General features: G+C 39.7%; 2 protein-coding genes and 1 long non-coding RNA gene across 6 annotated transcripts in view; 1 reads left to right on the plus strand and 2 right to left on the minus strand.

The window, feature by feature from the left end:
- Positions 1-13,937: 13,937 nt before the first annotated feature.
- On the minus strand, positions 13,938-69,701 carry CHD1 (chromodomain helicase DNA binding protein 1). Its single transcript, XM_054002698.1, has 37 exons — positions 69,619-69,701; positions 67,599-67,808; positions 50,038-50,242; positions 48,951-49,052; positions 47,592-47,659; positions 46,242-46,391; positions 45,655-45,929; positions 43,003-43,228; positions 42,057-42,157; positions 41,492-41,670; positions 40,341-40,468; positions 39,548-39,764; positions 38,772-38,861; positions 37,754-37,944; positions 36,456-36,644; positions 35,980-36,142; positions 35,413-35,565; positions 34,860-34,931; positions 33,006-33,155; positions 32,268-32,416; positions 31,933-32,029; positions 31,743-31,838; positions 30,623-30,799; positions 30,283-30,443; positions 28,855-28,896; positions 28,003-28,133; positions 27,479-27,617; positions 26,615-26,765; positions 25,482-25,604; positions 24,963-25,100; positions 22,470-22,718; positions 21,918-22,058; positions 18,980-19,158; positions 17,292-17,388; positions 17,017-17,074; positions 15,887-16,097; positions 13,938-15,688 (listed from the first exon to the last, which is right to left on the minus strand). Exons 2-37 carry the CDS (start codon positions 67,649-67,651, stop codon positions 15,325-15,327), a joined length of 5,415 nt encoding a protein of 1,804 aa, XP_053858673.1. The 5' UTR covers positions 67,652-67,808; positions 69,619-69,701; the 3' UTR covers positions 13,938-15,324.
- A 66,432-nt stretch (positions 69,702-136,133) lies between these two features.
- On the minus strand, positions 136,134-137,522 carry LOC128821968 (uncharacterized). The gene is made up of 3 exons (XR_008441294.1): positions 137,219-137,522; positions 136,398-136,811; positions 136,134-136,196 (listed from the first exon to the last, which is right to left on the minus strand). It is a non-coding gene; the product is annotated as an uncharacterized LOC128821968 (long non-coding RNA).
- Positions 137,523-142,872: 5,350 nt separating this feature from the next.
- Positions 142,873-144,179, plus strand: part of LOC128822472 (centrosome-associated protein CEP250-like) — a 19,338-nt gene continuing 18,031 nt past the window's right edge. For all 4 annotated transcript variants that reach the window (XM_054004195.1, XM_054004196.1, XM_054004197.1 and 1 more), the window contains exon 1: positions 142,873-143,470. In XM_054004195.1, coding sequence (XP_053860170.1) covers positions 143,456-143,470 — 15 coding nt within the window. In that variant the 5' untranslated portion in view covers positions 142,873-143,455. The remainder of the gene's footprint in view (positions 143,471-144,179) is intronic.

Here is a 144,179-nt window from a genome sequence, read left to right on the forward strand (position 1 = left end):
GTTGGTCCGTACCTGCACAAACAATTCAGCCTTGACAGTCACTTACTCAACCAGCTCGCTCCTTAGCTTGTTGAAGTACACAAATCCCCAAGTGTGAAAGTGATTGGCTGAATTCAAGCTCAAACAAGGGGACCCCAGCCAATTTCTTTGAGCCAGGGATGCACCCACATCATTGGCTAGTAAGCTGGTCAGAGCTGAAACCTTTGTCCAATCAACTCTGTATGTTTGAAGCCCCTATAAAAGAGGCTGCCCTTCAATAAACACTGGCTGTCGCTGCATGGAGTGTGATGTTGGTTGTCTGTCTCCGAAACTGTGACAAGCATTGATTTAATATTTTCTTCCTGTGTCTTCTTTGGTTTTGCAATTATTCATGGTGACATCATTTTCTGTCCTTTACCCATTTCTGGATCAGTAGGCATGGCTACTACCTGCATCCCCTTGATTACATGCTGAATGAGCTGCACTACGCAGGGTATCATGCAGGGTAAAAAAAAGATTAGAGCTGCTATAGCACATAAAAGGAAAAACAGCATTTGTTTAACCTATAGCCCACCAGGTAACCATGAAAACTTGTCCCATTACCATCCTTTCCATATTTGGGCTGGTACGTGAGTTAATTGTCATATTTCTTTTGCTATCTGTTTTACCACTTTTTTGTTGTCATCCAGTTGAAAACAGTAGTGAGAGGAATGGCAGATTTGTCTTTACAAACCAGCTGTGAGTCTGCTGGTAGATAAAACTGTTATAAATTAATCAGTCCATTTGATAATTAAAGGAATTTATTAAAACAAATCAAAGTAAAATTGGAAAAACCACAAGCAAATCAGCATTGAGCCAGGCAATCGGTGCTGGGTGAAACTATGGACTATGCAACTCCGTACCCCTTGCAATTCACCAGTACTGATTTCACAGGGTCTTTTTTATACTGTTTCCAGACTTGGTGGGATTCTTGGGGGGGGGGGGGGGTGTCCTCCTGTTTCCTTTTGTCCTTTTTCACATATCAATGCATGTTCTTTTCTTGTGGTGCTTCTAAGCAGAGGTTTTCCCGGAAAACTTATCTCTAAGTTTTAATAAATACCTCATCTCCTGCTTATAATTTATGTATTGCAAACCCTAAAGGGGTGCTTTGCATTATTAATATTTTCTTTCTTAACTCTTGTAGATTCTTGTTAATCGTTACTAAATATGGCTGAATTTGGCCATCACTGAGCTTTGGATGTCCCACTGGCATCCCATGTTTGTATGGCATCCCATAAAGCATTTCAAAGGGTGACAGCCCATTTTCAGAGTGTGGCATAGTCCTTATGTTTAGCAGGACTAGAGGCAGGCACTTAACCCATGACATTTTAGTTGCTAACATTAGTTTTGATAACTGGGCTTTTAACGTCTGATTCATCCTCTCTACTCATCTTGAACTCTGAGGATGCTAAGGGGTGTGGTATTCCCAGCAGATGCCTAAAGCATTGGCCAATTGCTTAGTGATTTTTGAAGTAAAATAATCTGTTCTAACAGGTTTGGTTGTTTTTTTTTTTTTTTTTTTGTTTTTTTTTTTTTTTTTTTTTTGTTTTTTTTTTTGACATTGTCTGGGCTGTAGCCCTAGTACTGGGAAAGGTTTCTACCTAATGTGCTAATTGATCTACCATTACTAATAAGTATTTATACTTTCCCACTTTAGGTAGTTCAGTGGAATCTATCTGAATATTTTTAAACGGTCAATATCCTAAAGGACAGCCTCCTAATGGAGTTTGCTGTGCTTTGGCCCAGTTTATCTTCTGGCATGTCATATGCTCTTTTACCTTGTTCCTGTTTAGCTAACTCATAAATTCCCTTACATCTAAAAAATTTCAAAAACTGTTCAGCAAGTGCCTGTGCTCTCCAATGGGTCTGTTGATGAAGCCTATTTAAAACCTTCTTTGTATAATCTTTAGATAATAATTCTTTTCTATCAGGCAGCTTCCATTTACCTTCTTTCCACTCACCTCCTAATGGTTTATATCTTTCAATCTCCTTTTCCCTTCTATGACTCTTGAGGACCTATCCACAAACCATTTTTCCTCATCCTCCAATTCCTCTACTTCAAGGTCTGGCCTTATCTTCGTTTGCAATTCTACCACCTCTGCACAATTATGATTACATCCTTCCAGTGCCTTTCTTTCAACTTCCTAAATCCTTCTGGTTTTTTACATCTCTTCTCATATAAACTTTTTGTGCTTCTCTCAATAATTCCTGTAATCCATTCTCTTGCCCATTTTCTAATTTCTTAAGTTTTTTCCGTATATCTCCCCAAGATTTCGCTACAAATTTTGTTTTTAATAATACTTCCCCTACTGGTGAATTTGGATCAACCCCTGAGTACATTTGCAAACCCTTTCTTAATCTTTCTATTCACTCTGTAGGAGATTTGTCTTTCCCCTAGCATTCTCTAAATACTTTGCTAATGTTTTGCCCTTGGGGCACTGCTTCTCAAATTCCTTGTATTATAATGTTCCTTAAATCAACTACATTTCACTGACCCTCTTCTGTTTGAGCATTCCACCCGGGTCTTTGGTTTGGCTACTTCTGATCTCCGGGTAGATCTTGTGGATTTCGGTGTTCCCATTCCTGTATGCCAGCTTGCTTTATCATCTCTCTTTCCTCAATAGTAAACGAAGTTCTCAATCTGGCTTGCACTTCATCCCATGTATAAACACTGGTTCCCAGAAACTGGTCTAACCGGTCTGCCACGCCGAGGGGTTCATCTATTAAGCTATCCATCTCCTTGCTGAAGGCTCTGACGTTCCTCCCCCCTCCCTCCCCCCGGTTATAGTGGCACATTTACATATCCAATAACTCCCGATGCATGCAGTTGGTATTTCTCTCAATGGGAGAAGACTTCAACCCTTTTTCCCTCTTCCTCACCCCCACCACTTTTGCTATCAATTCCCTCTTCCTCACCACCACTGCTTTTGCTATCAACTCCCTCTTCCTCAAATGTCTCGAATACAGGCCAAATTAAATGACTCTGAAGTGATACGCAGAATAAATAAATAGACTCCACAACCTGGGGTAGTTATGAAGTGGGTATGTATGTCAGCGCCCGACACAAGTGAGATATCTCTCCAAAACTTGTGCCCCGAGCCTCAGTCTGACCCATACCTTTATTCCCAAAGATGTTCCATATGCAATACATTGCACAACTTTTTTATGCATATTCAACTCCTAGCCCCACCTGCCCTCACCTCTCCTGCTAAATAGGTCCACGCCCTTCTGGGCACGCGTGATTTACTGTGGTGGTCGTACGGGGGTCTCTCGGTGGTCTTGAGGCTGAAGATTGTGGTCTTCCTCATGACTGAACTTTTGAACTTTTCCTCTCTGCGCGTGGGCTTTCGGTCCTTTGGTGCTTATCTGAGTAAGTCTGTCAGTCTTGATAGGCTTGGAGACAGAGGAGCTTCTTTATCTGGGTTCTTTGCCTCTTCTGGTATTGTTCTTTATGCAAGAAGCTTCAGAAATTTGCATTTTGCTATGCCCTTTGTACCAGGCAGAGGCTTCTTAAGTAAAAGGTTAAAATTCAATACATAACTCTACAAGCTAAAATATAAATGCTTAATTCATTTTGTTAACTCCAAAAATCTCTGTTTCAACTCCTACTATCTTCCTCCCCCCCCGCCCCCCATCTATACAAAAGTGAATCATTTTTTCCTTTGATTTTCCTTTTCTCGAGGGACATTCTTCCCAGTTTTCCAGCAAAAAACCTAGTGGGCTTTCTGCTGGAATTTCTGGTATGTCAGTCTGTTTTTCCCCCAAGGGGTTTTCCTGGGTGCTTCCCTGGTTTTTACTCTTCCTTTGTCCCATTTCCCAAGTGTTCTTATTCTGACTCCTAATCACTTTTCTCCTCACAACTCAGTTTCACACTTACACACTTGTTTTTAATTTTAGCTGGCATGTATTGTGCTTAACTAATTTTTATCACCACTCTACTAACCAATGGGGGACTGTCCCACGGCATTTGATTTGGTAATATGCTCCCTTTTTTTATTTCTTCCTGCTTTCTCTCTCCCGGACCCTGGTCCTAGACTAGAAAGGGCTTACCCTTCTCCCCGATTCTCTGAGCGCGTACCTTTCCCTTTTTAGCCTTATTGTGGATAATGTCCGAATCAGAGTTTTTGGATTTTTCGTAAGTGATGAGTCCCCCCTTTTAGATTCGCTTCCCCCCTTTGCCAACCGGTCTCCTTGCGGGGAATGCGGGAACTGCGGTATATCGGGGGTTCGCGCTCACGTTGTGATACTTACGACGTCTCACACATACGCTCAGCCACACTTTACTCAACCCATGGTACTTACAGTCTCTTTCTTTTCCCTCATGGATCTTCGTGCACGTAGAATTATGAGTATTTAAATACCACGGTTCAGAGGATCCCCCTGTAAATGTCTGGAGCTCTGAGCTCATTTCTCTCCCTTTGCTTGGGGTTTCCACTTCAACTTGTTCGAAATCCAACAGGTTCTGCTGGCCTTCCCCACACTGCCGGGCTGCTTAATAGCGGGGCACCTTCCAATCAGAGGGGAGGACTGCAGATCCGAAATTGGATCATGTCGGGGTCACCAAATTGTTATAAAGGAATCAATGAGTCAATTTAATAATTAAAGGAATTTATTAAAACAAATCAAAGTAAAATTGGAAAAGCTACAAGCAAATCAGCATTGAGCCAGGCAATCGGTGCTGGGTGAAACTATGGACTATGCAGCTCCGTACCCCTTGCAGTTCACCAGTACTGATTTCACAGGGTCTTTTTTATACTGTTTCCAGACGTGGTGGGATTCTTGGTGGGGGGTTCCTCCTGTTTCCTTTTGTCCTTTTTCACATATTAATGCATATTCTTTTCTTGTGGTGCTTTTAAGCAGAGGTCTTCCCAGAATACTCTGATTGCTGAAATCCTGTTAGACAGTAATCCCCTCGAATATCTTGTTCTGGCGACGAATATTCATCTTATCGTTCAATGCATATCTTCTAGACAGAATAATCCTTCAGAGTAACCATCTTTTGAGACAGGAATTCATCCTGTGTATATTGCTTTTTCCTGTCACTTGGTTCCATTTAAAAGGATACTGTATTTTTTAGTCCTGAGCATGAATTTATTCTAAATCATATATTACAAAACTAGCATTGAGAGATAAAAGAAACAATGGGAAGGATTCCACTGGTTGATGGATGGAAAAGGATATTTGCTATTACAGATAAACTCTAGGGTTGCTGATAAATTAAATTGGACATTGAAAGATGAAAGAAACAATGGGGAAAACCCCTAAATTCCATAAGAATTAAAAATTAAAAGGGAGACTTATACATTAGAGGGAAATCTCTGGTATCAGGCATATCGGGAAGTCTGTACCTCTCAAGTACCTCAGCCAATGGGGAAGGAGAGAAGTGAAATTTGGCCAGAAAATTAGGATAAAAAGGAGGCTGCGTCCTCCAAAAAATTGAGAGACACCAGGGGAATGCCCCATGGCCTCTCCCTTTATTTGAATAAAGTAAAAGGACTCCTCTGTCTCCTTTTTGAACATAAACCTCTGATGTTTGTGGATTGATTTTACTGACAGTAGTTTGAGTCATTTATCTTTCCACGAACTCCTTCTTTTTCTGCTAATAGATAATCTAACACCATCCCATGTTTAAATATTGTGTTCCTCATCTGAGTGGATTGATCAGCAAGATCAAGAGCTGTACCTGTCTGGTTGGTTATTATTTAAAAGACACCTTGTAACTTAATTATCTAATTCCAGTTATAAATGGGTTCTCTGGTACTTGATATTAACTTGTTAGGATTCCAGGTGGCTGGTCTGCAGTGCTGTATAATCTGTTCTGGTGGCCATTCATCTTTTCCCTGCTTTGGGGGACTCCCTCCAGCCAGTGTCAACTGACTGCTTTTCTCTAGTTAAATCATCATATGCTTTGATTCCTGATTTCCCTGAACTTGTGGTAGCAAGAATACTCTAGCAGTCCAATATAGGATACATAACATATCCCTGACAAGTTTGGAAGCAACTTGAGATAATCATGTTCGCCACAAATCCAGTAATATCCTTCAAGTTCCACATTCTGTTGGCAAAGGGGCCTTCCCACTTTTTGTCAACAATTGTTGGGTCAAAATACAGCTTGTTTCCTGGGCCTAGTGGTATTCCAACAACAGTTGCCCCATCATAAGAGCCACAATGTTTGCATTTCCAAGCTCCTAAATAGAATTTCCATTTACAGTTGCATCCCAAGCTCTTTGGTTGGATTTGGACCAGAACTCACTAAAAAGGGTTCAAGTTCTGTTCTGATGTTGCCACTTCCACTGATTATCATGGACAACATGTGTTTTACTTATAAAATAGGTGGTCAGAAAACCTGTCCCTCCCTAGTGCTTTACAACCTTCAAAATCCTTGTGATAAGTGTGATAGGATCATTTTATTGAGGTACCATTAGTGAGCTTAATATGCATTTGATTCCATCTGCCTCAGTATTTATAACAATCATAAGGAAGGCAATTAGGGGTCCAACTGTCATCCCAGGGATAAAGTCCATTCATCTTACAATGTATTCATTTAATTAAAACAAAATGAGGAAGGCTGCGCTGTCAAAGGTAACACATCAGATGGAAGCTGTATTTTAAAAACTTGTCCACAACATGCTGGTATATGATCTGTTATGGTAGCTCACCTGTCTTCAGTCATTAGAAGAGGCATTTGAAAAAAAGAATAGTTTTAAAACACCAAACTAGAGAGTGTTGTGCTTCATGTGCTTTTTCTTTTTCATTAAAGCTCATGGTGTATCCCTCCTGTGCATGTTTCCCTCCAGCATTACGGTTAATAAATAAGTGCAACCTAACTCTTCAGATGTGTTTATTTGGAATTTGACATGACATATTGAACACTTAGAATCTTGGAAAGTAGTTCTCCAGCCCTGTTTTCTAACATGACAAGAAAAAAGAAAAAAGAGTTAGATTTTGCTCTTCCAGATTTTATAGCTTTGATAGTGTTATGTGTATTTTGGATAATTCGTGCTTATGAGAAATAGATCTATGAAATGTGTTATGTTGGTAAGAGATATTTTTATAAGGTTTCTTAAGCACACAAGCTGGAGTCCGGGAGATTGCTTCATGGTATTTCGAAACCACAGCTGGCAGCAGAGAGAAGGACCTCATTTGCAAGCGAATGAATGTGGCTCCCTAGGAGAGGGTCCTTCTCCAAGGTGATCTGAGGAACGCAGGTGATGAATACTCAACAAATATCTCAGATTGAGATAGCCAGAGCCATCAGGAAGATACATCTCAATGCCAAGTTCCAGTAACTCGATGATTGGCATACATCGCTTCCCAGATGTGTTTTGTTCAGCTCAATGCAGAGAAAAGAAGCTACATGAATATGTGAACTGTTGAAAAGAAGAAAAGAAACCCTGCCTCAGGCAGAATAGACGGTATAAGAACTGCTCAGACAGAACAGTCGGTGTGAACATAGGAGACCCTGTGCTGTAGTGGTCAGACCTGTGTCTCACCCAGCGCCAATCCCCGGGCTTGGCACTGTCCTTTTGATTGTGGCTATCTTGGACCAAATCTTGGTTGCTAAATAAAAATCTATTTTACTAATTATTAATTTGGCTTGATCATTTTTACCTATAACAATAGAGTTCTGTGAGGCAGAATTACAATTTTGTATTCGAGATATTTTGAAACTGACATCCTGCTTATTGTATTCTGGATAGATTCACCTGCGGCGTCGCATTGTTTTTCCCCCGGTCCCGGGTGGCTCCGGAGCCCAGCAAGGGCGCTGCTTCTCTCTGGGACCAGCGGCTGCCGCTTGCTCCGGTCGGGGCTTGCCAGGTTCTGTCGCCCACGCGAGGGTATGAGGCGAAGAGGGAAGGGATTGTCCACTCCGTCCGCGTGGTTGGCTGGAAAGCTTTTATTTGCTGCGGGGAGCCGCAATGGAGAAGCTGCGACTCGCTCCCCTGCGCCCATGTGGATGAAAATGGCCATGAACAAAGGAACACATGGGGTCTTATAGGGGGCAGGCCGAGGGAGGCGGAAGCCCCCCTCGCCCAATGGGGGCAGGCTATGGGGGAGTGACATGGATCGGGGTAACCAACGGGGACACAACAGGGGCGGACCAGACTCCAGGGCAAATGGGGTTGCGGAAACAGGGAAACAGACACAGAACTCTCCGGAGTGGAGGAGGGGTTGGTTACAGGACTGGCAGGGTGAGCTCCAATGGTAAGAGACTTGGAGCGGACCACCGCGAGTGGGGGGGAACGCGGAGGGTGCATGGGGGTACACAGAACCGGATAACACATAACAGAACCCCTAATCTGAACCCAAACCCTGGATGCAACCTTCACCTGCAGATTTCATTACAGGAGAAATAGCATCAACCCTCCTCTGAGAAATGACTGCTCACTTTTAAAAAATTTTATTAAACTTTAAGGCAATTTACAACAAAAAGGACTAAAGGAAAAATTACAGCGCTGGGAGCCCCCCCCTGTGACTACAAACCACATGCTCCTCTTTAAAATGGATGCTCCCCCTTTTATATCTCTAGTGCCTCCTAGAGTCTTGTCAGACAACTCCTTCCTTGCCATCCAGTGGTGGTGATCACTTTCATACATCTTGATTGGAGGTCAGGTGTTACTATAGTAACAAGCCAACCCTCCCCAAGTGCCCCGACTACCAAGGCGATCCCGTGATAACAATGCCAGGGGGAGAGGACATATTGCAGTAACATAACTATAGATCTACAAAACTTCTCTTAACATACATATAATATTCACCCCTTAATTGAGAGAGCCAACCATCTCATTACTCATCTATCTATAACACTCCCAAGTGAAATTTAGTTAAAATTTAAATTAGAAAGCTGTCACTCATATTAACAGCTTCTTTGCAAGCAGTACAAAAAAGAGATGGAACAGTAAGTTCCAGAAAAAAAGACTAGAGGACATTTAAGGCTGTGGACCTGTAACAGCTTTATTATGGATACTTAGTGCCATGGTAGTTTTATGTTTTTGGGGGTTGGGTTTCTTTTTTCTTTTACTTACAGAATTTTTTCCAATAAGTTGCTAGGAAACTAATTACTGGATACTTATTGAAATGAACAGGGCTAATACCTTTATTAATGTTCAGCTCTTTATTAAAAAGATCAGCTGGCCAGGGGGCTCGACGCAGAGCTCACCCCCGTGGTCGTAGCTTTCCCAGGCAGCCAGAAGGAAGGAGGTGTGCAGAGTCTGTCACTGGAGTCCAGAGCAGCAGCCATCCTTTCTCCTTTCCTTGTGGCACACCACTGGGCCGAGGATGAGGAGGCGTGGCGTGCAGAGTCTGTTGCTGAAGTCCAGAACAACAGCTGTCCCCGCTCCTTCCGTGGTGGCAGCACCAGGGCTGTCTTCCTGCTTCTCAGAGCCTGACGCAGTCTGTTCTTTCTTAGGTGATGGCGACAGTTAAAAATCAATCAGGGGATGTGTTTCCCTCTTCCTCAGCTAGGGCATTTGTCTAGACTCCTCTACTGTGTTCAGTTTTTGATTTATATTCCTTTTTATCTCCTAAAAATACTCCCATGATCCTAAGGGGTTTTTATTTGCATGTTAGTCCCAGAATGGCAGCGTGGAGGGGTGGGAGGCCAGTTATCTCCAGGTAGTTTAGAGAAAACAAACAGAGCAATTAGCTAATTAGCATTTCAATATCGGTACTTAGCTAGAGTTAGTAGTTTCTTTTAGTGTTGCCATGGGAACTAGAAAAGCCCTGTCCACGTCTCTGGGGTACACCTGGAAACTGTTCATTACACTTATGGGTACTTAAGAAAGACAAAAGAAGTAGCTGAAGTCAGGAGGAGAGTGTGGCATCTAGCTACACTGTTTTCTCGGGGAGTTTCTCTTGGAGACGGAGACACCTTGAGAATAGAAGCAAGTAAAAGATGGTGGCTGGGCTCCCTCTCGTTCTTTGGCATCAGAGGAGGACGGTCAGAGGACTGCCACTTACTGCGGAGAGAATTCACTGGCACTGCTAGAGTTCAGCCCTGAGGGGCCCATCACCATCTGCCTGTGTGTCCCGGGAATCCTGAACTTCGCCTCTCCCTGCCCTGTTCAGAGCCAACCTTCTGCTCTGTCAGTCCCTACTGCTTCTTCTGTACTGCTCTGGGTTTCCCCTCACTGTAACCTGCACCCTTCTGCCCTGCCAGGATGTTCTGCAGTTCCGGCTACTGCCACGGACCTTCTGATACATCCCATCCACCACCCCAGGGTTTTTTTTTTTTTGCTTATTCCTGCTGTTTTCTAGCTTGGTGCTCCTCAGAGTCCTGCAGGGGCACCGAGAATTGACTGTCCTGGGTTTAGTGAAGCAAAGCTGCTCCTCCATCCCTTCCCGTCTTGTCACAGGGTTCCAGATCTGTTTGTTGTTTATTTGCCTTGTTACACATACTAGGAAAGAACTGTTATCTATCCTCACGTATTTGCTCAAGAGCCCCTTAATTTCAAAATTATAATAATTTGGAGGGAGGGGGTTTACATTCTCCATTTCAAGGCTCCTGCCTTCCCTAGCAGACACCTGTCTTTCAAACTAAGACATATGTGTTGCTCAGTCATTGACTACATTTCACAGTTCCAAGATTGGAAAAGAATGATGATCTAGTATGCTTACACAAGTCATAGCTTTGAAGTTTGCTGTGCTCCTTAGTGACTAAAAAGAATGTCAAAGTGTCTTTTGGTCTACACATTACAGGGAGCAATTTATCAATGCTAGAATTAGGGAAACCCAAATCCAGTAGCTAATTTTAAGTGGCGAGTGAGATTACTTTCCAAATGCTTCAATTACTGCAGCAAATACTAGCTCTGTTGCAAATAAAACACAGTGGAGGTCTAAGAGTACTGCAGTAATAAAAGCTCTCTGATTATTTTCTCTCATGTGATCAGTGTCACATGATTTTCTGCCATGATTTGTGTGTTTGTATTCAAAGACAGACTTGCCTGATGAAAAACCTGTGTCAAATAAATAATATGTAATGTTCAAGTGTGTTACTCAGGCTTCAGCCTTAGTGCTTGAACTCAACATAGATCTAAATTTTATATGTCAAAACATCTCAGAGGTCTTGTAGCAGTGATTTCCAAAGTCTTTAAGAAACACTGAGGGTGAAGTTGTGTCGTGGGAATTTGGGGTATAAAAATAGGTGCACTCAGTACCAGGCTGGGTTTTGACACTTCAGGTTTGCATAGCAGGCATCAGAGGGACTTGCAGCACCGTGGAGCACCATTTCCTTCACAGTCACCTCTCTGGCATACAACATGCACTCACCTCTCCCCCTCAAGCATCCTACACACAGCTGAGACTGTCAGCCTTCCAACAAAGCCCTTATTTTTGTTAGCGCAAACATAGGATCAACTGTGGTAATGCCTCAATCTTAAGAGTAGTTTTTGAATGGGTTTATGAAGATGCTAAAAATAATTTAAAAGTCAGAATTATTTTGTCATGCAAGGTTCAGAAATAGTTATTTTAATCGGGACAACAGCAATTTTTACATCTTTATGCAAATTAACAATCACTACATTCCATCTTTTATGCCAAATTTTTCACTTGTTAAAAACTTTAAAAATACAAAAAATAAAATAATTACCAATAAATTGGTAGGGCTATGGGCCTGGAAAATACATGCTATAAAGACTGGTTTTGTGTTGGCCATATCCAAATACGCCATGGGAGTTTAAGGATAGGTGGACCAGAAGGTACTTACCATTACTCAGGTGTTCTCCACTTGTATCTTTAAGATAAGTAAATGGAATAGAGAGGAAAAAAGTTTAAGAAACAAACAACTAATTCCATGAACTTTCTCTTCATTCTGCTCGTATCAGCACCTCACACAACTGCATTCCTTAGCTACTGCTTTTACAAGTAAAAGATTCAGCATAAAATTTTAAGAACAAAACTTCTGAACATTTCAGGTGCAGCCACACTAGTTTGTTGGAAGAATGAAGACATAAAGTGCCAGCACACACCTGTCCCAACAGAGTTCAGTAAAACAAACCTTGTTTGATACAAATGGATAACTCATACCAGGTATTACTATTTTAACATTATTTACTACTCTTTTACAGAAACAAGAAATTGTCTACAATGATTTCTGTGTAATTCCTAAGTAATGGTGAGGTAATTTCCTACCAAAAAGAGCTATTGTACTGAACACACTAGGCGTAACACTGGAGATAGAAACAGTTCCTTAAAACTGCTTGGCTACCAGAGTACTTCCCTGGGATTTCATATGGTAAGTGGAGCTCTGCAGCTACACAATTAGGGTTGTAAAACTGACAAGGTATGTCTGTGTATGACAAACTATCACAGAGGGACAAAACAAGCCAATCAAGCTTCAAAAGGGCATCAAAGATACTTATCTGAGGGAGTCAGTGTCTCAAAGGGAGGTCAGGGCACACTCCTTTCATAGGAGTGTCATGTTAACACCACAGGAACTGCCAATCTTTCAGTGAGTGCTGCCTAAGCCTAAGTCCTTTGCAAGTCCTTTTGATTGTGATGAAAAACTCTCAGAAACTAGCAACTGTCTGAATGCTGCTCAGACACTATGTCACATGCATGGAGGATCTAAATGGGTGAAAACATCGATGGGGGGAAAACAGGGGAAAACAACTGTGATCAGGTCAATGATGATCACATCATCACCCTTGACAACTAACAGCAACCAGAATATGCATTTCTCTGTCCCTAAAACTTTAAGAGCGGTAGTACAATTTTTAATCTGCTTTTTCATACGTAACAGTCTACTCTTTTTGGGTAGTACTGGGAATGGTAGACTAGAAATACGTAACAGGATTAGGATGGAAGTCTTAGACTTCCATGCATGGTAGACGAAACGCCTAAGCCTTTATCAATAGCCAAATGAGGACTTCTCTTGCAGTCCTCAGAATTATTACTTCCCAAAATCTTTGACAGATAGGCAACGTTAGTATCTGATGGATGCTTCAGAACTGGACACAATCCTTGAAGAACTTTTCATTAAAAATGAGCAAAAGGAGGATCAAACCTACATTTAGACTGAATGATAAATGGATCATTTGCAGATAATATGGGATTGAAAAGTAAGATACAGCATAACAGGCATCACCAGCAATGAAGATAATTTCCATCATCGAACTTCAAATACTTACAACATAATGGAAACCAGAGAGAAAAAATTAAACTATTCCAAATGTGATCTGTGTATTTGTAAATATGACTGAGTAAAAGTTAAAGTTACAAAGCATAAGGAGACTAATTCCCAAAGATAGACATCATCAAAGCCATCAAGTATTTCAGAGACCTGAGGTACCTTTGGTGAAAATATATCATAGCCACACTGATGGAGAACCAGGCTCCATGGGGATGTCCTGTCTATGCTCTAGAATGCAACTGTGTGCTTCCCAACCAGGAAGAATTGTGTCCGTGGCTGGAGATGCTCCAACTTCTAGGTTTCCACCCTTGGAAGTGGAATGTGCATGGTACACATGAACAACCTTATCCGACTCTGCTGCCTAAACACTATTCAACAATCAAGCTTGAAAGCAGAACCACTCAAACCCCTCAGCTCCTGTCAAGATGAGAAGTTAAGAAATGAAGCAGCATTAATTAACCAAGTCCCAGCCTATACTAAATGAGCAACAACTACTTAATGTGCAGCAACTGTGCCTATAGTAAGACCCTTAGACATACTCTGTGGACAAATTGTGGTTCTATGGAAATGCTTCCACATAAACCTGCTTAACTGGAAAAAATACTCCATACTGCAGGAGCAGAGAAAAACTGCAGCAGCAGATGCAGCTCCTGCCACCTGATGTCAGGCTAGGTACCTTCTCTATTTATCACCAGGATTAAAATTCAGTACTTTAAATGTTTTTAAGGTAAACCTGTGGAAAAGTAATACAGTATAGAAAAACACAGCAGAAAACTACAAGACCCACATGTCCTTTTAGTTTAAATTTAATTTGTCAGATAGAAGTTATCTATGTACAATCAGTGTGCATTGTAACAATTCTGTCAATAAAGTAATAATTCAAATCTTCTAAAATATTAACTACCTGCATAGCACATTTGACATTATTGCCCATGTCGAAGAGGGAATATATGAATTTACAATTAATTTTGATTGATTTGGATACTGAACTGTTCAGGTATTTGACAAACCTCCTTTAAAACCAATGCACCTGAAAAGCTTTCCAGAGCACAGTTTAGCTAGATATTTCTTACCGTTTCATTACAAACAATCACAACACTGACAGCTTAATACAGAAAAAAGACCCCCCCCACAAAAAAAAAAACCAAAAAACCCCAAAGAAAACCCCACCAAAAAAACCCCAAAAACAAAAACAAAAAACCAAACCCCACCAGCCAACAACAAAAAACCAAAACCAACAAAAACAAACAAAAAAACCCCCAAAAAACCCCCAAAATCACAAACCAAAACATGTATCTAAAGTATCAAAAAAGGGAGCACTAAATGCAATCAAGTTCCCTTTCCCCATTTTTACATTCTGAACAGTGACTCCATCAAAATCTTTTATTGAAACATGTACATACACTGAGTTTCATAACTGTGACAAGAAGTCCTGAGTTGGTGGGGAAAGGAACAGTCAAAAAAAGCCTGAAGGGGGAAAAAGCTCATTTAATAAATTTACAACAATTTACAGCCATCTCTTTGTGGTTTTTTGTTTTTTTTTTTTTTTTTTTTTTTTTTTTTTTTTTTTTTTGTGGTGTAGTTTTGTTTTGTTTTGTAAGAAGGCATTGTAACTGATCACAAACAGGAGAAATCCTGGCTATTTTACAGTTATACGTACAGAATTTAAATATTCAAGCTTGTGATGAAAAGCGGCAAAGTGGTCGCAGTGTACAATGTAAACAAGTAGCTTTGGAAAGTGAACAAAGTCCTTGAGAGTTCTTTACTAAGAAAAAAAAATATTCTCCCCATTCCCTCCTGAAATATGAGCACAGGTCAGTGTTTAAAAGTTCATTTACAAACATAACTTAAAACATTATCAGCCTCAAACCACTTTGACATGAAGAGTGTTATACTAAGATCCAGTCTGAAATGGGCAGTGTTGAGGTCCCTGTAAAAGTAAACATCTTCCATTTCTTAAAAAAAAGTGCCACAGCATTTGCAGCACAGTGCAGCATAAACTTTAAATACAAAAATATTTTTCTTCTGTTGGGATAGTAGACCTTGCATCCTGGAAAGACGTAACAATACTGCTACTGATAGAATATCCCTTCTGTATCTTTCAAGTCATGTAAGGCAATTACTGTGTTAATTTACTGTATATGGCTAAAAGAAGGTCCAGAAAATATCAGTCTTTGTTATGTTTTCCGGCTACTCCATGTATGTTCAGGTGTACTTTTGTGATCTGATGAATGTTCAAATGGAGATCTGTGACCTAGGGGAGATCTTGAGCCATAAGGAGACCTCTGATCCAGTGGTGACCTTGGGCCACTACCTGAAGCTCTGTGGTCCATTTGCCAGTCTGAGTGGTACCTATAATCTCTGGGAGATTTATGATGGCTGTACTCGGAAGAGGAACGGTGATCTGAATGTATCCTGTGGTCTGAATGGGAACGGTGATCCAAATGAACCCGGCTGTCTTTTAGACTCCCTTCCAGGCCTGACCTGTGGTCTCTGCTCCTGTAGTCATCTAACTTCCTATGTTTACTATCACTGTAGTATCTAAAAAGTAAGAACTTATTTGTATTAGTTACTGGTGACACATCAAGAGCTACAATTATGTAAAATTGACAGGACAGCATGAGAAAGATCATTGTTGCAATTTTGCGTTACTCAGATTGTTTGGTGCTTCCTACAAGCATAACTACGAAAACACAAAGAGAATTCTGACCAGATTTAAAAATTGCTCAAGAAACTCACCTGCTGTCTTGTTTGTAGTGATCCCAGTCTCTGTGTTCTTTTCCATTGCTGAAGGCTGAATAGGGCCTTTTCCTGGAGTCGTTTTTCTTGTAAGCATCTCCCTGATGTCTGTCCTTATGATGATCATGGTATTGTGACACATGTCTATCAGAGGAATAGCTGTCCCTGCTACTATCATCATGGTTTGTATTCTCCTTCAGTCTTTCCACATCTGTTTAATAAAGCAGAGGTTAAAAGGAAATACCATAACATTTTTGCTTCACCTAATTTAAACAGAACTTCTACCTGTCAGCTGTAAACCAGTATGAAATGGGTATCATTTTAAAGAAACAAGATCTAAATAGCTGGAAACCAAATGCAGTAATGCCAGTGAACAAAAGAAAATCTCAGATTTAAGTGGAAAGCAAGCTAGAATGTAGATGCATAGGACTTGGAAAGTGAACTTCTCAACCTCTCCATTCAGTCTATGAAGCTGAGTGTCCAAATGGGCAGTGAGTAGAGAGTACCTTCAGTAGAGCAATTTTAGATAGAATGCCAGCAACTTCCTTTCTAAGAAAAGACAGACTTAGTATGAGTAACAGTTTTAAAGAAATACCTTGCTAGCAGAAGAATTTCAGTGGTATTCCTAAAATTCATGATTGTTGATTTTAAGTCCATGACAATGTAATTGGAAGTTTAGTAACACAAGATTAAATAAAGCACTACATACATAAAAGCAGGTATGAGAACTTGTGGGGAAATAAAATCAGTGTTATTCACAAAGATAAAAGACAGCCTCTGTAACTAACGATTGTGACTGACTAATAAACTGCTTTCTTTCATCATAGTGACACTGCAACAGCTACAAACAGTCTCAGAATTTCCAAGAAGTTTACAGGTTTTAAGTAGACCTCTTACCCTCTCCAAAATTTAACACAAAAATTATTTTTTTTAAATGACGCTCAAATAACCTGGTAAGTACCAACTTCACTCTGCACTCTGCTGGATTTCACCAGCAAATTAGTGAAGCTTTTTGAATTAGTCTATCATTGTAGTATATAACCGTGTGGAAAACAGACCCAGAAGACATGTGAAATGAAATAAACATGAATACTTAAGGTATTTAACACAATATATTAAAAGTTTCTTACCTGGATTTCTAATTACATGTGTATTCACATGACTGCTAATATTCTGATCGTTGTGTTGCTAAAAAAGACAAGTACATTGGTATATGTTATTGGTAAAACCCAAAGTTCATTTGAATACATTAGAAAAATATTCTATCAAAAGAGACTACTATACTGCAAGCACAAATACTAACTTGAAGTGAATTTCCATGTTCTTTATAATCCTCTATAGCTAACAAAAGTTATAATAATTAAAATATATATTTGTGTATTTTGAAAGGATGTGAAAATATTACCTGAGACTCTTGACGTTTTTTGATTGCATGTTTATACAGTTTGTGCAGCTTTCTGGCATCAAATTCTGTAAACTTAGAGACAAAAATCCACAAATTTCTGAGGAAGAAGAAAAGAGAAGCTGTAATTCTTCTTTAAGTTTCTTTTCCCTATATTATGTAGCAGACCATGGATTTGACTTGAAATTATTTGAACGCCACTTCAGTAAACCTGAAATGCTATATAATCTACACAGTGCTGCCAAATTGCACAAGAAATGTTATGCAGTTATAAATGAAATATTTGAAAGATTGATTCCTTTAACAATTTTTTACTTTTTAACATTTATTGTAAGTACTTCAGAGTGTGAAATGCATGGACAGCAGTACTAATTAGAATTGTTAAATTTTAGTGAAATGATTATTAAAAACATAGCTATCAGTTTATATATATCTCTTCTAAGTATTTGTTTGAATTCTGAATATTTACCAGTCTGTAAATAAAAAAAATTAAGTACCTAGCTTTTTCTTCCATGATCACAGGTAAAGTTTTTTTAACAGATATTGATTTTTTATTGAAATTTGCAAGTGGAATGTTTAGAAAAGTCTACAGAATAACAGTGTTCAAAAATATTTGAAGTGTGGAGGGTTCACAAAGCAACAGTATGCTCCTTCCCTGTGATTATTTAAACATGATAATTTCTGTCCAGAAGCTTGCTTAAGTAGGCAACCAGTCAATGCGTGTCTAATGAGACCATTCTAACTTAATATAAACTACACTACTTCTTACCAAATATAGCTGAAACAAGTATTTTATTTATCTACACATAGTATCATGGCATTATTATGAATACAGCTCTATTACAAGTTTCCACTTAAAATAATAAACAATTTACCAAAACCTAAGACATGGATCTTCTTTCGGAATCTCAGATCACCTTACTATTTTCAAGTAAAGGAAGTAAAATCAGCAGAAGCATATTACACTAACAGAATTCTTCAAGAAAATGCAACATTTAAGAATTTGATATATATATATATAATCACAGGATGTATTTTCAAGCATAAAGACATTAACTGAACATTCTGAACAAAAGTAAGTCAAATTGCATTAAGAACTTATCAATTAAATACAAGACCAATATTTTTTTCTTTGTTCTTTTTATACTGCCACCTGATATAGATGCAAACTCTTCCCTCACTTCTGAAGTGTATCTGAGTACATTATGATAAATACTTGTTATCAAGTAATAGTTAATACATAATAAGTAATTTCATTTTAGAGTACATTAAAAAGAAAGAAAGAATTCTACAACTTGGAATCATACTTTCAACACAATTTTAGAACTGCGTATTTTCAACACCAATTATTAAAAAACCACAATGACCTGAAGTTGAAAAAACAGATCTTTAAACTTAAGAATGGTTTTGACTAAACACAGTGACAAGTCCCCAGCATTTGCTGTCAGTGTTAAGCAGAGAGATGTCTCCACCCTCTGGACAAAATAAAGGGCTCTGCATCAATGCTTAAAATCAATCCATTACAGGTCAGAACAATGTAAAATCACCTTTTAATAGACTCCTATTTAAAACAGCAGAAAGATGTAAGAAAGGGGGAAAAATAAACAGGAGAAATAACTAAAACCTACTCTTCTCAATGTAACCAAGTGTAGATTTCCCTTTTTCAAGTAAAACCCAAGAAAAAAACTTACTTTCTCCACTGTTTAATTTGTTCAGGATTCGTGTACTCCTTTAGACATTCAGTAATATGATCCCCAATTTTGATAAGACACTGTCTAGTATGTTCCAGCTGTTCTCTTTCAGAAAGACCCTTCTCTGGTCGATCGAGCTGTTTCAATGCTGCCTTGACAGGTCTCATTCTTTCTTTACACTGTAAAATGGAAAAAAGGAAAGTATCAAAAAAAGGAATGTATTCAAAAGAAAAAAATTTCTTCTAAAGCATGACCCACCTTTTACTATGATATATAACCACAGGTGAAGACAGTATTGTTAGAAGTCAAATGAAACACAAGACTTCCCCAGAGGTCGTAAAAACGTTTTACAAGTTCCCTTTGGAAAAATTTCAATCCAACTGGAAATTCACTTCTCGATGAAAGCATCAGATTGTATAAAATATATCAAGCTGTAGAAGGGGCTAATGTGTATATCTCAAACACCAGCAGCCGGACAGCTGTGAGGCCACTTTTTTTCTGTTCAAAACCCACTGCTGTGGGCTTATATGGTAGGTCAAGGACTAATATACTGATTTTCATTCCAAGTGTGTAATTTACTAATAAAACCTTCTAAGCTCTTGCAGACCTGCTCACTTTTGAAGTTCCTTTCCCTTGCAAGCTTCCACGAATCTAGGGTGATGCTTTTCCCTTAAGAGTAGGACACCACTAAGATTTGAGAAAGCACTAATTTAATATATAGGATTTCTGAGGAAAAGGACATACTGTGTTTTGCAATTACAACTCTGAGCATAATCATGTAAGGTAAGACTTACCCTTCTTAACACCTACAAAGCTACACAAACTCAATGTCAAAACTAAATATGAGAGTGTTCAGTACATTTCAAACAAATACTTTCTGCAACCATTACACTTGGCCTTCAACAAAGGATCAGAACTGCTTCTCTGATTATTTTTTAAACCTCAGTCCTTTGCAGATATTAGCAGAAGTTATGCTACCTAGAAGAAAGCTAGTTTGGATAGTTCCATGAAGGTTGGAAACAACCTCCAAGATCATTAAACCTAACCTCTGACTGAACATCACCATCCCAACTGAACTATATCAAGCCCCACATCCAGTTGTTCTTTTGAACACTCTGGGCATAGTGACTATATCTCCTCCCTGAGCAGGCTGTTCACTGCTTAACCACTCTTTCACTGAAGAAATCTTTCCTTACATCCAACATAAACCTTCCCTGAAACAACTTGGGGCCATTTCTCCTTGTCCTGTCACTGCTTCCCCGGGAAAAGATCTGATCCTTACCTGGCTACAACCTGCTATCAGGCAGCTGTAGGGTGTGGTAAAGTCTCCCCCAATCTTCCTTTGGGCTCAAAAACACCAGCTCCCTCAGCCACTCCTCATGAGACTTGTGCTCTAGACCCTTCCCCAGCTCCATCTCCTTCTCTGGACTTGCTTCAGCACCAAAATGTCCTTTTTGAACTGAGGGGCCCAGAACTGAACACTTGAGATATGGCCACAGGGATTGCCTAGACTAGCCACAGATAAAGGTTGTTCATTCTTCAATTTTCATATTTTGAATCCAATGTTTTAATAGTAAATCCAGATAAATCCAGTTGGCAGTTGGCATGGTTTAAATTGCAGACACTTGCTTAATCATACATCAAACTCCAATAGCATGGTACCCATGACCAGAATATCCTCATCATCAAGGTCACTGTCAGTTAAGCCTGAACAACATTTCCATTTGAAAGTGCAGTTAAGTATGTTTAATTAGACTGCTCCTGACCATGGCATAATGATAAACACCAATCACCTCCTTCCTCCCTTCATGCTACCAAACCTAGAAAAACCAAACAAATACCAGGAATGGAATGAAATGGCGTATCACCATTACCAGGCAGGCATCAAGGGACAACTCAAAAAAACTGGGGAAGCTGTTCCATTGCCATCTCACGCCACTAAGTAATTAAACCTCTGGTTTACATATTAAACTCACTACAGATTAAAGTAGCTTTTAAAAAGACAGCTTATAGAGTGCAATTCTTAAATAGAGAAGTGATCAGAAACATAACTGCACATGGAAATCAAATTATTTTCTGTCATTAGCCACACAGACATATCCACTTGAATCACTCAAGGCCCATGCTGAAAATCACAGGTGAGTTACTTGGATTGTTTAGACTAGACTCATGGACAGGAACTGCCATACTCATAATAATCCTACAGCATTCTCACAGCCAGCACACACAATACACCCAACAGACCTGGCTGGCAAAAACAAAGCTGTTGAAATCTCAATGACAAAACAACCACAGCTGTTCAAAGTAACACTGATACTTTTCCATGGGCCTCAGCCAACCTATAAAACTTCATCTAAATTGTGCACATACATTTTTCTCAAATGTTAATTCTATTCTTTTAAGCAGCTGTGATTAAACAGAATTCTTTTGGTGTCGGAGACATTGCCTCAGCAAGATATTTCTAAGTGCTTTAGCATTGTTTCTTCCTGTGTTTACTAACTAAAGTTTGCAATACTTCAGAATAGAAGTGCTGAATCCTAGTTTTTCTTGCTATCTTATAAAGAAGAAAGGCATATATTATATGGTGAAGCCAAAAACTCCATCAATTCCCATTACATTCATTCACATCTGCTCTTAAGAAGCAGGATATACAAGTGATTCTTGAGGATAAATCTTTAGAGTTTATATTCTCAACCTATGAATCCTACAAACTATTGGATAAGTTTTTTTATTATCTTGCATATATGCAGCAAAAAGCCAAAATAAAACTCCTAGAACAGAGTAAATTACTTTAGTATACTGTCAGTAACATTAATTGATCCAAGACTTAGCAAGAGATCACCTGTGTTACTGTGCCAAGTAACAGTATCAAGAATATCAGTATTGTCCTCATTTAGACTAGTAAGTATACACACTAATTTATTAAAAGGTGACTTACCACACTAAAAGTTTTCTGATCTAGCTCTTCAGATTCTTCTGATATAGGAACTGGTTCACTAGATGCAGTAATATGAACTGGAGTATCCAGCAATGGAATTTTTTTAGTTTTTTCCTTATTTTCGGATTTGATTTCATTCACCTAAGAACAAGAAAAAAAAATATTTAAGTACATTTTATTTTGGTTCTGCAATTGTAACATCTGACAAGCCCCATAACTACTGCATTTTCTTCAATATATAAGAATAAAATCTATGCTGACATTCAATGACAGTACATTTTACTTTCTCTGTGAAATGGAAAAGGAAAATGGAAAAAATGAATTTTTTGCACACATTCAGTCCAATTAAGAGCTATATCATTGAAGATGTACTTCCCCATTTCAAATGCCTGTCCTAGTGGTTTCAGGTAGTAAAAATAAAGCTTCAAATGACATAAAATATTTTAATGAAATGACAACTGATCAGATCCACAACATTTTTTCATCTCAAAATAATTCACATAAACCTGGTGGCCTTCTCTAGCACTATATAAGATAAGTAAACCTAGTTACCTTCTCTTCCTTTACTTCTTTTTCTTTCTGTGTGGATTCTTTTACTTTGTTTTCTCTCTTTTCTTTTAATTCTTTCTTATCCTCTTTTTCTTTTTTCTCTCTTTTCAAATCCCTCTTATTTTCCTTTTCTTTTGTCTCTCTTTTTTCGTCAGCTTCCTTCTTCATACCGGTATCTGGCTCAGGCTTTTCTTCATTTTCTTTTTCTGGTTTAAATTTTTTATGCAGATGTTTCACTGAAACAATCTCATCCTGCAATATGCAAGCATGTATGTCACATCAAACTGGGTTCCTATCTATATAAGTTTCGCAACTATCAGATTAAAACACTTTTTATCTGTGAATTTTTTATTCCTGGATGTCTATTATCAAATCACCTCTCAAACAGAACTGAATGCAGTTGGTAAAGAAATATGAGAGCTATGCACTCACTTCCTTGCTGTGACAAAGCAAGTACTGATTTGGTAGAGGCAGTGGGCATGAGAAATTGCGTCCAGTTAACCTGGAATGAAATTTGAATCTGGTCCCTTTAAGGGCTGTTAGACTGAAGAACTGAAATCTAAAAGGAGGTATGGTCTTGCAAAACTGACCTGATCAGTAAAGACAGTCAAGTGATGAGAGATGTTAGAAGACCTCTGATCTAATTAGCTTTGTCCCAATCCCATATTAAACACTCACAGGAGAAGGTAACAGAATCCCAATTTTCTCTTTTCCAGAACTCTTCATTTTACTAGGCTTTAAAAAAATTTTTAATTACAGATTTGCTGTTATGTGCCCATTTAACGGTTTGGAGGTGAACAAAGTATTACTCGCTGCTCTGTATAATATTCACTGAGAAAGTCTGAGATCGAAATGATTATCCTTTCAGACACAGAAAAATACTATAAAGTATTATTATAATACAGATGGAAGAATCATTATCATGTTTGAATTTATTTGAACATTCCAGAAAGGCACACACAAAAACTGCTTATCTGTTGCATAAAAACCAGATGAAAGACTGCTTATTACTCAAACAAGTTACTTATAAGAGGTATGAAGTTATGAGCTCAGCCAGGACTAGGTTTCATGTCTAGGTATCATGGAAACTTTCTAGCAAAAAATCCAATTATTTAAAAACTTTTCTTCTAGCAGTAAAATAGGTAAGTTTTAAAAATTGCACACAGTATGGAATCTAAGTAGCTAAAGCCCATAGTTTAGGAAGGTTGTAGTATACAGTTCAGTTTTCAGCAAGGCAATTGTTATTCAGCGTCCAAAAATTGAAGTGATGAGTACCTGCTGTTAACAGAGAGGACAGCATTCGAGGCAGTTTCCCAAAATATAGTCAAGTCCATCAACTGATGGCAGTGCCTTCTCTTTTGAGTGGAGATGAAGACAAACACTCATTTTTAAAGTAGTCTGAACAAATAATTTGCTTAGTTTTAGGGTTCAGTTGTCCCCATTAATGTACTGGGAACTGTGGCAACATTTACAGGTCTTAGTCTTACATTTCAGGCAGATTATTGTAGCTATAAACACAAGGCAGTCTACATTGAATTTTTTTTTTTTTATTGCTGGCTTCACATTTTATTCTTTATAGTACAATTTAAATACATACACTGAAAGAGTGATTAAAATTTACTATTATTTCATAGATTTATCATGGCTTTTCTAATGCTAATTTTAACTATGTATTTCCGTAAGTATTTTTTCTTTTAGAACAAGTTGACAATTACAATGGCTTGTAACTGTTTGCTTTAAACCAAGTAGAGAGTATTTAATTGATTATAGAATTGCAGTGACTTATTTCAAGTGCTTTCAAATTAGCTGTGACATGACCCTAAATTTTTATGTGTAGTGATTTTGCTATGTGATAAACAACAAAAATAAGAAGACACTACAAAAGCATAATACCAAAATTAATAATCAGAAGTAAAAAAAGCAACAAGGTTAAATAGTCTTTCTGAAAAATGAGAGCCATGATGTATATCCGAGCTTTCATATGCAAGTCTTGAAATACAATTTTTTATGCTGTTCATTCTAATTGAGCTTGTTAATATTTTTCTCAGCCTCAATAAAAAAGCCTTTACCTTAAAAATCATTACCAGTAGTAGTAACACATGAGCAAAATCCAGCAGTTTTACAACTGTGATTTGCAATTCTAGCAAATACAGGGTTAATGCTTTAAAAAAAAATGTTGAAACTGAGCAATGTCACTAGTAATTAGTCTATAATATTTTAGTAACTATTTGTAAAACTCAGAATTCCTTATTAAATATTATTAATTATTAATATTATTAATATTTATCAAACTGAAAGAGATACAGTCTTCCATTTGCTTGTACTGATGCAACATCAGTTGTAGTGGCCAAAGGTAAGTGGGAAGTTGTAGTGGGAAAAGGATGACATTCAGGTGTTTTCATTTTATTAACCTGAGCAGAAGATTAAATACAAATTGATACTAACAGGAAGAACTGAATGTATGGTGAGTATCTTTACTGTGTGAAAAATGCTCACCTTGTTATTCTCATCATCATCTTCATCAGATTTTTCTGAGGGCTGTGGTGAAGAATCACTTTTTATTTCTTCTTTTAATTTTGCAGCCTTTAGCACCTTATTCTTCTTAGTTCTTGTTTTCCTCCTCTTTGAATTGCCCTGAATGCAAATTGATCTCTTTAATCATGTCAACTGACAAGCATCCTTGCACTATATTTGCAAAATAAGATTTGATTTTACATCAAAGAGAGGGTTCCTTTTATTTTATTTCTTGGCACTAATGACCACCACTTTACTCTGGAGACAGAACTGAACTGGAGACAGAACTTAGTGCAACAGTAGAGAATACACACAAATAATACAAGAATAATACAATATGAAACTTGCAATTAATATCCTGAGTTCGTCTTATGTCCTACAATTAGCAATAGAGTAATACTACACAAATTAAAAGTGCAGAACTAAAAAATGAAAAGGATTGGGTGACATGCCAGTAAGCATATTGTTTTACCTTATTAATGAATGCCACATTTTACTTACTGCTCCAGCAAGCCTTTGTGCTTCCTTCCTCGCAAGGTCTTTATTCAGTAATTTAATGAGGTAGTCTGCACGGGTCTGTAACTGCTTTGCCTGGGGTTTCTTATCTGGATCATCAGGCAAAATCTGAGGAGAAAATGGTAGCATCACAGCTGTGAGTACAGATGATCAATTTCAGATGTTAGCCTGGAGCACACAGAACAGAAAAAGCTGTGCAAAAGGACATGGCAAACAATCCACTCCAACTATACCTTGTAAATACATCAGAACGTTTAAAGCAAAGTAGAATTTCATAAAGTTTTTATTTCTCTCCAATTAAACCAATGCAACCAACCAATGCAGAGTCTTGGAAATTGCCTCAGAGTTTAAAACCAACTCAAGAAACAAGCCTCAGATTTCTGTCTCCACTCTGATATTTCATCTAAGAAATTATGGGCACCTATACCAGTCAGTCACAGAACTCCTGGCTCTGACTCATTCATCTTCTAAATGCAGCTGCCAACAATAGAAATACATGGTTTCAAAAGCCAGACGAATGAAAGGCAGGAGTAGGAATTATTACTAACCAAATTTGGACACAAATCTGGCTTCTCAAATCCCAAAGCTATAGGTTGTTGGCACTGTCACAAAGTTTACTTCACCCCAGGCTTTTTCTCAGTATCTGCTGCTCACTGCTGCTAAGAAGTTATTGCACTAATTCCAGTACAGCTACTCTCTATGTGGGAGTGGAAGACAGCTTCAACTAAGAACCTGGGGATTAAGCGGGGATGAAGAAACTAAATTAGATCTCTAGAAAAACCTCCCTTCTCCAAAGATTGAGAACACAAAATTAACAAAATCAGAACATCTGAAGTAAAGAAGGAAAAGACTGAAGAAAAACATCAAATGACATAGGGCCAACCACGTAAGAATATGAAAACACAACTGACTGCAAGAATGCATGCTTCAAAAGAAATACTCAAGACCCCAAAATCTAGTAATATACCACGAGGAGGATATGAATTATGTATAAAGTACAACTGACATATAATGTTTCTGCAATTTCATTTATCATAAAATAAGCTCTTTCGGTAACACTACTTAGCAGCATCAATACCTAAGCAAATAGTCTTTGATAAACTATTGTAATGACATACCTTCTGTGTCAAACTGAGATCAGGATCCATTTTTATCATTTCCCAGCTGCCATAACCATATTCATAGATGCCTATCAACAAATTGGAATCATCTTCCTTACCCCAATCTATATCAAAATGAGCTGCCTTAGTGTGGCATGGGATGACGTATCTAGAAGAAATATATTAGAAAGAAAAATACATGATTTTTACATCTGAAATTTAGCGAGGGAGAAGAGATCATACTAAAGGTAATGTAACTAGATTTATTTTCTCTGCCGAGATGCTGGTAAATTTAAGAAATTAATCCAAATATTTATAATAATATTTTCTTAGTATTTCTATAAAACAGTTATTGAAATCAGCACTGGAATGTGTTTTAAAGCTGATGAAGACTAAAATATGAAGAACAGACATCTGTCTGTAGCCATGAGCTGTGTGACAGAATTTGCTAGCCATGAATAAAAGCAAAAATCATCATCCAAATGTTCTAACTAAGTGGATAGTTTAGGAACTGCAATACACTACGTGGCAAGTTTAGAGGGTAGGAACAACTACTGCCGCACTTTGATACTCCTCTCAAGCAGAGATGACACATTTAGCTTGTCAGCAAGACTGAATTCTAGTCCTAATTATTATTAGCAATTGAACACAGTTCACAGTGAATACAATTGACAAGTTAAAGCTGTTACTGGCTTCTGTGGCAAAGGAAAAAAAAACTAAGTACAGCTGTGGAGCAGGTTACTGCTGCCACTTCTTAAAAGGAATAGTGGGACAATGCTTTTAATAGAGTGTTCGAGTCCAAATTGCAAAAAAAAAAAAGCTAATAAGACTTGAGAAGTTTTCTGCATTACTATTCCCTTAAAAATATGCAAAAATCAGTACCTTTTTCTTTCTTCTGGATCTGAAGGAATGGATTTGTGCAATGGTGCCAACTCTTCTTCATGAGAGATTACTAACTTTGCATTTACTTGCACTCCTGAGATTCGGAATGTTGGGCCTTTAACCTTCCCAAGTCTACCTCCTTAAAATAAATGACAACACTATTAAAATATTTACCTTTACAAATAACATCAGAAAAATGTAAAGAAACAATTATATCACATCACCTTTTCTTGACCAAATGGTTGAATTAAATGCTTCAGAATTGGAAAGTCCCTACATAACAGGACATTTAAATTTCACTGCAAATCAAAAATCTATTTCATTTTTCAGTGTTAAGTCACACAAGGAAAGGGAAAAAAGTTACCTTACTATAACCCTGGGTTTTTTTAAATTATCCAGAATGCTTCCTAACATTTTTGTTCATGTTTCCCAACAAAATTGTTTTCTGTTATAATCAGAATGCAAGAGTAACTCATTCTTCTTGTCATTTTTCACTGTCCTCTCAAGCCCCCTGAATACTGTACCTGCTCTTTCTTGTCCAGATGAATTGTCCTTTAAGGCTTTAATGCATCCATTATGTACAAGCTCTCCCAAACGTCTGAGATCTGTCTCTGATTTATCAACTAGCTCAGCATCTCTAGCTACAGCATCTAACCTGTAATAAAAAAAAAAAATAATTTTTGCAACTCTGAAAATTTGGCACTTGTGAATGATTCCTTCAGACTTCAAAACAAAATAAATTATCATGTAAGTTAGCAGTCAGCTGCGGTTTCTATTTGGTGTATAATTTTGATCCAAGAAAAAAGACCCTAAATTATTTACGTATGAGGACAATAAAACAAGAACTGTAAAGAACCCCCTAACCCTAGTGCTAAATTATTGCACATTTCTTTAGAAAAGAAAATGAATCATTAAATCATACGTACATATATGTATCATATGATCATATGCACTTTAAATATTTCTAAGGATTAATATTCTTAAGGATGGGAACTTTTTCTTAAAATAGGAATAATGAAAGAAGCTTAAAAATGACAACTGACAATATGTAAAATGCAAAACTAACTTTTAACAGAGTGAATAAACTGATAGGCTTTCAATAGGCTTATCAAACATGACAAGTGAATGATTATCACCAATGAAGAGCAAACAAGTCAGCAGATAAATATAAAGGATGTGTTCCTCCAAATGGCAAAGTCTGTTGTGTGGCTGTCTGCACAAATACCATACATGAAGAAATTGAAGATACTACACTAAAGTCACACTATATTCAAGATGATATATTTCCCTACTGCCTAAAGTTTCATGGTACATTCTAACTTATATAAAAAAAGAGATTCCAAGTTGCAACACAAATAATAATCAAACAACTTTACCTCTCGAGAGGGCCACCAAATTTCTTGTAACTCTTGATAAACCTAGTAACAGAAAATAATTTTACCACTCAAGTATATGCTTAACAAATAACATCTGCTTTAAAGTTGCATTGATACAATTGTTAATCTTAGTATAATGCTATGTGGACAATGTGGGAAAAAAGGACAGAGAGAGTAAAGCAGCTTCATATATTCAGATAACTCAAAAAATCAATTTTATGGGTTTAATAACTGATATAAATAAAACAATAGAAGATATAGTTTATTTCAGAAATCACTTTATTAATTTCACAAGACTGAGGATTCCACAGCTGTATATATCTAAAAATGAAAAATGAATGTGGACTTACAGTAAATGAAGATTTCAGAGATCATGTTATGTATAGTTATACTGTTATTAAAAAGAGCAATCTCCAACAGGTAATTGGAAGATTTAGGAAAATAACATGAAAGATATTTTCTGTTCAAATATCTAGGCAATGGAAAGAAACTAGAGATACTTGGAGGAGAAAGGAAATGAAATAGAAATAATAATTTTAAAAGACTTTAAAAAATAAAATTTAAAAAAAAGAGAAGAAGAAAGTAAACTTCCTCAACAACGAAATTGCTTGTTCAAGCAGAAGAATAGGCTTGAAAAAAGTACCAATTTGCCTCGCTGTTAGATGAGATAGCAAGCCAAAAAGGATCTTTGAAGTTATTCCTCTAAAAAAATACTCTGAAGACTTTACAGCAATTTGGGAAAACACGCACACTTCAATTTCAGAAGCAAAGTAGTATATCACAAACCCAAAAAAGCTAATCAAAAGAATTCATCCTCCTGCCAAAACAATACTTCAGCAAATATTTAGCATATACATAAGGGACCAATGATAATACAAGTTTCAAATAGGATTTTATATTTTCTTAGTTTTAAAAAAGCAGGATTTAACAATTCCATTTTAATGCCAAGAAGTTTAAAAAGAAAACAAAATCCTATCAGATTATTTCACTTGTCACCAAATAGATGTAACAGTCTTTGAGCCCAGCAGGTTTTAGAGAAATTGGTGGAAACCAGATTATTTTGCTTATTTCTTTTTAAAGGAAAGTTCACCCCTTGTAAAAATAATTACTGTCAGTAATTATTCAGTGAAATTACTGTCTTCATAGGCTGCAGGAACTAAAAAATTTAAACCAATCATGCATATTTTTCAAACCTAATTTGTAGATTTTTATTTGAACCCGTTAAAATGGGTTCAAAATTCTTGCTATAATTGTTCACTATGTCAGCACCACAAGGTAAAAGCATTAAATGTCTAGAATAAAAAGATTTCAAACAACTTCATGAAAAACAGATTACCAGCTGTAGTTTCCAGACTAATAATAATATTTTTAATAAAAATAATCGTAATTTCTTGTTCCTTTAAATATGCATGTCCTCCTATATCTTACCGCCTTATCTCTGCATCACTAAATCCTTTAATGTTTTCTCGAGGAATCGTTCGTGGTCTTCCACGTTTTTTTGGCCTTTTTCTTTCTGAGGTGGAGTCACTATCAGATCCAGAGTATCTTCTACTCCTACTGCGTCTCCCTTCACAGCCATTGAAGCTAATCTGGAATTCCAGAGCAAGCAAGCTATGTAAGTAACAAATATAAGCAAGTTTTACCTGCTCTGTCAAAAAAAGGTGTGCATAAAAGGGAAAAGAAAAAACCCACCAAACCCAAACTCCAAAAGCAGCAAACCACACCAAAAGAAACACAGAACTACAATTCAGTCAAAATCAAGAGACACCTGTTTTGCACAGTTCCTCATTCTTGGAAGCATGTATATTTCTTCAAGTTCTTTTTGTCTTTCCTCCTCTTCTATTCTTCGCCTCTGGACCTCTGGAATGATTTCTTCCCAATTTCTTGAATTTCTTTCTGGTTCCAGTTCAATATCATCTTCATCCATATTGGAGAAGTTGGCCACCTTGTACATCAAAATGTACATTTTCATCAAGTCAATACATGACACAAAAAAATAAACAAAAATGAGTCAACTAGTATTTAAGGAAAACAAGGTTACAGATCCCATATTTTATGCATTTATACATATAATATTTACATGTTTTATCTATTTATATATATGCTATTGTTTTATAAGATATATATTAAATTTATAAAATCAAAATGTTTCATGAAACAGTCTCTAATGAGACTGTTATTCATTTAGGAAAGACAGACTCCTTTCAGCATGGGCTAAGAAGAGATACAAGGAGAATCACACCCCACACACCTCTATGATTGTGGTTTAACTTCCTTCCAAATAGGGCTAACAACATTTAAATGCCTGATTTAATGTGAAACTATAATAATATAAAATTAACCAAACATTAATACAATGCAGATATCAAAATATGTTATGAATAAGTGATTAGCAGAAGAGCTATTTAATAATCTTCTGAACTAAACAAATATATCACACTCTACTTTTTTCCCTTTTTTTTTTTTTTAACACATAGTATGTTTAACTGGTAACACAAAAATACCTGGCATTCCAAGTTTACTTTGGGGCTAAAAGCAACTTGGAGAAATGATCAGCTAAGAAAACACAAAGAACACATGACATTTATTGATACTATAGCTGCTTAATAACAAAGGCAGTAAATAAAACACAAAATTAAAACTCTAATCATTAACACATTCATAAATACATTTAATTTTATTATCAAAACATATAATATATTTTTAATTGTTTATACTGATGGTAAGGTATCATGCATAGGCAAAACATTTTACTAGAAAGTGATACGGAGTTGACTTACTGAGGCATCTATTTCTGAAGAATTAAAAGATAGATACATATAAGTGAAATAGTACTGTTTAAAAAGGGAAGTATAATTATGGCAAGGAAGGAGGGAACAGAGTCATACCTTGAACTGCGAAAGCAACTCATCTCCTACAGTTAATGGACCTGGCTCATTTTCCCGAGTTTCAGCTCTCTTCAATATTTCATCTATATCCATTTCCTGAGGATAAAAAAAAGGAAGTTTCTCTTTACAATTAAATAATTCATACATATTTTCATATGTTTTATCTACCTAGTCCAGAAGTGGTACTTACTTGAGGCTCCTGTTCTTCCCCTTCAGGTTCTTTAAAAAGTTCCTCAGCACCAAACTTCAAAATTGCCGACAACTCCTCCTTATTAAAAGGCGTTGAGCTGAAATAAATGATGTTTCAGGAAAAACATTTCAACTTCTAACTTGGAAAAGTTTTCTATAATCATTAGTCAATTAAGCTTTCTTCTTACTGTTAAATATAAACTCTTCATATATTTGAGATGTGTATTTATTATGCAAATAAAAATCTACAAAGACTTTGCATCTTCTGTTTTGCCTTTCATTTACAATTGAAATATTCTTACGGGTATGTTGGGATAGAAACAAACACAAAGGTACCTTGAAGGAGTAGAGCCTGTATGTAACACAGTTTTCCCTGTAGTGTCCATTCTCTGAATTACTAAATGATCTAACACCATCTTTTTCTTGGCTCGTTCAAGAATATCTTCTTCTACCGATCCTTTTGTGACTAGTCGATAAATATTAACCTGTGTGTATTTAAAAAATAAAAAATTTTAAAAGCAGAAATCTCAGTCTTCATTACGTAACTTCTGCATTTTTTCATGGGTTTCAAGTATAAAATACTAATTTAATCACATTACCACAGTCTTTACAAAAATGTTTCGAAAAGCTCTAATAAATCGTCTTAGACCTTTCTTTATAAACTTCAGTGACTTGGCAGAAGCATTGACAGAGGCAATAATGTCATATTTCTAATTATTACTGTATGTCTTCTGTAAGAAGGAAAGAATCCTCTTGAGAACTAGAATATTTATACATTGGAGATGTGCCTGATGTAGCAGTTACTTTGTATAATGACATCATACCAATGAATGTAAGACAGACAAGTTGACAACTCTTCTCCCTCCCCCACCCAAATACCACAGCTGCCATATTATTTCTTCCTCTATGGAGACTTAGGAAAAAAGAAATTAGCATTACTAACACTTCTGGAGATATGAAGAAAGTATTAGTTATACTCAAAAATACAAGAGGACTGAATGGTGCAGACAGAGAGTAGATAGCTGATGTACAGAACTGTCTTTCAGGTCTGGAGCTTAAACTGAGTGTGTTTACCTGTTTCTTCTGTCCAATTCTATGTGCTCTAGCCTGTGCTTGCAGATCATTCTGTGGATTCCAGTCAGAATCAAATATAACCACCGTATCAGCAGATGCCAAGTTGATACCTAATCCTCCAGCTCTGGTAGACAGTAAAAAGCAGAAGTCCTGAAATCATAAAGTAGGAAATAGTTTTATATACAATACTTGTACTATTCCTAAGGGAACCAACATACTTTACAATTTACTTTATGCAGTATGTGGTGCTACCAAATCTGTAATTGCTCTATGCTTAAAGCTTCTTTAAATATAAAGCAAACGCTGATTACCAATTTCTTTCATAAAGTTACTGACTTCTCAAGTAAGTTTAAAGGAAGCAATGTTCTAGATGATGACCACTGAGCAAGACATCCCAACAAAACCAGACTGGCCAAAAAAATACCAAATCTTACTGTCAAAGCCTTTAATGTTACAAAAACCCTCTCCCACCCTCCCTGCCCCAAGCCCTGGAAGGCTAAACAGTCATGTCAGAGCAGATAAAGCACTTGAGCCTACACATAACCGATTAAGAGACAGAAGCAAAAGTCTTCTCCCAAGTTCAATGCTGCTCAGCATATTCATGTACAATATGAAAACAGGTAAGCAGCAAGGAGAAAAAACCCCATAGGCAATATAAATTTACTGAATCAGTCTTTCGTAACTATGAAATACTGTAGAAGGGTATTGAGACATGCAAAAAACAACATATGAAATCCAAGCTAAAGTAAAGCAGGTTAAAAATCCCCAATGAAACCAATTTTCAGTAGTTACAGGAAACAGTAACCAGTACAATAAGGAAAGAGTCCTGAGAATTGTGTTAAAGATTTCCAGGTAGCCTGTAGCTCAGTTATACAAAAACTCTACAAAACCCACCCCAAAATATTATGAAATTTTAGAAAATAAAAAATAAAACTGAGAGCATTCTTCTTCATGCCGCACAAATGCAGAGTTAGCCTCAATTATAGAAATGCATAAATTCTTCTTAATCTCAAAAAATGTACAGTCTAACTGCTAAGATTTCAGAAAACGTCAACAATGTCTATGAAAGAAATTTGAAAGAGAGTTAATTTTTGTATTTAACATGGAGTTTGGTCCTTCTCTCTCCACAAAGCAGAAACAAGCTCAGCAGCAACTAGCAAATGCTATCTTCAAATACCAATTAAACTGAACCAAAATCAATGACCAACCAACCTCCTCTCCCTCAAATCTGAGAGTAGGACAAAAGATTTAAACTGATCCAATTGTATGGAATGACGTGCCTAATAGGAGTGCTAAATAAGGTACAAATATTCCAGTTCAGAATCTAAAGAATTGTAACAGATGCCTACCTACTCACAGGTTGCTCACAATTCTTTGTGAGCAACCTGTAGCAATTCTTTGCTACAAATCAGTATTTTACTATTTGTTCCACAGCAATGTAACAGGTGTCAACAAATGAAGATAACAGGAATTGTATTTGAAACAAGTAAAATATGATTGATTGTGCAAAGACATATGAAGTTAGTTCTGCCCATTGCCAAAGGATTTTTGGATACTAACTGCTTAAGTTCAGCACTTTTGTAAATATTACTAAATTCTACAGAGGAACAAAGCTGGGGTTAAAATTCTGCACCATTTATGGAGCAATCAGCTACTACTTCTCTAATTTATGCATATTCTACTTAACATCTTCTTAAAAAAAAAATTATATAAACCTTATACTCTAGGCAGTAGCAATGAATTTCCAACCTTATTGATATATTCCTCACTTTTTTCAGCTCTCTGTTTTTGTGCAATGTCTTTTGGTACTTGGGAAAAAATAAAACAGATTCCCCAGGAAAAAAAATACTGTACCTCTGATCCTTCTGCATTAAAATGATCCAGTGCTTGTTTCCTCAATTCCCCTTTTATTGATCCATCAAGTCTCTAGAGAGATTGAGAACTACAGTTAAAAAGTAATTTTATACTGTATTCAGTATCAGAACAACTTCAATTGCCAGTTGCCAAACTATTATGTGATGGGAAAAAAGTAAATAAACAGCTAACATAATTTTTAATTTATCTGTTTCACTTCAAAATAACATTTATCATAGAGCCAGTCCCCTTCTAGAAAAAGAAGACATTTTCATCCACGTTTTTTAAAATAAAGGGGTAAAGGTCACATAATCACAAACAAAGCTGAAAGGGACTGCTGAAGGTCATCTTGTCTAAATCCCCTACTCAGGCACGGACCTGCTTGAGCATGCTGCTCAAGGTCATGTCCAAGTATTTTTTTTACCTCAACAAGAAATTTCACAACCTGTGGAAAACCTGTTCGAGTGCACTGACACCCTCACAAGTAAAGAAAAAAAAAATTTAATATTCAAGATCAAAGCTTCTTAGCTGCTATTACCAGCAAGTTTCTTACCTGAAATGGAAACTGACGGTATTTCAGATATTCTGCCAGGATGTCCAGCATCCTTACCATCTGTGAGAAAATCAGGACTCTGTTGCCACGTTCTCGCAGACGAATCAGTAACTTGTCAAGAAGGATTAGTTTCCCGCTGCTACGTATTAAATGCTACAAAAACCAAGAAACACACATTGCAAAATAAATTAATCTCAACACTAATACACACTGGGGGTATGCTGGACATCCACCTGAGGTTTGCTTTTCTTTCTGTTACTGTGGGCAGAAAAATAAAAAGCAAATTCTGACATTCCTGAAGAATTTTACAACATTTAAAACATCCATACAATAATATGTAATTAGAACTGGGCATATTAATTTACTCAATTCTATGTCAATTATTCAGTTCCAATTAAGATTAAAAAAATACTTCACTGTAAAAACCCAAGATGCACATTTTGTGGAAAACCTGTTTTTCCTTAATATACTTCAGTAAGAACTAATGAACTGCTAAAGAACTATAAAATTCTGTGAAAACTACAGATGTAAAACCTCTCATTTTTTTTCATTAAAAAGTGACACTACCTGTAAGGCCTCCTGTTTATTATAGAATTCATTATCATCTGGTGGTTTAATGAGGTAGCAATGGTTGCAACACTTCTTGAGTTCCATCATGATGTTCAAAAAGCCTGAGGTACTGCCTTTTGAACCTTTGCTAAGGGCTTTATAATTCCTGGTTAAAATCCACCTATGAAATAAGATGCACAATATTAGTAACTTCTAACCATATGTGGAAGTAAGATAGATGCAGCTGTCAAAATATGAACAAGCTAAAGAAAAAAACATCTCCCAAAAGAGTCTATCAATATGCCAAAAGAAAAAGAAACTACATAAATAGACATTAGACCAATGCAATTCCTGAGCCCTTGCTTCACAGAATTTTATTGCTGTGAAACCCTATTGAAGCCTCAACTTCCATACAGTATACAAACCACTCTAATTCAGTAAATTGTACATAAACATATCACGGAAACAGCAGAATATACAGAGTTGGTACACACTTGTAGTACTGCTTCTGCAATGCACTCATTTCCATCCTCAAAATTTGCTCAACTTTAGCAGGTAAAGACTTTTCTACATCTTTTTTAACTCTTCTCAGCAGAAATGGTTCAAGTTCTTTGTGGAGACTTGCATAACCATACTCTCTCCCTTTGCCATGCTCCTCTTCAAAATCTTCCCATGAAGAAAACCTTCAACATAAAAAAGTAAGCGCAAAACAATGACGTACTATGAACACCCTGATGAAGCAAAATTCAGGAAGAAACGTAACACAGACACAGAACATATATATACATATACCAAAAAACCACATATACATTCAGATTTCTTCCCCACTCCCTTCTGTTTCATCCCATTTCTGAATGTTCATCTCCCAAGAAATCCCAGATACTGTGTCTGTAAATAGAAGAATGGAATTTTCCAAAAATGTCCACAGAATGAAACCTTCTGATTCCACAATGGAAATGTAATGTTTTTCTTTTTCTGCAAGGACACCTGTCCAGATGGCTGCAGAAAAGTCCATTATTATATTTTATCAAGACAGCATAAAAAGCTAGCTCCATGTCCAGAGGGTATGCAAGAGAACAAGAATATACTTAAAATGTGTCTTGCAGCTTGTACAGTCTAGCTAATGTGTAGCTATTGTCTGTACTAACAGACTTGGAGAATGGCATTTATAATCAAGCAAATGAATAATGGCTACCCAACCTCAGTGGCTTTGCTTGTAATGTTGCTTGTAATGTTCTGTATAAGCCACAGCTCAAACTAAACAGAGCTATGGTGCTTGGGATTTACTGTCAGACTTGGGATGTCTGACAGTAACATGTGCCTTCACACATGACCTCCAGTTTACCTTAGGCTTAAACAAGTCAGTACAAAATCAGGCCAATGCAATAAGCTTACTATATGCAAAACACACAGGAAAACCAGGTATTTGATTGAATTACAGGATATTTGGCATCTTGACACAAATTTGTTTTCATCAATACTACTAAACATATGAAAAATTTAATTCTTCTTCCCCCAAAGCAAATCTATATGGTTTTTCTCTTAGGCTAAGACGAAGCCTTTTTCCCAGGTTCTGACCCATACATCAATCCATCTCTTTTGCGCACTGCTAAAATGGGAAAAGGTGACATCGGCTACCAGCATTACTTACTTAAAGCAGCATCAAAAGATATATGCATTTACTTTATGTAGGATATTTCAGCTATCTTTCAGTACAATTCTCTACTTCTACTGATTCTCACATCACTACACTACTTTGCCATAAAAAACTTAACAAAAAATTCTTTCTTACTTTTCTGGCATGATGAAGTGGAGTAGAGACCAAAGCTCTTTGAGAGAGTTTTGCAGAGGGGTTCCAGTAATAAGAAGACGATGGTTAGACTTGAAGTCTATTAAGGTTTTGTACAGAAGAGAGTCGTCATTTTTTAAACGATGAGCTTCATCAACTCCTATGAATGCCCAATTCAGACCACCAAGGAATGACTTGAAAAGGAAATGGAGAACGGGGGAAATATTATTCAAATCAACATATTACATGATTTGCCACATAATATAAACAAGCTATAAACCCGATCACTTCTTGGTTTATTTAAAAAAAATAATAGCTGTATGTTTTTAGTACTAATTAGGGCTTTTACATTTGCCAGGTTCAATGCAAAGTGGTGTAGTCACCCTAAGAAAACATAAATTCAATTTATTATTTTAAAAAATGCCCATAAGTCTGACCCACATTTTTTTAACATAGCAGGAAAAAAAAAATCATGATTGACTTCTTCCCATACAAACAAATGAAATAAACAAAGTCAAGTGCTTCTTGAATATCTGTATCAATTTCCACATACTGTAAGAAGTATTAACAATAACTGTGTGTGCTATCACTTCTGTATGCAGAATATCACCAAAAAACTATATGGGATTTCCTAGTTTTGCATCATATTTGGGATTAAGGTTCTGTTTCAGTTTCTTGATGATGGTCTGCAAAGAAGTAGAGCATGAAGCTGAGAGTAGATCATTACAGCAATGACACTTCTCAAGGAAACTGAAGAAAATTAAGTGTTACCCACCTCACAAAATGGGAAAGGCTGAAAGTGTCACCACATGTATGTAAAATCCAGAAGTGCTTAAAATAAGAAAAAGCCCCCTCAAGCAACAAAAACCAAAACCCCAAACTACACACCATCATACTTTCAAAAGCAAAAACAATCACTCTCCATAAATTCAATGGGCCATAAATCAAATATATGCAGATCTAAAGAGAATTATTCTACACTGGGGAAATTATTTTTGTTTCCCCACAGAAGGGCAATTACCTTATCCTTTAGCAAAATTTCATATGTTGTTAAGAGTATGTTAAATTTCAATCGTTTAGTCTGTGGATGCATCCATTCATGAGTTCTTATCTACAAAAAGAAACAAGTAAACTGTAAGCTGCAGAAAAAAGGTCTTGCTGACTGGAATCTAATACTGCAACAATGTAGATATTTACTCACATAAAACAATATTACAACAGAACAGATGGACAACACACACATATATAACATTTATATATATACAATATATAAATATATAAACATATATACATTTTTATACATAAATATGTACACATGCACATGCATGCTATATATAGACACATACACATTTATAACACACAAGAACTTTTTACTTTAATAGGTAGGATTAATAACATTAACAAACCAACAACCATTCAGGAAATAAAGTAAGATCTTTCTTATATACTTATATACTTCTTATATACTTAGGCTTATATACTTAGGCTTATATACTTAGGCTTTCTTACATACTTATTTTCACTGTATCCACCTAAATAATTACATGGGAGAAGATAGCTGGTTTTCAAATGCAAGACAAAATTTTTAATTCTGTCCACTATTAAGCAGAAAGGAAATCTCTCACACACAGTTACATGAGATCAAAATCCAAGCTTTCAATTCACATTTAAAAACATCGGGCTTCAGCAAATATTTGCTCAGTCCCAACCAAAATATTTGAGATATGCAGATGATAAAAATAAGAAGTATGTTTTGTTTATGTACAAGACTTCCCAATGACAAGAAGAAATACTCACCATATTTCTACTAGTTATGTCTCCTAAGTAAACTACAGCATTCATCTGAGGAGCCCAGGTTTGAATCTCTCTTTGCCAAGATGTCAAGGTAGAAAGTGGCACAACCAACAAAAAAGGCCCATACAACTGATGCTCGTGAAACAGGTAGTTCAGAAAAGAAATTGTTTGTATTGTTTTACCCAGACCCATTTCATCTGCGAGAATACAGCTATTCCCTCTAAAAAAAAAAGAAAAAAAAAAAAGGAAAAAAGCTATTTAGAAGACATGCGGAGATGGAAAAGGTTTGGATAAAAAGAAATCATCATCTTTTGAGCATAAAACCCAATCATAACAGTTTTCTACTACACGTTTTGAAGACATTTATTTACATTGTTTTTCCATAAAAATATTTCCAATCCCTCCTACCCCCCTGAATTAACAAAAAGGTTGCAAGTAGTCCTCCTGAGTCAAATTTTAAAATTTTAACACTAATGTTGAAATCCCATAAATATTTGTTTGGCTTTTCTCATTTTACTGTTTTAGGTCTGTTGGTTGTTTTAAAAATATTTCTTATTCCATTGAAACTAAAACCAAAGTAATGACACATCTTAGCTGTTTTTTATTGAGAATGACCATGAAATTATAATTTTGGTATTACTTAGAGCAAAACCAGTCCCTTCAGACCTCTACTTTTAGCTTACAGTATGAAAGTTTCCAACTAAAAAAAAAACAAAAAACAAACCACTCAACAGAAAAAAACATTTCAATACTTTACAAATGCTTGCAATTTACAAACAAAATTGAGACTCCTTACTTGCACCATGAGTGAGCAAGCCAATTCAACCCATTTAATTGATAATCTCTTAACTCTAAACTTTCGTGTCCTCCAATGTAAGATGGTTGTTTTTTTAGTGCAACAAACCGTGGCCTTTGTTTTAGAACCTGTGAAAAGCAAATTGATCATCAATGATTGAACTGTAACTGAAATTACGAAAAGATCTTCCTAAAGAAAAAGTAACAGGAGGTATTTACTAGCTCATCAACTCTAGTTTTTATCTATCAATGTAAGCCAGGCCATATAAAAACACCAAGTAATTAGCAAGTTGAAACTAGTTTGATTACCAATCTAAATGTCACAGCATGAGTGACATTAACTCACTCAGTTTTCTTTTAAAATAAACTACAGTACTAAACAAATCCATTTCTGAATGCTAGTAAAAATGCAGGGGACTGGCATCTACAACAGCTCCTCTCAATAGTGGTATTGTCCATACATCCTACTATACATTATTATTGGTATTCTGAAAAAAACTTTCAAAAAAATTATAATATGTATTTGATAATTGGATTAAAAAAAAAAAAATCACATTTTTACTATTGCAACTGATGTGGCAGCTTGAACTTGGCCAGGAGCCAAGCTGCTACCCAATTACTTACTCACTTCCCACCCTAGAGGGACAAGAGAGAGAAATGAAAAGGTAAAAGTCAGAAAAAAATTGTGGGTCAAAATAAGGAGTCTACTGGGTGAAAGAAAAACACCCACCCAATCTAAACAAAAAAACTCGTTGGAAGAAAATCCCACATGTGACAGAATGTTGAGTGACACATCAATTCACCAGCAGACTGATGACCAACAAATCTCCAGGCAACAGGCAGCCCCTGCTCAGCCCACTCAATTTATTATTGAGTAAGACATTAAACAGCACCAAGCACCTCTTTGGTCAGCTGGGGTTCAGCTCTTACTGGTGTGTTCCCTCCCAGCCTACTCATGGTGGGGATGACACAACAGGACACAGAGAAGGCACTGTGCAAGTACTGTTCAGTAACAGCCAATATGTGTTACCAAAACCATTTAGGTCACAAGTATGAACCACAGACTGTAGAGGCTGCTATGAAAAAAATTAACGCTATCCTAGTCAGACCCAGTATAACTGATTATAAATCCACTGCAAATTACCTACTCACCTTGCAATCTTTAAAGGGAGTGGTCTTGGATTGATTTCTGCTGAAGTATTCATCAATGCGTGCCTGAAACTTTTTGGCAATGAGAGCTCCATCTTCCCAACTACATTCAGAATAAGGCAGACCTTGCCATTTACAATAGTAGTCTGGATAACCAGCAGCTGATTTCTGATTTGAATGAGCTGCAAAAATGCACCAGAGTTCTGATCAGCATTTTACTTCTGTATGTAGGAAAACATTTGTTTTAGGTAATAATACAACAGAAGCCAGACCCATACAAATAGCCTGACAGCTCTTCTCTTTACCTGAACTTTTGCTTTGGATTAAAATTTTGTGATATGAATAGTTTACATTTCTTAACTACAAATACAAGAGCATTGAGAATATATTATATAAATATATTATATAAATATATAAATTATTAATATATAAAATCATTATATATAATATATAATATAAATTATATAAATATAAATATATTATAAAATAAATAATATAAATTATATAAATAAATAATATATTATATAAATCCCTGACATTCATTTCTGTCCACAAGTTTGTAACATACCAATTATTCTTTCCACTATCTGGTATTGTTTATGTAGATCATCTGTAAGCTCCTGCTGGCAGTTGTAATATTCCACATCTTCTGGAGAAGCATTTTTCAGCCTGGAGCAGGAATTAATTCACAACACTTATTACACCATATACTTCTATAACAAAAAAAATTCACCAACTCTATAGCTCTGAATGTAACCATTTCATGAATCTTGCCTGGAAAGTTTTTTTTGAAGGAACAACTTAAAATCCCTACTACAAAATGGCTGCATCTGGCCTAAGTGCTTCACCATTAATGACTGAAAATACTTATCACTGAAAATCAGCATTCTCCGTTAGCTGCTTGACTAGTACAACTGGTAGCTGTAGTAGCTATGTCTCCATATAAGCAGTACAGTTTACAGATTATTTTCATGGGATAGTAGTCAGGGTGGCTCACTCTGTAAGAATCCATCTAATGATTAGTTGCTAAAAATCCCACCAGCATTCATTGATTATATTAAACATACTAATAAAACTGGACAGCAAAGAGGTGACTTTAAAATGAATGTATTTCTTCAAGGTTTTTATTCTCAAGCTTCAACCTCAGGTTTCAGCAAAGAAAACTGAATTCTTCAAAGTAACCTGAAATGGCTAATGCACCAAGAAAACACTAATCCTTGAAGCAATTCTTGAAGAACTCAAATCAAAGTATAACGGAAAAACTACCAAAAGCTACAATTTATTGTTCATTTTTAAACAGTACCCATCTTGTTAAAATTCCATTGATACCATACAGACACATACACACACCCACACCAGATTCAGAGAATTATGTTACTGGAACATGTTAAAGGGGCTTTGACTTTCAAAGTTTTTGTCTTCCCATTGCACAGACACTCAAAGTTATGTCCTCAAAACACAACAGAATACCCATAGTGTTTCAAAGTAAGTATCATAAAAAAAAGAAGATTCACCATCGTTTTGTTTCCTGATCCTTTTTCTTGTAATTGTCCAGTTTCTTCATTCCTTTAACATTTTGTTGCTTCAGTGTTTCCTCAGTTTCCCACGTGTTATGAATGTGTGACCAACCTTTCCATTTAATAAGATACTGTACTTCTGCTGGCTCCTTTGATTTTTCAAATCCAGCATTTGGGTCACCATCTGCCTCAACTGCATATATTGTGGTTGCAGCACCTGTGGCTGAGAAAGAAACCACATCATATGCCTTGAGTAAATGTGCATTGTCATAAGTTAACCAGTTAGAAATGTAGTAAAGTAACTGGAGGTAGTTTTAGATGAGCATACACTTGACTAATGTTTACTGCACTCATGTCATTACTATTATTTGAAAGATTACGATGGAGACATATTAAGACATCCACAAGTAGTCAAGAGAATAAAAGAGCAACCAAAATTTCTACACTAGACCTGCAATATCTTATCTTTCCTCATGATAAATTTATTTGTATTCCTGGTTTTTAAAGCAGTCACTAGGGAATACTCCACACTAACTCTGCCTGTCATCTTCTATTACACTATTCTTATCCCTGAGCATAAAAAAGACATCTGATGTTATGTCTGATCAGCCTCAAGACATGAAAAACCTACCAACAGGGACGCAATAAATCTCCTTCTTCCTAAACAAGTTTGTTGCTTGTCCTGCTTCTGTTATCTTACGAGGTAAAAATTATAAAGTACAGATTAAGTACAGACTGTATTGTAGCTGCAGCACACTAGCAGCAGGAAGCAGGCTCATTTTGTTGAGGACAGATTACAGAATTACAGAATATTCTGAGCTGGGAGGGACCCACAAGGATCATGAAGTCCAACTCTTAAGCCTGTATAGGGATCAAACCCATAACCCTGGCATTACCACCATCCAACTCTAAACCAAGTGAGCTGATCTCAGTGGTGTTCATAAGGAAATGACACCAACAAGCTGCTGGGGCAGATAAAGTCTGACAGAGAGGCAATGCCAAAAAAGCAGCAACATTATCTGTACAGGAAGAGTGAAAGAAGCTTAGTTCCTTTCTATTCCTAGGGCTTTGACCACAGCAGTAACACCATACACTGGAGCAGGATATGGGATAGCATGGGAGAGGGAATTTGAAAGAAAGAGGAGTACAGTTCTGAGAAGGGTCAATAACTTAAGACACCAGGTATAACTAATAGAGAAGGGTAGCCCTGAAGTGCAAGGGGCTCAGCATTTGGGTGGGGTCTTTCATGTGTTTGTTTAGATAATTAAGAGTAGTATGGGAGAACTGGTTTCTTGGGACAAGGAGCAGGCTGAGGTACTCAACAACTGCTTTGCCTCAGTCTTCACTAGCAAGTGACTCAGCCACACCAGAGGAAGCAAAGGCAGGGAGAGAATGGGAGAAGGAAGAATCACCCACACCAGGAAAAGATCAGGTTTGAGACCAGTTAAGGAAATTGAAAGTGCACAAGTCCATGGGACCAGATAAGATACATCTACAGGTCCCGAGGGAACTAGTGGACGAAACAGCTAAGCCACTACCATAATCTTTGAGGTCATGGTGATCCAGGGAAGTTCACACTAACTGGAAAAGGAAAAATATAAACCTCATTTTTGAAAAAGAGAAAAAAGGAAGATCCAAGGCTCTGGGGTCCCCACTGTAAGAAGGATGTGGGCTTGCTGAAGTACATCCAGAGGAGGTCACCAATATAGTAAAGAGGGCTGGAACACCTATGGTATGAAAGTTGGGGCTGTTATGCCAGGAGAAGAGAAGGCTCTAGAGAGACCTTGCAGTACCTTCTAGTACCTAAAGGAGGCTATAAGAAGGCTGGAGAGGGACTTTAGAAAGGGGCACATAGTAGTAGGACAAGAGGTAATGTCTTTAAACTGAAAGAGATTAGGTATTAGGAAGAATTCTTTGCTATGAGGGAGGTGAGGCACCATAACTGGTTGCCTAGCTACACCCAGAGAAACTGTTGATTCACCATGCCTGGAAGTAAGTGTTCAAGGCCAGATTGGATGGGTCTTGGACCAAACAGGGGTAATAGAATGTATACCTGCCAATGGCAGAGGAGCTGGAATTAGCTGATCTTTAAGGTCTCTTCCAACCAAAACCATTCTATGAGTCTATGATTTTAACTTGCAGACTCAAATACAAAGCAGAATTCTAGATACCACTGCAATTTTAGATGCATTTTTTGTAGCCATTCCACACATTGTTCTGTGTTTGTACTGCAGTAACTGAAATCTTTATTTCAGTGGTTCAGCCTTGCCAACACTGTCTTTCAATGTTGAGACTACTAGTCAGCTCTCCCATGTAGTCTACTTAAGTCTACTTTCTCCACTGCATTGTATAGGATTTGTACTGATCGAGTACCATTGAACTGTACAAACAGTGTCATAACAATATGGTGTGCATTCATGCAATACAGAGCTATCTTCCACTTGATTTTTATCTTCTACTTAGGTATGCAATTTTTCTGTATTCTGCAATACTTAGATTGGAATAGGAGCATTCTTATGAATATAAAAGGTGAGACAGTATGACTCCTTTGTAACTTTAAAACTATTGCTTTTGAACCTATAGATGAGAATATGTGTTGAAGTTGCACCATGATCTTAACAAGGATTTTAAAACCATTAAAAAAAATACCTCCTTTACGGCCAACTCGACTATCCATAAATTTCTCTATAGTTTCAAATTCATCTTCTTCAGGTTGTGGAACATCTTCTCCACAAACTTCTAGCAAATCATCAGAATCCGTCTTGGTTTCTTCAGCTTCTTTGTAACTAATGTTGACTGTCGCCTGGCGACGAGATCCCCTCTTATCATAATCATCATCATCCTCCTCATCATCATCATCCTCTGAAGAATCAAGCTGCCTCTTTTTTGGTCCTGCACTCTTTTTCCCACTTTTTGGCTTAATTCTTCAAGACAATAATGTATGACACAACAATCATGTTTCAACAGGGGCAACAATAAATTTTCTGCATTGTTTTCTGAATACATTTATTTCATGAATGTTCAATTACTCTGCTTTCATTTAAAGGAAAGCAAGAAAAGGTATTCAGTAGAAAGCATTAATATATTATCATATTATGTATATTAAAAAAAACCAACTTTTTTTTTCTCAGTAAGTACTACAAGTACTACCATTTTCAGTTGCATGCATAGTGGTAGTAAATACTCAATTGCTTTTCATAGTTTAGAGTAGAGCATTCAAATGCCCAGCTTCTTACCTGATTGGAGGTTTCCGGCTTTTGACCTTGTTTTTTGGCTCATAGTCAGATTCACTCTCCTCACAGCTGCTTTTCTCCCTGTCTTCTGCTGATTCAGAATCTGAACCTGTTCCTGACATTGACCCTGATCCTGACATTTGCCAGTCTTCACTATACATGATGAAAGACAAAACAGTAATTTAATTCTATTGCATTTTTTATAACAGTTATTCATCCATGAGGGATCTGCTGTAATTTCAAGATTGTTCACAGAAATAAAAATCTTGTAACAGTTATTTCAAAATTTGTTCTCAGTGAATACTAGGTAAGTTAAAAAATGTCCAATGGCATCAAAGGGATTTGGACTAAGAGGTAGATTTAAAATCTAAAACAACAAAAATCTGGATTTCTATATAAATTTCAGCATGAAGAAATTGAGTTAATGTGACATTAAGAAAACAAAGCACTTAACAAGACTACCTGATAAGATACATATTAATCAGAAGTTAGACATGTTCAAATCATAAAGTCCTATCACACTGTATTCTGGAGAGTATCATGTTGTCTAATGCCTATGGTCTCTGTGACCCATGTGAAGAATCAGCAACTTTGGCATAAGAATTCAAAATTTACAGAGGCAGATTTGAGAAACGCAGAAAAACCTGAACTGCAGCAACTAGTGAGTGGCACTGGCTCACAAAAGCTTCTACTAAACTCTCACATCAGTGCTTCACAGCCAGGCAAGGTAGTATGAGTAAGACACTTGTGACTGAGTAGCAGGATTCCCTGGTTTCTGCTTAACTGAGATTTTTTACTTCATGACAGGAAAGATGATGTACAGTATCTTGATTCAAACTCTGACTTTATACAGGAAAATCCATCTTAATAGCTTAAATGACAATTTAATAGTTATTTAATATCAAAACAATATTAACTTTTAAGCATGTCCAAGGAAACGAAAAAAGGAAACAAAAGCAACCCCACAAAAATCCAAAAGATAAGCCATCTGGCATTAACTGAGGGATTCTAACTTCAATTTGCTTTGTGATAATCTATTTAAGTAGTTTCCTACCTCTACAAGAATTTTAATGTAGGGCCTCCAACTCAAAAGCAAACTGCAATGAAGTACTTTAGAAATAAAAGCACTGATGAATGTTTTCAAACAATACTGCAGACTCTTTTTCTGAGAAATTAGTGTGATAGAGATGTTCATTTGACAGTTTATTTTAAAATTACAAAATTGGAAATGAAAGATCAAGACAAATTAAAAAGAGAACTTAAGCATTTCACAAGTAAGGAAATCAAACAAAAGTTACAAGCATCTGTTTATGTGATAAAAAATGTGTGTTATTACTTAGGAAAATATCTTACTCTTTATGTGTTTTCTTCTTGGTTTCACTGGATGAGTCATCTGCTGAATCTTCACTACTTGAGGAGTCCTGCAGGGGAAGGAAATAAACCAAAGCAAATTCATCTTTACAAAAAGAATTATGTAAAAGAATCTTCTAACAAATAGATTTTGAAAAGACACAATAGTTTCCACTTTCAAATTTGAGGCATATTATTCATATTTTACCCCCTTCATGCCTTCCAATTTAGCTGTTAGAATACTGCTACTATTTTTGTATTTATCCATCTATGAATACACTGTGCCAATACCACTCTGGAGAACACCAAATAAAACCCCCATCTTAAAAAATCAACATTGACACAAAAAGTGTCATGGTGTAAGCTGCTCCACATTACTCAAGATGATATCTCTGTAAAAATGCTAATGAAATCTCCTACCCTCAAGAGCTTTTTCAACTTTTGTGAAAAAGGTATTTGTTCACATTGAAACACCAGTTTAAGAAAATTTTGAGAATAGCATATCCCTTCTTTCTTTACAATAGAAGAAAAAACAAGAACCCTCTTAAACCTAGGTTTTCTTAAGGCTAGTCTCATTGTCTTAAACTTAGTTTAGAATAACTTTTATCCTGAAAAGTATCCTTCTGGAAGAGAGTGCTTAACAGGTGTAAATTAACATTTTAATGATACATGATTAAGTTTTCTGTTTAAAAGATGAGCTGCTAAATCAGACAAAAACAGAAATTCAACAAAATTAGTTGAATTACAAAGTCTTTGTAATACAGGACAAAAAGACTGCTTTACAAATAAATTTCATGTTATAGTTCCAATTAATGTTCTTAAAAGATATTCCTACTGCAAAAAGTCAACATTTCTTTAGTCTATGATTTAGTTTTGAAATACCTGGAATACAGGTCTCATTCTTAAAATACAAGAATTCTTTTGCAGTAACTATTACAAGACTTGTAAAAATTAGTTTTCTACTTCATATCAAATTTCTGAAAACTACAGCAGACAGCTTTTCCAAAAACACATTGAAAAAATAAGTTAGCATTTTTATTTGTGTTTACAATAAACTCAAGAAGACGGAAATACAATGTAAGTGTGGCTTGAAAATTTTGTCTAGACAACACAGAATAGCTACCTAAAAAAAGCACAGAATCAAGACTGCTATAATTTTGGGACAACTCACTTGCAAACAAGTAACCAAAGGTATTTTTACTTTTCTGCCTAAAAATGTCAGTTATTTGAATGTTCATTTTAGAGACTAACCCCAGGCTTCTATGCATACTCAGAGAATATGAATTTGCTCTGTGTAATTTCATTTCAATGTGTAAGACAATGAGACAGGAATGTGTACGTTTTAAAAATTACATTAATCACCTCTTCTGAAACACTGTCTGATGAGGCTGCCTTTTGTTGTTGCTGCTTCTTGAGCGCTGCTGATCTTTGCACAGCAAGTATACTTGGACTAGACTTCCAAAACTAAAGAGGAATAGAGATGCAAGAGTCAGTTAAACATACTGAAAATCTCCAGTTTACCACATATTTACTTTTCCTAAGTAGCATCTTAATTTTATCAATTAAAAAATTTCACTACAGAAAATTTCACTACAAAACACTAACATTAACTAACAATATCAGACAGCTTTTTAAAGTCATAAGATTTCTACAAAACAGAATATTATATGCTAATCACCAGGATATTTACTGAAATATGTTTAACTATAGTTGTGTAGGTAATTGTTAAAGAAAAACTTTATAAAGTACATTTTAAAATTCACACAGATAAACTCTTTCAGACTGCTCAAGTGCTATGATTTTCTTTCATACAGTAATTCTTAAAACACATGGGAAAAAATTTAGCAGAGAATCCTTAACAGTCTTCAGTTCATGGTGTGACTCATCTGTAACTACCTTCATAAATATGGTATACCACTCCATAAACATGGGAGAGTGCATGTAATTCTGGCGCACTGGATTGAAGAGATTTCTCAATACCACTTTTTTCCTGCTTTTAGCAGACTTATTGATAAAGAAAGCTAACTGTATATAAGCTTGAAATTTTTATACAATTATTTATAGATACAATGAAATCAAGCATTTGAGAAAAAATGCAGAAACAGAATTCTGGAACAACATTATGTGTTATCTTTCTCTTCCATAAGTTCCAGTAAATTAGCACATGCTTCTGTATGATGAAATTTATGTAGCTTTTTAATTGAAAATACTTACAAATGTGAGAATTTTAAAAGCACAAATTTAAGTACTTATATGAGAAACTTGCCCAATGTTTAAGGCAGCAAAGTGCATGCTTTCACTAACCCGATCAAGTTAAAATCTAATTAAGAACACTTCATTACCTCTTTTTTTTTTTTTTTTTAATGAGCACTGCTCTTTAAGATAATTTTAGAAGATTTTTTTTAGTATTTCCTTTGCCATTTCCTTGCCATTTATGTATCTTGTTTACCTCAGATCCGTCAACTTTTGGTGGTTTGGACTGAATTTGTTTCTTCTCTCTAGATGTGTCAGACTCTGATTCTGATTGAGTGCCTGACTCTGAACCAGAGTCAGAGTCACTGCTGCCTGACTGGCTGCTGCTTCCGTCACTACTGCTTCCAGGGCTTGAACCAGATCCAGAAGCTGATGCTGACCCAGAATCATCATCTGATCGGCTGCAATAACAAGTTAGTAGGATATTACACAACTGCCAAAGTAACAGGATTAAAAGAAAAAAAGTCACCTTAGCTTTACCTGTATCTCAACTGTTAAGTTAGACCAGACAAAAGGGTAGCACACAAATGGAGGCAGTCAATTAAATAAGCTGAGTTGAATAAAGCTAAAAATAAACAGGGAATAAGAATTTAAAGTGTAATTAGATACTCTATGTGAAGCCAAAATAAAAATAAAGCAAAACCATTCAAATTAATACGACAGTGTCACACATGGGAATTAAAAGTGGTAGAAATGCTTTGTAGTCACACAAACTTGAGCTTCACCCCCTTCAAAATCCCTGCTTAGAGCCATCAAATGCCATATTAGTTAACGGTTCAGTCTGCTTCACAAAAGACTACCCAATATTGTTTTCAATCTTCATGAAGCCAAGGTAGTCCTTAAAACAAAACAAAAAGCTGCACAGACTGTGGTCTTCTGTTAAAAGGGCAGCACAAACTTTTTCCACATAGACAACTCTGAATTTGTCAGAGGTGGTATGACTTGTACCAAAGCACTTGGCATACACTTGAGCTGTCTAAATTATTTAATCTGTATTTTAATTTTACATCAGACTTAACATAATTAGAACACATATTAATTAAAGATACTTCTTTTATAATTTTAGCATTTGTTTTTCACAGAGTAGATGAGTTTGAAACTTTAGTAAAATTCCTTACTAGATTAATACTATATTTCAAAGATACCATGAGAAAGAAACAAAACGATTTCAAATTATGTACATACTGACACAAATGCTTAAAAACCAGAGTAAACATGAAGCTGGAATTGAAAATGTTAAAGCCAAAACTGTATCAAATCCCAGCTGGTCTCTGCCAGCACAATTCATCTGGTTGACAGTCAGCTGGAGGTGAGGTGGGGGAGAGGGAAGATTGATCAATTGCCACAGAATATACTTAACTGACTATTTTAGAACTGCAGAACAAAGCAAAATCACTCCTCTGCTTTTGCTGCCACCAACAAAACTGCGCCAAAAGAAGAAATTAAGCTATTCATTAACATATCCCTGCAGAGTGCACCTCCATCAGCCATCTGCAACCAGCAACCATGAAAATAAAGAGGGGCAAAGTGAACACAGTGAAGCTTCCTTGCTCTGAAATTTCCACTTTCTTTCATCAAAGTCTTACTTCAGACATGGTGCTGTAACACTAACCACACTTGCCCAAAAAGCAGGTTACAGATCTGCTATGACACTACAATATATGACCGGAGGTCATATATACCAGAAATTAATGACACTTTAAGAGAAGAAAAAATATTGTAATAGAGTTTTTGCACACAAATATTGCCTTACCTTAAATACTAGGTGAATCGCACCTTTATAAAACAACCATATTTCTCAGCAAAGCAAAGTGCCATAAATACATGTCAGAGAGACTACAGAAGGCAGCACTAACTCTAAATGAATATATATAGAAGAAAACTCAGCATGGAGAAACACAAGTAAATACCAGCCAAAGTTCCAGTCAGAAAAAGTTACCAAAAATATGCAAATCCTACAGAACCTTGAAGGACGGGAAAGGAATCAAGTACCTTCACACAGGACAAGGCTTGCTCAAAAAGGACATTAATAACATGGATTACCAAACCAAAAACTTATGCAAAACACTAAGCCATATGGATGGTAATTAAGTTAGCTTTCCATATAGCAGTACAATAGTTCACACATACTAATACAGTGCTAACCATAGGTTTAACTGCATAGAGAGACACAGGCAACCAAAACAAAATGCCTGTTTTCTAAGGTAGAAAGGGGAAACTAACACTGGAATAATTGGTCAACTTGCTAACACTATAAGAAACATCTAAACCAGATACAGAAGACAATGGTGCAGAGACAGAAAATACAAAAAAAAAAAATTAGTTTACTTAGATAAGTAAGCAAAAATTACACTGATTAGATAGAATCACAGAATCATCAGGACTGGAAGAGATTTTCAAGATCATCCACTGAACCCAGCACCATCACTGTAACTCCTAAACCACATCACCCAGCACCAGACCAAATGCCTCTTGGACATCTCCAGGGATAAATAATTGATGGGAAAATTTAAGTTGTTTTATGCTCTTCACAGGAATTGAGTGTAAGTTCAAAACCAAAGGGACTGAAATAGGGAAAATAAAAGTCTAGTGGATAATGCCATTTGCTGTAGAGTTTGATGCAAAAAAAAGCCAGTTAATGCCAGATCTTATTATTTACTAAGAGATCAGCTGACTATCATCTAAGGTCTCTGTTAAACAATACCAACATGTCAACATGTGGATATTGATGTAGATCATACAGTATTCAAAGAAAAGAACACGGACTCCTTATCTTGCCAGCTAGCTCTCATCAAAGCTCTAAGTCTGGTAATGAATTTCCATTAGGCTTATGAGAAGGACCAGCAAAGAGCTATTCCATAATGCTTGTTACTCAAAATAAATTGGCCTGATTTGGAGAAGAGCAGCCTAATACAATTCAACTGCATCACAACTTACAGTTACATCTGACAAAGAGTAAAAATCTTAATTCAACCGCATTACTAATAAATGCAAGACTACAGAACAAACCTGCACATAGAAGTAAAAGGAATGGGGAGAGAAATTACAAGAAATTACTAGAAGACAAAACAAATAATAAAAGTTCACCACACTGATTTATAGCTGCCCTAATGGTACCATGCATGAAGAGCAATGTAGGATCCCTACCAGAGATTAACATAGGGTATGTAGAACAGAAAAAAAATAGTCATATAAAATTCAAACACTATAGCAGCAATAATACCTTACTAAGCTTTCTTATCCCACAGAATAAGGAAAGAGGAAAGGACACAATGAGTAGCCTGAAATCATTTTACAACCAGGGTAACAGCAATGACTTGCTGAAACATTTATCAAAGCTTAGTAATCTGTCACTTTACATACATGCATAAAGCATTTGAAGTTAACTCATAAAAAACACTACAGGAGCTCAAACACACAAGGTTAGTCTATGCTGGGAAGAGCTTACTTAAACTATAATCATCCAAATTAATGCAGTTGTGTGAAACTTGTGCGAACTACAAGTTCTGCCTGTGCACCACATAGTTCCAAATATCTTCATGGAACTACAGCATGTATTAAAAAAATTAGGTAAGAATAACAAATTTTCATTTTATTTCTACTGTTGACTTCTTCCCTGTTGACTTGCCACAGAACAAGTAACTGACAGGCTCTGAGGGCTACCAAAGCAATATTTCTTTTATCATGTACTTTCATACACTGTTTCAACCTGAAACTTGGAGGCACAAACTCTACAAAGATAGCACTGTAAGTCAGAAACCTAGAGCTCTTGTTTGCAAAGGAGGTAGAAAGTCGAATAATAAATAAGCTCTGCATAAAGACAAATTGCAGATCTTTAAGACAGTACAGACAAGCAGCACTGCATGAGATATAATACCTACAAATCCCCAATAGCTGCAACAGTCCATACATCAAAGGACTTTCCTCCAGAGAAATAAGGATTAAGGATTTGAACCAACAGTAACAGAGACGGGGCACATAAGGCAAAAACCACACCTACAGTTAAGAACTACAGGTTTAGGGCTCAGTTTTCAGGGTGTAAAGTATTTTCAATATTAGAAAGAAAATTAGTATTTTTCTTTCTATAAGTCAAAGATCCAAAAGAGAGCATGTTTATGCCAATATCAAAATATTATACACTTCTGGATGCATACTGTGTCTTTGCTTTTCCCATACTTAAAAAAAGTAAAATATTTGTCTAGCACTTCCAATGACAATATTTGGTATAACACAGCAGTTTAAAGAAAACATTTTTGTATCCACACAACAACAAGAAACCTCTGTTGTCCAACAAGACTAGGTATCTATTCAAACAGAAACTGAATAGAATTTTTCAGTCTAAGAATTAGTTCTCAATTAGCTCTAAAGCTCTGTATCTACAAGGCAGACAGAAAGAATAGAGTTGATTATCAACTGGTTTTTTTGTTTCTTCACATCTCACGCAAAGCAGTTTTAGACTGGTATGAGACTCAACTAATGATCCACTTTCAATATAACGGAGCACCTTATTTGTTTTTTACAAAACACCTGTAAGAAAGCAGCAGCAATGAACTAAAAACATAGACCTATGTAACCTTTTCTAGAAATGCAGAAATCCACCAAAATATGCACAGACTTATTTGGGACAAAGGGAGAAGAGTTACGTAAAGAAGAGAATAAGGAATTAAGTTTCCCCTCACAACAAATGGAAAAGTGAAATATATCTGTGGCATTTTCTAGCCATATCTCTTAAGCAGTGTCCATAATGGAAACATGGGGCAGTAAAAATTAAGTCTTACTGAAAACCCAATGTAGCAGCAGTTTTCCATTTCAACTTCTATTAAGCATAGATACTACCAGTTTACTATATCTTATCAATTTAACACACAGAGACCAGTGATTTCTAGCACTTTGCCTAAGCAAATTTAACATCACTGGGACATTATCCATACTTTTATTTTTGTTTCACATGTAGTGATGACCTAAACAAAACAATGAGTCATTGCTTTGCAGTATCACATAAGCCAGAGTGACCCTGCCTCAGGACTTAACTGAGAAACTACCTCTTAAAGACAGCTTTCCTAGTGATAAAGACAATCCATACTTCAACCTGATGTGAGGAATGCCAGGATTTACCTAAAGGCTTTATCATGCTCTAAGGAGCCAGCCTTGTAGCTGCAGCATTTGTGCTAAGGTGTTCTTTGAAAGAGCTTTCCCCTCTCCCAGCCTCACCGCACGTCATTGTTGAGAAAACTGGCACATGAAGACAATGGTTTTCAAAGAGGAGTGTGCACAAGCAGACAAGACAATTTGTGGGGTTATGTAAAGAATATATTGGAACTGATATTCAGATTTATTTTTATCTAAAACAAACAAACAAAACCAAAAAAACCCACCCAAACTGAAGTAACAACCCATGAAATGCAAGAAGGAAAGGACGGAAGGACAGGAAGGAAAGGAAGGAAGGAATGGGAGGGAGAACCCAAACCACAAATTCAACTCTATAAACATTCAACTATTTAAATAAATAGTTTGACATTTGTAAGCTCATTCAGCCTGTATGTCTGATGAGCTGGTGTCACATAAGGCAGTTGAGGGGCCTGGAGGAAGTATGTGCTTCACCAACCCAGATGGGTGACAGTGGCACCATCACTCATTCCTTCTGTGTGCAGTGAGAACAGACCTGTGTGTAGTTTGTCTCTGCTTGATGAGGTGGATTCCTGAATAGTATTACTTCCTTTTAACCAAACCCTTACAGAATGGAGTAGTTTAAAAAGAGTCCTGTAAGGAAACAATGGACTGAAGGTACTGTGAGTGCATGTGAAAAGAAAATGGCAGCACTGACACTTCTACTACAGTACAAGCTCTTCATAAGCCACACTCCAACAATAAGTAAGTAACAAACAATGACAATTTAATGACATCTGACAAGAAGATGGATTAAAGAAAATTTCAGTTATCAAGACTATTCAAAATATTACTTATCAATATTAACAATTACTCTTACCCTAAATGTGTATCATATCTTGAGATATTAGCCAATGGTAGCATGAAACCATCACAATTAGCAAGACATTTAAAAACTAACCATCCAGAACACAAAGATAAACCTTCATTTTTTCCAGCAATGTTTCAAGTAATACCAAAATAGTCAATCTTGTACTTTAAAACATCCCTTAATTTAATTATAAATGTTTAGCAGCCTGCTCTGAAGTTTTCTTAACTAAGATCACGGGGAAAAAAACAGCATGTCATCTGAGAACTGAATTTTTGTTGCTTAAAAATAGCTGTAATAATGCATGGAAAACTACAGTGACAAACTGAAGCACATTTCTTTGTCAGCAAACACAAATGTGTCAAAGACACATAGAAAACATTTGAAGAAACAAGTATTAGAAAAAATCATTTCAGAAGGTCTGCTCTATGGTTGGATGAAAGTACAGATGCTTCTAATATGTCTCAAATTCAGGAATTTCAATAATGAGGTACACAAAAAATTACTTTTCCTAAGCTGGTAAAGGAAAAGCAATAGAGAAGTTACTTTATCAACAGTAAACTACTTTTTAAATTGAAAAAAAGTTTAAAAAAAGTTTTAAAAAGTTTTATGAAAAAACTATGCAAATATAACTAGGAATCTGTGGTTGCTTTGACTGGAATAAAAAACAGAGTCTAGTAAGGGCGGTAAGAGGTTGCAGTACAAAATAAATTCATCCACTCCATCTATAATAGGCAAGATATTGCAGCAAAGAATCTGGAGCCAGAAGAATGCAGGAAGTCACTGATGTTCTTAATCTTATGAAAAAAAGTCCATTAAATAGTAAAATATTTACCATACTTTGTAACAAGATAGGAAATGAACATTAAAAAAATATTTATACCATAAGAGGTTGAACTGCTAAGAAACATTGTTGACCAGGAATATTAGCTCTAGGTGAGCTCTGAGTGTGTTTGTTTTAAAAAGAAGAGCTTCAAATATACTGACTATTTCTGTGGAAATAATTTGTTACCAGTAGTATGCTACCTTGCAGATATTTTTTTAAAAAAATAAACAGATTTTAGGTATCCCTTCCAAGTGAAGGTGACATTTTAACACTGAAAAAGCAGCTGCTTTTCAAAAGAAACTCATGCCATAGAGATATCATTTTGAAAACAGATGTTTGGAAAGGTTTCTATCATTACATGATCTTATTACTAAAACCAATGCATGTTACCTAAAAAAGCTATTGTATCTTGTATCTATACACATTAAAAGCTGGGAGATAAAAATTACCAGCCTTTTAAAAAATCTTCCAAGAAGTTTCAGTGGGTTTTGAACCCATTTGTTAAAAACATGAAAACTGCAATCCCTTCAGATTAACATGCGTGAAATGATTGGCAAGGTACATGGAAATTTACTAGACAAAATTTAATAAAAAATTTGCATAATTAGCTGATGGGATTAAATAAAAAAATAGTATTATATTTTAGTAAGTGCAGTAGACAATGTACTTCTTCCATCTGAAGCCATGTATCTTTGCTAGGTATCTTCTTCAGATGTGCTCGTCATTAAAATAAAGTGCCAAAATAAAATTAACAAAGAACCATACCGTCAAGCCACTGTGTCACAAAATGCTAAACCAAGATATTACTAAACAAGAATACTCTTAATATTTTTCTAGTAAGTGCTAAAAGGGTTCTTTTAACAATAAAAACCTAATATATTCCAATATTAAATCTTTATCTCATACTTTTAAATTTTCTAATTGTTGTATATGCTTTATAAAGGTAGATTCTAGTACAAGTATTATTACATGTATATACTTCATAAATGAAATATATATACATTTGAGATGCATGCTATAATATTGACAGGAGTGTGCAAACAATTTTGGAGACCACTGCACTAAGGCATTAAAAAAAAAAAAAAAAGTAAAGGAGATATGTCCTCCTTTCTCCTTAACCTAGACAAGGAGCAAGCCTTGGTTATTAAAAACAAACATCAATCTGTAATCCCTTTTGCAAAATTAACTATGATCCTCTTCCACATGAGCAGTAATTCAGATTAAATCCTAGTATGCTAGATGCTAAACTTAAGAGTAGAAATTTAATTACTTAAGAAGAGGTACATACATTTACACACGGGGATTCAAAGACAGCATTTACATCTGTCATTTCCTCATAGTAAATGGAGAATGCAGAAACAAGAAACGGAACTGTAAAACTTCTCTTTAACTGCTCCTACCTTTGCTCTGAGTTACAGAAATATTTACACAATTCATATTGGGAACAGTATGCCCTGCCACACTTTGAAAACACACTCAGTCCTCACCAATACATTCACCTATTGGTGAGGATATATAAAAATAACTTTTTCTGATTATGATATTGTTGCCCTCTCCAATTTCCCTGATGGTGTCAGAGAGAAGACAAAGCTTTTCAAAACCGCCTCTATTCTCATAAGTGTTCTTACGCATCTATGAAAATGTGGAAGAAACAAGCAGGAATGATCAGGCAGTATTTCATTAGACTGCTGTCCTAAAAACCAGGACAGCATAAACCAGTGGAAATCAACATAGAATCTAGGAAAAAACCCTAAACCGATTTCAAATGAAAAAGGTGTCTTTGGTGTTATTCAATTTTAGCATATCTACTACGTGGCGTAACACCATCTCTCCTTTCCCCTAGCACATGGAACTGTAGATGTGACTAATAAAACAGGCAACAGCATAGAGAACTTGTAGACACTGCAGTGTCTACCAGCACCACTGCAGATGTAGAGCCCATTTACCAGTTTTTGAAATGCAACTGTTTGAGTTTCTGAAGGTCATACGAAAATACATAAAGTTTCAGATAGATTTTTAGTAGCTCAGTTGACATTTTCTTCATCTGCTGAAATGGGACACCCCAACAACCAGCTATAACAAGGCAAAAATAATTATAATCAGCTGAGAGAGGCCTAAAAGCTTTTCAGAGCATGAAGACAAGTAATATCTTAATTTAACAAGTAATCTCTGATTTCAACAACTTGTGTTAGCAGAATTTCAGAAATGGTTTAATCTTCCTTGAAGTGGAAAAGGAAATATGAAACAAGAAGAAAATATGTATTTTCTGAAAATACTCAATGGAAGCTACCACTGCAAACCAAATGACAAGTGAGAATATTTCATACTGTGTTAAAATTTGATTTTTAATAACGTTGCTACAATAAACACAAAAAACCTGTCTGATAGAAAGGCAGTTTACCTGCATTTAAGAAACAGAACCTAAGTTCTGCAATTAAGGTATTAAAAACAGAGGGACAAACCAGCAGTGAGGTAGTCATAATGTCTGGATGCTTTCTTTTCCATGTTTGCCTATGGGATTCTTTAACTTCATCTGCATTTTTCCAGGCACAGTCTATAAGCAATTTACTTTCTAGCCAAAATACTTTAAGCATCAGCTGATATAGTTTAACTGGGGCCCCTAAATTGACCAACTTTCCTTGCAACAAGTAATGTCCATTAGTGCAAAGTAGCACCACTGACTTTCACAAAATTAATCACTTGAATTGACATTTCAAATTACTGAGATTCTGGTGTCATACCTCTAGGGGAAGAATGGCAAGGAACATCAGGTATTTCCTAAAACACCAGAACACTGTAACAATTAGCTGTCTGCTGCTGTCTAATACTATCACACAAATACTTTCTCAGAAACAAGGCTTCTGGTTCCCTCTCTTAAGGGTTCGTCTTATAGAAAAAGAGATGCCAAGTGTGTTATTTTTTGACAATTCTTCTTCCTATACAAGCCAGGGTCTTTGCTTAAGTTGCCCCATTGGAAACAGTTCAGCAAAGCAGTCCACATAAGTGGATACCTTGCCTATATTCCTGGAGATACTTAAGGAAGAATAGGACAGATGGCCTAGATACAACTTAACCACCCTTTCATTTTGCTTGTGTATCTGTATCTACTTTTTTCTTTCTTCCAAAAAAAGCCTGATTAAAAACGGTAACTAAAAGAAAACTCAATTTTTAGGCAGCACAAATTAGCACCTACCTCTGTCTCTCCCTCAGCCTTTCCAAACCTAGTCAAGATGATCTCTCTACAGGACACTGAAGAGCTGGAACCTACTTTTCTCATTCAAGTCTTCTGGCAAAACAGTCACTTTACCTAACATAATCAGAGCAATTATCAGCATAACAGACTTCATTCTCGGTTAACTGAGAATGTTTGTCATGAATCTGTGTTTGTCAAATTCACCCTATTTACCACATCACATTATGTTTATCCCCTCCTTGCTCTGGTCTTGTACTGTTGACCTCTTCAAACCAATTGTACTTTATTGTCCAATTTGCCTTTTTTTCTTACCTTCTTCCCTGATGACTGGGATTCCAAAAAGCCAAATAGTTCCACAAATTATAAACACAATGTGAAGTGCAGATGCAAACAGGGCAAAGCTACATAACAGAGGTGTTATTATACTAGGTACAGTAATAAAATGTTTGCCAAGATTAACCACTGAAGACAATTTATGCACTTAACTCCATTAATCAAAACAAAATTTAAGTCCATCATCTGTGTCACATAAGCCTTCTTCTCTCCTCCACCTCCAAGCAAATTACATTCATTACTTATTTTTAGGAGGTAATATGAAAATGTCATTATTTGTTTAAAGATGCTCCTGAATAAGAAATCTTAAATTGCATTCACTTTGCCTAACTGAAACAGAAAAAAACACTCAAAAACCCAACCTCCCCTCTTGTCCTAAATTGCAAGGTAATGTCAGTATTCTATTTGCCATCTGTTAGAGATGGGGCAGTTATCTTCTGTTAATCGGGCAGTTTTCTTTATCTCTTCCACAATAAATCCTTCCTCCGGGGAGACATCTGCTGTTAATGGGCCATTGAGTGTCACTGCCCAATTGATAAAAATTACATTATCCCACAGTGGGATGCTCTGCCCAGAGGGAAGAGCCAAGCATTCCTAACTGGATATCATCTGGGATTTTGGGACACCAGGACAGCCTTTTTGACTGGATTCCCAGAGGAGCAGCTACCTTCTACACTCGATTCCCAGAGGAAGACCAGGACCATCTACACCACCACTGGATCTTCAGAGGAAAACTACACTCTTCTACAGGATCACTGCTTCAACAGAACCACATCTGTCACTCCAGGAGGACTGCAGCCAACATTTCAACTGTACTGTACCAACATCCTGACCAACAGGGTGTCAGGTTGTATTCTGACTCTGTCAGTGTTGTTTTGTATTATTGCATTGTTTATTTTATTTTTATTTTCTTCCCAAATAAAGAACTGTTATTGCTGCTACCATATCTTTTGCCTGAGAGCCCCACTTAATTTCAAAATTATAACAATTTGGAGGGAGGGGGTTTACATTTTCCATTTCAGGGGAGGCTCCTGCTTTCCTTAGCAGACACCTGTCTTTTTCAAACCAAGACATCTCTCCAAACTAAGCTAAGACTAGTATACAAGACTGTGCAGAACAGTGGACCGTCAAACAGATATGGAAATAGAAAACAAATATGATGGATAAAGCACTAATGATCTCCTTGGTACTGCTGAAGTGAGACAATTTTTTTACTGTGCAAACAAACCCCAGTAATGATGAAAAATTTAGCAGTCAGCAGTAACTACCAGTAGCAGGCCAATAGCATATACTGAAAATGAACAGCAGGTGTCAGGTTGGAAGTTCTACTTGAAAAATTAGTTTAATGTATATGTTGACAAACTGAGGTGTAAAGTCTAGAAAGAGCACTTTCCAGGATATGCACTTAAGAAATCTCTTACCTTTAGCCTTTGGTAGTTCCATCTGTACAGCAGCACATGTCAAATCTGATTTGGTATGGAATTTAGACACACCCTAAAAGTATTTTTCTGGTTTTTTAATGAACACTGTCTCTGGGTACTCCCTATATCTTTAAATCTATGCCTGAATGCAGTATTTATTTGTGAACTCTTTGAAAGAAAAGCAACATAGGTCAAAGAAGGTACCAAAGCAAGTAACAGGTTAAAACAAATACAATTTTTTTTTTCCAGCTCCCCCACATAAACACCTATGCAATCAAACTGGGGAACACTTTGGGGAAATGACAGGCTTAAAGCAAGTACCCTGCCACACCGCCATTAGTTTAGTTGCCACAGTCTTAAGTTCAGCTTCACTTATCCTTTAGAACTTTAGAACAAGGTGCCCCTGAGAGGATCATACAATGAGAAACTAGGCACTAGGAATACAAATCCTCAAATGGAAAGCTACACAAGTCACATTGAGAAAGAGCTGACAGAAAATTTAGACTCCTGTCTAGGATAATAACTGATCCAAGAACAGCTAATTTAACATCACTGACTTCAAGTGCATTCATTAGATGATGTTACCTTAGTGATCTTCTCTTTTCAAGGCTAGTAAGACAGAGAGTAACAATTTAAGCAAACTAAAGTTCAGTACACTAAAAAATAAAGAGATTACTATCTACAGAGTCTTTGAAACTTATCTGAGATGACAATGGACTGTCTCCTTTGATGCTTGGTTGTTGGGTTTTTTAAAACAAGCTGAAGGAAGAAAAGCATAAGAATATGAAGAGCCCATTCAAAATGTGCAGAAGTAACTGATACTAAATGCCAAACTCACAAAATCACCAGTAAGTTTCTATAGGCAAACGCTATGTAAATAGTAAGCTTTTCTAGTTTTATTTCTTCCAGAAATTTTAACTATTTAACTTAATTACAATGCATAAGGCAGATTTATCTTATTCATCACTGCCAGCAAAGAACAGAGGGCACAAAGAGTATCACGTTCAATCTGCCAAATGTTATTTCCTGTCCTCAGCTATTATAGAGTATGAACTAAACTTAATTTTCCTGGTATGGGCTAACACGTTGTGTTTCCTGTCCTGCAGACTAATTATTTGCTGCTACTACTGTAAACAAAGCAATGTTATCAAAATTAAACTGATTACCTACCAACTTTCATGACCCTATGAACTGTATTTCAAGTCTTTATTTGAACGATGCAAGTCACACATCTTAAGAGCACAAAGTTGTTCCAGGAAGCCTTCACAGACAGGAGGTAGCAGTGATTATCCACGGGTCTACTACTTTGTTGTGTAATCTGAGAAACCTTCAACACACAGCTGGATCCAGCAGCAACACAATGATGTCTTTACCAGAAGCTCCTTAGAGACTACCAGCAAGAAAGTATTACATGGAATTTAATAAACAAACAAACAAAAACCAACCTTAAAAACCCCAAACAAACAAACAAAAAACCAACCAACCAAAGAAAACAGTTGAAGCAGCCAAGGGACCACATCTGGACAGGTCTGATGTATACACTGCCAGTATCACAACACTTCACTTTGTCTTGAGGAACATGAAAAGCTTCCATCAGCTAAAATCTCAACACTCTCAGAATAAAGGAATTTAACTTAAAATATGTGGTACAGGTATGTGACATCCAGTTGGGTTAGACAAAAAACGGATAAACTCAGCAGGAGTTACAAAACCAAACTTAAGATCACACGCAGATCAAGAGCCAGACCATGAATTTTTGATTTTTTCTTTTAGTTGGAAAGGTTTCCAGGAAAAAAATACTTGGGTTTGGATACATGCCCTCTTTGAAGTCTTCCAAAAAGAAGTGAAAAGATGCTTTTAACTTGGATTCGGACACCTTATCATACCTCAGTATGCTTAATTCTGTAAGAGATTGTTCCTGATAAAATAACAATTTGTTAATTAAGGAGAAAAATACTACAAAGAGCTTGCTTTATCCACTAGCTGTTTACAGTACATGCTACCAACAGTTTTCTTTACCATTCAGGTACTTTTGTTGATCTGAGAATTCCTGTGCAGTAAGTATGTATCTAAATATATACATTTTTATGTACATGCTCTCTCTTGCTGTATACACACATTTTTACTAATATCATCTATTAAACTCCTACTAAAAGGATGTCAGTGCATGCAAGTAATTCTGCAAATATGCTTGGTCAATTTCTATTCTAACTCCCACTTAGATTTCAGGAAAGCAAGAACCTAAAGTCGTGGCTTTAAACTAATCCTCTCTACTTTCTATGGAAGGTATGAATTTATACAGTAAATTGAAGCCTGTTGACCAAGTCTTTACTCTTTACTTAATTATGTGGTCCACAGATTACAATCCACAAAACAAATGAAACCCACTGAAATTCCTATCTTAACATCAGGTGTGTAAAGACTTGTAGAAGTCTTTAGTGTATGCAGCTGCTTCCTGCTTCCTGCAAAAATGGCCAGCTACCTTCCACTTAAGCTACACTGAGCACATGCCTTTTTACCTAGGAAAGAAAGGTATGCTCAAGTCCTCTATACCTTGTTCTGCAGAAACACGTAAGAACAAAGAGATAGGAAATCAGATTGTTATTCAAATAGTGCCAACATTTTACTGCTGCAGTCCTTGCTCTACCTGGCACTTGTCTTGAAGTTCAGGTACAACTGCCCTTCCTTGCTGATTAAGCTTTCTTATTGCTATGTAACTCAAATGTATGTATTCACATTAAAGTTTGTATGATGAATTGTACTGAATGCCATCAAGAACGCTATACTAAGATGCTCTGCTTCAGTCAGCTTCTCAGCGTTCTGCTAGTAAGTCTTTGTGTCTACACTCATTTGCTATCAAGATGAAAAGTGTCTGTGATATTTTACCTTGAGTTACATAAAAACATTATAGAATAGTTATTTCTAGTAAACAAGAAACTGGAAAGTACACTCCACTGTGATTACTGGACAGAAACTCAAACACCAAGCAACAAGACTAGTTAACAATGATTACAGTCATTTCCATCATGCTCAGTTCTAGTACTGATTTAGAGCTTCAGAGGCAAGGAAAGTCCAAATGGTGTGGCCATGCACTTTTCCACTTGCAGCAAAACAGAACTTCAGGACCAACATCTGCAATCAGGGAAAGTTTTCTAGTGATCTAGCAGACAGATGAATAGATGCAATGCTGGAAAGATACAAAGCAGTGTGGCAAACTGTTTGTTCTTCTCTTTAGAAAAGAGACTTTAGAAAAAACAATCACCTTCATAGTCAGACACAGTGAATAAAGGCATCAAGTCAAAGGTCTATGATCAGTCCCTTCTCTAGCCTTCCTACTGCTGAGAATACTACAAACTTTCAACAACTTTTTCAAGTTGGGGTGTTTCCATAAAACACCATGTGCTGGTGTATTTTTGTAAATCCAGCCATGACCAATTGCTTAAGTTTCTGAAGTAATGATGGTGGCTCTGCTACATCAGGCTGTATTTATTATCACTCCAGAATGACAGCAATGGAAGTTTACACCATACACCAAAGGCAAATGAACTGCTTTACTGCGCTTCTGAAGTATCAAATTTGCAAACTGACACAAATTTTCAAAGACTTCTCCTACTTAACACCAATGCTGCTGCTTAGATGATCACTGTACTCATCTTCATCTCTTGTTTTTTTCTACTAATCCTTCAGTTTGATCTTCCTTGCAATTTACTCCCAGCAGCAGTTCTCAATTACTTTCTTCACTTATTTTATTTCCACCCCTAGCATTCTGAACAGAATGGGATCACTATAAGCTTAGTAAACATATTCTGTTGCCGATTTCTACCTCCATTTTCTAAAATTCACACATCCAGATTTGAAGGATAATTACAGCAACACATCCCAAGTTACAGTAAGTATCTGTCTACAGATAAGCTGCAGCTTGCTAAGGTATCTCACCTCAGAGCGAAAATCATCTAGAGTACTGGAACCTACAAATTAAAGTAAAAAACCACTCAGCTATAACCCAAGGAAAAGTCAAAGAAAAATATTCTGCATTATTTTAATAATGGAACTAGGTTAGACAGAAGAGAGTTCCATCATTTAAAACGCTAAGTTTTCTTGCTTCACTTACATGAACAGCTTTCTGATAATGAACATGAAAATAAACTTTCCAAGGCCTGCCTGTGAATTAGACTATGGGGTTATCAAGCTACACAAGCCTAGGAAAAACAGTTGTTTGGATTTAAAAAATTTTCTAAGTTTTAATATGTGCTCAGCAGGACATTTAAGATGAAGAATAAAGTCTCACTTTCCAGGCAAATATGAAGTTTTGAGTACTGTGCATCCTCCTGATACTTGTTTTTCATTTAATTAATGGGAACTATATGACATTTAATTGCTTTAGTCTTATGAACTGCTACAGCTTTTAAATAACTTTGATATACAGATAGTTATGGGCAATCACAGTTCAATACAAAATAGTTTCTCCATAGACCTTTAGCAAGGTGGCTTCTTTCAAGTAGTAAGAAAATTCACACAATAACTTGTCCTAGGTAGGGTCATATTTTTTGGAAGGCTTTGTTTTGCCTTTTTTTTTAAAGTAACAAGCAATATTTTGCCCCAGAAGAGACTTCAAACTTGTTTGTTAACTGTAACAGTATCAACTTCATAGGAAGCAGAAATCTTCAAAAACTACTATGTGTTACAGCTTACAAATTATTCACAAAATTGAAAATCTACTGTCTTTCTAGGACACTTCTGCATTTAACAGGAAGCTTGACATAAAAATACACAAGAATTTTAAAAGTCTCTTTAGTTTCACTGTTGATAAATTTCCTTGTGATTTGTACCCAGGGTCACCTAAACAATTCTCTCTTCCCTGTCTTCCTAGTCATTCATACACTGTAGAAGTTTGATGGCCAGCACATGCTGGCTGATTAGCTGGCAGTTATATGTTCTTCTTGCATTTCTTCTCTTGAGGCAGTAGTTCAGATCTCTCTCTACCCAGCTGGAAGTTTCATAGTCTGCAGAAAGTAGTTTTCTTTATGGCCCTCTGACTGACAGAATTAGCTAACCAGTTGAATAGGCTGTAATCTGACAGGAAGAGAGGCAGAAAAACAGCACAGCCACAAACTACCTCTTAGAGGAGAAGTCTAATGCTCACCTTTTATTGGTAAATTGATTTTTAAACCTCTAGATTTATCATATTTCCAGTTTTAGAAATCTAAGCTTTGTAGCGCAGAACTTTTTGAACTTGGAACTGTTCTAGTAAGTGAACTTAATTCCACCTCCTACAAACTGGCTGTCACCCTGTATGGACACAAGGACATTCTAATCAGGCTCTTCCAAACATTTGAACGTTCTGCACTTGATAGAAGACTGCAATTTGACACTAGAGTACTGATTTTAGGTTTCTTTTTAGTTAAAAACACGGCTGGACAACAGTCCTTTCCCTTCCAAAAACAAATACAAAGTTAACACTTTCAGCTACACAAGTCTGACAGCCCTGAAGAATGACCAAAAAAAAAAACCAACCTAAAATAAATATAAAATATAGAAATATATAAATATTATATAACATATTTTATAAAATATAAAATACAAAAAACTAAATTAAATAATTAAAAAGAAACAACTAATTGGGGTTTTATACAACATATATTATATGTGTCTGCCTTGCACTTTCATAGAGGATAGCTTTAACACTTTAACTCAATGTGTTTGAATTTGTTTTTTCAAGGACTTTTTTCCCCCTCAAGAGAGATACTATGCTGCTGGATGCCAACATAGCTTTAATACCACTTCAGCTTTATTATGTAAGACATGTACATGATCATTCCCACTCTTAGCTGAAATAATGTGAACGTAACAAGCAGATTAAGCACCTGAAAGAAAGCAAAGCCAGCCTTCCTAATTATGATCTGCCTGCTAACCACCACTTTCACCATTCATTTCAAATATAAATCAGTTTTAGTACACAAAATGTAAGAAAATATATAGCCAAGAATAAATGAAATAAACAAGTGCTTACCTTGACTCTCCACTACTGTTTCCTACACTTTCTTCATCACTGTGCCCATTCATTGTAAATATTAAAAAGTTCAAAAAAATAAAAAGAAGTCCAGGCAAGGTACAAGGTGGATATCAGGAATCCACTTCTTGCTACTCTGTATGTTTTCCAGACACTGTACGTGTTTGCTTTAGTGTGCTCAGCGGGTATTCAAGATTTCTCCCAAAATACCTAAAATAGGAAAGGAAAACATTAACACAATTTTCAAGTATGTTTGCAATTGAAGACATACTAAAAATAAACTTTTTCTTTTCCACTAACAGTGAAAGGGGGCATGTTTGACATCATGTCTGTAACTCAGAAATATCTTCCTTTAGTGTGTGTTACCTGCTCATGGCTGATCATTTTATTACCATTTCCTTTTCTGAGGAAAAAAAAATATTTCCTGCTGTCTGTGAAAACAACAAAAAATAATGTCCAGAGAACAACAGGTCTTCATATTAATTATTTAAAAAAAACTGGAAGATCTAAATAAAATACGCAAAATGCAGAGAAAAACTATCTTGCTTTTTGTGACTATCCTACTATCTTGCAGCAGGGTTCCAGCATACACTTCTTTTTGCCATTATACTTCTTTATGCAACTTTTCATGAATGGTGCTGTAAAGATGGCAACTTCTGCTGAACTGCTAGCTCTAGAATAGGAAAAATTACACAAATTACATTTTCTTTAGTACTGTGGGGTGAGAACAGTTCACTGCCTATCTGCACTATAAGTCGTGTCCTAACTTTGGGCATAGTATTGAATTCAAGACAAAAGAGATCTAAATAGCAAGTAAAAAAAATGCCTGCTTGAAGAGGTATGTAAATATTAATGTTCTGCTAAGATCTTCTTAGTAGAATGTATTTCATACCCAAAATATAGTGCAAGCATTTCCAGGAACACACATAATGCTACCCACTTACAGTTGTGGGCAGCAGCAGGAAGATAAAAGACTGTACACGAGCTCCCACTAAATCAAACCAGAAAGATCCCAGAGATGGAATGATCATTATTCCATATACATCAATCTCCTAGTCCTGATTACTACGCAGTCAGTATTCGATGCAGCAGAGAAAGTTTAAGCTCACGGTAAATGGGCCGCAAGTATAAGCTCAGTGATAATCAGATCAACTCGCGCCCTCACGGAATTAGTGGTGTGAAGGCGATTAGGGTCTTGCCCGCCCCAGTGCGCTCCCCAAGAACAACCCACAGCCCAACCCCGAGCCAATCGAGGCGGTGGTGAGAGAACTCTCGCTCTGGGGCGGGCACTACCCTGCGCTCACACCGCCGGGCCGCTCCGGACCGCGAACAATGGCGATGAGGAAGGGGAGCGCGATCGGAAGGAGCCCCGCAGCCACAGGGGGGCCGCGAAGCGCGACTAGGGACCCCGCGGGGAAGTAGGGGGGCGCCGGGCGATCCCGCGACGGCACGAACCGCTGCGCCTTGGGCACCCAGGAAACATCGCGGGCGGCGGCAAAACTTTCTCCCCGCCGCCCGCTCTCTGCTCCGGGCCGATCCGATCCCGACTCTCGACCTCTACCGCCCGCGCCGGTCTCTCGCTGCCCGCCCATAAGGGAGCGCATGCAGCGCCGCCCGCTCGCACCGCAAACCGTGCGGCCTGCACAGGCGCCGCTCTCTGGCAGCGCTTCCAAGGCCACCGCCGCCGCCCTCCACGATCGCTTCCCCCGGCGCCCCCCACGGCCCGGAGCGGAGCCGCTCTCGGCCCGCCCGGACGGCTCCGCACTGGCTCCCCCCGCAGGAGCGCGCAGGAGCAGCTCGGCCGCACTGCCCACCTCACTCCCGGAGAATCCCTCCCTCTCTCGGCGGAGACCAGGCAGAGGGCCCGAGGAGCCAGCCAGCCCGGCGCAGGGCATCGACCGCCCTCGGGACCGGCAGCGGGGCCGCATTTCCTCCGCACCGCCCGCCCCCCTCTGGCTTTCATCTCCGGCAGCTGCACAGCTCCCGACCGGCGAAGGGAGCCATGGCGGCCTTTGCCTACCTGCGGTGCTTGGGGCCCGGCCAGCCCAACCCTCCCCGGGCCCCGCCAAGGCCCGAGGCCTCGATGCGCCCCGCGGGGCGTACTGCTGCTCGTACCGCAGCCCCGGGTCGCGGGCGGCTCCCGCGGCCACGGTTGGGCCTGGGAGGCCGCCGCTGCTCTTGCCGGCTCCGCGCTGCCCGCGCCGCGGGCTCGCTCGCTCTGTCGCTCGAACAATGGGGTCAGGACCACCCTGGGAGGGGCGCAGGGAGAACCGGAGTGGGCCCAGCTCCGCTCCGCCGCCTACTCCTAAGTCCTGGCGACCGCCGCCATCACGCCGCCGCTCCGCTCAGCCTCCCCCTCCCGCGGTCGGATGGAAACCCCGGGCGTGATGTCAGCCCTGCGCCCTGGGACCGACCGGCAGCGGGAGGAGGAGCCTCGGGCGGGGGCGACGAGCAGCAGCCCCGCCGCCGGGCCTTGCAGAGCACGGCGGAAGCCGTGCGGTCGCTCTGGGAGGTGCGGGGCTCACCGCAGCTCCCGCCCGCCTTCTGCCCTTACCTCCCTTCTGCCTAGCGCTGGGAAAGCTCCCATTCGGTGTGCGGGCGCAGGGCGCTGCCCGAGGGGCGCCATGAGCTGAGCGCCGCGGCCGCAGCCCGGAGCGGGCCGCCTGATACTGCGCTGCGCGGCGCAGGGGTTTTGTTTGCGGTTTTCGGTGTAAAATCACCGAAACCGCCTTTCTCGCTTCACGCGGTCACAAGCGGTGCTGAAGCGTGATTATGGAGGTTTGGACTGTTCTCTGGCAGGGAGCTGGCTTTCCTCCTTGAATCCAAATCTCTACGCCCGGTCTTATGCCCCGCTCCTTTCCAGTGATCAGCATGGTTTTAACGAGACACATGGTCGTTACTGGAAAAAACCGAACAACCCAACCCCGGAAAAAAACAACACACATGCAAAAAAGTAATTTGTGTGTCCAAATGTTTCCACAGTGGCAAAGTAGCAGCTGAGTGAGAGTGTCTTGTAAACAACGCAACTCGGCGCTGGAAAGTGGAATCAGCTAACCTGCCTTCTTCCCCGTTAAAGCACACCTGCGCTGTAAGGCTCTGTCACACTGCAAGAGGATTGTGGGGACGTTACTGACTGACATCTGGCACCAGACTTTTGAACACCCTGCAAGGGTGAAAGAGGTCAGATCAGCAGGAAAATAGTGTCCTCATCCGTGAAGGAGGTCTTGAAGGAACCTACTCACCCTGTGGGTATACGAAAAGATGGTCACAACAGCTATCAAATTAATTCAGGTTTGAAGAGTGGTATTGGCCAGGACCCAGATGTGAGCCACAGTGAATCAGCTGAGACTTTAACTTATGGTTGCTCTTCCAGGGTGTGCAGTGCTGGCTGCCTTGGTGCTCAGTGATGTGTGGGACAGCTGATGTACACGCCACCCTGCATCTGAGTTGGGTAGGTTTACTGGAGCCTACCAAGGAACCTTGAGTGCACCAAGCATGATGTGGTGTTGGCTGTTACACTCAACAATACCCTGTCTGTGGAGCTGCAGAGGCCAGATGAGGCATATACACTGGCTCAGTTCTCAAGCACTTTATAGGAGGTTACCACAAAATCTCAGTGATGAATGGCAGAGAAAAAAATTTTCCCTCTGGAGTTAAGAAAGATACATTTAGGAATTACTTGGACAAGAAAACAGCTTGAAAGTTTACAACAAAGGGATAATTGTGCTATGTTCCCTACTGAAGCACTGAAGTTTGCCCAAGTCATTTTAACAGAGAATATTTTGTGATAGGTAAGAGTGCTGCAAAGAGCAATGGGTCTCAACTTTAAATTAAAGAGTGTCAAAATGAAAATAACTTTTAAATTAAGGTAAATTTTAAAAAAAAATACCTAATGCCTTCCCACAGGCAGGTGGTTGTTCAGCCATCCCTAGGGGAACAGGGCTCTATCACATATCCCACCATCCTTCTTTCCCCCTCAGTTTTATATACTGAGCATGATGCCATATGGTCTGAAAGATTCATGTGGTCATTTGGGCTCAACTATCCTAGCTTCCACCTCCTTGTGCACTTCCAGCCTTCTCACTGGTGGGTGGGATAAGGAGCAGGAAAAGCACTGACTCTGTATAAGCCCTGATCAGAAGTAATTAAAACATACTTGTTTTATCAGCACTGTTTCCAGCGCAAATCCAAAACATAGCCCCGTTCCAGCTATTGTGAAGAAAACTAATTTTATCCCAGCCAAAACTAGCACACCTACATGTTTGGTTGTATTTTACTTAATAATCTTGGATTTTTCAGTTTTCTTTACCTAGATTTGTTTAGTAAAGTTTCTCAGCTCGCAGCCTTGGAAATCCCTTTTGAAGGTATGTTTTCACAATGGTTTGAATAACAGGAGTTAGAACTGCTGTGATACCAACCTCATCTGCTATGAGAGCCAAAAACTAGCCACTTAACTGTCTAAACTAGGTTGCCATGCAGCTGCACATGCAGTGATCCCTGTGCAGTGTGATAGTAGCAGCAGTTGTTACTTAGAGTGCTTAAAAATTACTAAAATATTGTCTGGAGATATTTCTCCGCTTCCATGTGAGAGAAGGACTTTTCTTCCATGTCAGAACTTCTTCATAGTGCATTTTTAACCAATTCCTTCTTTCCCAGATGTCATAGTGAAGTATAGATGCCATTCTTATCTTAGCAGTTTTTTATACCGTGAGTAAAACTGACTTCTGGTATGCACAGCTTTCAGTCTGCATCAAGAAAGAAATACACATAAAGCACAACATTTTAAGGACAGATGGACAAAGCCTTTTCTCATTACAGAAAGCTACCACCCGTAAAAAAAAATTACAATTAAATATAAAATAAAGAATTAAATTGGTTTTTTTGTGAAGCTGTATTGCAAGTTTCTGGCACCTACCAGGGTGTGGGTGAGAATATTTATTGTGCCTAAGGCGTCACTGATTTACCCCATCCCTGCTTCTACAGCAGTTTGAGTTGGATTTTTGCTTATAGACAAGAGATAATCAATATACTGTACAAGATAGCTGCACTGTTATGCAGTGAACAGAATCCCTTTCAATGTCTATGTTTTCAGGTTATTTATCTTTCTAACACTGGTAGGGGTTCATGTTTATCACAGTAATTTATGTTTAAGAAAGGACTTACCACTGTTCTATTCTTAACATTTAGAAGTTCTGGATAAAGAAGCTTTTCCTTTTTAAAGTACTGAACCCTTCAATACTGCATCTAGCAGTTTTTAGTGAGGCAAGATAGATGCAAGAACTATCCTTAAGATTTAACTATGCACTAAGTTATATTCTGTTTCTTTGCTTTTTTCCTTGTCTTTCTAAACAACTCCTTCACCACACTTAGTACTTTGATTCTTCTGCTTCTACCCTTCAGTTAGTTCTAAAACATGTCCTGAAGACCCCAAAGACGACAACTTGGGATATAATTTCGTAGCAAATATTTTCTTTCTCTTGACTAGCTGTTAAATACAGCAGGTATAGTCTAGTTTGCTTCTTTTCATTAATTTTGTATCCCTACTGTTATTCCATTTAATTTTACATTATCTCTTATACTAAGAAGCTGTCTGTAGCAATTTATGTAAGTAACACAGTCATTATCCTCTGACTTGAATCTTTCTTGCCTTCTTTCTTGCCTTCTTCACCTCTCACACTCCTTTTATTTTTACCACACCCAGAATCCTGTCCTCACTTTGGCCTAACCAACCAGCCAGCTACAAAGTGCTAAAGACTAGAGAGATAAGATCTAGAGGAAAACAACAGGGACAAAAAAACCCCAGTTATTTTATAGAATTAGTTGAAAGAAAAATAAATTGATTCAGTGCATTCAGGTCTAGGGGGAAAAAGCTAGTCTGAATTTTTTATCAGTTTAGTCTGTGGGCCACTTTCAGATTACTCTTGTTAGAAATCAGTCTAGTTTAGATCTGTGACTTGCTTAGGACTTCACAAACTGTTGGTCAATAGTGGTTATTCCAAAACAATTTTATGTAAGATGCAAGGTCTTATTAGATTTAAATATCAGTTATCTGCCAATACTTAAAGTGCAGGTAGATTTGTCAACTGCAGTGCACAGAAAGTGGAATTATGGGAGAAGAAAGAAATAGTGGGTAGTTTAGATACATTGGTTAAGTTTGACCAAGTAAGCATAGGGTTTTTTTTCATTATTTAATTAAAATTTCTTACATTATTTATGCGATTCCTAAAAAGATATGTCAGTACATAATTTAAATTATTTTCAAGCTAAAAATAACACCTTTGGCTGGTACAAATGTATGCATAGAATTTCTTAACTATAAGAATTCAATTAAATTGAACAACAAACTCGTCACTGGACAAGCATGACTAAGGCTTCACTTAAAACTGCACATTACAATCAACTAAAGTTTTAACAGATTGCTGCCTTGTCTGAGTACACAATTGGACCTCTACAGAAACATTGTATAGCTGCATTGGCTGAACATCATGCTGAAAAGCTTAAATGAGTAATAAAACCAGGGGTATTTATATGGTTATAATGAGCCTTTAAAGTTAATATGCATCAGGACAGCTGAGAAAAGTTCACACTTTTATTTCAAGTACTGTTTTGTTTGGCCAAAGTTATCACATATTTGCTGGAAGCATGCATTCTCTCCAAAAGCAGCTGCAGGCTGTGGACCTTAGGTGTCAAATAAGCGTTATGTCTGTTACTGTTTCCTTCTCATTGTTTAGCTAACAAAAGTATAAATCGAGTGTAAAGTATACTTTTGTTTTTGTCTTCTTAGATATTAACCTGAACAATCAAAATATGTCAGGTTCTACATATTTTTAGGTTTAATATGCCATAACTCTCCTTTAGAGAACTGTTATACCATTTCTAGGGCAGACTGCCTTTTTCAGGGTTTGCAACAGTTATATCATCCAAGTCTTGTTCATCTGGCCCCTTTCTTGCTTTTCTTGTCTGCTTGGTGGTGGATCATAAACTTCTAGAGGTCTCATTCATGTCTTGTCTTCCCAAATTCATGTGGCTGGGCAGCTGGCCTGGTTTGTAGAGTGTTGATCAGGTACACTTGACAGGTAGAATGTCACAGCAAAAGGCATTTTATTGGGCAGGTCTGATGGAATATCCACCCTTGCTTAATGAGCTCCCACCGTAAGGCACTTCTTGTGCTGCAGGCCCTCCTCTGTGGCCATGTGTTAGCAGGAACCTGTTTTTCATATGATAAGCATTGTTTTGTAGCCTTGTGCATAAAATGCCAATTCTTTGTAACACATCACTGTAGCCTTAGTTTTTCTAATTTACTGGAAGTTAAGAAGCATAAAGTGGAATAACTATATGATACTGTATATAACACTATATTTACACCTGGAAATTTTATTGGCATTCCCATTTCAGTCACAAGCTTCCCCTGCTCATATTCCAATCTGACAGAGCTTACACTACAAGTGTTTACAAATGCAGATGTTCGGAGCTTCCTCTTTGCTACAGGAAGGCCACTCTTAGGCATCAGTTCTAGCAAACCAACATATTTCATGCTAGTATATTGGTTACATTTGACCTTGAAAACTATGTCCTGTGTACTGGAGTAGTGCAATTCTCTAACTGGACCAACTGAAATAATGTATTACATTAGACTTGGTGCAAGTTGTATAAGACTTGGTTCTTTGCCTCTGAGTTGTGGTATAATGGGCAGGTCATGGTAGAAGTTGTATTAATGAATAATCTTTTGGTACTTCAGTATTTCTAGCTATAAATAAGTTTATAAAGAGTAACAGTTTTCAGTGTCTGAGTTTCTCTCTGAGAAGAGCTATTAGAGTGTGCAGAATTCAGCTCAAAGCTAAAGTTTGTTACTTAATCCTAATGCTGTTAGGAAAGTAGACTAAAGAATTTGAAGGAATCATATGTGAACAGTTTATTCCACTTACTAAATGGAGGATAAGCAGGAGCGCTGTCTGAAAGAGGATTCATGCTTCTGTACTTAAGCATATAACATATAAAACATGAAGGGGTGTTTAGAAAAGACCTGCACTATATTGCTGTGTACAACAAAACCAATTGATTCTTTGCTGTAGAGAGTGATAGAAAGCAGTGATTTTGACGCTGAGAAGAGTTGCAAAAATGCAGAATATATTTATTCCTTCAAAGTGTTTGTACTGTCATTCAGAATTTAATCCTCAAAATATTCTTGCAAGACACAGTAAATAAGAATTAAAAGGATACAACAGCGTCCGAAGAAAAATGGCTGCAAAGTGTTAATGGCATGTACTTTACAGCAAGACACTAAAGACATAACAGTGTCTCTGTATCTATTTTCTCAGGGTTGATTTTAAACTAATTACATAATTCATTTACTGCTAATGTAAATAAAAGAAGGGCAATGGGACCTCAGATTTCTGAGGTCTTGTCTAAGACAGATCATTAATGTAATAAAATATAGATCTCTGTCTCAGGTCTTACCAACAAGATTGGATAAAAATTCTTTCTGAAATTATTGATACCAAGCCTTAATTCTTCCAAAAGATTATAGAGGTTAATGATTCCACTTAGAAGTAGAGGTGAGAACTCAGTTTAGTAGGAAGAAACACCTTAGAGACAGGGATTTGTTACTTGAGGCAGAAGAGAGCTAAGTCAACCCTAAAACTTAAAGAAATGTAAGAGAAATACCTTTGCTGTCAGACTAGCATGTAAGACTCCATTGTCCAATCAATCAGGGAATTACAAGAGAGGGTTTATATCATGTGCTAGAAAATATGAAGCTGTATGTGAGGGCAGGAGCAAAAAAGATAAAGTTCTGTGAGTTCTTGGCAGTTGTGAATTGTAAAGTTAGAAAGTATCATAGACTTTCTTAGAAGGTGTAATGAGTAACAAGAAATTCTAATGTAAGTTTTAACATCTTCTTTTTTGTTTTTGCTACAGTTGGTAATTTTAAGTGAGCGGGTTATTTTTCTCCTTATAGCTTGTCTGTCAAGGAAACCAAAATCTTTTATCTGACTTTTCTGTTTCTTCTTTGTGACCAATTCCACTGTACATGAATTATATTATATCATCATTATATGTGAATTAATTCCACTCTATGTGAATTATGTCTAGCTTTGCTAGACACCCACAGAGCTGCTTTCTCATTCCTGAACATCAGCAGGATGGGGAGAAATTTAGATTAAATTCACAGGTCAAGATAAAGACAGAGAGAAAACCTACTAAGTAACATCACAGCGGAAACAGACCGGACATGAGAGAAACAATTTAATTTATTGCCAATAAAAATAGAGTTGGTTGGTGAGAAACAAATACAAAATATCTATACTGCCTTCCCTTCATCCTCCTTCTTTTTCTTGGGCTCAACTTCAGTCCTTCAATCCTGACTCCTCTCCCTGAGTGGTGCCAGGACACAGGAAATGGTTGCTGGGATCAACCCGTAACAGCTCCTCTCTTCCCCTTTTTCCTTATCACACTCCTCCAGTACTCCCAGGTGGGTCCTTTCTGTGGGATACAGTCCTTCACTAGCTGCTTCAGCATGGGTTGTACGTGGGCCACAGTTCCATCAAGATAAACCTGCTCTAGTGTGGGCTGTAGGGAAATTGCTTGACCAGTACCTGGAGTACCTTGTCCCCTCGTTCTCTGATCTTGGTTTCACATACTTCTCACTCCTCCCTCTCAACTGTTGTGCAGAATTTTTTACCATTTCTTAAGTAAGTTTTCTGAGAGGTGCTACCACTTTGACTGCAGGGCTCAGCTGTGCCCTATGTCCATTGGAGCTGGCTGGAACTATGTGGTTCAGGCATATGGCTGTTCCTCAGAGAGGTTGTCCTTAATGATCATAATCTTGCATTGTAGACCCAATGCAGTAACATACCAAGTCACTTTCACCAGTATGAGATCTCCAAAATCTCCAAATGGTTTCGTGTTTTACCTCCACTTGAGCTGTTTAGTTTCCTTGAGAGCTGGTACTCCATAATTCTAAGAGTAAGAAGTTTTTTCTGGTGGCTGACATTAGCTGGGTATGCATCCTGGCATTCCTGAGCCTCATAGGAAGTGTGCAGTATTTGTGCTAGACCTGGATAGTCCTTCCAAGTACAGGCTGGGAGACAGAATTCAGGACTGGTCTTTGTCCCATGGAGAGCCATGAATTATGCTTTCACAAAGACGTGAGTTACGCAGAAGAGAGTTAGCAATTTTCTCTTCCTTTTGATCCCTCTGACAAAGCAATTTGTTGAGATGCTTCTCTGTTTCCTGAGGAAGTCCTTACAAATTGCTAGTTGTGTAGCAAGACTGAAGGATATGATGACTGGAAGTAAGAACACTGTATTGCATTGCGGGAAGTTGTGTTGTTGTATCCTTGCATTTATATGTGTAAAATGCAAAAGGTCTTGTAGCACCAGAAAACAGGAGTTATGGAGCTGACTGCAAATACAAGCTGTGCCTCTCCTACTGTAAGGCTGGACATATGCTTGCTTTTAACATGATATTCAAGATAACGTAAGTAAACTTATATTTTGGGATACTGGCATATTAGATCCTGGACTTCTCAAATTAGGCACACGGAATAACAGGACCTCTTGTTGAACTTTCAATGGTTCAATGGTCAACTTTCAATGGCCCTTTAGGTGGAGATTGGAAGTGAAAGAACTGCTGTAACTCAGAGACATTTCATCAACTTAGTAAATTATTATGAAGCAAGAAGATGCAATAATATTGTTTGTTAAAGAAAAGCATCACAGGAAATGAATACTTGACAGGACTGTATTTGGCCATTCTGTGTTTCTAAATTGAGAACATTCAGTGATATGGATACCAAACATACCTCTGCATACTTGGTAAAGCAGCAGTATGATATAATTTTAATGTGGGACTGTGAAGTGACTGCTGGAACCCAGGCTAGCTCTTAGAACTCCAGCGCCACACCAGGAGTGGGGAACTGCCTCCGTAGAAAGATTTACCAGAGGCAGAACCTTTAGAGCCGCTTGCTCTAAGGTGCCATATACAAGCCATGACAGGGACTGGACAGAGGAGAAAGAAGGAGGTTCTCTGTCTTGAGGTTCCACAAGGAATGGTTTATTCCAGGTGAAAGGAGTAGGACAAAAAGCCCTTAGATATGTTGTGCAAGGGATTTTGTACAGATACAAGTCAGGGGGTGGACACAAACAGCTAACCAATAGGGAATCCTCAGGGGAAGAGTGAGGGGATTACATCAAGTGTCTGGGGCCAGTTGGGGTAGGAGGGTGGAGAGGATAGGTCACATGGGCCAATGGGGCTTTGAGGAGTAGGGAAATTCCAAAGGGGTGTTGCAGACAGGGATTAGCCCAAGGTTTAAGTTGCAGAGAAGGTTCGGGAATCAAGGGCTGGGTTGCCTTGACAGGCAGGGAAAGAGCTGGAACAAGAGGCAACGAATGGCAAGAAGGACAGCTTTGAGGGAGGGTAAAACCCAGGGGTAAACCAACCTGGGGAGAACATGGGGGTACAACAGGATGAGCCACTTAACAAGGAATCAATAAATAAATTCGAACCGCAACAGGACCGTCTTTAAGAGGCTCTTAGTAATTTAAAGAATCCTACAACTTAAAATTCAGAAAGTGTCCAATCGAGTGTGTCTTAGGTTGGAAATGGGTGTGTGTATTCTATTCCTATCTGTGGAGCAATTATCTTCTGTTAATTGGGCAGTTTTCCTTATCTCATCCATAACCAATCCTCCCTTCTGTCAATGAGCCATTGAGTCTCACTGCATGACTGATAAAATGACTTCATCCCATTGTGAGAAGCTCCGCCCAGAAGGAGGAGCCCAGCATTCCTAACTGGATATAATCAGAAGTTTGGAAAAACGCAGGCAGTCTTTTCCACTGGATTCCCAGAGGAGCAGCTTTCTTCTCTCCTTGATTCCCAAAGAAAGACCAGGCCCATGTACACCACCACTGGATCTTCAGAGGAAGACCACACCCTTCTACAGGATCACTGCTACTACAGAATCACATCTGTCACTCCAGGAGGATTGCAACCACCATTTCAATTGGACTGCTACCAACACTCTTACCCACAGGGTGTCAGGTTATAGTCTGACACTGTCAGTGTTTTTTGAATTACTGCATTGTTTATTTTATTTTTTTTTCATTTTCTTCCCTAATAAATGTTGAGACACTCAGTTCAGTCGAAGCAATGTTCCCAGGCTTCAGGCCTAGGAAACTTAGAGAGAAAGAATGAAAACAATTAATATCTCTCTTTCTGTTCATGTTGTTTATAGATATGATTCTCCAGAGTGTGGTATTCATAGTTCACCAATAGTGTGAAAGGTTTTTACTTTGAGACCAATCAGGTTTCACCTTAGTGAGTCAGATTATAAAAGGACTTGCTATTTCTTAATAAACTCTCTTTTTCACCTTCTGATCATTGGAGTCATTCCGTCCTGTCCCTGACTCAATAGCGTCAAATAAAGAACTGTTATACTGTTATTCTTGCTCCCATATCTTTGCCTGAGAGGCCCCTTAATTTCAAAATTATAACAGTTATGGGGGAGGGGATTTACATTTTCCATTTCAGGGGAGGCTCCTGCCTTCCTTAGCAGACACCCGTCTTTTCAAACCAAGACAAGTGTATGTGGAGAGTCTTAATCTAACTTTTTCGTTTGAAATACATCTCCAGATACATAAATTAGAAATCCTACTGCAGAAATTAATCTATGTTTTTTAGAATATCCATTTAAAAAAGAAAAAAACTTCCAACCCCCCAAAACTTCACTATTGATGTAACTGTTGGGTTGGATTTTTTTTTCATTGAAGGCATGGGGAATACAATAATATGAGCGAATGATGAACCATACCACATGTCTTCATTTCAAATAAATCTCTAGTGGTCAGTTAGTTAATTCTCCTGATCAGTCCATGGAATCATGATTCTCACTAGTATTGGAAATGTAATAAAAGTGTTCAAATTAAATTACTGTAGAGGATTTTCTTGTAGAACAGGGACATGCTATTCCTTTGCAGGGACTGGACAACCCTGGCCTGCAGATTACAGAGTTACTGTTACAATCTTGGACCATCCTTGAACAAGCAGAATAAGGAAAAATGACCAATTCTACAAGTACAAAGCTAGACACTATGAAGGATATGAGAACCGCTATGCTAGCAAATCCTGACCAAGCACTTGCAGCATGACAGCCAATCAACAAGTAACATGTATGTGTGATTGCAGCCAGTTAGCCAATGAGTGTTAGATAAGTGCCACGTGAACAAAGTATAGAAGTGTAAGTATGATAAGTTTGTTAATAAAATTTGTAGAATGGCATGTAGTCATATTGGTGTGATTGTCGTTACTTGGTCGGCTCTCCGTGGGACCCTCTTCATACTGGTGCCCAAACAGGGACCCCTTTGAGACGCTTGAATGTGGATCACTTGAATGCGGAAGACTCCAAGCATCAGGCAAGAATCTGATTGGGAGCTGGAGAGCTGGAGGCAGGAGAGACCTGGTGATAAGAGAGGAGACCAAAGTCCAGAGCTTGAGTGGCCGATCAAGCCCCTGCCGAGATAAGACCACAATGGAACTAGATGTGGCAATCAGATTACTAACAAGTGTCCTCTCTAAGAGAGGTGAGAGCACAAAAGAAGCAGAAGCGGAAGCCCTTGCCAAATGGGCATGTAAAAGAGGGAGGTTTCCTGAACCTTCCCTGCTGTTTAGTACAAGTGAGTGGAGGGAGGTAGGATACTGCCTCTGGGATATCACAATAGAAGGAGGAAAGGATGGAAAAGAGGCAAGGGAGTTGGGAGCTACCTGGAAATCCATCATCAATACCTTAGAGACTATGAAAGCCAAGAAAAACGTAGCTGCTGCAGCGATTTGGGAGGTGATGTTAGTGAAAAACAGCCTGACACAAAGAAACCTACTCCCTCCAAGCCATCACGCCTTGCTAACTTTCTCAGGGTCAGTACAACCGACCCATGAAAGGAATTACTGCTCCTGTTTGTTCTACTTTGCAAGAGTTAACACACAGTGTAGAAAGAGCGTCACCAAAGGAGGAAGTTACTTCAAAGGAGACTGCTGCAACTGACCAAAAACAGGAAGTAGCATCTGGTCCCCCTTCAGAAGGAGGAGAGAAAAAGGAGGAGGAACTTGGAGCAGTGGGTGGTGCAAGATCGAAAAAGGCAGCTACAGCTCACAGGCAAGCAAAAGAAGGAAAAGGGTGCTGCCCTTTCCTGTTCCCCCCTTTGCCTGCAACATTGTCGGATGACTCTGAGGGAGAAGGAAAAGACAAATTTGAAAAATTGTTTCAGGATGAATCTGAGGAAGAAGGAAAGGACAAATCTGAAAAAGCGAAACACTCCAATCCTAATGATTCGATCCAAGACATAATAAAGAATTGAGCAGATTTTTCCATGCAGCAGGAACAATTAGAAAAACTAGCAGAAGCTGTAACAACTCCAAAGACTGCACCTATACCCCTTTCTGTTTCAATACCTGCCACTTCTCTGGTCAAGCCCATTGAACCTACTGCCCCACCAATGCCTGGATGGGTTTTACCACTCCCATAAGTTTCAAAGTCAGAGAGAGATCCAATTCAGCAACGCTGTTCATGAGTTACTCGTGATGCCATCATAGAAGGAGAATGGCAGGCGGCTATTTCGCTTGCTCTGTATTGATTACTAATAATAACGCAAGTTGTCAGCCACATGACTGGAAAATATTACAACAAGCAAAACACAGAGTTACTACTCATGGTCTCCGGTCAGAAGCTGCTTGTCAAATTATTCAATTCATCTTTATGGCACTTGTCCTTTCTCCTGCTGATTGTGCTGGGGTCGCCTCTTTACTCTTCACATCATCTCAATATTTAATGTTTGAAAGGGAATGGAAAAGATTAATATAGAAGAAGCAAATCAAGACGTCAAGTAGCACGAGATCCTTTTTATGGACTGCAAGCAGATATGTTGAATGGACAAAGGGCCTACTCTACCACACAGGCTCAACTGCAGTACCCTATACAATTCCATCAGTTTGATATGTAGTCCCACTTTATTTGGGCCACTGCACAGACTGGTGAAAAGGCATTACATGTAGAAAGACACTTAACAGCCTGTTTTGCTATTGTCCTGGGTTGACTCTATGATGCTTTTATCCCCAACTGTCTGTTTATGCTGAATAATAAGTTTTGCACCTTTAAGCCTTGTTCCAGGAGTGAAGTGGGGGGAGAAGAAGTGCGGAGTTTGTTTTCAAAAATGGCACTCCTCCGCATCCTGCTCCTGGATTGTGTTGTCTGTGGACAGACAGACAGCGAGACAGAGCTCTCTTTTACTTTTAGTTAGTTTTAGCTAGCTGAGGCAAAGAAGTTCCCTGGACTGTGGCTTTTCCTTTTCTTTGGACCTGTTCCAACCTGCTCTGGACTGAACACCCAGAAGAGCACCAGCAGCTCGCATCTGTGACCCACTGGGCCCAGCCTGGGCTGTAGCATTTCTAGTGCTGGAGGGACTGATAAGAGACTGAGTGAGCCGAGCTGCAGCCCAGGGCGGGGGGGATTTTCCTGAGGTTGTCTCTCTTTTGGAGTGGCAATAGGTTTTATTGTTTAATGTTGTTTAGTTTTTCTTGTTTAATAAACTGTTTTTTCCACTTTTCTCCATGGAGGTATTTTTCCCAAACCGGTTGCAGGCAGGGGCCGATTAAATCTGCTTTCTAGAGGAATCACATTGGGGGTTCTCTCCCAAATTTGCCGTGAACCAGGACAACAGTTATGGGAGTGCCTGCAGAAATAAAAACAGATAATGGCCGGGCGTACAGTAGTTTATGGGTTGCTAGGTTTATGACAACATGGGGCATGAAACACATTAGGGGAATTCCACACTCCCCTACAGGACAGGCCATAGTTGAGAGAGCAAATCGTACAATAAAAGAATATTTAAGGAAACAGAAAACTCCAACAGAGACTGATGCAAACAAACAATTAAAGTACTGTTCACATTGAATTATTTGTCCCTAACAGAAGGAAGGGAAGGGCCACCTGTTGTTATACACCATCAGGCCTTTCAGGGTAGTCAGTCAAGTCATCCCTGGATTACAAATCTATTATAGGAACATGACTACAGGTTACTGGGAAGGACCCAGTCCGGTATTCTTTATCAGTCGAGGGTATTTTTGTGTCTCCACAGGGAAGGGGCCACTGGTAGGGTCCCTAATAGATTTGTCCGCCCTGTATATCAACCCCAGAAGAATGGAGGAAATATCGACAACAACTCTACTTCCAACCAGTCTTCAACAGACTCTATGCAGAACTTGGGCCAATCCCATGCTCCATAGAAGACATCCTGTTGACAATAGTGCAAGGACAATCACTTGGGCTGCAAGCTTGTAATGTTGTGTTTAGAAGGTGTTGTAATACCAGGAATGCTGTTTGTGGGAATTGTAGGAAAATTGTAGGAATTGTAGTAATACTAATTAATACTATTAAATAGTATTAATACTATTTAATACTTAAATAGCATTAAGCTATGGTAATTGTAGACAGAATTTTATCACACGTTGTAGTAGTTTACAAAATGATTATGCTTTATGCTTGAATTGTCAAAGCAGCTTTGCTAATATTACTTTTGAAAATGCTTGTAGGGAATTTTTAAATCTTAAGTCAAATCAACCTTTTCCAGAAATATGGATGCCAGAAAGTATTGACAGTATAAGGGAAACTATCTCTTGGTGGGCCTTGAGCAAGACTTTAACTGTTGTCTTAGCTACTAAGAAAACACAGGTTCTTGGCTTGTGGTGTTTTTACTGCCAGTTAGGAATGAGAATCATGAAATAATGAAATCACTTCACTTGATTGTAGGGCGGTTAGGCCTAATCAGTATGCCCTTAGATGTGTCAGCATGGATTACTATCCAACCACAGACAAGTATGTGGATTACCTGGGCCAACAAGACAAGGCAAAAGTAATTTTGCTTGTCACTAGCTACCCCCACAGATCCATTTCATACTTGTTTGATTTGGGTTCCTTTAAATAATTTGACAGGATTTGGGTCCTGGACAAAAAGTAAAGTATACTCTGATCCAGAGCAAGCTGCAGATGAATTCTGCACCATCACTGAAAAAATAGGAGATTTTTCATATGACTGGTGCAAATCGTGGAAAATTCCCAGAAACCCCTTACGGTCTCAAGCAGTCCTGATTGCAGAGGAGATGAATGTTACAGGCATGGAACCTCAGGAGCTTGACATTCTGGGATCTGTTCCAGGGAACTATTACTTGGTTTTTGGGTTTTTTAGGAATGACATTGACTCAGGAACCTTTTGGATCCACAAACCAAAGAATGATAGTATTTGGGTTACACCTACATCCCCTTGGTATCACAACACTTCTGGCTACTGTGACAATTGGGTTTGGGGTACTTCAGGAGGGTCGTTACTCAGCTGGCTCTCTGTGGGACCCTCTTCAAATTACCACCTCAGTTTAGTTGGTCACACAAAATACTGCTTTCATTTTTTGTTGTTGTTGATTGAAGATACTTTCATATGCCAGAAGTCCTACCACATCTTTCTATAAATGCAGACTTAAAATACAGAGACTCTGCATTCCCTTCCCTCCTTCTTTTCAATGTCAAAACTTAAAGAAAAACTAAATTCAATTATTGAATTTGAAATAGACAAAGTTCTGAGTTTTAATTGAAGAAAGAAGAAGTCCTAGATGAAGATAAAATGGCAATTTCTGTTTTAAAAGACCTGGAAATAGAAATCCAATAGTGCTTTTAACTTTTACTTTGCTAAGAATACCAGACAGAAAAATATTTTTACAACTTTAAATATTAAGGGAGTGTAGAATAGGAATGAAGGCTATCTTTAGTTTATTTTTGTTATCAAACAGTTTGATAAATCATTTAAAATCTATGGTGACATTAAGGAAATACATAGTCAAAGGGAGAAAGCTACTTACTTAGGATGTATATTACTAAATTTTATTCCTGAGCTCCAAAAATAAGAGAAATGTGAAGGCTAGTGAGAAAAAATGCTTCAAGATATAGAATACCTTTGGTGCTGAGTGCTTTGGTGCATGCCATTGCTATGAAAAAATTTCAGAGCTGCTTTTATGAAAGTGGGGAGATAAATAGTAATTATGAATTGCTTGAGATCACAGAGCTATGTGAGACAATTCTGGGAATTAAGCAAAATTTTCCTAGATACAGGAATGGATTATGCTTGATAAGTAGACAATAGAGATATACCTTCCAAATCACGTGATTGAGGATTTCTCATACTGATTTTTAAAATAATGTCTATTTTAAAACTTTTTCTGTACTGTCACAATCATGAGGTAAGTCAAACCTGAAAAAAGTTTCTTAAAATTCCAAGACATGATTTCTTCTGTTGGAAAATTAAGATATGGTTTTATAACAAGCAAACCGAAGAACTGAATCAGCTTGTCCCTAAATAACTATGTCTTAAAGTCATTCTTCTACTAGCTAAGAAATATTTGCTGTAGCGGTGCTGTGGTTTTGGGGCTTTTATTTGTATGTTTATATTTAAAATACTTTTGAAAATCAGTCCTTCAAAAACAACCTTAGGGGCCAATGTACAGCTTGTAAATGAGAGTGACAGTACGTATGTCTCTATCTTTGGTAGAAAAGCCTGGATTATAATATGAATAGGTGTTGCTACCTTCAATACACACTAATTATTTCATATCTTTAAGGGATCTAGGACTTGGAATTAATTGTGTTATCCAATAGGGAAGATTGTGAAAAGCTGCTTGCAAATGATGATTTTAATAGTGTTTGTCCTTTGTATTTAAAAAGCCTATCTCTACCAGAAACAAAACAGCAGATTTAGTTTCTTCCTTACAAGAATGTAACCTTGGGAATCAGCCAGCAGAGGAGTATTACAGCCTGGGGTTCTCAGGGTCTATCCGACCCCGGCTGCCGTTTGTGTCCCGGAATGCAATATCCAGCTAAGCACAACCTGTCCAGGTCCCTCAGGCAGGCTCCCAGCCGCAGGCAATCTTAGCAAGCAGCTCAGCTCTTAAGTGAGATCACCTCTTTGGTGAATTCAGCTCTTTCGTAATATCAGCTCTTTGCTTGCTAAGTGCCTTGGCAGACGCAGGGAGAGAGAAGAGAAGGCTTTGTGAGGTTCCACAGCGGTGTCTTTATTGGCAGCTCCTGCGAAGGGTTTCAGTGACAGCTCTTCTGCGAACTGGGCAGAAATGGGGGTTTATATTGGGTGTAGGGGTTTTGGGAAATGGTCCAATAATATGGCGAATATGACCTATGGTATTGCAGAGAGATAACGAGGGTCCGAAGGTGGAAGAGGGTCTACTTTGGTCCAGTCATCATGACTAGGCATTTCTTATTTTAGGCAAGTGACCGCCAGGGAGGCTTTGCAGGGCCTCCGGCTGCTACAGAGGAGCAAAGGATACTTAAGGAAGGGAGAGTTAAAAGTACTCAGAAAAGGTAGTAAATCTGTTGTTTGACTCCTCCACTGTCACTTAAAACATTGGTTTAATTTTTTGTCTCTGACCCAGTAGTAGAACTTGCACATGCATTTTTCTTGTGTGGGAACCTAGTAATTAAACAGTTGGATCTAAGTTCTGGTAGATTTTTCTTGTAAGATTTAACCTTTTTCATTCTAAAATCAGATTTTAACTTCAGTTTGGATAAAGAAGGAAATCCCAAAAGGTTAATTTTTTTTCTTCCAAGAAAATTCGACGAGTAAAGTCGGCACATGGAAGGAAAACAACACATCTAGTGAATACTGCAGCCTATGGTTAAAGTATTGAGGTAATATGTTACAAAAGAATGAGCAAACTGAAACTTACAAGACTTCAGCTGGAGTGTATATTTGTGTGCAAAACAGAGATGATCATGTTAAAGGATTGAATTGAAAAAAATCGTCAACATTCTGTGACATGTTGAGAAAAGCAGTGCTGTAATTTAAAATCTTAGGGAATTGCCTATTTTATGCTTTTGTGTAAGTGCTAAGTAAGTATGTGGTCATGACTTCTTGAAGTTTCATTTTCAAGTTAAGTTGCCTCCATCTGAGTGGATCCATAGCTGTATCGTGTCTTTCTTTGTACTACAAATTATCTTGAGTTCTAAGGTTTGTACTATCATGTTGGTCACTCTTAAGGAGAAAATGGAATTATTACGGTGGCCAACATTACCCAGCATTAAGAAAATAAAAAAGAAAAATGCTGTGCAGCTGTTCCACTTTGCGAAGCTGTTGTTAAATGAAAAAATAGTAGCTCTTCACTTAGAGATTCTGGGATATTGTGTAGCTGTTGTGCAAAAGTCTGTAGTCAGTACATTCTAGTACTTGTGTGTGCCTGAAATCTGAGATGTAGTTGGTGTGAATTCCTTGCATAAGTAAAAATTAGTGGTTTTTGAAATAAAATATTCTTTAGTACAGTAAATTTTCTTTTATTAATAGATGTCTCTTTTACTTCTTGAAGTAACCTGTTCTTCATTGGAAATTCTACTTGGAAACTAATTTAATGTAAGTAGTTTGTCTGTGTTTTTAAACTTTTTTTCCCAAGTATGTAACTACAGCCTTTCACAATCAGTTTTATAATTGGTAGTAGCAGTTTTAGTAGTATTAGTAATTTTAATTTGTGTGAAATACTAATTTTTTCATAACACATACTAAAATTCAGGGCGAAATCCCCCACATTATTAACAATTTTGTTATGAAACAAGCTCTGGAAAACCATAAGTGGAACAGTCAACATTTGTAAAATCTAGAATTGTGGATATTCTCCAATGACAGTGTAACTTTTATTCATTATTAAATTGATCTAGTTCTGTAATGTTGGAACTGTTTATACTAGTAAAGTATCTACCCTATTTTAGTTTATAATTCTTAATGGGAATGGTTTTTGTAATAATTTTTACATCTGTGTTTTAGCATTGATGAGTTACAGTGTGAGATACTACTGGCACTTGAACTTTAATTCAGACTAAATGGAAAAAAAACCTGTGATCTAACATGTTCTTATGTTTGTATTCTGAAACTTGGGAAAATTTGGTACAATTTGCCAGTGTGCAAGAGAAGGAGCATCAGTGAGAATTCCAGCTAGACCCAACAGAATCATTCAATTGAATCTTCAGTATAGTTTTTAAGTGTTAGTTAGTTTTACATATCTTTGTATTACTTTAATCAGAACTGATAGTCCTGAAGTAGTTATAGTTGAGTTGCAATAACCCACATGATGATATTCTACTGAATGTATTTATTAAACTGCTATGTGGGTCCACTCTTTCTAAACCACTGCTGTTGACTTGCCTTTAGATTTTACTGGGTTTGTTGTTTTGGGGTTGTTTTTATTCCTAGATTGTTATGGATAACTTACATTAACTAAAAAACTGGAAGATCTTATTCCTTTCTAGAAGGATGAAGTCTACAGATAATTGAGACATATTAAAGCAAAATTACTAAACTAAAAATTGAGACTTTTGTCTTTCATCTCTCATTGCTGATCTTTTTGATACTTAGTATGATAACATGGATTCTAGAAAGGGACAAAGAAATGGCTAGTCGGATGACTAACTGGAAAATTATTTGATTTTTAAAAAATGCAAATACCTTGTCACTGAGGACATAACGGTGAGTCAATTTTGGAATAATTTTACTAACTGTATCCTGCAGAGTGTTGTCATGCTCTTTCTTGATTGAATGAACAGATCTGGCAAATTACTGCTTCAGCAGAGTGAATTGATTATAGTAAAGGATGTTAAAATGTATTAGGACTGTACATTAATCAATCATTAATTATCTATAGAGAATCTCAGTATGCCTAATGCTCTTTACAAGGTTTGAAGTAGAGGAGGGAGTTTCATTATAATGTTTTGAAACATAATTTGTTACATAAACCTGTGTGGAAAAAAAGATTTTGTTAGAAGCAGATACCAATCATTCTAATAAAATGTAAGATATGTCACTGGGGTTTTTTTGCATCATAAATTTTAAATCAGTGATAGTGAAAGGTGTTACTTATGGAGAAACATATGATCCAATAGTGGTAATGCAGAGGGAACATCTTATAAAAAAGGTATTCTTGACAAATTAGAGGATTAGGCGATCACCAACATTATGAAGTTTAACAAGGACGGATGCTGGATTCTGCTTCTGGGGCAGGGTAGCCATGGCTGTGTGTATATACTGGGGAATGAGGTGCTGGAGAGCAGTGCCATGGAAAGGGACATGGGGGTCTTGGTTGATGGCAAGTTGAACATGAATCAGCAGTGCCTTGGCAGCCCAAATGGCCAACCATAGCCTGCCCCAGCATTGCCAGCCAGGCAAGGGAGGGGATTGTCCCGCTCTGCTCTGCAGTAGGGCAGCCTCACCTCGAGTGCTGGGGGTAGTTTTGGGCACCACAATATAAGCAAGACATGAAACTATTAGAGAGCATCCAAAGAAGGGTCATGAGGATGATGAAGGGTCTGCAGGGGAGGCCATATGAGAAGCAGCTAAGGTCACTTGATCTGACTAGGAGAGACCTCATCAGAATCTACAACTTTCTAATGAGGCAAAGAGGAGGAACAGACACTGATCTATTCTCTGTGGTGACAGGACTCGAGTAAACGGCATGAAGTTGGGTCAGGGAAGGTTTTGGTTGGATATCAGGAAAATGTTTTTAACCCATAGGATGCTTGGGCACTGGAGCAGGATCCCCAGGGAAATTGTCACAACACAGAGCCTGAAATAGTTCAAGAATTGTTTAGACAATGCTCTCAGGCCCATGGTGTGATTCTTGGGGTGTCCTGTGCAGGCCCCGGAGCTGGACTCAATGATCAATGATAGGTCCCTTCCAAGTCAGCATATTATGTGATTCTATGATTCTATTCCCTTAAATCTCTAAAATTAGGAGTCAGATCTTCAATTTAAGATTCTTGACATTCTTATACTGAAGTATAAAGGCCCACAAAATTGCTGCTAGTCTTGTCAAAACTGAATTTTGTTAGTCAACAATTTTATTTTCTTTTTAATAGAATAAAAGATGGAGAAAATTATTTTCTGTATAATTAATTTATTCCTTCCAAGAAGGGTTGAAGAGGCTACATACTAATTTGACCTAAAGTAAATACATTTTCTACATCAACCCCCACATTCCTCTTCCTCTTGTATGAAAATTCTGCAAGGTGATCCATGGACTGAATAGACACACTGATTAAACAGGTACTTCTTGCCTTTTGTATTAAGAAAAAGTTATAGTTTGAGATAAGAACAGTTAAATAATGAACAAGAGAGGGAAAAAAGAGCAAGTATTGTCATGGCAGTGACTTGAGGTCTCCAAACAGCACATCAATGCCCAGCTTGTGTCTGAGGATTGGCTACTTTGGAAAGACTACACCCCCAGATCTGACTGCTGAGCATGTCATTGTATGGCATATGGCTTTTGCATTTGTTCAGCTGGGGTCATGTGTCCTGGCTGCTTCTCCTCCCAGGCTCTTGCTCACCCCTGGCCTGCTTGCTGCAGGGAGAGAGTGACAAACAGAGAGGGCCTGGACTGTGCAAGCCCAGTTCAACAACCAAAACATTTTAGTCACAGATGCAGAGTGTGGCACCATACAGGCTGCTACAAGGAAACATAATTCTGTCCCAGGCAGGGACAATACAGGTATACAGACGCTAATGCATAACTCTATTACTATGGTGGAAATTATTATTAGACAGTCTTTATTTGCTTAGCTGCTACTTCCTCTTTCTGTACTTAGAGAGCATTATTAGATCTATAATGGGCTTTCAAGCACAGTTCTGTTATGCAAAGTAAGGTTTGAACCCCTCTAGGGTTCACTGAGAGAGCTTCCTTAAAAAGTATCCCCAGGTGCATTGTGTTTGCACCCAGACTTGGACGGTGCGGAGGTGGATGGTGAAGGAGATAAGGCTATTGGGCTTTGGAGAGATATGATGGACAAGGAAACTGGGTAATTAACAGAGACAGCTGTAAGTGCTCTTAAATTCACTAATGCATTGGAAGGGCAGGACTGACTGTCATGAGTCATTAGTGCAGAGAGCTGAAGCTGCAGTGGTCTTTAATATGTAGACACTAGATGTGCTTTCACAATCTGGCACTGTCCAGATCAGAAGATTGAAGGGATTTTAGATTCTGAAGCCAATGTTATGTTCTTATCTTTTGGTTTTGTTCAGTTTGTTTTTTGATTAGACCTAGACAATGTTTTAAAATAAAAGAAGTTACCTCCCCTCAATTTCTATAATGTGTAGAAATGTTCACTTTTATGTCCAAATTATTTATATAATTTCTTGAAACAAGCCTATAATCTTATCAAACATTTGCAAGTATATGTCTGTAAGTTCAAAGCACAAATTCAGTGCAATAAAGATATCAAAATATGACTTTGCTGTCCTGCTCAAATCTATGAGAGTTACTTTTCCCTGGTAAAGGGTAATTATTTTCCCTACTCTCTTGCATGTTTTCCCCCTCCAAAAAAGTGAGATTGGATAAAAGGTAAAACTTGTTTAGGTAAAAAAAAATTTGAAATTGTCTGTGAAAAATAAGAAAGGAGCTCTTATTAAGGATCCTCTAAAAGATATTTTGATGTGGTCAATTAAAATTTCCCTGAAAAACAGCATGATTATTTCCTTCTCAATTAGAAACTAAGATGTTGCTTTAAGATTAACCAGTGATCAGATGCTATCTTTATTATTATTATTAACATTTTTTTTTTCTAATGACACAGATTCAGAGAATAGTTTGGGTTGGTAGGGGCCTTAATGGTCACCTTTTTCCAACAGCATCGGCATTTTTTCCCTTATATCCATTTCATATTATAATAATCTAAATATTCATATAAAAATAATCTAAAGAAACAGCAATGTTTGATGGTGAATACAATAGGGTTGATGTAAGCTGTTGTTAGCAGTAAACAAATTTTTGTAAACAGCTAAAACCAAATATAAACCAAAAGAGAACAGTAAACTGGATAACTATAATTTTTTTTAGAGAGATAAAGAGGATTTATAGCTAAGAAAATGTACATTTGATTTTCAGAAACTCAAGGCCATAGTATTCAGAAGTTATTAAGGAAGGGGGGGAAAAAGGAAAGAGCTAAAAAAAGGAAACCTGAAAGAAAACTCCAAACTTCGAAGTCCCCAAATACAATTCTTTCATTCTTTGTATGAAGCCTTTTGCCAAATAGAAATCCAGTATTGCAACATCACTGGAATCATCAAAGATACATATGAAAAAAATTGATCTTTCTCACATTATCAAAATGATGGAGAAGATAAGTTTTTTAGCCAAAAACCCATTTGAGCATTCTCCTTGTTACACTCAAAATTAGCACTGTGTTCTCCAGCTGTGATCTTATGATCTAGTTGTGTGGTTGCCCCAAGTGCTTGCTTGGTGAATGCTGCCTTTGAGTTACTGCAAAATGTACATGTCATGAAGCCAAGCTGCAGCAATGTTGCTGATCTTGTTCTACAACTCCTCATCAGCTCTGAGGTCTGGTACAAAAATCTTCCTGTTAGAAGGGCTGCCAAAGTTGAGTGGTGGTTTACTCTAGCTCTTTGTTGTGCTGTCCCTCATACTTCTTATTCTTCCATATAATCACTAGCCCTGTTTTGCCTTGGCAAAACTGAGCCTCAGATATGCCTGTCCCACAGCAATTATTAGCAATGCACTCTGAAGTTAGCATGTCTTCTGATCTATTGTCTGTCAGTGAAAACAGAGACACTGATACAGTCCTGTTCTGAGCATGAATTAGTGTGAGATGATTAGCTGTAAAGTGACTTCCTCACTAGTATTAGGATGCAAAGTCAAAACTTGTTGCTATACCCAAGACTTTTAAGTTCAGCTGCCAAAATTCTGTAAATTTATACCAGCAGGACCAAGCCTGTATCTTTTGAATTTTCTCATTTTTCTGCTGCAATAATATATTAAAATTATTGATAATAAAAATAGTATTCCAGGAGTAGCACATTATATTTTACGCAGTAACTGCTAACACAAGGACTGGATTGAAATACTTGGAATTATGAGACTTACAACTACATACAGAGGTGTTTTGGCTCCCTCTAGTGAAAAAAGGCGTCAATATTACCGTGGCGGATTGGCTACCCATACAGATACAGATGAGAAAATCATTGAAGGATGTTTGACTAATGCACTGCAGAGTCTCAATGCTGCTACACAAGGCAATCAATACAGCACTTCGCTGACATGAAGTGTCCAAAATGATCTTTATTAAGCTAAAAGTACTCTCATTCTGCAATTTCCTTAGGAGGTTTGTTTTTGTTTTGTTTTGTTTTGTTTTGTTTTGTTTTGTTTTGTTTTGTTTTGTTTTTGTTTTTTTTTTGTTTTTTTTTTTTTTTGTTTTTTTTGTTTTTTTTTTAATTTAACTTTTTTTTAACTTGTACTTGCTGTACAAGTATATAGATGGAAAAACTGTTGTAAGATTGACAGCTGTTGGTGTGGGGGGTTTGGTTTTGGTTTTTTGTGTTTATTTTGTTTGTTTTAAATTTTTAACAGCTATTCCTTTTGCATTAAAATACTTATGAATACCCAAATTAATAAAAATAATCAAAATAGATGGACAGTTAGATGGAGTGGGAAAAAGAAGGCAGAATTTTAAAAAAATCAGATCCACTTCTGCAGAGAAGTGGACTCTGGGTAGCCCTATTCTATTTCTAGCTGCCTTAGACCAACTTTATTTTTCTTTTCTTCTTTTTTTCTTTTAAGGGAAGGATAGAAAAGCCAAGTGAGAGAAGAAAATGAAGGGATATAGCAAAATAACACATCTAAAAAAGAACAATAACATTGTCAAAGGAACAAAACAATGGCTATTGTTGACAATGTTCAACTGAAGAAGAGCTTGTCAGATCAATCTCAAGCTCTGTTGGTGTGGTTTAAACTATTTATTTCTCCTAGATGACACAGCTCTGCTTAAAGTGATTATAACAAATGACAGAGGCACAAGAAGGTACCATTACTGTTGTTTGAGCAGAAGGCTATCCTTTTCCATAATTTGTCAAGATTTTTAGAAATTTCTGGTTTCCTTTATTTTCTTTTTTCCAAGGCAAGGCAGAAAAAGCAAAACTTCACTCTCAGTTTTCTGCAAAGATCAAGAAAAAAACAAGCTGTTGGGTTTTCTGTTCTTTTTCACCCAACCTATTCAGAATTTAGTAAATGAAGACTTTAGGCATTTTTCACAAAAAAAGCTTTCTTTTCAAATACAATGATTAGCCATCTCTAATATATTTTTTGTTGTATTATTCAGAAACATAGAGTTTAAAGTAAACAGAAGGAGGATGAGAAGAAGGCCTTAAGTCATTGCTGGTCTGAATGTTCTTTTAAATTTCCTTCAATTGCATGTCAAGCAAATCCAGTTCCTTAATGTACTGTTAATTTTCCCAAAGGCATATATAAATTCCAACAGATGATTATTTGAATGGTAGGAAGGACATGGTCATTTTTTTGGTAGGTGCTCCTTTTTTTCTTTAATGGTTGTGGTTGTAGGAATTTATGTGTATTATCCAGGTAAATTGCTGTTTAATTTGGACTCCTTTGTAGCATACATGTATTAAGAGTGTAATAAACTACCTTGAATTCGAACACATAAATGTTTAGAGAAGGGAGAAAGGAGGAGGAAGTAAATGCTGGCATAAAAGTCCTTAAAAATATGTATCAAGGAGAAAAGCCCAGATCTTCCTTATGTGGTACCTTACCTACAGGCTTTTGCTGAACACATGGAACTGCTTCCAGGAAAGATATTTATTTTCTTCACCTGTACCAAACAAGAGTAAGAGTGCATAAATAATTATGTCTAGGCAGGAATTTTCTTTGGGAGAGAAAAAAAATTAAGACTGGGTTTATCAGAGAACTGATTACCTTGTCTTGGGAAACTGCCTATGTACAAGAGAAGGTGTCGGTAAGAAAGAGTCCATGGCTGCTGTTTAACTGCAGAATTTTAATTTTTTGTTTTTTTAAGAGAAAATTAATTCTTCTACTAGAAACTTGAGAAGGGCTTATAAGAACGTTGCAACTTGTGGTAAACTCTCAGATAATGAACTGTTCACAACAAGTTGGCCCATTTAAGTAAAGGTGTGAGAGCAGATTTGGGAACTTGACCATATTTTCTTCAGGGACAGAATGACAGGGCTAGGTTTTCCTGCTGTGTATCTACAAAAGAGCTCAGTACAAGTAAATTAATTTTATGGGAAATAAAATGGGAAACTTTGACTGAGAAGAATATTAATTTACACTTGCTGCTTAGCAGTGTGCAAAAGTTGCTGATTGTAGTATACAAAAGAAAAAGGTTGAAAACTAAAATTAAGTTGGAGTTTGATTTCATTATAGACATTGATCATAAACTTGCAACCTTCTGACAGGTAAGATTTTCACAATAAATAGTAATCAGGGAGGATGATGAAATCATTGTGTAACATATTGAAGCTAGGTTGTAAATAATCTAATAAAAACTACAGTCAGTTTTAAAACTACTTAAGCCTCATGTGGTGTTGTAATAATTTGTAATTATATTTAATTTTTTAACAAAGCCATTTGCTCAAAATGCCTAATTGTCCACTAAACAGTACAGAAAAGAATAGTATTTTCTCTGTTGTTTCTAAGCTTTAGTGATGCAGTTGGATCACACTTTGTCCACAATTAAGGTACTATGACCTCCTTATGGAAGCTAAAAGTAGACTTAGTAAGAGAAAAAACAAAGGCAATGTAGCTCAGGATAAAAAATAAAGACAAATGTTGTCAATGCAGAGTAACAAAAATTACAGTACTTGTGCACAGTGTAGTAATTCCAGATCTCTCTGGAATATTGTTGGTCACTGACTGTATATATATATATATTCTCCATTCACTCAGAAAATGAGCTGTAGATTCTATTAATATCTGCTGTTTAAGAAATAGGGAACAACATTGCAAATTTTATTGATGGCCAAGTAAATATTTTGTAATGGCCAAGTAATTAACTGGTCAAAGATAACGACTCTGAATAGTTGTTGACTTGAGCTGCATGGGTAAATCTTCCCTGTAACTAAGCACAATAAAAGAAAATACAGATACTCTAATTATAAATTTAAATCAACTAGGTTTTCTGAAATAATCTTTTCTGCCTATCCTAAACAGAAACTTCTCTTCTTGAGAAATATGAAACTATTGGCAATGAAAAGAGATGGGGACAACTGACTGGTGGTCAGAATCCAAATTTATTGTGGAGTACCTATGCTTATATACTATTTTAGGAAGACTAATAATATTTTACTACAATGGTTGGGTTAATATCACATAAACAAACTTATACATTTTGCAATATCTCTTGCTTGTGGAAGTTTTGATGTAATTTTGTTTTCCAGTAAGTCCTGATTTAATCTTCAGCTTAGTCTTGATTTAATCCTCGAAGTTCCATTTGCTCTTGCCAAGGCATCCTGTTATCAAATCTCTTGTGCTAACAGGTCCAAAGTCCATCATCTGTCTTTTGTGTCCCAATACAAAACCATGAATTTTTAAAACTGTGAAATGCTTTAACCTGATTTCTGTCTTTCTTTACAGTGTATGATGCTATAGTCCTATCATTTAGAGTGGAGTAATTGGCCTGAAAGATAAGGTTGAAAGAGCTGGTGGAGTAGCTATTGGAGGAGAGAGGTGACGGGGAATGTAATCAAGTCTTACAAAATCATGAAAATGGTAGGTAGTACTATTTTTGGCAAGTCCTCAAATCAGAGGCAGTCCTTAAACTAGTAGGAAATAACTAGTAAGAAGAGCACTTAAAAAACAAATCCCCCTTTTTTTCCTGCAAAACTGGCAGTGAACTTTTGCTTTAGTAGATTATAGAGACACGCAGCATCAAGAGGTTCAGAAGGGATTTTTAAAAAAATCACAGATGATGACCTATAAATGGGGGTATACCCTAAATAACATCTGTTTTCTACTGCTGGCAGCGAGAGCTGGACAAGATGGACCCCTACCCACATTCTTATAACCCTGTCCTTTTCTCAGGAATCTTATGTTCTTGCACATGAGTTCCATGTGCTCTTGTTTTCCATTGGATTCCCCTCTATCTTCTTCAGGTTGTCACTTTGCCTGTGATGCTGTAAGGTTATGCTGTTCTTTTATCATACTTGTTGCACATACGTATACTATTTGGCTGGGTTCATCTGCTAAAAAGCAACATGAGTGACTAAAAAATCTGGAGCAGATGCCTAACCTTTCTGTTACACTCTTCTGCTACAGCAGCAAGCAGAATTGGCAGTAGGTGGACCTGGGATATGTGCTAGGCAAAGTGTGTGAAAATGCAGATCTGCTTTCTACCCTGCTTGTTATTGTCTATCATCTGCAGTCCATTTCTTCTACTTCTAAGCAGGACATACCCTGCTCCACCTTTTTTTTCCCCTGTAACATGAAGGTAGTTTTTCTTAGTGCTCCTAGACATTGTAGAATAACTGATACAAAGATTTCAAGAAAAGCATAGTTAAAGCAGGGAATATGCTTAGGTAGAGTAGAATATACTTATTTTAAAATCTTCTTCGAGTTACTGTTACATCATTAACCTTTTATCAGCACACAGTCAAAGGAAACAGGTCTAGGCAACAGAGTAACTCCGGTTTCTTTCTATAAAATGTTGTACGTGAACTCAATGCTATTTGAAAAAAAAAGTATTCAGGCACTGAATGAACTACCTTATTGGTGTGAACTGCCTTATTGGACCTGGATTCATTAAATGATTTTTTTTCACTGAAATTATTTGTGAAACGGAAATAGCCTGTCATTTATATTAGAAATAGGACATGGACATGTAACATTTGTATATCTGTGTAACATAGTGTCAGGATTCGCTTAGAGGGCGGGGTGTCGTGATGGTTCATTTACCGATCCCAAAAGTGCAAAAAGGCAAACAGCAGGGGACTATCACTTTAATTACAACAAATGCACCTTTATTATGGTAGCAACAGCAAATGTGATAGAGGGGACAGGAAAGGAAATAAAGGATAAAGAGAAAAGAGGGGAAAGGGGATTATAGCTGCCACCTCTGAGATGAGATCCTCAACGATCCAGCCATATGGATTCGCCGTTGTCCAAGGGGGTTAACCGAAGTAATCTCAGAAAGTTAGGGTTTATATAGTCTTTAGCCAAAGCGAGTGGCATCTGGCCAAAAGGTGGGAAAGATGTAGGGGCCATTTGAAGAGACCCCTTGGTCTGTGAATCAGGTGCAAGTGTGCAAGGACAAGCCACCACTTGTCAGAACCTGCTCGAAGCAGTGTTGTGTGAAAGCACAGCAAGCACAGCTGCAAACAGTCACTTGGCAAGCGTCCACCTCAGCCAGGCCAGAACTCCTGTCGAGGGTCTTCAGGGTCCTACCGATGGTCGTGAGGCAAATGAAGAAAACTTCAGACCATCTCTTACATATAAATCATGGATTTTCAGGAGAGATTGAACTGATTGCATCTTGTTATCAGTTTATTTTCTTCTAGCTATACAGAAAAAAACAACTATTTTTGATAATCTTTGTCTTAGCTTAGATTATTCCATGGAGTTTCCATGTAGATGTTCCATGTAGATTTTAAAATATCAATATATCTGCACTGTGGGAGCATTTCTAAAAGATTGTTAACACGAAACTTGAAAAATACACGTAATATGTAATGAACAGTTTCCAGGTGTTCCCCAGAGATGCGGGCAGGGCCTTCTTAGTTCCCATGGCAACACAAAAAACTACTAACTCTAGCTAAGTACTGATATTGAAATGTTAATTAGCTAATTGCTCTGTTTTTTCCCCCTAAACTACCTGGAGATAACTGGCCTTCCACCCCTCCACGTTGCCATTCTGGGACTAACATGCAAATAAAAAACCCCTTAGGATCATGGAAGTATTTTTAGGAGATAAAAAGGACTATAAATCAAAAACTGAACACAATAGAGAAGTCTAGACAAATGCCCTAGCTGAGGAAGAGGGAAACACATCCCCTGATTGACTTTTACCCATTGCCATCACCTAAGAAAGAATAGACTATGTTAGGCTCTGAGAAGCAGGGTGATAGAGAGACAGAGAGCCCTGGTGCTGCCACCACGGAAGGAGCGGGGACAGCTGTTGTTCTGGACTTCAGCAACAGACTCTGCACGCCACGCCTCCTCATCCTCGGGCCACCGGTGTGCCACAAGGAAAGAAGAAAGGACAGCTGCTGCTCTGGACTCCAGTGACAGACTCTGCACACCTCCTTCCTTTTGGCCACCTGGGAAAGCTACAACTGCGGGGGCGAGCTCCATGTTGAGCCCCCTGCCCAGCTGATCTTAATAAAGAGCTGAACATTAATAAAGGCATTAGCCCTGTTCATTTCATAATAGAATTGTTTTGAGGTTTTTTCATGTTTCTTTGGATTAATACTTTAAAGACCTTAGATTGTATATTGTGCACGAAATCCACTTAGATATTAAAATGAGGCTAGTAGTTGTCGTAGTTTTGTTGTATAACTTCTCAGTGTGTGAGCATTAAAATCCCTTATGAGGAAAATGTCTTTCTTAGACAGTTCTTGTAATAGTGGGATTTTGAAGTTTTTATTTAAGAAATTGTTTAATATAATTGTAATGGTTTGTCCCTATTCACACCTGTTCAGTTTTCCTAATAGTCTCTCCCCATAGTTGTTTTTCCACCTGCTTTCCCACTTTTCCCCGTGTCAGTCCTGGGGTATACCTCCCTTATTTACAGACCCTTCCTTGTCTATCTTCCAAATCCTGCCCCTGCAGCTTGTCTGTCAATATTTGCTACACCTGTTTATCTGGAAGCTTCCCTGTCAGTTATGATATTTTCCTTCATTCATTGGCACATTATGTATACACTCTTCCCTTCCCCTTCCCTATTGGTTTTATGTTTTCATATATCCACCCCATACTCCTCCTGTCGAGCCCTTGATCCGTTGTTAGGCTGCCCCCCCCTTGGGGGCAGCCCCCCCTTTAAAGCTGCCGTTTTTCCCTACTTCGCGCCCTTTTGCCTTGCCTTTATTTCATGTCGTTACACTATAACAGCTGTGCCGCTGCCCCCTGCGCGGGGAAGAATAAAGATTGCTCGGAGATGCAAGCAAAGGGTCCTTCCCTCTTCCTTTGCCTTGGTCCCTCAACGTGGGTCCATTATTTTTGGCCGCTTCTGTCGGTAAGGGACCACAGCCGACGGCCGAACCGCCACCCCCTGCCAGCCTGTGCCAGAGGCGGGGAGCGGCCGCTCGTGACACGCGCTTCGGGAAAGCGGGGTTGGGGCTCGCTCGCAGCCAGTGCTGCCCCCTTCTCCTGTGACCGGGGCGTGGCGTCAAGTTCTTTTTTCAAAAAGGAAGATGCCTCAAGGTTTGATCAGGAGTTCCACTAATGGGATGCATAGCAGAACAGTCAACCACAGCTCTGTTAGAGTGGAGCTGATACTTGCTCTTTCAAAGAAATTGTCTTTTTGACCCAGATTTAAAGGCAAGATGTATTCTATTTGCCATCTGTATGGCAGTTGTCTTGTGTTAAGTTTTTCCTTATCTCTTCCACAATCAGACATCTGCTGATAATGGACTATTGAATGTCACTGCGTGACTGATAAGAGCTGTAACATCCCACTGTGAGATGATCCCCCCAGAGGGAGGAGTCAAGCATTTCTACCCGCATATAGTCTTGCGATTCTGGCCCACCAACACAGCTTTTTTTCTGGGCTGGATTTCCCAGAGCCTCTTCCACTGCCTCTTCAGAGGAACACTACACTCTTTTCTACAGGATCACTGCTCCAACAGAACCACACCTGACACTCCAGGAGGACTGCAGCCACAATTCCAATTGTACTGTACCAACACCCTGTCCAACAGGGTGTCAGGTTGTATTCTGACTCTGTCAGTGTTGTTTTGGTTTACTGCATTGTTTATTTTATTTTTATTATATTATATTTTTATCTTTTTATTTTCTTCCCTAATAAAGAACTGTTATTCCTGCTGCCATATTTTTTTGCCTGAGAGCCCCCCTTAATTTTAAATTTTAAATTGATGTTATTGAAGGGGAGATTTTGGTTTTCTTTCTTTGACACCAGTCTTGACTCTATCAGGTTGACCTAACTCACTCAATGGCAGGGTATTACCCACTGCTTTACAGAATTAAATCTCTAGCACCTTTTGTCAGTTAGAAATTAAGTCATGGTACCATGCAGCTGAGATGACAAAGGACAGGGAAATGAGGAAGAACTGGAATGTCTTCCCAATGGCTTCTTGTAATATTAGTCTTGCTCAGCTGAAGAAAAGGAGGTGCTTCCAAAGACTTAGAGAGAGTAATACTTTAAAAAGGTATAGGCAGGGATGAGGTGCAGATAGGTATTAGTCCAAGTTGTTGATTATGGACAAGATGACTGAGAGAATCTTGGTGCTTCATTTGAGTAATCCTCAATCTTTCTGTAATTCACTTTCCCATCTGCAAATGCTATAATTTCCCTATGTTTGCAATGATACTGTGAAGGTAGAATGAAAGCAACAATCTGAAAGGGCTGGGAAGGGCTCTGATGATATATAGTCATCCAGAGTTTCTGAGATACAAGTCTTCAAGCTGCAGACAAATCATTATCAATTGCCCATAGCTGAAAAAAATAACTGTTAGACCATAAACACACATCAGATCAAATGTGTTTTATTGTAAATAAAAAGCAAAGTGGTTTTACACTGTTGCCAGTATTTTTCCAACTGCAGTCTAGACAACTAGAAGTTAAAATGAAGCCTGATAATTTAATGTTGAAGCAGAGTGCTACATAAAGCCTGTGGAAATGCTGGTATTATGCTACTATTGTATGTAATATTGAATTGATTTCTGTATGAAACATTTAGAATCTGCATGATAGACCTAATGTGGCAAGATTTTGTCATCTTTTGAAAATTTGTTAAAAGTCCATTTTCATATTAAGTATTTAAAACACCTTGAAAGAGAGGTACTATCTTGAATAAAACAGGTTTCAAGTGATTTCTTCAAAGGTAAAAGAGGGTTTTTTTTTTGACACTCAGCTGTTTCTGATGATTTGATTTGATTTGATGTAGTTAAGGAGGCTTCTAGGGCTCCTGCTACTGTGGAAAACTGCTGTTTTCATCTTTCAGATAAGTTTATATATTTATGGTTTCATTTTAGGCCATCATAAAGAGAGCAAGGAGTTGGATCCAACGATCTTTATGGGTCTCTTCCTACCCGAGATATTCTATGTCTCTGTGATTCCATGTATATAGCCCAGATAGTCACTTTTCTGTCAATCATTTGTAATGAAAAAGTTTAAAAATCTACAATCCATAACAGCAATCAACCAACCTCAGTAAAGGAATACCACAACTACTTTACAAATCCTCACACAGTACCATAGGAGACCCTAAAACATACATTGTAGATCACAGAAACCTGAAAAGGGGAAAGTAATCTTTTGCAACGGGCTAAAACTTTTTAATTTATTAAAGTTAGCATAACTTAAAACTTCAAGTAGGAGGAAAACTAAGGCTTTTTCTTCACATATGATTTAGTGAAAGTAATTTCTTTTTCCTGACAAGAAAATTTGATTCCATCACCTTTAACTAAACTGTGAGATAATTTGCTCTTAATGTGTCTGGGTTTTTTATTTTGTTTTCTAGGAGGCTACGTTAAGGCTCAGAAGTAAAATGGAGCTAGATGCCAAAAGCCTGTTAAAACTAGGTGAGAATTTTAAATTGAATTCTTTGGGGTCCTTTACATTCTGAGTGTCACAAGTTGTGAACACATTTCTGTCCATAGAAATGACAGACCCCTTGACTATGGGCAGCTGATTGTCAGGACTGTACTCCCAGTGCTTCCAGCATTTGTCAGCATGTATCTCATGGAGAGTAGCATCATCAGATTTTAGCGGCACTACTAGACTGTGAATTGGGATGGTGGCAGTGCAGGCAGGCATTTGTGCTCTGTGTCTGGCAGAAAGATAGCCTAAAGAGCTCAAGATGTATTTTAAACCACTGCAGCAATATTCCCACTTTTAAAATGCTAACAGGACCTGTAAAAAGACATTTATGAAAACTGGTCTGTAAAAGAGACCTAAGGTGCATCTGTCATCAGAGCGGGCAAACTCTGAGAACATCTTTACAGTTCTTTATTTTCATGGCATTTAAATATAAAAACTTAGTGCAGTTAGTTATTTTATCTGCAAAATTATTTTTACAACAGTGAAATGTTTCCTGCTTTACTTCACACCTCATTCTCTGCCCTTCCTAAGAGTTGCTACATTAAATATGGAGTTTGGTGATGCTGGCAAGTGGAATCTAATACTTTTCACTTTAAGGGTTCTTTTCTGAAGAATTTGTGAATTTTCTTCTGAGATCTGTGTGTGGTACAATAGGATGATGATGTCCTTCATGAAAGCAAAAAAAATCTTCCTGTCAGTTTGGTCAGTAGGTGGCATTAGAGTTCACTTATACACCTCAAAACTTCAGGCAAATACTTTCAAATATATTCCCACTGCACCCCATGAGTCTATTAATATAGTTTTAATAATTATTATAATTTTATAATTATTATCATTTTATATTAATTTTATATATTTTATATGGTACTGTTGGTCTGACTTTATTATGTAAATTTAATAGGGTTATAAGAAATATCAATTTACAATCTTCCAGAGTAGGTCATATTTCTGAAGAGAAATTATCTCTCTGGAAGCAGATATTATAATCTACACAAATCAATTCTGTAATTTTAATTTTGGCTTTCTTAAAAATACAGAATGCAAACATTTTTTATATTTGTATTTTGTTAATAGATTAATATACATTTCATTAATAAACAATCTTCATATAGTCTCATAAAACTGGTATTTAAAGTGAATTGCCTATTGATTTGAATAGCCTGTAATAGTATGCTGACATTTGCTCTTAACCTCTAAAAATTAATAAACATATGAATGAGATGTCTGAGGATCCTTCCACACGGTTTGAAAATTGCATGTTAAGTCATTGAAAAGGCGAGTCTGAATTAATCCTACTCTGTGCCCTAAAGAAATGCATTAATATAGGTGCCTGGTCCCTGTTGGATCATAGGTTGATTATATTAGTATGCTGCGTGCCGTTTTAATAACCTAAGAAATAAATCCCTCTACAGTCTTCCACAGCTGTCTGCTTGATTTATGTCAATCATCCTGTACACCTCCTTATTTTGAATTTGAAATGGCAAATTAATCTCTATCTTTGCAGGTGGCATACACAGATGAAAAAACTAGGTGGTATTCTTGCTAAATAGCTGGGATGAAACATAGTCTTGTCCCTTTCTATAGACAGCCCTTTCATTTTTGTCAGATCAAAAAATGCTATACTAAAATCATATGACCTGCTTTACAAAAAGCTTGTTGAAATATAACATGAAGCTGTGGGTCCTCATCTCTAAATTTGGAGATAAGCACTTCCTTAAATATTCATTGTGGCAGGTTTTCTGTGCAATGCAAGGTGTTCCATCTCTGAAGAGCTTTGCAAGAGCTCACCACACCCTGCTGCTTGGCACTCTCCTTCTCAGATAGATGTGCCCTCCGGTTTTTCAGTCTCACAACTGTCCTGACATCTTTCAACAGCTCTTCCCATTGCAATGGGCAGTGGAATTAAAAGCCAGCCATGGCCTGCACCTTTCCACCTGCACCACGTAAACCACACTGACCTCACTTATGCACTCTATAGTACCCTCATCTGCTGCAGCTCCCTTCGGGTTCTCTGCATCTTGGAATCTAAAGGGAAGCGCAAGAGTTTCCATGGAGGGCTGGAAGACGACTAAGTAGAAGCAGAAGAAAGTTGCCCAGGAACATTTTCCACATGAATGCTATTATGAAATCACCAGGCAGGTGAGTGGCAGCCTCGATTTTCTAGCAGACTGCACGCCATGCACACAAACCTGGTGCTTTCAGGCCTCATCCTTTACCCCTCAGAATGTATCATATATTCAAGCTCCCAAAGACAAACAAATACCTGCTTGTCACACAGGTCACTGTGGCGGCAGAACTGAGCTCCGGTGCGCTGCTTCTCCCAAAAGACACTGGGGAGCAGCATTTAACGTTGGAGCACTCCAGAGCCCCAGATTCTGCCTCTCTTGTCCTCTGCATCCTAGTGAAAATCTTTTCCACTGCATCTTGCAAGGAGAAAATTTGCCAGCACAGCACACTTGCCCCGATCTTGCCTCTGACACTTGTATTTGCTGCACATTCCAAGGGCGCTCCTCTTTCTTAGGCACGCTGCCAACTGCTGTCAGATGGCTGTGCCCTCTGCCCGCTCCTCCTCAGCTTCTGGCTGAAGTTAGCGATGTAGTCTGTCCACCACTCCGCCATGGCAGCGAGGCTCTCTAACGGAATATAATATTGGCTGTGCTCTGGGAGTTTTACAGACAGAAAGCACCTCATAGCTGTAATGGTTTGTCTCCTGGAGCTCTGAGGAGTATGTTGTAAAGATAAAGGTTGCTGTCTTTTCTAATATTTTTGCGTGCATTCAAGAGAATAATTTTAGGTGTTGTCTGATGATTAAAAAAATAATAGTAGTAATTATTTCTTTTTCTCTCTCTTTGCATCAGTGATTGAGTTTGGGTGTGTTATATATTTTTTGTCTTTAAATATTTCATCGTAATGTGTTCCAAATTCCCAAATTCTTCTTCATTTTATTCTGTAGGCCAGGCTGGTTCATCTTCTCTTTGCTGTATTATTGCATACCATATCTGAATAGATTTTTAAAAAAAAATTTGATTATTACATTTAATCTGTATGAACAAAACACTTCATTTTATCATTATTTTACCAGTTTTCAAGGAAATACACAATTTTGAAGAAAAGTGTTGCAACTCCACTTGTGGTTTTCAATGGTAGAGAAGAATTTCTATGTCTTAAATTCACAGCATTAATTACAATAATATTGCAGCTAGTTTTCAGTAAATTAGGTCAGGTTCTGGAAGCAGGCACTCATGATACTATAGAGGTCTAAAAAGTTTCTGTTTGGCTCTATTTCTTGAAAAATAACTAATCTGTGTCAATGTTGTTCTGAATCTTGTTTACAGACACTTCCTTTGACATCTGAACTCCTTGCTGGACTTCTGGATCTCAGAATTAGATACGGTAAACCTGTGTTTCCTTATAGATTTAAGAATTTGGTTCTAATATATAAAAGCAAGGAAACTGCCATGTTAATAGAAGATAAAGAATATGTTAATAAAGCATTTAGTGGACTGCTTTTTATACACATTGCAACAGAGATTTAGTTGTTTGATGGGGTATTTTTGCTTCTCAATAGAATTTTAAAAGTGGTGGTGTAAGAAAGTGTGGATTTTTGTAGGTTTGTCTTAAATGAAGAATTACAGCAGAAACTGTTGAAAATAATTAATCCAGTACCCTATGTCTTTCATCCAGAGTTCCAGAATTGAAAACTAAGAGGAGAGAGTTTCAACCAGGTGATTTAATAGAATGAATTCAAAATACCATTCTTTTCTTCTGGAATTACAGCTCTAAACCTTAGGCTATTATATAGGAAATGCATGACAATCTGTAATATTTAAAAATGCATTATGAAGTTTTATATCCAGTAAATTGTAAGGCTTAACATTTTAATCTTATTTGCATTTTGGCAAAAGCCTGGACTCTTTTGCAATTTGCCAGATAATAAGGGATTTAGAACAGTAAGTATGCAAGGAATCTTTTGGACCCTTCATCTCCCCTCTTATGACAATTAATACATTTATTGTACTCCTATTTTTATTCCATCAGGGGATTTGATCATAAAAATGTCTAGTCATTCTTTTCTTGTTTTCAACCATTTAAAGAGCGTTAATCAAAACTATTCAGAAGTTCTTGCTCTGCAGCAGGGACAAGCACTATACTGGCAAAGAGTCAGTGGACATCAGCAGATCCCCTATGATAGCCCATGGCAGGGTGTTCTGGAAGGACTGATGTTTAAGTGGTTCTAATTCTGTGAAATATAATATTCTAGGGATGGAAAAAATGGAAACAGATCCTCAACTTTCAACCCAACTTACGAAAAAATAGTAGGGCAGGTAATTTTCTGTGGAAATTTCTTTAGCCCCAGTGTTGTGGATGATCATTACTCTTCCTACCTCATTTGGCCAGCTACCAATACAGACATGTTACTCCGCTTTTCTGGACAGAAAACCAGAACAACTTCTTTTTGAACAAAACACCTATCAGGAGATTAGAGTGCTTTTTGCTCCAAATGTTTCAAGGGAGATAGGGAAACAAGTCCATTTTAGCGAGTGTGTCAAGAAGACATGGTTGAAAGTTTAAAACCATGGGTTCTGTTTCTATATATGGTACTGATTTTGCTTATTATCTCAGTCTTTTACTTTTAGAGCCTTTTTCTATTTGAGTAGTTGTAGTGTGTTTCTCATGTTCCTTCATATTCCCTTCAAAGGGGTGTTTGCCTCAAGTCTCATTTTTGTTGATTCTCTGCTAGCTCATTTTCAGATGGCAGCAGGTGCAGTACCAAGTGCACAGTCCTATAACTTGCTTTTCTTTTTATTTTGTCTGTCTAGGAAAGGGAATGACTGAACATCTCAGACAGGATTTTCTCTCCACAATACGTTCCACTTGATGGGTGTAGATTTGCATCTGTGAGATCATCTTCCTAGACTCTTGGCACAGAAGAAACTAGTGATTTGTTCTTGCATATAGGTAAAACCTTACAAAAGGAAGGCCTTTTAAAACTATGGGTCAGGCCTGTTACTTTGGCTGAGTAGAAAAGGACTATGGGAAAGTGACGCAGCTGAATTAGAGGTAGAAAAACAAGTTGTATAACCATCGCGTGTTCACATTGTGGTGTATGGTGGCTGGTTGAATTAAGTTAGTTATGATTTAAAGCTAGGTAACTGAGAATGGCCTGACTGCTTGAAAAGCCTGGTTTTTGCAATAAAGCGTCTCTCTTTTGCACCTGCCTGCGGACTCTACATCAGTACGGACCCTCACTCACACTTTGCCAAGGGGATGATGAGTATGAATGTTGCAGAGCTGCTATGTGCATATTAATGGAATGGCAGACAGTGAAGCAGTGGACATTCCTGGGATTTAGTACAATGCTGCTCCATTGATGCCAGTTTAGTCGGTTTTCCATCAGTGGCATTTCTATCTATAAGTCTGATGCCCAGAGTCTTTCTAGCATTTGATGCCATTTTGAAGATTCCTGTTAGGAAATGCTATGTCAGAGTAGTCTTCACTCCCTTTTCTTTTGTCTGGTTTGTAATATGCATAGGCACATTTCAAATTTCTGCCAATGTCAGTAAGAATACTGACACTATTGGTTTTTATTATTTTTTATTGACAGTGCTGATACTGTTTTCAGCTGCTTTCCTCTTTCATGCTGCTTCATACAGTATGTGACCTAATGACCTCTTTTTGTCAGCATTTTGCTGTGGTTTGGTAAGAACTGGCATACACTGCCAACTCACAACTTCTGTGTTGGGATTTCAAGGGCTTTGATGGATTCCTTTCTGAGATTGCTATGCACTGGACTTTCACATTCACAAAGACTTCATCTTCCATAAGTCGTTTCAGTATTTAATACTCTTTCTTAGAATGTAGACAATAGACCAGCAAGTACTAAATTCCCTGCAAGTCCTGTCTTCCCAAAGGACCATTTAAAAAGATTGCTTTTCTCCTCTGACTAATCTGCCAGTATTTGCATAGAGAATTTGTTACCTTAAGCAAAACTCTTAGAAAGGATCTCATCACAGGCAATATCTCGGGCTTTCTGGAAATACTTGCTCCACAAAATACCTTTCTCTAAAATGTTACTCAGGGTTTAACCATAAAAGCCTACCCTGTAAAATATGTTGCTGTTACTCTGCAGTAACTGCAGCTTGGCAACTAGTGATGATAATGTGGCTTAAATGACATTCCTTCTGCAGTCATGGAAATTCTGAGACTGTCTACGCAGACATACTCAGCCCAGGGTTCGATGGCTTAGCTCCAATCCTAAAGTTAATGTGCATTTTAAAACTTCCCAAGAAAGTGAATTCAAGCTCCTTCATTGCTCTATGCTGGAGTCCAAAGAGAATTTCGGTGTACTTTTTGTCATTTGTGGCTGTCATTGCTTAGCTCTTGATTGGGAGATTCCCTCATGACTGATGAAAGTTGTCTAGTTAAGAATGGGTCAAAGACATGGTCCTGTTCTGGAAGGAGATGAGAAGATTTTTGCAGTCTTAGTCATCTCTACTGCTTGTGATGTCTATCTGAAACTGGTGGAAGTTTTCTGAAGGTAGTCCAGAAGCTGGCAATATGGACAGCTTAGAATGAAACACTTGCTGCAGTGTTACCATGGTGATAACAGAACAGACTTAAAAAATTAAAAAGGGCAAACAAAGCAGTTGAAAGGAAAAGAAAATTTACCATTATTCCATTCTTAAAATATATCGTTCTTTAAATCATCATTTTCATGCAGTTTCATGGCCTGAGTTGGTATCCCTGAAAAGGGATATGAGACAGAGTAAGTTTTAATGGAGTAGATGTGATAAATGCAGGCCAAGTTATCTTTTTTTTTTTACGTCAAATGCAACTCACGCTTGAGCTACCGTTTATTTAAGGTAATTGGCTTGCTCAGAATTTTACTGTCATGATTGTCATTTTCAAGGAAAGCTCTGACTAGCAACATTTGTGAAAAAAGAGTAATTGATCTCCTGTATTTGTGTGAAGCAGATAAACTTTTTGCCATCCACAGTGCTGCTTAATCTTGTCAGTCATATCAAAAATTAATTATTCAAATTAAAAGAGAACAGTTCCTACAGTTGCTGCTCTTGTACTGGATTCAGTTCAATGTGCACTAACAGTGCAAAAAAGTCCTGATAGAAGAAAAGATCTGCATACAAATTGACCAAGACACATGGTACAAGAGTCTTGTAAAGGTTTGAAGTTTCTCTACCTTTCTGGCAGTCTGTCTTCACAGCAAGACTTGCTGGGGTATATGGCTAGTATTTATTTGACAGAAGATAGCAGCAAAATGTACATGATCCCCTCTATTATTTATCATTGTCTAAACAAATTTATTATTTCTGTGTTACATAAAATACCTTAGTAGAGATAAAGACTAGAAAAATGCAAACTTCTTCTGGATTAATTGAAACCAAAGCTATCTGTGGACAGAATTGCCCAGCATGATACTGAAATTCCTAGCAGGTTTCAGTGAACTGCCTGGAGAACTACATTTTCGGTGGGCTTTACTTGCTTGTCTGTAAGGTTGGGAGTTTATGTGAGGCCTTGAGCTGTGAGAGTGCCATGAGCACAGACACCCATCATGTAGCTCTTTTGCCAGCCATGGCACACTGAGGTATGATGGATTACTCCCAGAGTTCATGTGGTAGGTAGGTTTTCTGCCCCCATGAAGGATGCCTCCATTTTCCTGCACAGAGCCATTCTGTATTGTTAAAATTATACCTTGAACTAATCAAGTGCTATTTGCACAATGGCCAGTGAGCTTGGATTATTAGGCTTCTTGTGTTTGATCTGTTTCCTATTTCAGTAAATAGCAAAACTTCCAAGGACTGCAATGTGAATAAGGATGAAACTGTATTTCAGATGTTTGCATAATAAAATGGTGTTTCTTGCAAATATTTGCAAGGGTAATTTCAGGAATTGAAACACCAGCTCTGCTCAGGGCAATTCTGACATTGACTTTAGCTGTTTTCCATGTTTCTCAGCAGGTGAGACACTTCTAGCTTCGAAGTCAAGGTGTCTGACAGTATTCTCAAAAGTGTCTCAGGCTGCTCAATGAAAAGGCGAAAAAGAATTGAGTGAATGGGGGAAAATCCCAGTCCTGGTTTATGTCATAGATTCAGCCAGATGATCAATAATCTTTAGTTTCATTAGGTATCAGCACAGTCTTTCACTCTCACAGAGCCCAAAAAGCTTAAACATCCAGCAGCTTCTTCCTTGCCACAAATGCCACAGCCAAAAGCCAGGCCTGGCCTTCACCTTCTTCTTGCAGCCTACAAATTCTGCCAGACGTACCAGCAATTCTCACTTTCCTTCTCAGCCACGTGTAAAAGTACATCTTCTCAGTGTTGCAGAGTCCTTAGCAAAACCGAACAGCAGTTTGCCTTCAAACAGCTCTGTATGCCAGGACAGAAAACTTTCGTTGACCTTCCCTCTTGCCATTTCCTTGCAGCCTTTTATTTTCAGAGCATGCACTGAGGCATTGCACTTTGCCTCTCAGCTGAATTTTTTGCCATATTGCTGGAGTCCCATGCATTCATCCCCTTCTAGCACAAACTGCTTCTGTTGAAACATGCTGATGTTATATACTTTCCTGTTCAGCTATTCACACCATCATGTTCTGTGTCCCACTTGTAGTCTGAATCTAAACTGAGAAGTTTCTGGCTGCATCTTGCATAAACAGATCTGCCAGCATGGAAAGGTTGCTTGGACCTTGCTGCTTACATTTGAAAACATCCCTTCACATGGCAATCAATTGACAACTTTCTTTGCTTTATATCCTGCAAACTTCACATACACACTCGCGCACACACACACAGAGACACACACATGAGATCTTTTTACTTTCTTTCTTTCTCAGCTTCACTCACCTATCCCCCACCTGGACTTCTTTCCTTTCCCGTTTGTCCGGCTCCAATCCTTCATTTCCTTCTCCTACTAGGATTCTCATTGCCTTGCCTCTCTGTCCTTTATCTTGCCTTGAAAAGCCACCACTTTTACTGCCTTGTCTTTGAACCCCTTGCTTGCCTTGCATTACCTTGCTCACCCATCCTACACCTGGAACTGGACATCTCTCTTTTTGTGGAATTTCTTCAATTTTCCTTGCCCTGCCTGCTCCTCCTAGGACTCTCAAAACTTTCAGTGGCTTTTTATTTCTGAAGGAGAGAAAAAAAAGGAGCATGTGTGAGGATGCCAGAAGAGGTCTCGTGGAAGCATACTCATCTGTCCTGACAGCTTTGTTCTGACACCTATCTTTACATATCTTGAATTTTGGACATGAAATTTGTAGAGGAATTTCTTGCAGAACAGGGACATGTTCTTCCTTTGCAGGGACTGGACAACCCTGGCCTGCAGATTACAGAGTTACTGTAACAATCTTGGACTGTTCTTGAACAAGCAGAATAAGGAAAAATGACCAATTCTACAAGTACAAAGCTAGACACTATGAAGGATATGAGAACCGCTATGCTAGCAAACCCTGACCAAGTGCTTGCAGCATGACAGCCAATCAACAAGTAACATGTATGTGTGATTGCAGCCAGTTAGCCAATGAGTGCTAGATAAGTGACACGTGAACAAAGTATAGAAGTGTAAGTATGATAAGTTTATTAATAAAATTTGTAGAACGGCATGTAGTCATATTGGTGTGATTGTCATTACTCAGCCAGCTCTCCATGGGACCCTCTTCAGAAATTCATGTTTCACCCTTGGGCTTCAGGACCAGAATGACAGTTCTTTTGCATACAAAGGAAAGCAGGTAACCCAAATGTTTTAGGTGCAGATTAGAGATGGTCCATGTGAGATCTAGGCTGGACAGAACAGTCTGTCCTGGCTGCTTTTGTGAACTAGCAATCTTTGAATGAACCTGCCACTTGCGTTGCCTTCGCAACCCAATAGTTTCCTTGCCTTGCCCTGCTGATCCTCCATTGCTTTGCATTCCCTTGCATGCCCATGCCCCACCCTTTACCTGCCTACTTATTTCCTCCAGGGCCTTGCCTTGCCTAGTCCTTCCTGTTTCTGCCTGGCCTAGCCATTACTGGACTTACCTTCCTATGCCCAGCCTTTCCTCTAATTTCTGGGCCTTCTCCCTCTTACCACTTCATTTGCTTTCCCCTGACACTACCAGCCTTTCCAAACTCTCCCTTGACTTGCTTACAATTGCCTACACTTGCTTTGCATTGCCTTATCTGCATGGAAAGCAAGGCAAAGAGTAGTGGGCAAAGCAAAGCAAAGTAAGGAAGCAGTTTGTAGGGCCAGGCAAGGCAGACATAAGCAAGCAAGCAAAGCAAGGGTAGTCTAGGAAAACTAGGCACGGTACTGAAGGCAAGGCAAGGTCAAATGACGTGGAGTGCTTTTCTGTGGGAAGCAAAAGATATAGTGGCAATGTTGGTAGGGGAGCTGATAAGGTATTGTGGGGGAGCTAGAGTCCAGCAAGACATGTCTGTCCTGGCCCCTTCTGTGTAGGAGCCATTGTTGGACATAGTCAGTACTGGACGTGGTATGCAACTTTTGTTTGCTAACTTGCTGAACGAGAACAGCAGTGCTTTCTCATGGGAAGGAAAGAAGGTAGCCCCAGTGTTGGAGGTGCAGATAAGAAGCTGTGTCATGCAGCTCAGGGGTGGCAGCACCTTTCTGTTCTGGCATATTTGGTTTGGAAGCACTGACTCAATTAGTACAGTCATGGAATCGGTATCCATCTTTGGAAGGTGGTTTCCCTCCTGAAAGAATCCAGTTGGCATGTATTTTCCACTTCTCAGAGGTAGCTTTCTTGAAATTCTGCCAGCATACTTCTTTTGGTCAAGGTAAGCAGCTATTCTGAGTCTTGGTGTGCAGCTGACCTAGTGCCCGGGCAGGTAATGCCCAGTAACCAGTGTACTACAGGCACCTTTGTATGGGATCAGGCCCTGGATGTTTTGATTTTTTAAGAGGGAATCCCATTTCTTTTGAGATGGGCTTCTAGCTCCTCTCCTTGGCAAAGAAAGCAAGTTTGGAGGGCACTTTGGGTGGTCTTAGTGAATTTGAAGGCTTTTCCCAACAGGCCTGTCTGGGTTAGAGCTGTTGAACTGTCAGTGGGAATGCAGAGGCCAAGATGTGGAGTTTTTGTCTTTGTAGCTGTAGTGTGTGAGCAGTCCCTGGTGCCATTCCACTTTGATCCTGACTGTGTGAGTCTGAAGGCTTACGATGGTAGCTAGAGCTGAGAAGGAAAGTGGCAATAGCAGGGTGTGTGTTCATAATTTGATAGGTGCAGTTGAAATTGTAGGCAGCAAAGAGCTTTCTCCACTGACAGTTTTGCGAAATGTGTGTTTGGCAGATATTTTAAAGTTTGTTACCGGACTCTAGGAGGGTGAAAAAATTTGTTAGGGCAGAGGAGTTGGTGTTGCCCTTTGAGTATGATGCAAAGAAATGTACGCACTTGGAAGGGGAAGATCAGCAAAATCTTGTCCTGACAGGGTTGATTTGAGAGGAGGGAAATTTCCGACTTGGCTGTGTCCTGGTGGTGGTTTCGAGCTGGGCTCGGTGCGTGCTGTTTTGTGAGTCGACAGCGCCATGGTGTGGTTATTTTGTTGAGCCCTGCAGTGCTTGGGAAAAAGACAAGTGCTTTTCTGGCCCAGCCCCATTCGTGTGGGAGCAGGGTGGGCAACAGCTCCACTGTGGATCCTGGTTTTTGGGCACTGACAGAACATGATCCTGCATATAGTGGGGAAGGAAGAGGAAGCATTTCATTGTTGTCTGTGCAGTTTATAGGCTGAAAAAGAAAAGGCAATTGCAACATGGCCTCTTCCTTTTAGAACCTTTTCTGTGCCATCAGCTGCTCAACATGTAACTTGCACCCACTGCACTGCATCCAGCTCCCTGGAGATATACACTTTCCTTCAAGCTCTATCTTGCACTCTAACTCTTGCAGATCCCAAACCCCTTCGAAATGTCCAGCTGCTGCTCACATAGAAAAAGTTCTACAACAAAAAGCCAGTGCTGGCCATAATAGTGTCTTTGCAATCTGTCAGCTAAACGAAACACACTAGTGATTCGCACGTTCCTTCTCAACTATATATATAGTGTCAGCACATTCTCTCAATGTGTCAGTCTATCATTACAATGAAGCATTTCCAGCTGCAGTTCTGACTGACAGATGTGCCAGGACAGAAGGCATTTGCCAACATACCCTCTTTCCTGTGCAACCTGACATTCACAGCGCAAATATTTTCACATGATTTCATTGTCACCATGTCCTAGCAGCAAGAGATCACACAAAGGAAAGTAAGACACAAGACGTTTTTAAAGTACCTCCTTTTCTTAACAGCTTTTAAATTGTGCACAGTGCTCTGTATCTTCCTTCTGAGACTGACTTGCCATCACTTTCTTCTGACATCTTTGTTGAAAATGTCCAGAAGCTGCTCTCACAGAAAAAGGCTCTAGAAGTAAAAGCCAGTGCAGGGCTGCACCTTCTGCGTGCCCCATGTAGAGTCACATTAAACTCACCACTGTGGTCTGTCCTTCCCCTCTCTGTTCCATCTACCATTGTGTTCTCTGGATTTTGGAGCCCAAAGGTAGGCACAATTGTTACCACAGAGGGGCTGGAAGAGGAATAAGTAGCAGCACAAGTAGCTCTCACTGAAGTTTAATCCTTACGACTGCAAATGTGAATTAATTTGGCAGGCCAGTGACAGTGACGCTCTTTTCCAGCCAGTACACTGCACCCACCAGCCGGGTGCTCTGCGCCTTCATTCTTCACCTCTTGTTAGCTGTTGTGCTTTTACTCTCCTAGAGGCGAATAGGAATCTGCTTCTCACTATGAACATTGCGCCGCTACCAAAGCGCTTCAGCATGTTGCTTCTGCTGAAAGACACTTGGGGCATGCACTTACCTTCTCAGCACTCTGTAGCCGCGTATTCTCCGCGTATCTCTTGTTGTGTGAATCATACCGGAAAGCTTTTTGGCTATGTCTCACACAGAAGCTTGCCCGGAGTGTACACCTGAATCTTGCGGATACTTGTATTTGCACCACTTTCAAGGGGCAGTCCTCTTTCCTATACAACCTGCAAATGGCTGTCAGACCATGGTGCTCTCTGCACGCTCCTTCCCAGCTTGAAGTACCACTGCACAAATTACAGCCTTGCAAGGACTAAAGATCCCGAAAGATGTCACAGTGGATGTGGGCAGCATACACGTGCAAAAGTGGCAAAGCCATTGCCTGGCTTCCATTCTATGCAGACCACAGAAGGTGAAAAATGAAGCAGCAGAGCACTGCACCGAATTGCAAATCTCCAGGAAAAGCTCATCCACAATCAGAGTCAGCAGAGAATATGCTTGCTGCTTGGAAAAGTAACGCATTGCCGTTGGACTTCATCCTGAAATGTGCAGATAAGTATTTTCTTCCACCTTCCCTGTTACAAAGTCCTTGCAGCTGGAGATCACTGAGAATGATGCGTCAAAACAAAGGGTGTTTTTGAAGTGCCTCATCTCCAAGCAGCCTTGAAACTGTGCATAACACACTGCGGCACTGTACTCTCCTTCTCAAATAGATGTGTCATCCCATTTTTCACTCTCACAACTCCCTTGCCAACTTTCAGCAGCTACAGCAAAAGGCTGTAGACGTAAAAGCCAGTGCTGGGCTACCCCTTCCGTCTTCTCCAAGTAAGTCACATCAAACTCACCGGTGCATTCTGTACTATCCGTCTCTGCTGCATCTACTGTAGTGTTCTCTGCACCCCAGAGCCTAAAGGGAAGCGCAATACTTTCCACTGAGGGCTGGAAGACTACCCAGAATTGTAAGAGTATATAAACTGGATCAACTCCTTGCTTGCACAGGAAGGAGTCTTGTCTCTCAATTGCTGATGGTACATGGTACTGAGAAGGAAAGTGCCTGGTGGAGGCGTGTTTCAGCAAAAGCAGTGCACTGGAGCACTTTGCTGCCGGCACAGTTTTCTGTGTGGGAAGTAGATGACGAGTTGCCTCTGGGAAAATGGAAGCACAACAGCTTACAAAAGGCAAAGAACAAAGCCACAAAGTACCAGGCTTGTGTGTGCCCCATTCAGACAGCTAGAGGAGCATTGCTGCCACTCACCTGTCTGCCCAATTCATGTTAGCAGTCATATGGAGGAAGTTCATCAACAACTTTCTTGTGCTGTTACCTCTTGCTCTTCCTGCCGTCTGTGAAAGCTGTTGCCCTTATATTTGGGCCCTGAGACTGAGGAAACCCAATGGTAGATGCAGCAAGAAAACTAGGTATGGAGTGCACCAGTGAATTTGATGTGGCTTATGTGGGGCAAGGTGCAGCTCAGCACTTTTTCTAGAGCCCGTTTTCTATGGGACCAGCTACAGGGCTTTGTCAAGGGAAGCAGAGTGGGTTAAGAAAGTGACTGCACGTCTATCTTGGAAAGAAGATATGAAGACACCGTGTGTTATGTGCAATTGAAATACTGTAAGAGAAGGGCTAGTTTAAGAATGCCTTCTGTCCTGACACTTCCATCTCTGTGAGCTCTAGGTGCTTGAACTTGGCAACACTGAAGGGGGGCAAATGTGATTATGCTGTGAATAGCAAGTTACACAGGGAAGAGGGAAAGTAAGCAAATACTTTCTGTCCTGGCATATCCCTTAGTCTGTACTGCATCTAGAAATGCTTCCCTTTAGTCATGAACTCTGACCACCTTGAGAGAATGTGGTGATGCTATACAAAGGTGAGAAGAAAAGTGCAAATCACTAATGTTTTTCATTTAGTTAACAGACTGAAAGGAACTATGAAGGCCAGTAGTAGCTTTTTGTTGTAGGACTTTCTTTGTGAGCAGCTGCTGGACATTTTGAGGGAGTTTGGCATCTGCGAGAGTGAGAGGGTAGGATGGTACATAGAGCTTAAGGAAAAGTGCATATCTGCAGGGAGTTTGATGTAGTTCAGCAGGTGCAAGTAATGTACAGAAAAAGTTCTATAGGAAAAGGGTTGTGCTGCAATTTCCTTTTCTTTTGCAGCCTATAAACTGCACAGCCAACAATGAAACAATTCCTCTTCCTTCTCTACTACATAAAGGGAACACATTCTTTCAAGTCTCCAAGAGCCAGGATACACTGACTGCTCCCAGAAGGATGGGGTGGGTGGACCAGAAAAGCCCTTGACTTTTTCCTGGGCCCTCTCAGGGCTCATCAAAATAACCACATGATGGTGCCGTCGACTAGCAAAAGAAGGACACCCACCGAGCCCAGCTCCAAACCACCCCACACGCAGAGCCATGTCGGAAACATCCCTGCTCTCAAACCTGCTCTATCAGGACAAGAAGGTTTTGCTGGTCTTCCCCTTCCAAACGCAAACTCTTTGCATAGTCAAAGGGCAACACGAACTCCTTTGCCCTAAGAAAACTTTTCACTCTTGCAGAGTCCAGCCACAAACTCGAAAACATCTGCCAAAAACAGAGCGCACAAAAGTGCCAGCTGAGACGGCTCTTGCTGCCTACAACTTCAACTGTATCCATTGGACTCCCAGCACACATCCTGCTATTGGCACTTTTCTTGTCAGCCTCAAGTCTCACAGAATCAGCATCCAAACAGAACAGCACCAAGGACTGCTCACACAATACAGCTACCAGGAAGAAAAGCTCAAGAACTTGGTATTTGCATTCCCTCTGACAGCTCAAACCCAGAGAACAGCCTGTTGGGAAAAGCCTTTAAGTTCACTAAGACCACCCAAAAAGAGCGTGCATCCAAATCTTCTTTGCCAAAGAGAGGAGCTAGAAGCCCATCGCAAAAGAAATGGCATTCCCTCTTCAAAAATCCAAAATACGCAGGGCCTGATCCCATACAAAGGTGCCTGTAGTACACTGGTAACTGGGCATTACCTGCATAGGGCACTAGATAACTGCACATCAAAAGTCAGGGTAGCTGCTTACCTTGGGCAAAAGAGTTGTGCTGCAAAAATGTCAACAAGGTTACCTCTGAGAAGTGCAAATCATATGCCAAATTAAATCTTTCAGGACACAACTTTCTGAAGATAGTTACTGACTCCATATCTGTACGAATTGAGGCAGTACTTCCTAACCAAATATGCCAGGAGAGGAAGTTGCTGCTGCCCTTGACCTGCATGAGGCAGCTTCTTCTCTGCATATGAAACACTGGGGCTACATGCTTTCATTCCCATGAAAAAGCATTGCCATTCTCATTCAGTAAGTTAGCAAACAAAAGTTGCATACCATGTCCAGTACTGCACACATCCAGCAATGGCTCCAACACAGAAGAAGCCAGGATAGAGTTGCCTTGCTTGACTCTATCTTCCCCATGGTACCTTATCAGCTGCCCTACCAACTCTAGCTGTATGCCCTTTGTTTCCCAAGGAAAGGCACTCCAAAAAATTTGGCCTTGCCTTGCCTCCAGTACCTTGTGTCGTTTTTCCTAGCCTAGCCTTGTTGCTTTCCTTGCCTAGGCCTGCCACTGCCTCACCTTACCCACAACTTCCTTGCTTTGCTTTGCTTTGCCCACCACTCTACCTGGCCTTCCACGCAGACAAGGCAATGCAAAGCGAGTGTAGGCAATGGCAGGCAAGTCAAGGGAGAAGCTGACAAGATCAGAGCAGTAAGGGGAAAGCAAATGGAGTAGTAGGTGAGAGGAGACCCAGAAGTTAGAGGCAAGGCTAGGCATAGGAAAGTAAGCCCAGTAGGCCAGGCAGAAACAGGAAGAGCTAGGCAAAGCAAGGCCCTGGAGGAAAGCCAGTAGGCAGGTCAAGGATGGGGCATGGCCATTCAAGGGAATGAAAGGCTAGAGAGGGGTAGCAGAGCAAGGCAAGGAAACCATTGGGTTGTCCAGGGCAGTTCTGGTTGCAGAGTCAAAGGGCAAAGTGTTGAGGCCTGTTCAAAATTTAACACATGCAAGCACTGGTCCCAGGAAGACAGGTCTAGCTGCATGGGACCTATCCAGGCCTTCTTCTCACCTGCTCCTGAAGCTCTGGGGATACATGAGAGCCTTCCCATGCAGGGCTGGGAAATGCCAGGAGAAAAGGAGTGTTGAATTCTAGGTGGGGGAGGGGTGAGGCAAAGTAATGCAAGGGAAGGGAGGGGTTGAAGGGCAAGGCAGGGCAATCGGTGGCTTTGCAAGGAAAGAAAAGGGAGAGGTAGGCAAGGCAATAAGAGTTCTAGAGGGAGAAGGAAATGAAAAGTTGGACATGGACAAATGGGAAGGGAAGTCAGGTGGGGGATGGGTGAGCAAATCAATGCAAGGAACAGGATTGATAGGAAGGGCGAAGGAAGAGCATGGGTGGGTCAAGAAATCAAATGGTCAGGAAAGCAAAAGGATACTGAAGGTTGAGTAGGAAAGACAAGGCAATGTAAGGAAGGGATAGGCAACACAATGGGTGTCTTGAGAGGAAAAGTCCATGCACATCAAGGCCAAGAGAAAAGCAAGGCCAAGAGACGTCAAGATGGGGGATCAGGGAGGGAGGAAGGGAGGAAGGGAGGGAGGAAGGGAGGGAGGAAGTTGCGGAAGGAAGTTGCGGAAGGAAGTTGCGGAAGGAAGGAAGTTGCGGAAGGAAGTTGCGGAAGGAAGTTGCGGAAGGAAGGAAGTTGCGGAAGTTGCGGAAGTTGCGGAAGTTGCGGAAGGAAGTTGCGGAAGGTGCGGAAGTTGCGGAAGTTGTGGAAGTTGCGGAAGTTGCGGAAGTTGCGGAAGTTGCGGAAGGAAGGAAGGAAGGAAGGAAGGAAGGAAGGAAGGAAGGAAGGAAGGAAGGAAGGAAGTTGTGGAAGGAAGGAAGGGAGGAAGGGAGGGAGGAAGGGAGGGAGGGAGGGAGGGAAGGAGGGAGGGAGGGAGGGAGGAGGGAAGGGAGGAAGGGAGGAAGGGAGGGAAGGGAGGAAGGGAGGAAGGGAGGAAGGAAGAAAGGAAGAAAGGAAGAAAGGAAGAAAGGAAGAAAGAAGAAAGGAAGAAAGGAAGAAAGGAAGAAAGGAAGAAAGGAAGAAAGGAAGAAAGAAAGAAGAGAAAGAAAGAAGAAAGAAAGAAAGAAAGAAAGAAAGAAAGAAAGAAAGAAAGAAAGAGAAAGAAAGAAAGAAAGAGAAGAAAGAAAGAAAGAAGAAGAAGAAAGAAAGAAAGAAAGAAAGAAAGAAAGAGAAGAAAGAAAGAGAGAAAGAAGGAAGAGAGAAAGAAAGAAGAGGAAGAAAGGAGAAAGAAAGAAGGAGAAAGAGAGAAGAGAGGAAAGAAAGAGAGAAAGAGAGGGAGAGAGGGATGGAGAAGAGAGAAAGGAGGAGAGGGGAAAGAGAGAAAGAGAGAGAGAAAGAGAGAAAGAAAGAGTAAAGAGAGAAAGAGAAGAGAGAAGAGAGAGGAAAGAGAGAAAGAGAGAAAGAGAGAAAAGAAAGAGAGAAAGAGAGAAAGAAAGAGAGAAAAGAAGAGAGAAAGAAAGAAAGAAAGAAAGAGAGAAAGAAAGAAAGAAAAGAAAGAAAGAAAGAAAGAAAGAAAGAAAGAAAGAAGAGAAAGAAAGAAAGAAAGAAAGAAGAAGAAAAGAAAAGAAAGAAAAGAAAGAAAGAAAGAAAGAAAGAAAGAAAGAAAGAGAAAGAAAGAAGAAAGAAAGAGAAAGAAAGAAAGAAGAAAGAGAAAGAAAGAAAGAAGAATAGAAGAAAGAAAGAAAGAAAGAAAGAAAGAAAGAAAGAAAGAAAGAAAGAAGGAAAGAAAGAGGGGGTAAGGTTCTACAAAAATGCTGAGTGGCCTGTAAATCAAGTCCTACGTCTCTGAAGGGATATGCTGAATAATTTAGTAGTTTTCACCTTTATCTCTTTGTATTAGATTGTCATTAGAAAATAAGCATTATAAAGCCTTTATTTCAAAGAAGTTTTGCGAAGGCTAAATGAAACCATGTGAAGTAGAAAAGTACCATATAAAGACCATGTAAAAGAGATCATTAAAATTCTTAAATATTTGATTGTACAATGAGAAGCTTCTACTAGTTTGTGTTAACCAAGGCCTAGAACCATTGAAGGACAAAAAACCCTGTTATCAAAACCCCTCCGGGTAACATTTTATAACAGTCGTGAACATGAAGAAGACCTTACAAGACAAAATCACTGGTCTAAGAATTAAATGAACACCAAATTAGTGTTCCACAGACATTTTTGCAGTTTCTTGTTGTGTTTTTGCTTACAAAGTATTAGTATTGTGCGCATATATGAATATTGTGTTCATTCTTGTTCAGGTCTACTTTCTGAATAACTCCTGGTCAGTCTACTAGAAAATCCTTCAGTAACAACACTTCAGAAGTATTTTTAATTCAGGTTTCTTAGCTAAAAGACAATGTGTGCATTGTTAACCAGCTAGTCACAAAGGGTAATATTCATGGTCTAACTTGCTTTAAAATATTTTTCAGAATTCTATTGAAATGCAGCTACTTAAAAAATTTATCCCTAACTGATTTTAAAAGTTGTAAATGCTTTATATATTAAGCCACATATATATATGTGTGGTGATTAAGAAAAGTATTACATACATTGGTTATAATTTTTCGCTTCTTGAGTTGTCTCAGTTTTAGAATTATAAGGCTGTAATAAAGTGGAGCAGTAGAATCAGTATATACAATTAAGCAGGGGAAATGATGGCTTGACTGCTTTGCGTCCTTGCGTTGGGGTACTGAAAACACTATTTATGTAATCCTTCTATTCACTTGTATTAACTGTCTGTAGAGGAATATATTTATGTGGGAGTTTCTGTCAGTAGTGGAATTTCTTTCTAGATTACAAATGTTTGGTAAAAATGTATCATGGTATCATGGAACTCTGAATTATGCCTTTCTCATATGCATTGAAACTCACCCACCATTTGAAGAAAATTTAAAATAGCTTTATGTTTAGGTTTTGCTATACTTGCAACAGGGTTATCAGCAATCCGTTGTATTAACATATACAAGAAGTGAAATTTCCTCCTGTATAAAGAAAGGTTCCTGGTGAAACCAAATTTTTCATGAGAGGGATTACAATATGTTCATCCATGTTTTTTCATGTTTGCATACAGTGTACAGTCGAGGTATACAAATCTTTAGAAATAGCAGATGTATCAAATTTATAGAATGTGAACTGTAGGAATTACCTATCTATGCAAGTGCTATTTTTATTTGCCTTGAAAATCCTGAAACTCTTGAAACTCTGCTTTGTATGAAACATCAAGACAGATTTTTAAATGTGTTTACTTGGTTTTGGGGGCTTTTTAAGGAAAAATAATTTTCAGAGCAAGCCAGATTTACCATTTTCCTCTTGTGGAGGAATTCCTATGAAGCATGAAATTTACACACTACAGCTTCTCTCTTCTACCACTAAGAACTAGGGTAAAAATATCAACATATCTTTAATGAAGCTTCAACTCTAAATGATCTGAAAGGAAGATGAAAATTATTCAGTAAATGGTGACAGTATTGTGACGTGTGCAGATGAGGTTCTAATGTGGTGGTCTGGAGAGGAAAAGATTGTTTTAATTTTGAAAAAGATATGTTGAAAATTAGACTTAAGGTGGTGTGCAAAGTCAGTGACCTTTCATAAAATATTCTTAAAGGAAAAAAATACAGTCATTTGACTTCCATTAAATTCTGAACCATTTCACTTTCAAAATTTGTCTGACATATTATGACAGTAACTGTGGCTAAGCCTGAAAAGCAATATTGCAGTTAAATGGCAGTTTAGTTGCCCATGAGAAGTCAGTTCAAAAGTTGTTCTGTGACAAAATATTGATGTCCTAGATTATTAAGTTTCCTCTTTATGCAGTGAAGGACAAAAATAAAATATATGCAGGGTTTTGAATTTTTGTTTGTTTCTTTGTTTTTAAAGGAGAAAAGCTGTAATTTATCCCTGTATTCCTGTGCTTGACTTAGCATGGTTTGAAGGGTGGAGGCAGTGTCATTTATTGGTTTTTAAAACCTATTTTGTACTTACTCCTTCAGGCAAGTTAAGCATTTTTACAGGAGAGCCATTGATTCTGTTAGGAGAATACCACTAATTATACAAGTTAATTAAAGACATTATTTAATAATGAAAAATTAATTAAAAATATTAGTTGAAGACATTGTCTGAACTCACCCCAAAAATTGACCTAACATTGTAGTTGCCACCACATTAATACATTTGATTAAATAATATGTATATTAAGTTTTGAAGAACCAAAGCATTTTTGAAAGAGTAAATTTCAGGAAAATATCCAGAATCATGAAGGAATCAATTTAGGCGTGCAAATATTTACATGAGTAATGGATTCTAGGCATTACATATTGAGATAAAGAATTGAAACAGCATCAGTCAGTTCTCAATTAAAAGTAGTAACAGCCACTTGAATTTTGAAGATTAAATCCCTCCAGGGAATTCTATTATTCCTCAACCATTAACTATTTCATAAATTATTCTGAAAGTGAACTAATCAAATCAAGCAATAAATTACATTTGTTCTAATCAGAAAATACTTCATGGATGATTTGGAAAATACAGCCTATATTGATTATGTTATTTACTGTTTAGGAATCATTAGCCCAGATTTAATATGCAGTAAGGCTTAGACTATCTATATCACGGTTTTGTGGATAATTCCAAGTTTTGAAGTTGTCTGTTTTCAAGCTGCTTGACATTTACATGATTTGAAGGGGAAAAAAGTTATAGGTGTACATATCTCTTATATATAGATACATGCTTGTAGACATATATATAGAGATATATAAGCAGAATTCAATAATGCAGGAGTTTGAGACCTGCATCCTGGAACTAAACATGCAGTTCATTGATTTACTCTGGAATCCCTGCAGTAATAACTCCCATAGCAGAATGCAGTGGTAGGAAGAGGAGATAAGAACTACAATATCTATGTGTAGATCTACATAATGAAGGATTATGTCTGGGTAGAGGTAAGTCACATGAACTGGAGATATCTATAAGCTGTGGGCTATGACAGCTGGCCCCATCAAAGACTGTTAGGGAGAAATTGTTAAAATGAGTGTTTTGCTACATGCAGATGATGTTCTGACAATGCTGAAAGACACAGTTACCTATTTGGAATCTATTTAGAAAAACATGAAAGCTTTTGTATCCCCTCTTTGACCTAACCTTTCCAGATGGACTGAACCTGAAGCACAGGAAGCTCTTCCTGAGTGTGCGGAAGAACTTCTTTACTGTGCCTGTGACCAAGCACTGGCACAGATTGCCCAGAGAGGTTGTGGAGTCTCCCTGACTGGGGATATTCGAGACACAATCCAGTCCCATGAGCTCTGGGATAGTCCTGCTTGAGCAGGAAGGTTGGACCAGATGACCCATCATGAGCTGCATGTTTATAGTGACCTCCAGATCCATGCTGCTCTGCATCCATGTGGGCAATGGACTGTTCCTTCACATGTGCAGGTCTGTTTACTGAGCACTCATTTCAATTTAATCTATAATTTACCTTTATTCTGAAAACAATCTATCTTCCTCAAGCATGATTATTAATTGGATTTGATACAGTGATATTCTTGGCGGCAGAATTACTGTCAACCCTGTCAGTGTAGCAAATTAGTAACTAACATCTTTCATTAACGATTTCCAACACCTTTTTTTTTTCATGCCTTGCTAATCAGCAAGACAGAAACAGATAACAGAAAGATAAAAAAGAGTAAATAAATACTCATAGGAATTTGAAGTTTGTAGACACTATTAGCTAAATGGTAGACTATTTTGTAGACGCTATTAGCTAAATGGTAGACTATTAGTAAATGGTCTTTTAATTTGAGCATTTCAGACACAAAAATTTTTTTCTAAATCTGAAGAAAAGCTGACTTCTGTGAAATAATTACTCCCCCCCAGTTCTCAGTGCAAAACCTTTCTTAGCAGTGCAGACCAAATAAAGGATTCTAGAATAAGTGTCTCTTGATATGCATAAAGGTGATAGATCAGGTTTTTAATGGTGGAAAATATGCCATGCAAGTTCTTTTTACCCAGAAGCGCCACTTTCTTTCAGGTGCAGTTCAGGGAACAAAACTGCCAAAATATCTACTATTGGTATATTACTGTCTTGGTTTACAACTTAGGTGTCTGCTACGAAAGGCAGAAAAGCCTCCCTTGGAATGGAGAATGTAAATCCGCTCCCTCTGAATTATTAGAATTTTGAAATTAAGGGGCTCTCAGGCAAAGGTATGGGAATAGGAGTAACAGTTCTTTATTAGTGTATATAATAAAGCAAGCAAACAACAACTGCGGCATTAACAACAAACAGAAGCAGGAGCCCAGTCCCAACCTTTTCGGCTGCGGCGCTTTCCCCTGCGGTGCAGTTCCAGGCGGAGCCGGCAGGGGCGCTGGCAGGCTCCCGCTGGGCAGGGCAGGGCAGGGCAGGTGCGGTGATCCCCACGCGGCTGCAGGGGGCGCTCCGGCGCGGGCTCAGGGAGCACGCGGCCATGGCGGCTCGGCTGAGACGGTGAGGGACGGAGGAGGAGTTTTGCTTTACAAACCCCTGGGGCAGCCGATCCCGGTACCCCTAGTAGGACTCTTGGAAGCAGCAGGCTGGAACAGCAGGGATGAGCAGAAATTCCAGGGCAGAGGATGAGAATGTCTCAAAGCTCCAAGGTGTGTTCACTTTGAAAATTTAAAAGGTTTGTTAAACCTTAACAAAAATACAACAAAAGGACTACATCAGGAAAAATTTGCAGCGCTGGGAACTGCCCTTGTGGGTACCACGTGGCAGGTGGTACCCGTCTTCAACATGGATGCTCACTCTATTATACCCCTGGGCTTGCATCAGCCAACCCTGACCCCTCCCAAAGTCTGTCAGTCAGCTCTCCTTTGCCATTGATTGGTGGAGATTGCTTTCTTGTAACTTGATTGGAGGTCAGGTGTTGTCATGCCGCCCCCCCTAAGCAACAAGCTTTTCCATTCCCAACTGCCCCATGGAAGGGGCACGTGTTCATGCCTTCTTTTTAGCTGTCCTAGACAACCCAGACTGTCTGATGGCAACAGTACAGAGGGGGGGAAAAGGGAACTATGGGGAGAACAGAGGACATCTAAACTACAATAGCATACTTATACATCAGTAAAGCTTTTCTCAGTATTCACACAATAGTTATCCCTTAATTGCGAGAGCCAATCATCTCATTATCCATCTATAACAATGGCAAATAGCTGGAACCTGTGGGATGTCCTGGCAGGGGAGGGGGATGCAGGGCCCAGCAGCAGAGGAAAGGGTCACCGCTGGGTTATGGTGGTGGCAGTGAAACTCCTTTTCCCAAGCCGCAGGTCTGACCGTCCTCAGTAGGAGAAGGCAGCAGGAGACAGAGCCTTGCAGTGCTGGTGAAACCTCCCCACAGTGATCACAGCCTGTCTTCCTTCAGATGCCGACAGAGTGAGAGCTAGGAGCTGTGCCCCACCCCTTCCCCCAGCCCGAATCTCCCTGGTATCTCTGCACCACCCCTTACCCCCCCCACTCCATTCTCCAGGTTTTGACAGAGATTTGATGTCTAAGCTTTTTGACAAATTCCACAAGGCACCTACATAATCTTTACTTGGATGTCTGAAACTTCCTATATGGAAATAAGCACTAGATCACCCTGAGAGTAGCATGTGTAATGATACAGGACTGGAGAAATTAACTTAGAGTATGCTTCATTTGCAAATGAAGGGAATACCTTCAAAGAACTGCAAATAGAAAGAACATTTGTTTCTTAAATCATATTCAGGAATTTTTGAGGTGGGTTTTTTTGAGCAGTATAAATGCTAATGAATTGTGCAGACAGACACATGACACAAAACCGGGAGTCCTCACTAAACAGCAATGAGTTTAATATGGCTACTCTTTTTATAGGACACTTGAATCTCCTGGGTTAGATAGCTGATTGGATGGGACCTCTCTCCGCCCAGGTCTCTGGCTAGCAGTGTGTCTGCATCTAAGCTTGTACAGAGTTGGCTGAGGTCTTTGTTACCTCTTTTCTGGGATGAGCCAGGTCAGCCAAATTTGATTTGTTATGGCCAGATTTATCTTGTTCAGCTACAGACTAGCTGTGCTGTGACAATTCACCTTTTTTCCCTTCATTAAAAACTGCAGATATGTTCTCTGTTATCCTACCTGCAAGGGCCCTTTGCAGGCAAGATGACACAGACAGCATGAGTCTAATTTGAATGAGGCCTTTTACTTAATTTGACAAACCTAGATTCACCAGCCAGTGATGGGTTCCATGTACCACTTGAAATTGTAGCACTCACTTCCAGGAGCTGTTAGGAGATATCACAGTCCTTCAGGCTAACATGCCACAGGTTAACTACTTGTAGTTGCAAGTTACAACTTAACTCTATAAACAAGAAACCACTTAACCCTTAGAACTCATTGTGAGATCCCATGTATATAGGTAATAAAAAGGATCGGGAATCCTCAAGGGGTGTGCATGCCCACTGAAGGGAAACCCTGGTGTGCGTCCCACGCTGTACTAGAAAATACATACCAAATCTTACAAATCTATCAGAATTGTAAGGTTTTGATTTTTCACTGCAACTCACTTTTCTGATACTCTCAAATGATTTAGTGTCTAGATGGCTTTAGCTACCGTGCTCTGTGGGGTCTCACCACACATTCCTCTCTTTTGTTTTTCAAGTTTACATTTTAAAGTGTTGTGTGTTCTTTCCATGATGGCTTGTCTTGTTGCTAATTTGGGAAAACCAGTGTGGTGGAAAACCAGTGTGGTGTGACACTCCCCCGAGCTGTAGGAAATGTCTTACTTTCAGTGAAATATAAGCAGGACTACTGTTTGTTTTGATGGTAGCTTGCTCTAGTGTTTCGAGAGCAGTTTCTGCTTCTGGGGTTAATTTTCTGTGGGAAGTTAACTTAGGATCACATTTTAGGAGGTCAAATAAGGGTGTTAATTGTGAATTGGTTAATTTTGGATAGGGTTTAATACAGTTGAGTGTGTCTAGCTTTTCCTTTTTGAAGGACCACTGTGGTACCTTTTGACTATATAATTTTTGTAGGATGCAGATTAACAATAACAATAAACATTGTAATGCAGGCTAAAAGCACTTGTGAATATATATGTGTATATATATATATATATATATATATATATATATATACATACATATATGTGGAGGTTTTTGTGAGTATAATTTTTTGAGTTTTTGTTTTAAGCTTGAGTACCTGTAGGTTGGAGTACTCATATTTGCAGCCTTTATTATGGCTCATAGTTAATATGTGCTGGGATGGTTTCTAATAGGAGTGGTGATGGAGCTGGAGCTGGTCAGCTTGCAAGGGCTTCTTCTCTGAGGCTGGTAGTAGGGTGAAAATTTGGGTTCCCTCTGTCAGGGTCCCATGTGTCCATCAGTGATGTGCTTCCTTGGGCTCTTGGAGCTTTGGCTGCAGATGCGTTGAAGCTGTGGCAGTGGCAGGAACGGGGATGGGACTGCCAACGAAATTCTGCACTGTTGTGCTATGTAGCAGTGGAAGCAAAGCAACACAGACCCCTTTACGAAGGAGATTGCTTTATTGTAGAAATTGCCCCCTTTTTATACCTTTAATTTTAACCTGACATAACTGAAACCAGACCGAGACTTAACAGAAAGAAGGCACGCACTGGCTGGCTCAGCTGCCATGCTGCTGTCCACATGTCCCACTATCCAGTCAGCTTCCCGCTCATACGCTGGCCACGCGTTCCTCCAGCCAATCACAATCTCACTTTCAACTGACTCTTTCCTCACTCCTAACTGCCTCTCACTCCTCAACCAACTTCCAGTCATCCAGCCTGCAGCTGTGCCTTTACCATGGGGCCTTCTGGTGAGCATAAGCCTTAGCAACTTTAATAATTATAACCCCATATCCTACATCTCCCCGCTCTTTTTTTATTAAGTAATGAAAACCTGCTAGGAAAAACCTAAGCGACTCCTAAGAAATGAGTAACAGTGACAACAGTAATAACTATAACAACTGTTTAAAAACTGTAACATAGGCTTATAACATGGTAACTATATACACATCAATTCAGGATGGTGTGACAAAAGGCTGCACACACCATGATGGAATCCACTCCACATGATGGCCTCTGGGGAGGCAGGCATATCTTCTTCCCCATGTCAGCAAGACCAGTGGTCCTTTCCATTCTCCAGTCAGTAAATCCTTTACCATCATAGGAGATTTTAGATGGGCCTTTGTGTTGAACGGATACTGCCTTTCACATGCAGTTCGTCTTGTCTCATCATGATTTAAAAAATTGAGAACATACAAGGCCTTAGCTAGTCTTTCATGAGGGCACCCCAACTCCCCCCATCTTTGTTTTTCATGTATTTTCAAGGTCTTATGTGCATGCTCAACACTAGCTTGACCTGTGGGTGAGTATGGTGAGACACATCCCATTGTTGCAGGAAATTATGATCTCGTTCTGAGGTGTAGGCAGGTCCAGTCTGTTTTGATGGGATGGGGAAGGTCTAGGGTGGCAAAACAGGTGAGCCAGGTGATAGCATCACCAGCCTTCTTTCTGGTGTGAGCAATTGCCATTAGGAAATTGAAATAAGTGTCAATGGAAACATGAATCTATTTTAAGCTACCTAATTCTGGAGCTGGGCACGGGCAGCAGGGCCATGTGCAGGCACACCCTGTGCTGAGGGAAGCCCTTCTCTCCTGCCCTTGTGGCCTGGCTGAAGCAGAGTGCTGGCCTGGGCCCTCAGGAATCCTCAGCACGCAGGGACTGAGTGCTTGTCCAGGCACTGTGACCCACAACCTGGTGTCACCTTTCAGGAAGGGCTTCTGCCACTTTTGGCCAAATTAAAGGATGGTGCCAAACTGTCAGGAAGCACTGACACTTCCTGCAGGGCACGGCGGCAGCTGCAGCCTCAGAAACCTTCCTGCCCACCTCCATAGAAGAGCAAAGAGAGCCTCCTGAAATCAGGGAGATTCAGAAGAATGAAAGCACCTTTAGACAAGGGCCAAACCCACTGCACAGCTGAGCTGGGTCAGGAAGATGTCAGCAGAACCGCTGGCTCCCAGAGGAAGCCGGACAACACTGCTGATGGCCTCTTTAAAGCTGTCTTTGAGCAGCTGACCACAGCAGAAGCCCAGAAGCTCCAAGAGCTGGTAGAGAACATTGTGTACAAAGTTGCCAGGCTGAAGGTTCCTTGGGACCAGCGTGTCAATTTTTTAAGGAACACTGCTCAGGGGATCAGAGGAAGTGTTTTTGGCAGCTCTGTGAGAACAGAGCCTGCAGAGACACCACTAGACCGCCAACAGGAAATAGAACTGGTGGCCAAGGAGCTTCTAGCGATGGTGTTGGAGATCTTGGGGGACCATCTGGAGTCCAAAGCTTCTGAGGGAGGGCAGCCAGGCAGAAGGAGCAGCTTGTTGATGGAGGAGCCACCCAAGCAGACACATCCAAGGAAGCTGAAACAGACAGAGGACATTTACACGCTTGCCTTGACTATCTCACCAACCAAGTTGTTAAGAATATTCGCTGCCTCTTGAAATCCATGGTAGCTTCTCAGTTTGGAGGGGACTCCAGCTGTGAGTACAGCAAAATCCTGGAGCTTCCCAAGGATAAGGTTGCCAACAGACAGATGCCACCAGGATTCCCTGGAGCATCTGAAGAACAGTGCCAGGAAGAAAGCGCAGGAGTAAAGCTGCCTGCTTTAGGACCACAGCTCCATGTAAAAGGGACTAGCTACGCCAAAACCATGGAGCCTGAGCATCCTGCAATGGTGAAGGGGACCTTGGTGAGAGAAAGGAATCCAGCAACCTCAGGCAACACTTTGGACATAAGGACCATGGCAAATTGGATCGTTCAGTTGTATTAGGGCGGGTTGTTCGGCATAGGCCTGCACCAACCCCCAGACAGAATTTCCAGTGACCTGTCCCAAACCCAGCCACATGCCAAGGTGGACAGGAGAGCTGTGCTGCTGAGGACACTCTCCCCTCCTTGGACCCACAGTTTTCCCAACAGCCCATCCCTCTAGAGGGTCCAATGCCCCCTGCCCAGGGCACAGATCAGTGCACCCAAAGCTTGTCTGAGGCAAGCAAGGCATGTGGCAAGAGAGCTGAAGGGCCTCTAGACAGGAAACTTCACACCCTTGTTCCATCAATAAAGAGTTTATCCATAAGGCCTTGCTTGTGCTTCCTCCAAACCAGGCCAAACTGCATCCATGCATTTTCCCTGTTCCTCCATATCTCCCCCCCAGTCTCCTCCCACAGCCTGCCCAGAAGCCCCCAGGATCTCCCAGGACCTCCCCAGAGCCACTCAGGACCCTCCCAGGACCATCTCCCCTCCTATATCTCCCACCCAGGACTCTGTACTCCCCATATGCCTCCCATCTATCTCTTCTCAGCCCATCCAGGACTGCCCGAAACCCCTCAAGGAGTCCTCAGCTCCCTGTGCCTCTCATATGTCTCCCATGTCTTCCCTCCTTGACACCCCCAGGACCCTGTATCCCCTCTATCCCCCCTGCTGAGCCGTGGGGGCTTGTAGCCACTCGGCACAAAGCTCGGATAGTTGGTACATCTGAGGGTCCACCAGAAGAATGGGAGGGACACTCGGGCTGCTGAAATCCTGCTCCTTTATTGAAGGATCGCAGAAGGGGCAGACAGGGAGACAACGAGGCAGAAGGGAGGCAGGTTCCGAGAGCCCTGAGGGGCGGGGTGAGGGATCTTTAACTGCGTAGGGGTAGGAGGGTTTAGCATACGAGGGAACAATCGGGAAAAGGCTAAAGGGAGGGGAGATATAACATTAACCAGTGAGGAAAAGGGAAAGGAGTGTTCTTAGTGGAAGAACCAAAGGGAAAACGTGGAACAGAGAAGATTCTAGGCTAAGGGGCAGACTTGAACAATAACTGACAGGACAGGGGGAGGGTACAATTCTCTCACAAAAAGGGGTGGAGAACTCATACAACTGCTGTTTCCCATGGCAACCCTAGACTGCCTTCCCCAACCCCTCCTCCTACATCTCCCCCGTTTTTATTTATTAAATAAGCACCAAATAAAATTAGAGAAAAGGGATAAGGATTGAGGGAAAGGGGAGGTTAGGGGAAAGGAAAGGGCACAGGGGGTGATGGGGTAATTGGGTACGTAGAGGTCAGCGGGGGAAAGTATCTTTGGGTAATCATGACACGTGTGACGATATTGGGAGGAACGGTCTTTCTTCTCCTCCTCTTCCAGGCAGTGGAAACTCCGTCCAGCGATGAGGTTTGCACCAAGGACACGTTGTCTTGCAGAGCTGGCACCTCTACGAAGGGCTTGACATATTTCCCCGGAATCCATCTTGGTCCTTTATCTGTAGAAACACAGGCATACCCTCTCCCCCCAGGTTATTAGAGGGAAAGGGCCCTGGATAGCTTTGGATTCCGGGTCCTTTATCAAGACTGGTGGCCTCTCGACGAGTTGCGCTCTGGTGTTATTGTGAAAATGGCGGATAATAGGAGGGTCAGGCTCCCTTTCTGAGCAGTTTAAAAAATTCAGGACATACAGGGCCTTACATAACCTTTCGGCTGGGCTCACTGTAATGTCCGGGTTATGTTGTTGTTCAAGGAGCCTTTTTAGATTTCTATGGGCCCTCTCTATTATCGCCTGTCCTGTAGGATTGTGGGGAATTCCGGTGGTATGGGAAATTCCCCACTGTTGTGCAAACTCACCGAAGCGCTTTGACGCATAGCATGGGCCATTATCAGTTTTTATGTGAGATGGAACTCCCAACGTAGAGAATGCCATGAAAAGATGTTTAATGGCATCCCTGTTTTTTTCGCCTGCATGGACGGAGGCAAACACTGCGCCGGAAAATGTGTCAATAGAGACATGAATGCACGTCATCCGGCCAAACGGCTCGAAGTGTGTTACATCTGTCTGCCATATCTCTAGCGCTCCCAACCCTCGGGGATTTGTCCCCGAATGAGGGAAGGGAGAGCGAAAGACTGGCAACTCGGGCAGGTAGAAACAATGGCTCTTGCCTGTGCTATCGAGATCTTAAATTGTCGCACAAGAGCTGGGGCATTCTGATGGTAAAATGCATGGCTGAGCCGTGGTTGAAGTGGTTGCAGATATTTGTGTTGACATGGCTAGGAGGTCCGCTCTCCGATTACCCTCAGTGATCTCTCCGGGTAAATCGGTGTGTGCCCTTACGTGCATGATATGATAAGGTTGCTCTCTGTGGGAGAGTAGCCAAATGAGATCAGAGAGTAAACTGTATAAATTTTTGTTTGAAACTTCTTTGAGGAGGGCACCTTTGGCCCCTTCTGCTACCCCAGCGACATAGGCTGAATCAGTGACCACATTCAGAGGCTGTTGAAATTTTTTGAATGCTCTCATGACTGCGGCAAGTTCCGCGATCTGGGGGGAACCCTCAACCAGTTGGACGTCAGACTCCCACTTCTGACTGTCCGGGTCCTTCCAAGTGATCACCGATTTGTGGGATCTGCCCGACCCATCGGTGAACACCGTGAGAGCACCTGGAATTGGTGTTTTACTTTTAAACATTCTTGGGGCCAAATGCAATGTATCCTTAAACAATTTATGCTTAGGATAGTGAACTGAAATTTGTCCAGAGAAGCTGTCCAGAGCAATGAGCAAATTTTCATTAGTTTGCAACAACGAGTCCAATTGATCTAATGTAACAGGTAAGTAAATGCACGCAGGGTCACACCCTGCGAGGGTTTGGAGGCGGTGTCGTGCCTTCATTATTAAAGTGGCTAGCAATTCTGCAGGGGTCGTGATCGTCCTAGAGGGCTGGTGTGGTAGGAAGAGCCACTCTAAGATGACCAGGGGATCAGATGCTCTGTTATCCCACTGGAAGAGAAGTCCATGGAGGTGGGGGCACTTACCCAACAGCGCGAAGTTCACGGGAAGGGTCCGGACCACGCGGTGTGCCTGGCGAGACTTCAGAGCAGCAGCAGGCCGTCCCAGGGCTTCCCGCGCGGCAGGTGTCAGCTCGTGCGGTGAGGCGAGGTCTCCGTCGCCTCGAAGCAGACGGAAGAGGGGTGACAGCTCCTCCGTCGTCAGTCCCAGGAGAGGGCAGATCCAGGTGATCGTTCCGCACAGCTGCTGAAGGTCTCACAGAGTCTTCGGATCCTCGTTGATGGTCAATGTCTGTGGCTTCACTGTCCTTCCCGTGATGAGGAATCCCAGGTACCTCCATGGTGCTGAGAGTTGGATCTTCTCTTCCGCTATCTGGAGCCCTGCAGCTTTGATAGCCTTAATAGTCTTGTCCAGTGTTGCCTTTAGGTATGTAGAGTCGGAAGCACAAACTAGCACATCATCCATGTAATGCAGGATGATGGCCTCAGGGAAAAGCCGGCGCACAGGTGATAAAATCTGCGCTACAAAAGTCTGACAGAGCACAGGGGAATTTTTCATCCCCTGAGGCAGGGATGTCCAATGATATCTTTTAAAAGGTTCAGCCCTATTCAATGATGGTACAGAAAAGGCGAACCTGGGAGCATCCCCGGGGTAGAGCGGAATGTTAAAAAAGCAGTCTTTGATGTCTATCACTGCTAGCTGCCAGTCTCTGGGGAGCTTAGAAGGTGACGGAAGGCCTGGTTGAATGGGGCCCATATCTTCTATCATATCATTAACCCTTCGCAGGTCTTGGAGCAGGCGCCACCTGTCTGTGCCAGGTTTTCTAATTACAAAGACAGGGGTATTCCAAGGGCTGGTAGAAGGTGTTAAATGCCCAAGTTTCACCTGCTCCTCTACTAATTTATGAAGCGCACTCAATTTTTCTGATGGAAGAGGCCATTGATCCACCCAGACCGGTGTGTTGGTTTTCCAGGTCAGGGGTGGGGAAGTGCGCTCTGCAGTGGCCCACACTAAAAATCCCACAAAGGGCTAGGGATGTCGAGGCGGGCTCCCCATTGGGATAAAACATCCCTTCCTAATAACAGTATGTTTGAAGAGACAACAAAAGGTCTCACCGTTGCCAGTTGTCCTTCCGGACCTTCCACACACACAAGATGCCTACTCCTCAGAGAGTGGACCGCTCCGCCCACACCGGAGATCCTGCCGCAAGGGGGCACAAGCTCCCAGTCGCTGGTCCACCTCGCCTGGGGGATGATGGTCACGTCAGCTCCTGTGTCTGCCATGAGCCGCATCTGCACCGACTTTCCCTGGAAAGAAAGTTTGGCATCAATTAATGGTCTTTCTTTACATACATTTTGGGTGAAGAAAACATGTCTCTCTGTGTCTGGGTCATCGTGGGTGTCCAGTACGTAAAGCAAAGCAAAAGGATCTCCTTTCCTCAAAGTAAATGGCGGGTGGTTACAAATGACGGAGACAGTGATCTCCTCTCCTGGTGGAAAACACACTACCTCACGTAAGATGGTGATTTCATTTGGCGTGTTGAAGGAGTCCTCTAAGATGAGCACGGTGGTGTCCCGACAGTCGTGGAGGGGGCCCAGGAACCCAGCAGGAACTCTCGTCAGGTCCTCATCCTGGAGAGAGATGGTGACGCTGCTGCGGAGGACCCGACAATTGCCCTGATTTAGGGTACCTGTCCGGCGGAAGAGGCAGAGTCCGTCCTCGTGGCTGTGCTGAACTGCTGGACTTGGCCGTGCGGCCACTTGTCCTTCCTGATGGTCGGGAGGCTGGGATGCTGAGAAGGGCCACTTGGTGTCGTCGCACGGCCCGTCCTCGTGCTTCGCCGCCAGTTTCCCGCTGGCTGGTACCCTTGTCGCTGTAGATGAAACTGGTGATCTTGATAAAATGGGTTCCTAGGATATGGTCTTGGGGGGGGGCAAGATAGGTTGTTGAATCTGTGGCCAGTGGGGACAGTTCACCTGGATGTGACCCAGCTGACCACAGTTAAAACAGCGCGTATTTTGTAAGTTTATTATGGCCTCTCCCACCCCTTTGCTGACAGCCAGGGCCACCGTGTGCTCCATTGACATTGCCTTTGTGCAAGCCTCCACCATCTGAGAGATGGTGGGCTCGGGGTCCTGAGGCAGTGCACGGAGAATCTTTTTTGTTTCCGAATTAGAATTAGAAATGGCCATTTTTTGTAGAAGCTCTGCACGAGCTTCTACGTTGTCTATTTGTCTCTCAATGGCCTCTTTCAGTCTATCAACAAAAGTAATAAAAGTCTCCTCAGGCCCTTGCATGATGGAAGAAAAGCTTTGGAGGGGGGTCTTACCATCCGGTATCTTCAGGAGTGCCTCCTTTCCCGCTGTTGCTATGTCCTGAAGCAGCTCCTGTGCTAGTAGAATTTGGTCCTCTGGACTGCTGAACTCCCCTTCTCCATTGCCTCGTCCCCCTCTCCCACCACCTCTGCGAGATCATACTTGCGCAGGAGTGGTTTCAACAGTTTTTTCCAATGAATCTCCCAGAGGTCGCATTTGGTGGGAGAAAACAGTGCCTTAGCAATATACCTTAAATCATGGGGGACTAGCAAACGTCCAGCAAATGTTAAGTCCAGCACATTTTTAAAGAAAGGCGAGTTTCTGCCGTAATCTTTGGTGGCCTTCCTTAACTCCTTCACCTCAGCGTATGGAATTTGCTCCCACTTTGGCTCCCTCCCCCGCCGGAGGATGACCGGTGCCGCAAAGCTGACCAAGTCCCGCGCCAATTCCAAATCCCCATCCTTAATTGCCTCCTCTCTGATCTTTGCCCAACCCCCCCCCCGACTTCTTGGAATGCCAGGGACTGCCACTCTCCTCATCCTCTTCCGAGGATGAAGCAGGCCGGGTTAGGGCACGGTGCCTCTCCCTGGCCGAGGGGTCCCAGAGACAGTGGGCCCGGCAGGCCAGGATGGCCTGCTTCCGGCCAGGCCTCCTCCCGGTTCCGGTAGCGTGGGAACCGGCAGTGGCAGGAGAGGAGGAGGCGTGTCCCGACCCACCCACCGGGACGTGACTTTCTGGTGGGGGGGTTCCCACCCACAGGGGCTGGGCCCACTTGGGGGCTGGTCCCAGCCACAGGGGGCCCACCCAGGGGTGTGGTCAGAGGGAAGGAGGGGACGGGTCCCGATGCAGGGGCGACACTCGACGGAGGTGGGGGAGGAGGCGGGGGTGAGACGGTGGGAATTTTCTGGGGTGAAGGAGAAGGAGGGGCGCCATCTTGGGGCTGGTCTTTTTTCGCCACGAGGCAGGCGCCATTTTGTCCCATTTGTTCAGTTAAGTCCTCTAAAGAGCAACAGGGTTTCAAACTAGGATTAGGGTCTCTGGGGTGGAGGGAACAGGAATGGTGTGTGTTGGGGTGGCCAGTCCCAACACACGAATGGGACAGGGAGGATCGGGAAGCAGCAGAGAGGCGGCAGCAGCTCTGTGCCGATGTATGGCAGGATCTGTCTCCCGATCCGCCCTTAGGGGAAGAGGGAATAGGATTGTGGGGGGAGGAACACGAGGTAGGTGAACTGGGGACCCAACTCTCCCCCTTCTTTTTTAACAAATTAAGAATGGAATGAAAAAGCGGGAAAAAACGACCGACTGAAATCCTCCCCTGAACTTGTAAATCGTAAATCTTTCTCCCAACTCTTCCCCAGAAATCAGGCACCAAAACATCTTCCCGTGTAGTAGCAGGAAAATGTTCAAAAATAAATGTAACAAAAGGCTTTAAATCTCTCTTATTAAAAAAAATGTTCCCTAAAACAAGGTGGGACTTAACTTGGATATAAAACTCCCGTTGAGCTGGAGACAGGCGGTTGCCCATTATATCAGGTCTCACAGCTAAATCGCCCTCTTCGAAAAGGAAAAAAAAAACCAAAAAAACAAAAAAGGGAGGTGAAGCCTGGTCAGGCGTAAGAAAAAGCGAGATAAGCATACCTCTGAAGGACTCAGGCATAAAACGGGGACATCGAAGAGGGGTCTGGTGGAACTTCTGCTGGTCCGAGGGCGTCGCCGCTGCCGCGCAGCTCGAAGGTCCGTCGGTTATCAGCAGAACCCAGGAGACAGAAGCCTTCCGGACCGAAAGGGCGACTGTCTCTGGAACTGGTCCCGAACGCTGCTTGCAATCCTGGAGAAGGCTGGTCACAGAGCAGGCAATCTCTAGGAGACGGTCAAAGACTGGACCCGCTGATGTCTGGTCTGATCGGGGCCAATTATACAGTTACATCACTGAGATACATGCATATTCATGTGTTTCGTACACTGTTCAAGCATTCTTTCAAACTTTCTGATGTTTTGGGAACTCCTTTGTTTGATTTCTTCACACTCTGGCTTATCTGCATGATCCTGGGTATCAGGTCAATATATTTTATTTCTTCTTGTGTCTCCGTCCTGCTGCCTTACATCCTCTGATAAGGATTTAGTATGTCCTCCTTAAATTTAACGTGGTATTCTCTAATTGTCCTCTGGTGCTCTGGTTTGTGTCATGCTTATCTTATCACGTGGACGGGTCGGTCAGTGGATGGCCTTACATTGTTCTTCTTAGTTACACAAAAGCCTTTTCTGTAGTGCAGTACATTCATCACACTCTTATTTCCACAATTGATACACAGATATTATATTCATTGCACTATTTCTATGAGCAATACAGTGCATACTTAAGCTGAGAGATGATAGTATATTCACAAGCAGCTAAAAGGAGTTACAACTGGTACTGTTTCTAAATACCTACAATCCCTGACCACATGCAAAAGCTAATGCATAAATGTGAAAGCCAATATTATGTAGTCATTTTACACAGACTTTTGCTGCAATTTTGTTCAGGTTTAATAAACCTTTGAAATTTTAAAAGTGAGCGTAATTTCTCATAAAGTTAATATTCAAAACCCTATTTGTTGGGGAATGGCTGCAGGAACAGGGCCATGGATCGATGGAACAATTGTTCCAGGAGTCCTCTGTGTAAGACCCCAAAACAGCTCTGTGCCTGGGAACAGCACTGTGTCTGGCCTGGGAAACCGCAATGTGTTTGGGCCTGGGAATCAGTACACTGTGCTTGGCCTAGAAACAGTACACATCACATGTACAGATAGCAAAGGCAGTATATCCTTGAGAAATGAGTTGTACAAGAACAAGATGTAAAACAAGCTGTTCCTAGTAAAGTAAAATGTATCAAGCTATAGGATGAAGAACTTAGATGCAGCTGAAACTGCACATAAGAGAACATGGAACAATGAACCTTTATGAATTAACCAATGAGAAGCTTGTTGCTGATATTGCATGTAAAAGACTATATAAACTGACAGGATTTCTGAATAAATCGGAGCTTGCTTATCAATCATATTGATTGTGTGCTTGTCTTCCCTCACCGCTCACGGCCCCTATTAAGTCTTTATTCTTCTTCCCTGAGAAGAAGTCCATGTCAGTTAATAAAGCTTTCTAAAATAAATTAATGGATTCAGCTGATTGCAATGATCGTGGCTTGTGTGTCTTACAGAGGGCACATACTAAGAGGGACACGGATAGGCGGATTGGGAAGTCCTGAGTACCTCCCAAGTAGCTCAGCCAAGGGGGAAAGTGAATGAGGAGAAAATGCAGCCAGGAAAGGAGAAAAGAAGGCTACTTGCTCCAGCTAATTGAGAGAGACCCTGATGGACTCCCTCCCTTTGTTCCAACCAAGGGACTTTTACAGGACTCTTCTGTCTCCTTTGTGGACACAAGCCTCGAGCCACATGAATTTGACACTCAGGGGAGTGGGGGGCGGGGGCTTGGGGGGTGCTGGAGCTCCACTACCTGAGAAGGGGGGAGAATAAACCAGTGGAAACCAGTCCAGACTGGGGCAGCTGAGGAAAGTTCAGAGTCACAAGGGGCCACTGGCAGCGAGGCAGGAGCGGCGGGAGTGATGGACAAGGGGAGGCTGGGGAGAAGTTCACTCTGAGTTGTTCACCTGAGCGAGTGACAATGGGGGAAAAGTGCCCTCAGGGATTGGCTGGGAGGGTACACAAAATGACCCCAAAAAGGCTCAAAAACCTCCTCAAAATTTACACAAAACTGACCAAAATGGAATAAATTTGAATAACTATGAAGCATTTGAAGCTATATTTTAGTTACATTTAAACAATGGAGTGTGGGAAAGGCAGACTGTGAACTGAAATGTGGCAAAACCAAGAAAAACCCTAAATCCCCTTTAAGAATCCCTCAAAATTAAGTAAAATTGAGTAGAAGCATAATAAATATGAAAAAATATAAATCAGTTAAAGCCATAATTAACATATAAGTAAAAATGGGGACATGTAATATGGGGCTTGGGGTGCTCAAATGCCTCAAGAAAGTACCAGAAAACCCCAAGCACCACATTCCCCTCATGCCTGGGCTGCCTGTCCAGAAGCTCAAGTAGAAGAGTCCTCCAGGAACTCAAGGGAGCAGCAGCCCTGGTGCTGGGGCACAGCCTGTGGCGAAAGGGCTCAGTGGCCCAAATGTGTGCTTTGGAAAGCAGAGTTGGGTTCCTAAATCCTGTCAGAGCTCTCTCTAACAGACCTGTGGTGGCTGAGGGATGTACGTGGGAAGGCTTTGCCAGCCTTGAACTGGACTTGTTGATCATCTGAGCTCTGTTCTCTCTGGGAGCCTGTTCCCTTCCCCTTGCCCCAGGGCAGAGTGTTGGTGAAGGCTGGAGCTGGAGGCTCCGTCTGCCCCGAGAGCCGGTACCGTGGGGCTGCAGATGCTCCTGCCAGCGTGGGCTTGTCTGAGCCGGGTCTTGTGCCTCTTTCAGGTGTCCCTGCTGCAGTCACAGCTGGCTCAAGACTGACAGCACTGGCAGAACTACACTGAGACCTGTGCAAGGACCAGCCAGGAGCTGTCAGACCTTCAGCAGGAGCTGTCCTGCTCCTTTGCAGCTCTGCTCAAGGAGCCCAAAGCTGCTCTTGTGGAAGCAGAGACTTGAAGCTGCATCGGTCTCTGATCCTGAACTGGCAGTGACATCCTGGGGCCATCCGTCTCTGGAGAGACAGGTCCTGCAGAAGGCAGGTGCAGCTCTTCTCTTCCACGCAGGATTTGTGCCCTGCTCAGAAGCCAATTCATGTCAACTGTGGCACAAAATTCCTCCCTAGGGCACAGACAAACGCTATTGAAGATGAGGGCAAAAAGTACCTGCCAAGGTTTTTACATGCAGACTCATTTAGTTCTTGAAGCTCTGTTCCTAGAGAGGAATCTTTGATGTAAGCAGCAAGACTTTTCTTCTGTCTAGAAGACCTAGTGATATATTGCCAAACAGAGAGCAGAGAAAAAAATGCACTTGTGGTTGTCTCAGGATTCTTAATCTATTTTGTGAGCCTTAAACACTGCAGCTCTTGGCATTTCTCTGTAGGAATTTGAAAAGCCCCTGAAACACCATTCTTCCTCCTCATGTGGCTGTTCTAAAGGCAAAGCTTTACTTTCTATGAATATTTGTAAGCAGCAAGAACCTTTGTAGGCTTTTTCTTCCATCTCTCCTTTGTCAGGAAAGACAGAAGGATTCCTGTGACTCAGGAACCAAGCGCATCCCTAAAGAGCCTGCAGGTCTTGAGAATGCTGAGCCTTCAAACTGACACTGTCTGCACCAGCAACTTTGAACTCATGTTATGAGCCAGGTCCCTGCCCAGCTGCCCAACAGGGCTCTGGGGACACGGGGGAGGCAGGGCCCGTGCCAGGACCAGCAGGGAGCTGGGATGGGGGGAGAGCCAGGGAGGACCTCTCCAACAGCCCCTGGAATGCTGGGCTATGGACCCTGGAAACCATCACAAAAGCCATGGAATGTTGGGGGTTGGACCCTGACAACCCTCACAAAGGCCATGGAATGTTGGGGGCTGGATCCTGGCAACCATCACAAAGGCCATGGAATGTTGGGGCTTGGACCCTGGCAACCATCACAAAGGCCATGGAATGTTGGGGGCTGGATCCTGGCAACAATCAACAGCTCGTGGCTATTGGGGTTTGGACCCTGGAGCTGTCAACAGCTCATGAACTTTGGGGCTTGGACCTTGCAAAGGCCAAGGGCACTTTGATTGTGTGCTATTGACCCTGCAAAGGCCAAGAACCTTTGGATATTGGGGTTTAGACCCTGCAAAGGCCAAGAGCCTTTGTGCACTGGGGTTTAGACCCTGCAAAGGCCAAGAGCCTTTGTGCACTGGGGTTTAGACCCTGCAAAGGCCAAGAGCCTTTGTGCACTGGGGTTTAGACCCTGCAAAGGCCAAGGGCATTTGTGCACTGGGGTTTAGACCCTGCTAAGGCCAAGAGCCTTTGTGCACTGGGGTTTAGACCCTGCAAAGGCCAAGAGCCTTTGTGCACTGGGGTTTAGACCCTGCAAAGGCCAAGGGCCTTTGTGCACTGGGGTTTAGACCCTGCAAAGGCCAAGAGCCTTTGTGCACTGGGGTTTAGACCCTGCAAAGGCCAAGGGCCTTTGTGCACTGGGGTTTAGACCCTGCAAAGGCCAAGGGCCTTTGTGCACTGGGGTTTAGACCCTGCAAAGGCCAAGAGCCTTTGTGCACTGCTGTTTACTCTCCACTTGTGCCGAGGGACAGATGGAGACCCGGCGGGTGAGTGAGAAAGCTGCTGCTCTCCTTGTGCCAAGCCCAGCAGGGACCTGGGAGGGCCTGGGGTGGGCCTCGGGAAACATTTCCCTTTGGAAATAGCAAGGGATTAACAGTTGGCTGTTCCAGAGCTGGCAGCAGCTTTGGTGCTTGCCATGGGGACAGGTGTGGGGGGGAATGGGTGGCTCCTGGCCATCCCAGAGCACAGCCACATCTCCTCCTCCGTCCTTGTCTCACTGGAGGTCGTGGGTACAAACAAGGGAGCAGCTTTTCATTGCCTTCCCCTCACCCAAATTACAGCACAGCTCAGCGCTTCCCAGAGTCAAGAATGGGTTTCTCCCAGACATCTCTGAAATGATCGCCAGGGGTCCAGAGGAGGTCACAAGGATGATAGAAAGATGCTCCAAGGGCTGGAGCACCTGTGGCAAGGGAAAAGGATGCAAGAGTTGGGGTTGTCTAGCCTGGAGAATGTACCAGGGTGACCTTAGAGTCCCTTCCAATGCATGAAAGGGCTGTAAGAGAGCTGGAGATGGACTTAAGCCAGGGGCCTGCAGGGACAGGACAAAGGATAGTGGTTTCCCACCAAGACAGAGCAAGGATGGATGGGATATTGGGAGGGAATTCTGCCCTCTGAGGGTGCTGAGGCCCTGGCACCCAGGCTTGAGGTTGCCCAGAGAAGCAGTGGCTGCCCCTGGATCCCTGGCACTGTTCAAGG

Source organism: Vidua macroura, chromosome Z (genome assembly GCF_024509145.1).
Source record: "Vidua macroura isolate BioBank_ID:100142 chromosome Z, ASM2450914v1, whole genome shotgun sequence".
Classification (NCBI taxonomy): domain Eukaryota; kingdom Metazoa; phylum Chordata; class Aves; order Passeriformes; family Viduidae; genus Vidua; species Vidua macroura.

Excerpts from the sequence above, each read along its gene's own strand:
- CHD1 (XM_054002698.1), bottom strand. The coding sequence starts at position 67,651 with ATGAATGGGCACAGTGATGAAGAAAGTGTAGGAAACAGTAGTGGAGAG. Across the intron at positions 27,618-28,002 it reads ATCTGGACAAGAAAGAGCAG|GAGGTAGACTTGGGAAGGTT; the intron begins GTACAGTATTCA and ends ATTTATTTTAAG. Across the intron at positions 16,098-17,016 it reads ACATGTAATTAGAAATCCAG|ATGTGGAAAGACTGAAGGAG; the intron begins GTAAGAAACTTT and ends TTTATTAAACAG.